General features: G+C 41.9%; 1 protein-coding gene, 3 long non-coding RNA genes and 2 pseudogenes across 5 annotated transcripts; 2 read left to right on the forward strand and 4 right to left on the reverse strand.

The window, feature by feature from the left end:
• Positions 1–12,861: 12,861 nt before the first annotated feature.
• Positions 12,862–14,930, reverse strand: LOC144288594 (uncharacterized). The gene is made up of 2 exons (XR_013356560.1): positions 14,736–14,930; positions 12,862–12,930 (listed from the first exon to the last, which is right to left on the reverse strand). It is a non-coding gene; the product is annotated as an uncharacterized LOC144288594 (long non-coding RNA).
• Positions 14,931–16,075: 1,145 nt separating this feature from the next.
• On the forward strand, positions 16,076–50,174 carry HERPUD2 (HERPUD family member 2). The gene is made up of 8 exons (XM_077856214.1): positions 16,076–16,660; positions 26,230–26,307; positions 29,632–29,745; positions 32,340–32,494; positions 44,756–44,878; positions 47,456–47,779; positions 48,491–48,608; positions 49,310–50,174. The coding sequence occupies exons 1-8, from the start codon at positions 16,514–16,516 to the stop codon at positions 49,469–49,471; spliced, it is 1,221 nt and encodes a 406-aa protein (XP_077712340.1). The 5' UTR covers positions 16,076–16,513; the 3' UTR covers positions 49,472–50,174.
• LOC144288590 (large ribosomal subunit protein uL30 pseudogene) lies at positions 40,335–41,072 on the reverse strand (annotated as a pseudogene).
• On the reverse strand, positions 48,491–55,101 carry LOC144288591 (uncharacterized). The gene is made up of 3 exons (XR_013356557.1): positions 54,964–55,101; positions 54,153–54,323; positions 48,491–49,490 (listed from the first exon to the last, which is right to left on the reverse strand). It is a non-coding gene; the product is annotated as an uncharacterized LOC144288591 (long non-coding RNA).
• Positions 55,102–60,445: 5,344 nt separating this feature from the next.
• Positions 60,446–61,648, reverse strand: LOC144288265 (dnaJ homolog subfamily A member 1 pseudogene; annotated as a pseudogene).
• Positions 61,649–62,124: 476 nt separating this feature from the next.
• Positions 62,125–109,639, forward strand: LOC144288592 (uncharacterized). Of its 2 annotated transcripts, XR_013356559.1 has the most exons (5): positions 62,125–62,299; positions 64,215–64,374; positions 67,021–67,168; positions 69,672–69,740; positions 109,461–109,639. It is a non-coding gene; the product is annotated as an uncharacterized LOC144288592 (long non-coding RNA). The 2 variants fall into 2 exon arrangements; XR_013356558.1 differs by lacking the exon at positions 69,672–69,740.
• The last annotated feature ends 34,540 nt before the right edge of the window (positions 109,640–144,179 follow it).

The following is a 144,179-nucleotide window of genomic DNA, read 5'->3' on the forward strand; positions in this document are numbered from 1 at the left end:
CTTACATCCTTTTCACCAAAGATAGACTAGTAATGTAAAGGGGGAAAAATGAATTCCTAGTAGAAGGAGAGTATTTGAAGGTGTTCCGATGTCCCCACTGTCCTGAAAATTCTGCCTTTCTTACTCCTTTCTGATTGTCCTCAATTGAAAACAAACCAACTTTAAGGAAGATGGGAATTTGAATCCCAGGTCTTAATTTGATTTTTGTTTTCAACTCCTGGTAACTGAAAGTAGGTTTTGATAGGAAACAGGTTAGAAAGGACATTAGGTCACTGGACAGTGGTGGGTAGGTCTGACAGAAAGGAGAAAGAAGGATGCAGTAAAGGGGAGATATGAGAGAAAGTAAAACTTACTTCACAATCAAGTCTACATTTACATTTATAGATTGAAAGAAGTGTAAAGACAATATAGGTCATGCATATAATGGATGTATTGTTTTTGTCTACCAACAGCCCCTCTAAGAAAATCACCTCTCCAAATCCACAGGTACTAGGAGGGCTGTCATTTACAGTGTTTTGAGGTGTGCCGCCCATGAACATGTGATTATGTTGGGCCAATAAGAGTGCTACATCTTCATAATGATTGATGTAGGGTAGGTATCAGAGCCAAGCAAGGATAATCAGAATCTTTCAATGAGATTTGATATATGGAAGTTATTAAGTCTTAAAGATGTAGGCTTCAGATCTCCTGTGAGAGAAAGCCCAAGAAGGAATGATACCAATACATTATTGGGTAAGCAAAAAATGGAAGAGAGAATTGAATCCAGACATGCCTTTTTGATAGTTAGTTAGTATCACTTGCAACAAAATAGACAAAGTGGCATATTTTCAGAAAATTTCAAAATGTTGATGACTACACATTTTATATATATAGCTGAACTAAAGCAAGTTAAAAATAAAATAATGAATTCTTATTTTCATTTCAAATTTTATTTGAATTGATTTTAAAATATAATGGCCAGTGAATATCAAGAGTGACAAAATGTTCAGTTCCTTTGACTTAGCAATCGTTCTCTTAGGAATATGTTTCAAGAATAAGAGCAAAGCATACCAAGATATTTATAGGAGCATTATTTTTAATAATGAACTATTATGAAATCACCTATCACTTGAAAGAAGCAACTGAGTAAAATTATGGCATGTTAAAATATTATATTTTGAAACTCCAGCACTAATAAATACGATTTTGTAAAATAAAAAAGTAATCAAATAGAGCTAAAAAGAATCTACAAAAACACTTTTAAGTGAAAAAAGGCATTTCTAAAATGGTGTATGTATACTGTTATTTCAGCCTTCTAAAACTATACATATGCACAAATTCATTATAAATATGTATATATACATAGTGAAAATTGGAAGACATAAAAAATGATAGTTGCTAACATAGTGAGATTATAAAAAATCAGGCTAAAATTTCTTATAAATTAAAAAAACATAAGTTTTAAATACAAGAAAATCATAGCTGAAGTTTTTTTTCTGTATTTCTATGAAATAGCAATTTAAAAATGATTTCTGTTAAGTCAAAATGGAACCATGTATACAAATGGAAGTTTCTAAAGGAATTTTGAAAAAACTAGAGAACCAATACATGACTGGTGGGGAGCAAAGATCATGTCTCACATCAATCTGAGAAAAAGTACCAAATTATGCAGAATGGTCTTTTCCTTCTTTAAGCTGATTTATTTTCATTGGTTCCTTGGCTTCCTCATAAATGCGGGTGATTTATAGAAAGTGCTTCAAACTTTTCCCTTCCTGAAGTGTTACTCTATAAGCCGTACTTTGGAGTAAGAGTGAATTGAAGATGGTTGCATTAACCAAAGAATGACTTTCGTAGACACAAAAGAAAAAGCCTACGAGTATATAATAATTATAGGAGATTCCAGTTACATGTAAAATGACAAATAATAGATTAAAATATTGAGTTTGGCAGGGGAGTTAGCGGAAAAATGCTTGTGGTTTGGCCAATCATTAAATCACAGAAGGAAATGTGTAAGAGAGAAGAATTAGGTATAATGCTGAAATTTCTGTAGTTGTTTTCTCTGGGTAGACAGCAAGTTTATAGTTAATCAGGGATGCTGCTTTTAGTACTTCAGATTCTCAGCAGATGTATGAAGAGTCATGTCTGCCCATCACTTCGGAGCTTTGTGACAATTCTGTAGTCTTTTTGCTAATCTCATGGTAGATCTCTTTACTGGCCCAGATATCTATCCTTCTACCAGACACTCCACTGTCTATTATTTTTTTAAAAGATTTTATTTATTTATTCATGAAAGAGAGCGTGCGAGAGAGGCCGAGACACAGGCAGAGGGAGAAGCAGGCTCCATGCAGGGAGCCCTACGTGGGACTCGATCCCTGGTCTCCAGGATCACACCCTGGCTGAAGGCGGCTCCAAACCGCTGGGCCACCCGGGCTGCCCTCCACTGTCTATTGTTGCACATATGAAAGAGCACATGGATAGTTACACAAAAATCCTACAGAATCAGAATCTAGAAGTGGTATTAAATAGGAACAAACCCTGTCGCTCAGCGGTTTAGTGCTGCCTTCAGCCCAGGGCCTGATCCTGGAGTCCAAGGACCAAGTCCCACGTCGGGCTCCCAGCATGGGGCCTGCTTCTCCCTCTGCCTGTGTCTCTGCCTCTCTCTTTGTGTGTCTCTAATAAATAAATAAAATCTTAAAAAAAAAAAGGAACAAATAGTAAATGCCATAAAATTAATGGACTTTTGTAGCAACGGCTCTATCAATTACTAACTGGGTGACTTTGGGCAAATTACTCAGCTTCTCTACAGTGCTTCTCCCTTCTCTGTAAAATGAGTGTTATCATTTTAGTTGATAATATTTATTGTTATTACACAATAGGGACTGTGCTGAGCAACAGTGATAAAAAATGGTTATAGCATAGTATCTATCTAGCTTCAGGGAGCTCATAGTCTAGGGAAAGAGACACACTTATCAAGAGATAACCATCACATGGTAAATGTGATAGTAGATGTCACATGAAGCACAGAGAAAGCATCTGAGAATGGGGCAAGTCTGAAAATGGGGGCTCAGGGTTTATCCTGAGGTGATTCAAAGAGATCACTAAACAGAAGCCCCTACCACACTCCACATTCATAATAGGCACTCTGCTAATGTTAAGTTGCTTTATTGTCATAAATGATTTTAGTTACAAACTCTTGCACCACAACTGAGCATTTTGCACTGGGCAACATCAAAGTTGTGAAACATAAATTCCTTCAGGGAGATAAAAATCCTGCACTCTGGATAGAGGGAACATTCCTCAACATCTTAAAAGCCATCTACGAAAAGCTCACAGCAAATATCATTCTCAATGGGGAAGCACTGGGAGCCTTTCCCCTAAGATCAGGAACAAGACAGGGATGTCCACTCTCACCACTGCTGTTCAACATAGTACTGGAAGTCCTAGCCTCAGCAATCAGACAACAAAAAGAAATAAAAGGCATTCAAATTGGCAAAGAAGTCAAACTCTCCCTCTTCGCCGATGACATGATACTCTACATAGAAAACCCAAAAGTCTCCACCCCAAGATTGCTAGAACTCGTACAGCAATTTGGCAGTGTGGCAGGATACAAAATCAATGCCCAGAAGTCAGTGGCATTTCTATACACTAACAATGAGACTGAAGAAAGAGAAATTAAGGAGTCAATCCCATTTACAATTGCACCCAAAAGCATAAGATACCTAGGAATAAACCTAACCAAAGAGGTAAAGGATCTATACCCTAAAAACTATAGAACACTTCTGAAAGAAATTGAGGAAGACACAAAGAGATGGAAAAATATTCCATGCTCATGGATTGGAGGCATTAATATTGTGAAAATGTCAATGTTACCCAGGGCAATTTACACATTTAATGCAATCCCTATCAAAATACCATGGACTTTCTTCAGAGAGTTGGAACAAATTATTTTAAGATTTGTATGGAATCAGAAAAGACCCCAAATAGCCAGGGGAATTTTAAAAAAGAAAACCATAGCTGGGGGCATCACAATGCCAGATTTCAGGTTGTACTACAAAGCTGTGGTCATCAAGACAGTGTGGTACTGGCACAAAAACAGACACATAGATCAATGGAACAGATAGAGAACCCAGAAGTGGACCCTCAACTTTATGGTCAACTAATATTTGACAAAGGAGGAAAGACTATCCACTGGAAAAAAGTCTCTTCAATAAATGGTGCTGGGAAAATTGGACATCCGCATGCAGAAGAATGAAACTAGACCACTCTCTTTCACCATACACAAAGATAAACTCAAAATGGATAAAAGATCTTAATGTGAGACAAGATTCCATCAAAATCCTAGAGGAGAACACAGGCAACACCCTTTTTGAACTTGGCCACAGTAACTTCTTGCAAGATTCATCCACGAAGGCAAGAGAAACAAAAGCAAAAATGAACTATTGGGACTTCATCAAGATAAGAAGCTTTTGCACAGGAAAAGATACCGTCAACAAAACTCAAAGACAACCTACAGAATGGGAGAAGACATTTGCAAATGACGTATCAGATAAAGGGCTAGTTTCCAAGATCTATAAAAAACTTATTAAACTCAACAGCAAACAAACAATCCAATCATGAAATGGGCAAAAGACATGAACAGAAATCTCACAGAGGAAGACATAGACATGGCCAACAAGCACATGAGGAAATGCTCCGCATCACTTGCCATCAGGGAAATACAAATCAAAACCACAATGAGATACCACCTCACACCAGTGAGAACGGGGAAAATTAGCCAAGCAGGAAACCACAAATGTTGGAGAGGATGTGGAGAAAGGGGAACCCTCCTGCACTGTTGGTGGGAATGTGAACTGGTGCAGCCACTCTGGAAAACTGTGTGGAGGTTCCTCAAACAGTTAAAAATACATCTGTCCTACGACCCAGCTATTGCACTGCTGGGGATTTACCCCAAAGATACAGATGCAATCAAACGCCGGGACACCTGCACCCCGATGTTTCTAGCAGCAATGGCCACGATAGCCAAACTGTGGAAGGAGCCTCGGTGTCCATCGAAAGATGAATGGATAAAGAAGATGTGGTTTATGTATACAGTGGAATATTACTTCAGCCATTAGAAATGACAAATACCCACCATATGCTTCGACGTGGATGGAACTGGAGGGTATTACGCTGAGTGAAATGAGTCAATCGGAGAAGGACAAACATTCCTTCTCCGATCCAAACATATATGGTCTCATTCATTTGGGGAATATAAAAAATAGTGAAAGGTAATAAAGGGGAAAGGAGAAAAAATGAGTGGGAAATATCAGAACGGGAGACAGAACATGAAAGACTCCTAACTCTGAGAAACGAACTAGGGGTGGTGGAAGGGGAGGTGGGTGGGGGGTGGGGATGACTGGGTGACGGGCACTGAGGGGGGCACTTGATGGGATGAGCACTGGGTGTTATTCTATATGCTGGCAAATTGAACACCAATAAAAAATAAATTTATAGGGCAGCCCCGGTGGCTCAGCGGTTTAGCGCCGCCTGCAGCCCGGGGTGTGATCCTGGAGACCCAGGATCGAGTCCCACATCGGGCTTCCTGCATGGAGCCTGCTTCTCCCTCTGCCTGTGTCTCTGCCTCTCTCTCGCTCTCTCTGAATGAATAAATAAATAAATCTTAAAAAAATAAATTTATAAAAAAAAATCCTGCACTCTGTAAGAATGAGTGTTACAAAGACTATACTCAAGAAATTGTCCTATTACTCTCTAAAGCCTGGAATTTATTAAATTTTCTAGGTTAAAGCTGGCTTGCTCTTTCAAAGACTCCACCTAGTTGATGAACCGTAGGGAGTAATGAAGAGAAATACACAAAGAAACTAAAAAGGATAAAAAATATGAACTCAGCCAAGATTTTTCTTAAAAACTATGGCCTTTCCCCGGCCACTGTGTTTTTTAGGATTTATTTATTTGTTTATTTATTTATATTCATGAGACACACACACACACACACACACACACACACACACACACACAGAGGCAGAGACACAGGCAGAGGGAGAAGCAGGCTCCATGCAGGGAGCCTGACATGGGACTCGATCCCGGGTCTTCAGGATCACCCCCTGGGCTGAAGGCAGTGCTAAACTGCTGAGCCACCTGGGCTGCCCTATTTATTTATTTTAGAGAGAGAGAGAGACACTGTATGTGTATGTGAGCAGGGGAGAGAGAGGGATGAAGAGGGGTAAGGGGCAGAGGGAGAGGGAGATAAGTAGACTCCCTGCTGAGCCTAAGAGCAGAACCAGAACCAAAAATCACGAGTCAGATGCTTACTGACTGAGTCATCCAGGCACCCCTCCCCTGACCACTTTCATAACTATTTAAAAACTATTATACATGTTTTTGGAACTTCTTTTCTTTTCTTTTCTTTTCTCTTCTTTTCTTTTCTTTTCTTTTCTTTTCTTTTCTTTTTCTTTTCTTTTCTTTTCTTTCTTTCTTTCTTTCTTTCTTTCTTTTCTTTCTTTCTTTCTTTCTTTCTTTCTTTCTTTCTTTCTTTCTTTTTTTGGAACTACTTTTCAAGATAAGATTAAAAGTACAAAATCTTTGGAATGTGAAAACACATAGAATGAATGAATGAGTGAATGAGTGAGTAAATCAAATGGGTTTCTAGTGTACAGTGTTTGAAATACTTGACTTAATTGCCATTCTCTCTTTTCTTTATTCTTGTCAGTCAAACCAATCAATTATTCTGCTGATACCACATCTGGCCTCAGAATCTTAATACAATTAACTAGGAAGCCACTACCAACAGAATGAAATTGCCGTATTTCCTGAAAGTAAAATGCGAGGGATGGTAGAGAGTGTGAAGAGAGGGGCTGAGGTTGTCCTTAGAATGGCACAGTGAAAACTAGGCACTAATAAGGGGTGTAGGCATGCACACCTGCTAGGGTGGGGTCCCTCTTCTTGGTTCCCTGGTGGCTAAACTGAGAGACTCTCAGTTGGGCCTGGGGAAAGGCAGTCGATGGGGTTTGGTGAGGGGGAAAATCTGGGGGAAATGTGAGGAAAAGTTGGAAAAGGTAGAGGAAAGGAAAGATCCTGTCAAATTGCTGTTTGCCTTTTGCAAGTTGCCCCCAGCCCCACTTTGATATAACAGATTACATGCGTTCCCTCCCTTTCCTCTTCTTTTTGGCTGAGGCATGAACTGGGGTGCAGAAGGGCCTGAGGCTCTCCCCCTACCTATTGTGTCTTATAGTCACTTGTGTGCTTCTTATTTTTTCCTACTAAACTGCAGACTCCTTGAAGGCAAATACACCTTGCTCTTCTTTGTGTCCTAACAGTGACTAGCACAATCATAATTACATAATTGGTAGACATTAAATATTTTTGCGGTTGAGCTAAGAATCCACATGCCTCTCTGCAGATAATGGCCTCTGATTCAAAACATACTGTGTCCTAGAAAACACGCCCATCCTCTCAGGGTGCTGTGTCCCATCTGGCACTGTAACTAGGGAATTCATCTCAGTGCATCCCTTTCAGCCATACTTGGTCTACAAATGAGAGCAACCACAGAGCTTTATAAGCATGTGGGTGCTCCCCTCACTAACGTGTTTCTCAATGTCTTAGTGTTTTCTGGGTCTGTTCATGGAATGTTAGAGGGGGTGAGTGGGTGTGTAGATAACACATGATACAGTTTAACATTCCTATCTCCCTAGGACTTTGGATTCCTTTATCTACATCATGCCAGGAAAGCTCTGGTATCTCAGTTTTATTAAATGTAGGTCATGGTTGAGTCTAAGTTTAAATCAATCAATCAATCGTGAGAGCCACCTTCAGTTTTATGAACTCACACATTTACTCTGGAATCTCTAGTAAGTACACTCATACTGAATAATTTGTCCTGATTTAGTGCTATATTTCACCCTCCTCAGTCTGACACTCTTAGGATATACTGCCATGCATATTCCCAATTTCTGCTGACACAGGTTACCAAAGGCTTGCCATTATTTTGGCGTGTAAGCTATTTATTCCTGAGTCATAGTGTGTACCTGTCCCCATGAATCATGCTGAGATTTAACCCTAGTTGTAGGTCTAGCAGCAATAGGGGATGGTGATGGTGGGTCTCGAGGAGAATAAACATCCCCTTTTAAGGAATCTGACATTGATGAGATAATCACAGAGTTTTTAAGCAATAAGGCAAGTCTCCAGAGGATAGGTTACTTTCACTAACGGAGGAGACTTAGAGTGACTTGTAGTTTCAAGATTGTCAGTTTCATCTGGGTCTAAGCAGATGTCCCCCTTTCAATTTCAGGATCCAAATTTTTCCCATTCAATATCCTAACTTATACACGAAAATTTTGATGAGATTGTGAATTCAATTATTGCTATAATTTAATGACTCTTAAAATGTTGCATTTGATTTTCATCATCATCATCCTTGTGTCTGCAAGAACTAAAAGATTCTTCTATAGCTATCATGGAAACATTCTGGTCTTATACTGTGACTAGAACTGAGAGTTCAAAGACATGAATTTGTCATTTTCTTTCTATAAGTGCTAAGGTACACTCAGAAGAATCTGTTCCACACCATTGTCCTGATGGAGATCTTAACTGTCCTAATGGTCAAGTGCAGCAACACTTGAGCAATCCCTTGCTATAGTTGGCATGTCATCATAATCCACCACAAATGATAGTTTAATTGTAATGCCCTTATTTCATTTCCCACTGAAGGGAGCTCAGCCAAAGGGCATGACCAAAGCGATTCTTAAATTCTTTGTATGTTTATCTCCTGGGACCACTATTGATGTCAATCCTGTATATCAGGGTCCAATCAAAAGAGAAATCAAACAATATTTTGAACATTGAAGGTTAAATATAAAAAAATATTCCTTATAAAAGGGAACTGGAATGATAAAAAGACGGTTAGTAGGAGCAAAGTGAATTCTAAAGAATATAGGAAAATCAGATAAGGGATCATCTAATGCTCTTAGGCCTGAGATTGACCCTTGTTAAAGAAATCCAGTGACTATGGATCATTTGAATTCAGAGGGGCTTGCTGAAGGTGCAAGGCTGCCTAAGGGGTGTGAGGGGCAGCTGTTTCTGGAGGGTGTTGTATTGGTGGTGCTCCACTGTGAAGCCACTTGTGAAGCTGTTTATGAGGGATGGCTGCAAGGTTGCCTGAGAGGGCTCCTGGAGAAGTTGCTCACAGAGGTTGCTACATAGCACAAGCCTCCAGGCACTGTGGAATCCCATAGCTGCAGAAGCCATGTATGCTGCAGGAGCCTACCTAAAGAAGCATATGACACTACACAGGTAGAGATACCTCTTCTTTTTTTTTTTTTTTTTTGAGATACCTCTTCTTTATCCAGTGTCCCTCTAGTGCCCTCTACTGACAAAACTTAGTTTAATGACAGCTAGAGGAGAAATCTATATACAGGGTTTATCTGTATTATCACAAAGCAGGCAATGAAGAGTATTTTTGGACTTGAGGTAAAAACTTGATAGTTGGCTCAATAACCCACTTTCTTTAACTGGAAAAACCTTACAGGGAGGATTGGATTTTATTGTAAGTGCATTACAATTAAACTATCAATAAAACTATTGGATTTTATTGGATTTCAGATGGCATTTGTAATGCCATCTGAAAGGCATTACAAATGGCCCCTTTGAGGAGCTGTTAAAACCATGGGCTCTCCCTCTGGGTAAATGCACATGTGTACATTAAAAGAGCACAGTTTTGTAGATGATTCAAGGTATATCTCTGAACCCAGATTAAGAGATTAGGCCACAGGTAAGGCCTAATGACTATTCTCCAGGTTCAATTTAATGATTATTCTTGACTTTACTTGAATGTAGAATAGCAAATATAATATCCCCAAATTCGACTAGATTTGCTTTTTAGTAACAAATATAAACATTTACAAACATTTGAGAAATAGAGCCAATAATGTTAAGGATAGTTCTAATTTTAGGGGGAGAGAATTAGTGAAAGGTCTCTGGGGAAATAAAGAATATTAGAGGAAAGGCGAGCAGTTGTGAAACAACTGCAAGACTATTATTGGGATTTGGGCTTGGATGGTTGTATATAGAAGAAATGGGGGTATCTATTATGACCTGCTATGCTTTGGTGAGGTACATTATGGTAGCTGGCTTCTAATATGAGACTGATGGTCCTTACCTCCTGGTATTCATGCTTGTATGTGCACTCCTCCCACATGGGCTCAGGTCAGGGATAGTTTCTGTGACCAACAGAACACCATGGAAGTAACAGCGTGTAATTTCCAAGATAAAGGGTATTGCTGCTTCTGCCTTTGTCTCTTGGACCCCTCGTTATGGGGGAATCCTGCTGCCATGTTGTGAGGACACTCAAGCAGTCCTGTGGAGAGACCTATATGGGGGGGAAGTGAGACTTCACACAGATAACCAGTCCAGCTTGTCAGCCTTACGAGTGAGCCACTTTGGAAGAAGGACTTTTAGTCAGTCCCAATATGGCCTTCAGGTAACTGAATGCCAGCTGAAATCTTGGCTACAATTTCATGAGAGACTCAAACCAAACCCGCCAACTAACCTGCTCCCAAAATTCTGTCCCACAGTTTTGGGTGTATATTGTTTTACAGCAATAGACCAATCTATACACTTAGGTAAAAATTCTCTAAATGGTAAAAAGTATAAGGTATTTGTCCCCCACTTCTCTCCCCTGCCTCGCTTCTCTGGTCACCTAAAGAAATCATTGAGATGTCATTTGGCTACAATTTTCTCCAAGGATTGTCATAAGTAGGTTGCTAGATTGAATTATCAGAGAGAGACTTCAGTCTTAGGCAAATGGTCACTCTAAGTACTGACTGGATATACAGGTTATGAAAAGCAGAAATCTAACTGTAAACCAGTTTATGAAGATTTCTACTAATACACAAACTAACAGAAATACAGGTGTGTCCTTATGAAGACTACTCTAGGGAAATCATGTGTCTAAGTGCTTATTGCAGTCACCATAATTGATGAGGGTTATACAAACTACTGTGTCCAAAGGTGAGTTAGTGTTCAGGGTGATCTGGTAACTGTTCTTTTTAATTTTTATTTTTTTTATTTTTTATTTATTTATGATAGGCACACAGTGAGAGAGAGAGAGAGAGGCAGAGACACAGGCAGAGGGAGAAGCAGGCTCCATGCACCGGGAGCCTGACGTGGGATTCAATCCCGGGTCTCCAGGATCGCGCCCTGGGCCAAAGGCAGGCGCTAAACCATTGCGCCACCCAGGGATCCCTAATCTGGTAACTGTTCTTAAGGATTGTTAAGGATCTGGGCCTATTTCATCTGGAGAAATCACAGAGAGCATTTAATAGTTATCCATTTGAAGAGCTGGGAATGTGGTGTAAGAATAAATACATTTTAGATTCATCAAGAAGAGAAGAGTTGCCTCATGACAAATTATAGGAAGGCAGATTCTAATTCACTTATAATAACTATGGCTACTTAACAACAGGTTTTGCTGTAGTGAAAACAACAGTGTTCCTTCTCCTTGGAAGGGTTCAAGCCAAAGTTGGCTGACTGCCCTTCAGAGATGTGGTAATATTGGCAGTACTTGGAAAACTGATCTAGGTAACCTCTAAGATGTTGCTTTTGAAAGCCTTCTCCTCCTGAATGTGTCTTGGTATGTATCTTTACCATGTAAGTATGAGAATATCTTTAAATAAGAAAGTTCAGTGGGAAAAGTCTGCATTATAGAGGAGACAGAACTAGCTGAGTGACTTTGGGCAAGACACTTAGCATTTCTGAGCTTCACTGTTCTCACTACCTCTCAGGGCTGTTCTGAGAACTCATTAGATGACACATCCCTCAAATCACCCACTTGGCACTTAGTGCATGTGTGCTTTTCTTCCTTCCATTTTCTACAATATGGTTTATAATCAAACATCTGGGACCAATTAAGATTTTGAAAGTGTAGTGTTGAAACGAGCTAATTTTCCTAGGCTTCAAATGTAGGATTTCATTGTTTTTAAACAATGAACCTGATTAAGATTTGATTGGATACTTTGTGGCACAGTGTCTTAAAAAAAAAAGGCAAGTTTGGTATAAGTGGAAATAGAAGGAATCAGAAACCAGATGGCCAAAATCATCTTTGAAATTTGCAACTGCAAGATCATCACTTGACTAAAGTCTTTCCTCTCAAGATTTTAAAAAAACCCCACAACAACAAAATACCCAAATATCACAAACTATATTATTCAACATCATAAAGAATTTTACCATCCTGGAAGATATTCCAAATTTCAGTTACGAAAAGTTCAGTAACAAGCACTTTATTTTCTTTAGGTTTTTAGAAGAAACTGGAATTTCACAGAATGAGTCAATATACCCTTTTCTAGCTATCCTCTTTCTCATCTCAAAGATGAAAAGAATTGGAAGTAAATAAATGTCCCACAAATACTGGAAATCAATTCATACTATTTACAAAGAATTTTCTTTAGATTTGTTTTATTTTGCTAACAAAACTACCTCGTCACTCTGAACTACTGAATTAACCACTAGAATTATGTATACTGAATAGTTAATATTGTTCAAGTAGATTTAGTCTTAAGAACTACAAATCCTAAAAAAAAGAACTACAAATCCTTTATTATCTATTAGCATCACACTTGTAAGTATTCTCATTGGAGGTTATCTTTAATCAGTAAGTGGTACAGATGTGCAGTTGTTCTTTTGCATTTCCATTTATCTGAAACATGTACGATAATCTAAAGGGGCAGCTCAATGCTCATAGCAGCCTTTAAGTAACTGCAACCTTGCATCACCTCAATGCTAACAATTTTTTCTACCCCACATTCCAAGGTAAACACTATCAATATTTTGAGGACCACTCCTTCACATGCTGTTCTACATACACATATACTTAACAAAAATGGGATCACATTCCAGTATCATTTATTATGGCCAAATTCAGCAATAGCAAAAGCATTTCTAGGCACTTAAATCAGGTGGCTGTGAAATAAAAAAAATCATTTTTGTTTATATCATCTTTATACCCATATATTTCAATCTGTTCAATGTTCATTACCTTTTTAAATGCTTTTGTCCATACTAGTGAACTTCAGCTTTAAATAGTGAGATACCGGACGCCTGGGTGGCTCAGCGGTTGAGCACCTGCCTTCGGCTCAGGTCGTGATCCCGGGATCCGGGATCGAGTCCTGCATCGGGCTCCCTGCGAGGAGTCTGTTTCTCCCTCTGTCTGTGTCTCTGCCTCTCTCTCTGTCTGTGGCTCTCATGAATAAATAAATGAACCTTTAAAAAAATAGGGCAGGGGTCCCGGGGTGGCGCAGCAGTTTAGCGCCTGCCTTTGGCCCAGGGCGCGATCCTGGAGACCTGGGATCGAGTCCCACGTTGTGCTCCTGGTGCATGGAGCCTGCTTCTTCCTTGCCGGTGTCTCTGCCTCTCTCTCTCTCTCTCTCTCTCTCTGCATCTCTATGAATAAATAAAATCTTAAAAAAATAGTGAGATGCACATTCTTCCTTAATAATTATTAATTATCTCACTAAAAATGCATATTTCATAGTGCCAAGTGAGATGACCACATTACTCAGTCTGAGTCACAGGCATAAGTGACAAGAATTGCCTGGTTAGGTGGTGGTGGCTAACAGGAGGTTGTGAAACCTGCTGGCTCAAACAGGTAGTGGACAAAAAAGAAGTCTTAGGACGGACAGCTTGGGACTTACATGATCCCACAATGATGCCATAAAGGATCTAGCCTCTTTCAATTGTTCTGCTCTGCCATCCCTGGAATGCAAGCCTCTATTCTGCTTGTTGCTTCACGACTGAACTACGGCTGCTGCACCTCTGGCATCATATTCCTCAAGCAAGGACAGGCTGAGCTCCGGCCTGCAGACCATGCCCCTCTAAAAGCTTTCGTGAGAGAGCCAGTGGCAACTTCATCTTTTGTCTCCTTGGCTAGACCTGCGTCAAACGGCTACCCCTAGATATAAAGGGGTCTGAAAAAGTATTTTTAGCTAGAATTAAGTTAAAGTTCCACTAGGATGACCAAGTACGAGGTAGAAAGAGACCAGGGTCTGCTACAGAAAACCTGAGTCATAGCACGCTGTCCTCAATAGGCGACAAAAAATGATGCTCTTCTTGCCGAAGAGCGTTCAGAGGGTGTGGCTAGGATGTGATCGGTACTCCAAAGGAGGAAGTGAACGAAGTCAGGGTCAAAGGGGTCCTCTCCTGCTGCACTAGCTATAGAGAGGAAGAATTTCCCCTAGGTCACTAACTCAATGGTAGCTAACCTTCAGACTTCTGAAGTGCAGAGGGAAAAAGACCAGCTCTTTGTATTTTCCGCTTGCCTTCTCCTGTAGGTGCAAGCCCGTGAAAATGCACGCCCGACTTTAACTGGCTCTACTGACCCCGGGACCCATGCAGCGTCGGGCCGTGGCCATAACCTTTGCGTTCTACGCCGAAAAGCCAGAGCCAACCCTCTTCATCTCGGGAAGTACGAAACACACAGTAGGGGGCTCGGTAAACACGTGCCAACTTCTGGGAGGACCGAGAGGCAAGAGACGGCAAGCGACATCCGAGGGGCTGTCACCTGCCTCCACTGTACCCCACGGCTTGCATTCGGAGCTCATCGACTCCTCAACACGCAGTTAGGCAGCCTTTGCCGCTCGGAGAACTAAACTGAGGCTCGGAAAGGGCAGCCAGGGTCACGCGGAAGGTAGAGGCCGACCTGAGGTTTCTCGGAGAGCCTCGGCCCCTGCGCAGTGCACCCCGCGGCCTCTCCGCCCGAGCCCCCGTACCGTGCCTCGCGGGCAGTCGACGCAAGACCCCCGGAGCGGACGTCTGATCCCGCATCTGGAAGGTCACTAACTCCTGCAGAGACGACTCCTAGGGTGGAGGAACGCTTCTCTCATCTTCGGGTGCGGGTGAGACAGGGTGTGCCAGCGCCAGCTCGGCCAGCGGGGAGGCCTGAGCGCGGCTGCGGGGCGGGACCGAGCGACGGGGTCAGGCCGTCAGGCCCGCGCTCCGGCACCGCAGAGCGGCTGCGAGGGGACTCGAACTCGGCCCGCGGTGCCCTAACCCTGGCGGGTGGGCGGGGCGGGCGGTGCCGTACCCTGGGCGGGCGGTGCCTTAACCCGGGCAGGTGGGCGGGGCCGGCGGGGCCCTACCCCGGGCAGGCGGTGCCCTAACCCTAGCGGGTGGTGCCCGCGGTGCCCTAACCCGGGCGGGAGGTGCACTAACCCGGGCAGGTGGGAGGGGACCGCGGTGCACTACTCCGGGCGGGTGGTGCCCTAACCCCGGCAGGTGCGAGGGGCCAGCGGTGCCCTAACCCTGGCGGGTGGTGCCCTAACCCGGGCAGGTGGGCGGGGCGGGCGGTGCCCTAACCCCGGCAGGTGCGAGGGGCCCGCGGTGCCCTAACCCGGGCAGGTGGGAGGGGCCAGCGGTGCACTACCCCGGGCGGACCCGGTGCCATACCCTGGGCGAGCGGGTGGTGCCCTAACCCCGGCAGGTGCGAGGGGCCCGCGGTGCCCTAACCCGGGCAGGTGGGCGGTGCCGGCGGTGCCCTACCCTGGGCAGGCGGTGCCCTAACCCGGGCGGGAGGTGCACTAACCCGGGCAGGTGGGCGGGGCGGGCGGTGCCCTACCCGGGCGGTGCCCTACCCCTGGCGGGCGGCTCCCGGGGACCGCGAGGACCCGGCGTCTGGGCGGGCCCCGCGTGACGCACTTCCGGCCCGCTCCTTCCGGCTTAAAGGGGACCCAGACCTTCCTCAAAACAACAACAGAGTCGGCGCGCTCGCGCGGGCGCCGGGCTCCGAGTCCCCGCCCTCCTGCCACCTGCGGCCGCCGCCGCCGCCCTCCGCGCCCGGCCCTGCGCCGCGCCGCCCTGTGCCGGCCGAGGGGTCGGGCGGAGAGCGGGCCGCGCCCTTCGGCCAACTTCTCCCGCGGCCGCCGCGCCGCCTCGCGAGACCCGGGGCCGCCGCCGCCGCCGCCGCCGCCGCGCAGCAGGAAGGGAGCGGCCGCCGCGGAGGACGCCCGGCGGGACTGTGCGGCCGGCGGCCCAGGCGGGGCGCGGAGGGCGGCGGCGGCGGCGGGCCCCGCGGCCTCGTCTCAGGTACCGCTGCCCCGGCGGTGGCCCCGAGCGGCGCGGCCCCCTCGCTGGCCGCCCGGCAGCGCCGTCGCGTAGGGGCCTTGTTGCGTTTCAGCCGGGGGTCGCGGCAGGGCGGGGCGGCGGCTCCCTCCCTCCGCATTGCTCGCTCTCTCGCTCTCTCTCTCTTCCTCCCTCCCGGCCTCTCTCCGCAGCCCGGAGCCCGGCGGAGCCCGGAGCCCGCGGAGCCCGGACCTGGCGGGGAAAGCTGCACCCACGGCCGGGCGCCCCGACCCCGACCCCGACCCCGCCGCCGCCGCCCATCCTCCTTGGTACCGGCGATGGCCTTTGTATCGCCCGATGCGCCTGTGACCGCCTCGAACACGGACTGTTAACACCCGCTTGCTGCCGTCCCCGACCGGTCGAGCCGCCAGTTACCACCTCGGCCCCTTTGGGCTCCTCCTCTGGACTCGGTTCCGCCCTGGGGGGCACCATGGACCAAAACGGGATGGAGATTCCCGTGACCCTCATCATTAAGGCGCCGAATCAGAAATACAGCGACCAGACTATTAGCTGCTTCTTGAACTGGACCGTGGGGAAACTCAAAACGCATCTGTCTAACGTGTACCCTAGCAAACCAGTAAGTGTCTAACAGCTGGGCTCAGCCGCTCGGGCCAGCGACTTCTTCGTGCCATGCGCTCCCGTCGCTCTGCCCCTCCCGCCCCTCCCCTCCCCTCCCCTCCCCTCTGGAGCCGCATAGGTCCCCAGCCAGACTGCGAAGTATTTTGAGTTCCGAGGTGTGTGTGTGTCTTGAGTGTCCTAACCATCGTTAACATCTTCCTCATGAGGTTCAGTTAATTAGTAAGAGTTCTTGTACAGAAATATCAAGGGACGTAAGAATTGACAGGCATGAAAAAGGGCCGTTTTCTTTGGATTTAAGGCATTGGCCTAATATGGGAGTGACAGATGGATCCTTAAAAAAAAAGAAAAAGATAAACACTGCAACCTATATTAAAGCTTTTATTTATATTAAAGCTTTTATTGCTTTAGTTAGGCGTTGAGACTTTTAGAAGAACTACAGAAATAGGGCAAAAACAGGTTTAGAAAAACAACTCTTACTTGCCCTTATTTGTTAGCACTTTTGATACAAGTGTTTTTATTTGAATTTTTAAAAAAGATTTTATTTACTTATTCGTGAGAAACACACACACACACACACACACACACACACACACACAGGTAGAGACACAGGCAGAGGGAGAAGCAGGCTCCATGCAGTCCTGATGTGGGACTCGATCCTGGGTCTCCAGGATCACGCCCTGGGCCAACGGCAGGTGCTCAACCGCTGAGCCACCCAGGCGTCCCTACAAGTTTTTTTAGTAGGGGAAATAAAAACCCTGAGGTATTTAAGTACTTAAAACAAAGTAGATGGAATCCTCATTTTTTTTCAGATCTTTTGTTCGAGAGTTAAGACTTACACAGGGGGTAACACATTTGTTTTAATATTTTCTGCTTTATGGAAGATTCCCTATTACATATTTGTTTTACACATTTTCAAAGGGGAAAATTGCTTTACAGAATAGTCAATCTTGAAAGTCATAGATTACCGTGGTACTGCTAATAACATAGCCAGATTACCATTCCTAAATATAGAAGTATATGCTTACATATATAAGTGTAAGTATGTGTATATATGCACACCAAGGTATATGCTCAAGTATGTGCTTATATGAGGTCTTTATATTGTATGATTAAACCAAAAGGGACTTGGTTTACACGATGATAGATCCAAGAGTTATCACTTTTCTAAAACTTTCTTTTTTTCAAAAAGTGACTAAGAGAAGAGTGTGAAACCCATTTGACTTCTCTGGACACAGGAGAAGCCAGCTTTTGGCAGGAGTTCTGTCCTTGTTCTAATCTCTAGTGCCCATGTGGATCATTTGCCTGCTGGAGGATAGATGAATTGCAAACTTTTCTGCATCCTGCCCCCCTAACCCACCTGCTGCTTGTACACACACTTTCATGTTTAACTGTAGCAAACCTGCTTTTTTCTTCTCTTCCAGCAAGTCCTCTCTAAGTGAATTGTAATACTGAAGTTTATTTCCAGGTTAATGAGAGTGGGTGGACCCTGGGGGTGAGGACTATGTGTTTGTTGTCTTAGAACTTCACTGAGGACTTCCAGTGGTTACTAGATTTGACAGGCTTGCATTCAAATTTATTTATGAGAACTGATTTGAAGTGTCTTGGTCATTGAACACACCAACTGTTGAATGATACCCCACAGGTAGTCCTCAGTCTAGAAATTGGAGTACTAAAAGTTCACTTTGTAAGATGGTTATTTAGAACAGAGAACATTTTTATGATACAGGCAATATTATAATAATATATTATGAGGGAAGTGTGGGTTCTTATGACCAGCCACAAAGACTGCTTAACACTGATTCTGTGTTTAGGTGTCTCAAGGGCTATTTGATGTTTAACAGAGAATATTTCTTATTCTTGATTCTTTGCACATCTGCCGGGTGGAAGTGAGTGATTTGGAAGCAGAGTACGGTTCCAGTGCCTTGTAGAAGCAGGTGTTTCCCAGTAAGGAGTAGAAAGTTGATGGTTTGGTCAGTACTGCTGCCATTAGGTCTTATGGGCCAAAGGTGGATAGAGGGCCTTGGTGCCTGTGGGCAGTGGCTTCTAGAAAAGTAAACAGGAACTGCTGGAGGGAGCAGAATGGAGGTTTGAAGTTGTCCTTTTAGGAACTCTAAAAGAGTAGGTCAAAAGTATACTGCCGTTAACAGAATTCTAGCTAAACTCTGCAAGAGTGTGTAAAATCTGGTCAGATACAGACTTAATCCCAGATAATCTCCACATGGATATTTATTTTATTTTATTTTATTTTTTAAATTTTTATTTATTTATGATAGTCACACACACACACACACACACACACACAGAGAGAGAGAGAGAGAGAGAGAGAGAGAGAGGCAGAGACACAGGCAGAGGGAGGAGCAAGCTCCATGCAGGAAGCCTGATGTGGGACTCGATCCCAGGTCTCCAGGATCATGCCCTGGGCTGAAGGTGGCGGTAAACCACTGAGCCACCCGAGCTGCCCCGGAATTTTAACTTTGAATGGTGTTGATAATTGCTGTAGGACTTCGTGTAAGAACTGGAAAGTGCATGTTGATAGTGTATATAGGTAATTGTGAATCATGTTCTAATATGACATTTGTCATCACTTTATGGCTTTAGAGTTTCAGATCCTGAAATTGGCCTGTAGTGTGAAATAATTATTCTCTAATTTGGGGCATGAAGATATCTGTCAAGAATGCCACTTTTACTTGAGTAGTTTCAGACTGATCTTGTTTAGGCTTATTTGCTAGAGATATAAATATCAAAATAGTTGAACTTCATGTTATTCAGTAGAATGGACTATCCTACAGAAAACTTAAAAAGTAAGGATCTCTTAAGTCTGAGTAGGCATCTTTCTCATTATCGCTTCTTTTTCACTCTTGTTCTCATACACAAACAATAACCAAGATGGACCCAACTCACCCTGAATTCAGTTTTGAGGGCAAACCTTTCTGGGGATTTTATGCCTTGGTTCTCCATTTTTCAGTCTTGAGGTCAAAATGCCTCAGTTCTGGGTAGGTTTCCTTTGTCTTGGTGCTTTAAGTTGTTAAACTAAAGCAGTCAATTTCATTACTTATATCTGCTCGCTCTCCTGGTCAGCTAGGGAGGTTGGTTCTGCTTTTTCAGATTGTTCCTCTGCACCGTGATCTGTTAGAATTAAAGAAATAGGAATAGAACCAGTTGTATTCTGAGGATATAACATCTCATAACCAAATTGCCCACAGTTCAAATGGAAGTTTTAATTTCATTAGCAGTGGAAATAGCTTGTAATAATAATATAATTTAAGATTTATATCTGCCTCACTTTTGTAATTCCCTATTACCTTACTCAGGCAGGTCATTTTTAAGACTTACTCGTTTAACTGTCTCAGAACTGTTGACCTAAAGGAGCTTATAATAATCCATACACATAAATAATTTTTGTTTTATAAGACTTGTCTTTAAAATTTTAGTGCCTGTGTTTAAGAGAGTTTCATGGTCCCTAGCAATATCATTCATATTTTTAAAACTCTTTGAATAAAGGATATTATTAAATTGAATGTGAAGATTGTTGAAAAGTTTTGAATGAGTGCTGACTAAATTTATTTTATTTAACTCCTTTGTAGACTCTTCCTAATATATTCTTTTGGAAAATAACAGTACTATATTTTGTTTAATCATGCATCCGTCTTTTTAAAATCAGATTTTTCTAGAACTTTAAGTTTCTCACGTCATATTTGGTGCTCAGATTTTAAACTTCCATTTACTAAGTGATTGCCATGTATATTCGGCATCCTACTAAGAACTTTATGTGTTTTATCACGTTTATTCCCTACAGACACCTTATGAAGTAAGTTTTATTTATTAGTTGTATTTTATGGATAAGGAAACTGAGGCTTGGTGATAGAACTCCTTAAGTAGTAGAATTGGAACTTGAACCCACGTTGGTCTGACTTTCAAGCCTCAGTGCTTAACCATTATAATTCATATTGTATATGATGGTTATATGTAATAAGATGAAAAAAAAAGGCATTTAGGGACCTGGCCATCTTAGCTAGATATTTGCAAACTGAAAAGAGGTGAACTATAAAAGGAGGGGTATGTGTTCAGATGGTTTATCATATGAAGGTTGTAGATGAATGGATAACTTAGCCTTAATAGTGTTTTAATGCATGTTATCTTAGTGTGTGCTATTTCTGTTTATTTTGATAAATTTTAGGAAGATACGGGAACTTAATATCTTAAGACCTCAAAGCCATTGCTTTGCTTTATCTTCACATCCTCACTTGTTTGTATAAACTATAGCAGTCATTTATTTTGGCATTCTCTGTTGTATGTATACCTGATTTGCAAATGGTCTATGAGTAGAAACTGCTACACAGGGAATGTCTCTTTGGAGTTATAGATAAAATTATATTTTTAAAGCTCCTGTATGCTGGTTTTGTTTACTATTGTTCCAAGGAGATAAGGGGTAGAGGCAGTTTGGGTAAACCATGCTTCTGTTTACAGTGCTTCTGAATTCTCTGGGGCTTTAAATTGAGTGAATTTAGGGGAGTGAGAAGAAGATATGTTACAGTACAAATTGAGAAAAAGATATGTTACAGTACAAATTCATAGAATTCATTTTCCACAGAAATATATTGTGCACCTTCTGGGAACCACCTCTTTAAAGCTATTAGACACTTGTGACTGAACTATATGTAGGTACTGAAATACCAGTAATTACCACTTTGAAAGGATTTGGGTTCTAGTTCTTTGAACCAACATATGAGTTGAAGATTTTTTACTAAGCTATTTGATTATGTTGATGGCATATACTAAGGACATGATTTTTTTAAAGCCATGCATAATGAAAGACTTGTTTAGTTCTTCATATACAAAATTTCACCTTTTAATACCAACGAGGTAACTTTCTAGAAATATGAAACTGTTGTTGGCTTTGTAAACTCATCTATCAGACACCTGTGAATGTTTTTTTTTTTTTTTTTTTAAATTTTTATTTATTTATTTATGATAGTCACAGAGAGAGAGAGAGAGAGAGGCAGAGACACAGGCAGAGGGAGAAGCAGGCTCCATGCACCGGGAGCCCGATGTGGGATTCGATCCCGGGTCTCCAGGATCGCGCCCTGGGCCAAAGGCAGGCGCCAAACCGCTGCGCCACCCAGGGATCCCTGTGAATGTTTTAAATGCATTAGGGATACATAGTGTTTTATCTGTTCTTGATATCTGATTAAACATTAAAAAGTCAGATACTGGGCAGCCCGGATGGCCCAGTGGTTTAGCACCGCCTTCAGCCCAGGGCCTGATCCTGGAGTCTCAGGATCAAGTTCCACGTCGGGCTCCCTGCATGGAGCCTGCCTCTCCCTCTGTCTGTGTCTCTGCCTCTCTGTGTCTCTCATGAATAAATAAAATCTTAAAAAAAAATGGTCAGATACTTTAGAAAGTATATGTAAATCTTTTAGAAAGAAAAAAATCTCCCGAGTTGATAATCTATTTTTGCATGTTATACTTGGTAGTGAGCTTTCCTCACCTTAGTTTTTAGCAATGTCTGTTACGTGGGTGGCAAAATTTTTTGGGCCAGCTAGTTAAGCAGGTATTTATTTGGAGTGGCATAGTTCTGTCTCTGGGCTCCTCAGTACCATTAGGATGTTTCTAACTTGGTCATTTAGCTGTCTCTGCTCTACCATATAATGCCAGGTACCAGCGGTGGAGGCAGTGAAAGTAGCTTTTATCTGGTAGGATTTGCTGACTCTTGGATGTAGGGTGTGAGCAACAGGAAGAATGGTGGTGGTGTTAACATAGATGGTCAAGTATATATGTATCTGTGTAGCCAGTATCTTAGCAGTAGACTTTTAATTGACAACTTAATCAGTACTTTGTTTTAGATTTACCAATCCCGAATTCTGGATTTTTATATTGAAAGAGAGAAAAATGAACTTTTATTGTGTTAAGCTACTGAGATTATGGAGTTTGTCATAGCAGGTAGCACTACTTTTCCTTAACTAATACAGAAATGGATTTTCAGTTAAGGTAAACGATGCTTTTATTAGCAGGCCTGGATAAGTAAAATTTTGTCACTTTTTGTAAGTGAAATTGAATTTGAATTGAGATCTCAAAATCTGTATTTTTCCTAATACTGTAGTTTATAATCCAAAAAGGCTAATTGAAAGTTCAGTCAGTTGATTACTGAATTGTTTATTATGCCTAACACTGGTTTTCCAGATATTTAAATTAATTCATTGATATATAAAGTGAAGAGGCAATTGCTTTAGTGACCGAAAAATTTTCAAATCTTCTCACCTAAGTTAGGCACTGTGTTTTTCAGTCACAGTAAAATTAAAGGATTCTTTTTTTCTTTCAAAATTTCTTGTTTATTTATTTATAAAGATTTTATTTATTTATTCATGAGAGACGCAGAGAGAGAGAGAGGCAGAGAGATAGGGTGAGGGAGCAGTAGGCTCTCCCTGGGGAGCATGATGTGGGACTCGATCCCAGGACCTGGGAATCACGCCCTGAGCCAAAAGCAGATGCTCAACCACTGACCCACCCAGGTGCCCCACTTCTTTCAAAATTTCTGATCACTTGAAGGCATTTGGATATTTCAAGAAACAATTTTTTAATTGAGATATAATTCACATTCTGTAAAACTTGCTCTTTAACATGTACAACTCAGTGGATTTTAGTAATCCACTGCACAAAGTTGTGCAGTTATTTTGAATGTCTAATTTCAGAACATTTTTGTTACCTCAAAAAAGAAAACCTATACTCACTAGTTGTCACTCTCCATTGTTGGTAACTACTGATCTACTTTTTGTCTATATAGTTGCCTATTCTGGAAATTTCATATAAATGAAATCATAGCATATGTGGTCTTTTTTTTGTGTGGCTCCTTTCACTTAGCATAATGTTTACAAGGTTCACTCATATTTAGCATGTATCAGTTCTTTACTTTTTATGTCCAACTAGTATTTATTACATGTCATAAATATAACATATTTAAAGAGTTTTGTTTATTCATTCATTAATTGATGGACATTTGGGTTGTTTCTGCTTTTTGGCTATTATGACTAATGTTGTTAGGGACATTCTTATGCAAGTTATTTTATGGATATAAGTTTTCAATTCTCTTTGGTATATACCTGGGAATGGAATTATATACCCTGAGTCATCAGGTAACTTTTTTTTTTAATTTTTAAAGATGTATTTTAAAGAGAGCGTGTGAGCCAGGGGGAAGGGCAGAGGGGGAAGGAGGGAGAATCTCAGGCAGATTCTGTGCTGAGTATGGATCCCCTCTAGGGGCTCTATCTCAGGACTCTGAGATCGTGACCTGAGCCAAAACCAAGAGTCTGCTGCTTAACTGACTGAGCCATCTAGGCGCCCTTCATTGGGTAATAATAACTCTGTTAACTGAGGAACTGTCAAAATTTTTCACAAGGGCTGTTCCATTTTACATTCCTATCAGCAGTGTGTGAGGGTTCCAGTTTCTCCACATCCCCATCCATACTTGTTTTTGCTTCCTGTACTTTGTGGGACGTGCCATGTAATTTTGTTATATTTTGTTACTGTATTCTGCTTTTTTGAAAATTGATGTTCTTGAGCTGCCCAGGTGGCTCAGTGGTTGAGCATCTCCCTTTGGCTCAGCGGGTGATCCTGGGTCCAGGGATTGAGTCCCACGTTGGGCTCCCTGTAGGGAGCCTGCTTCTCCCTCTGCCTGTGTCTCTGCCTCTCTTTCTCTGTCTCTCATAAATAAATAAAATCTTTAAAATAAAACAAGAAAATTGATGTTCTCTTGTTGTGGGAAGATACAAATTTATTTGAAGTTGACCCAATTGACTATTTTGTTGACTGTGGCAATGTTCAGTTATTTGAAAAAAATCCCCAAACCTGTTCCAGACACATACTGTTTTTACGGTGAAAAGAAATGACGTGTGATATTTGTTTTAAAAATCTCTTTCTCCTCAAAAAGGCAATGGGGGATAGATGAAACAAGAATAGTAAAATATTGATAATTGTTGGAGTTGAATATTTAGGAATTCTTGAAGATGGTACCTCGGAGTTCATTTTCTCTCTATCTTGTGTATGTTTGAGAATTTTCATAGTAAAGTAAAAAAAAAAAATCATAAGACTGATGTCCTTTATGTGGAATGTTGATATGACATAGAAGTATCTATTAAATGCTTGTACTGATGGAAAAATGATAGTTTATGATGTAGTATTTATCAAAATTTTTTTAGTTTCCAACTGAATTAATAATAAGTATGTTATGGAAGCTTATAAAGCATTATAGAATTCATTTTGTTGAAGGATTAAATCAATTATTATCTACTTGGCTTTTAACTTATGTTATATAATTAACTATTCATCACACACTCAATATTTACATGTATTGTTTGAAGTTTCAAGATTTGCGAGATATATTTTTAAAAAATCACCTCCTGTGTTGACTTGGTTATTATATATGGGAATTTGAACTTATGCATTTTAGGAATGCCACACTCAAAAATACTTCCAGGAGAATCTAGATTATGCCTAACAGCTAAGTATCTTGGAAAGACAGCTATACCTTTCCTTTCGTCTTTGGTTACTTAAGATTCTCTGAACCAGATCTTATTCAGTATGACAGGTTCTAGTATGATTATTTTTAATATAAGACCCTTTTTAGTAGCCACACTGAATACATATATTCTGTTTGAAAATTGTTACAGCTGTTGCTTGGATTTGGCATATTTAGCAGTTTGTTGATACAGCTAATATTTGTTTTTTTTTTAAATATTTAATTGTTTTAATAGAATTCATGGAACATCTGCCTGTTTTCCAGTTATGAAATAGGAGGTCTTATGGGGACCATACATAAATGCTTTGATTTTAAATACTTTACTGGTTAGCAGTATGAGCACTTAGCAGATTTATTATGTACAAAATAGGGCAGAAGTAACCAGAATGTATTTCCTATTCTTGATTGCATATAGACATGGCAGCTGAATCTCCGTGCACTTGAGTTGATTTTTCTTAATCTTGTGTTTTTGAAAAATGTATGGAGGTATTTGTGAGAGTGGCAGGAATAATAAAAACTAGAACAGTTATGTAAAACTGTAACTAAATCCAAATGGATCTTGAACCAAAACCATTAAGTTATTCTGCATGATGTTAGTAAAGAAGAAAATAAATCTTGTGTATTCTCTTAGATTAAAAATACTGGCAAAACAATTCAAAATAACTATGGTGACCTTGAAATTTTATCCCATTGTTGACTATTACTACTAGAAGGCCAGCCACTTTCTCATTTATATAGTCTTGAAGGTTTTTAATGATAGTCATACATGGATTGCAATATGGTTGAGAAGGCAAACTTCCAGTTTACCATTTTTCCTTTTTTTTTTAAATGGTAATTGTCTGTGTTTTATTATATCCTCAATAGATAGACTACCATATGCTGAGCTCTTAATGTTTTAAGTAGAATTTGGAAAAAAAAATTCTTAAATTCTGTCAGTTTTCTGCTCATCTGTGCCTAAAGGGAGTTTTACTTTACTCATTCTAGGCATGTTATTCCCAACTTCGAATTTGTGTAATTAGAAAAAGTTGAATTCTTTTCTTTGTCCCATTTCTTAGTTGACGAAGGATCAGAGATTGGTGTATTCGGGCAGACTGCTTCCCGATCATCTGCAGCTGAAAGACATTCTCAGAAAAGTAAGCTTTTCTACCACTATTTGATACCAGATACATTCAGAGTGTGAGAGGAGATATGTTCTGAAGTGTTATTGATATCCAGGTGGTTCAGTTTTTAGATACTTAAAATCAACCCTTTTGGGTAGCATAACAGGTAAACATGAACTAGAAAATAACATAATAATAGATTCTAATTAGTTTAGGTAATAGTTTTATATAGCTATGTGATGGCTAAATATGAAATAGGATTATGTGTCCTGGTATTTGACATCTTGTATCAGAAAGCAGTATTGATTGATCAGTAGAGCAGGAGTAGGGCATTCAAATAGAAGTGAAGGATTTACACTAATAATCTTCTCTCTCTTAAATCCCCTTTTGACCAAACTGCATGATGTTTTAATACAAATTGCTTGAGTTAGGAGTTTAATTTCAGGACAGGAAATGAATGGAAGTCCAATTGGTCAATCAGTTGGCAACCTTTGAATGTTGGTGCTTAGAGCTAAAATATGTTTCTTTTTTTTTTAAGTATATTTCAATGTAGTTTTTTGAGAATCAGCTGGAATGTTAGTTATTGTAAGGTCAGCTCTTACCTCATGTTCATTTGTGGAATTATACTCCTAGAGCTTCCCTGCATTTGAGATGTTACTTTTTGTTTGTGAATGTAGCAGAATCAAATACATAGCTTTTATGTTTCACCTTAACTCTTTGACTTAACTCTTAATGTTCTTTTGGATATCTCTAATCTGATTTAGAAGATCTATATTCTATATCCTCTCCTCTATGTTTATGATCACCTGTGGGAAACATAAAAAAAAATCTTATACTGGTATATTTCTTCTGTTTAGATAGTTGAAATTTTAGCTTTGCCAGTGTGACTTCTTGTTATTACTTTCATTTTAATCAGGTAGTTTTAGGTTGCCAAAGTGGTATAACAGCCTCTCTTCCCTAGCCCCCTCAAAAATAGTAGTATTGCAGCAGATTTCTCCCCCCCTCCTTTTAGACAGACTTGATTTTTTTTAAGGAAGCCCTTAAGCCCAATATGGGGCTTGAATTCATGACCCCAAGATCCAGAGTCATATGCTTTACCTACTGAGCCAGCCAGGTGCCCTGATAGACTGGAATTTTTGGAGCAGTTTTAGGTTCATAGCACAATTGAACAGAAGGTATAGAGATTTCCCATATATTTCCCATATACCTCCTGCCTCTACAGATGCCTAGGCTACCCCACTAACAAAATTCCACATCAGAGTGTATACTTGTTACAGTTGGCATCGTATGCAGAATACTACACTAATGCAGCATTATCATCAAAAGTCCACAGTTTACATTAGGGTTCACTCTTGGTGTGGTACAATTTATGGGTTTTTGCAAATGTGTAATGACATGTATCCAGCCTTATAATATCCTGAAGAATAGTTTCACTACCCTAGAAATCCTTTGGGTTCCACCTGTTCACCTTTCCCCGTGTTTATACTTAAAAACATTTCTGCTCTATGCTTTTTGAAATATACATTTATTTATTATTTTAATCCAAGGATGGCTAGACTATGCATGTGAATACTTTTTATTTTTATTTTATTATTATTTTTTATAATAAATTTATTTTTTATTGGTGTTCGATTTACCAACATACAGAATAACACCCAGTGCTCATCCCGTCAAGTGCCCCCCTCAGTGCCTGTCACCCATTCACCCCCACCCCCGCCCTCCTCCCCTTCCATCACCCCTAGATCGTTTCCCAGAGTTAGGAGTCTTTATGTTCTGTCTCCCTTTCTGATATTTCCCACACATTTCTTCTCCCTTCCCTTATATTCCTTTAAAAGATTTTTGCTTTCAGAAATGATTTCTGACGAGAACAGTTAAAATAAAAGTGCTTCAGTTAAAGGACTGTTGTGTCCCTTATTTAAAACATTTTGAACAATATGCTTATATTTTGAATAGACCTTTAAAGCATTTTTGTTAAAGTCAGTGTACCCTTTTACTTTTTTTCAGGTAGATGCTGCTATTAGCTTTAGCTGTTTAGTTAGTTATAAATTGTTTTGTAGAAACATTCCCAAAGGTGAATGAGAACTAGTTAATTATGATTAGTATGACCTTTGAAACTAGGCTTCTAAGGATAAACATCTTATCCTTGGATGCTTTTTAGTATTCTGTATTCTGAAGCTAAGAGGATATTAAATCAGATGTGCTTTCTACCTCCCTTGATAGACATAGTTCATGTCATGCTGTCTCTGGGAATGCCTTTCCCCTAGCATTCTGATGCGATTAACTCCTTTCTCCAAATTTCTCAAGCAATTGTAATTTTTGCTTCTCTGTTTTGTGCAAAAGACTTTATCTATTCTCTAATTGTGTTTTAATGTGCTATTCTGAACTTTTAATAATATGAGCCTCTTTAGGCGAGGGGCTGACTCTGATCCTTTTTTTGGATTTACCTCAGAGTTAAGCACAATTCTAGGTTTATGGGAGGCAGTTGATAAATTCTTAGTTTCTGGTAGCTTTATTTCTTTCTCACAACTGGGCATCTTTGTTTTCTTACTGTCCCCTTTTCTTTATCATTCTGTTTTCTTTCCTTTCTTTCTTTAAAAGTTGCTGAGGCATCCTTTATTCTTCTCTGCCCTCTTTTATTTTCTCTCCTTTCTCCATCTTCCATACTAGCTTTATGCCTGACTATAAATAAACTCATGAAATCACTAAGCTTAAATGCCAATCTTAATCCTTATTGGAATATTTTCCTTCAGTCTTAGTTGTAGGTTTATGGAAACACATGGAATATGTACTGAATGTAGTCAAACGTACACTTTAATTGTACGTGTATAATTGTTACAGGTAAAACTAGTTTTTGAATTAAAAAAAAAAAAACACTATCCATCACCTTGTTAAAATAAAGGCAAATGAGAGTAGTTGCAGTTGAGTTTATTATGGCTGTAGTCTCAAGTAATGGAAATATTTTCACTACTTGAAGTTTGTAGGCCTAAACTTCAATGTGACTATTAGTTTTGATATTAAGATGCTAGATGTCTTTATGTTGAAGTAATAGATTGCATTGATATGACTACACAGCCCTGCTTGCTTCAAGACTCTTTGATATACAAAGTAATTATTTTTTCATATAGTAGGTACTGAGTATTTAGACGATTTTCTAAGCATGGGGAATATGTTGAATTCAGAAGGGCCCCAAATACTAAAAAGGTAAATGTACCTTCACATGGCAAGAATTTATTGTATAAAATGGCTATGCTAGAAAGGAACTTAAAATTTGAGCTAAATATTTCACCTTAGCTACCAACTTTTTGAACTATACATTTTCCAGTACTACCCTTTAAATGTAATCTTCTTTAATTTTAGCAAGATGAGTATCATATGGTTCATCTAGTATGTACTTCTCGGACTCCTCCCAGTTCTCCAAAATCCAGCACCACTAGAGAAAGTCTTGAAGCACTGGCGTCCAGCAGCAATTCTGTGAGTTGTTTTGGGAGGAGTAAATGTTAAAGTTTTCTGATTATCCTATTAAGTGAAAAACAGAACAATTGGAGCTTGTGGGTTGTGAGATTGTGTTTTGAACAACTTGAGTTAGGCTGTTTAAACTTTGTTTTTAGAGAACCAGTGCATAGTGTTGTCCCTGGAAGCTTGTTCCCCATGAGTTTTTTGCTATAAGGATGGAAGATCCAATATTCAGTAGTTTAATTACTAAAATACCCAGGAAACAGATTGATGATAGGGTTGCATAATTTAAAATCCAGGGACAGTAAAGTTTCAAAAATATTAAAAGTACTCTATATACTGTGTTTTATTCAAGGTGAATTAAATTATTTATATTTGGAGTATGCTAGATCTTCCTGAAGTAGATTACTTGGTCAAGAAGTTTGTTTTTTTCAAATGACCAGATTTGGGCATACATTTCAACTTCAGGAGGAAAAATTACTTAACCTACTCAGTTCTTTCAAACTTGAGTATTCATTTTTTCCTTCTTATTTTTCCATCTGCCTAAAATTGTTTTGGGAATATTTTAAATAGTTGAACTTTTCAAATTAGATATACTCTGTAAGTTTTAAAGACAAATTCTTTATGTTAAATTGTTTTTGATTTCTCATTAAGGTTTTATATGACACCTTTGGTGGTGAGAGAAAAGGATTGGATGAGTGGAAGGTTGCTTTAAACCTCTTGGGCAAGGAACTTACTTAAATACTGCCAGATATACTTTCCTTTTTGTGAAGAATCTAGCGAAAACTTTAGGGAGGAGATGGATGGCAGAGGTGATAACTAATTGAAGGATCTTTCAGTAATTACTATTTAACTGCTTCTTTAAGAATTAGATCCTTTATTTACTACGTTTAATTAGTATGGCCTTAGTGGTATGTTCTAGCACTAGCTATGGGAATTTAGCTTTTGTTAAACTGAAGTATAGTTTGTCAGTAAACCCAAGGGTCTTTCTATGTTTCCTACCTTTCATAAGAAGGGAGAAAATATCGGCATTGGCACAGAGTTCAGGAGATAGTCTTTGGACACAGTTGTGTTGCTTCAGTTTTTGTTAAGAAAGACCTCTCCTGACTTGTCTCATGGTTTCTCAGTCATGATTTCATGTCGTTAGTATATATATATTCAGCTTTTTCAAGCTGTGTTAATGAAAATATGAAAAATATCAAGGGAAAATTAAGTTGAATTCCCCTTCAATGGGATTTGAGACTGTCTTAAAAATCTAGTCATGCAAGAGTTATCTAATATTAAGAGAAATTTCAATGGGATTTGAGACTGTCTTAAAAATCTAGTCATGCAAGAGTTATCTAATATTAAGGTCAAAAGAAATTAGTTCTAGCAAAATTAGGCTGTGCTGCCAAATGGCTATGCCTTTCTTCTGTTAATTTTCTTTTTAAATGAATACCAGGAATCCCTGGGTGGCGCAGCGGTTTGGCGCCTGCCTTTGGCCCAGGGCGCGATCCTGGAGACCCGGGATCGAATCCCACGTCGGGCTCCCGGTGCATGGAGTCTGCTTCTCTCTCTGCCTGTATCTCTGCCTCTCTCTCTCTCTCTCTCTCTCTGTGACTATCATAAATAAATAAAAATTAAAAAAAATTTATATAAAAAAAAATAAATGAATACTATTTTATGCTGGTCAACTTAATGAGATCTTGACAAAAAAGAGGCCTTTACCAGTTTGTGTCCCTAAGGATTAGACTTCTCAGTCTGATTAGGTAGACACCTACTTGGTGTCTACTTTATGCAGACTAATCTTTATTTTTATTTTTAAAAATTTTTATTTATTTATGATAGTCACACAGAGAGAGAGAGAGAGAGAGAGAGAGAGAGGCAGAGACACAGGCAGAGGGAGAAGCAGGCTCCATGCACCTGGAGCCCGACGTGGGACTCGATCCCGGGTCTCCAGGATCGCGCCCTGGGCCAAAGGCAGGCGCTAAACCGCTGTGCCACCCAGGGATCCCCAGACTAATCTTTAAAGAAAGCTTTGTTAGTTTTGCAAAAAGACCAGTGTCCTTGGGACCTTTTATATGGCAGGATTTAGGAAGATAGACATACAAAAAGACATCCAGTCAATAGGAAGGCAGTACAGGTAAAATCTGAATCTAAAGAAGTTGGAAGGATATTAAAATTATATTGTGTCCAGCTATTTAAAGTGGGATAACTGTAATTTATATCAAATGTAATTATGATTTAAATTTACATAAAACATGTGACGAACTATTTTCATACAGCAACGAATTGGGGTGATCTTCAAGGGGTTATATTATTTAAAGTTATTGAATCTGTGAGTTAATGACATCATCAGAACATGAGAATTTTTTTTTTTTTGGAACATGAGAATTTTAAGATCTTGATTGGTATCTTGTTCATACCTGCATTTGTTGGTTTTCTGAGCTCTTAATCTCATCAGAATTAAAATATCAGCCTATTACACTGGGCACAAGATTCAGATCAGTATATTTCTAAGATTCACTTTTCGCAGAGGGATCTCATAAATGCATTTTTAACAATGTGTCTCTAATCTCATGATTGCGATGAATTAAGTCTCCTAGAAGAAATAATTACATTTTTGTTTGTAGAGTTCAGATCAGTCAGGATCAACAACTCCATCATCCAGTCAAGAAACCTTGTCTTTAGCTGCCAGTTCTTCCTCAGAGGGATTGAGGCAACGTACCCTTCCACAAGCACAAACCGACCCAGCACAGAGTCATCAGTTCCCATATGTAATGCAAGGGTGAGTGAAACCATAGTTTTGGGCGTCTTAAAAATCTGTTACTCTTGACTTTCATGGGGGCCCCTCCACAGTAATCAAAGTACATTAGAAATTTATTCATATTCTTCCTTATACATTTTAAGGGTTAGGGGATTAATCTTTTGAAAGCTGGCCATACATCAGAATCGTCTAGGGCAGTGCTTTTTGGTGTTTAATGCTTGTGCTAATCACCTGGGGATCTTGTTAAGCTGCAAGTCTGTTCAGCAGGTCTGATGGGCCTGAAGTTCTGCATTTCCAACAAGCTCCCAGTTGATGCTGATGCTTCTGATGCTTTGACTGTGCATTGAATAGCAAGGATCTAGGTGACTAAAAAAATTCTTTTTTACTCAGTTTCACTATCAATCTACTCAAATTAGCCTTTGGGAAGCAGAAGAGTGAGTGAATGTGTTCTTGGAAGACTGTAAGACCGAGTGATCTGTTTTTAAAAAGTTCCACAGGTGTTTCTGATCAGCCAGGCTTGGTGATCAGTCCGCTTGGTGATAGCGGACGTAGGGTAAAACTGTGATATATTATAAAGATATGGTAACCATTGCATGTTATCTAGAGTCTTTGTTAGGGGACTTTACTCAAGAAACTTGCTATGGCTACGTTATATTTAGCAATTATAGCAGGCCTCTTGGATTAGGCAGTTCTAGGGGGAAATGCAGCCAACAGCCACAGCATTCTTCAGACACCTCAAAGAGTAGGATCCTGGAGAATATGGTTTGGACCTGCCTTATGTAAACCAGGGTATTTAACTGGGGTCCTATTATTTGTTACTTTTGAAGTAAAGGAAACATGAGTAACAGGTAGTGAGATCGTTTTGTATTGCATATCATGTTATGGTCTTGCAGGGTGTGTGGCAGTGCTCCAGGTCTATGTTGTGCTGGAAATAAGGAAATGGCTAGGACCTCAGAATGGTAGTGTAAGTGACATAATCAAGGAGTAGCTGTTGACTGCCATGTTACACAGGGTAGAATAAACATTCAGGTTCTTTTTACTTAGAACTTCAGACATAATTCAATTCTTTTTCTTTTATATTGAATTATATTGATATATTTGATATAAAATATTTGATATAAAAATATCAGAAATATTTGATATAAAACGTTATGTAAACTTAAGGTGTACACTAAAACTCAATTCTTAATGCTGAAAAACAAAACTGAGTATATAGCAAAATAGAAGAAAACTCGTCTCCTATTTCTTGAATGTGAAGCTTTTTCTCTAAAAGTAAATTTTTAGGTAAGATTGCTGGTAGGTTTTTATGAAGCACCTATGAAACTGTTTTGGTTTTTAGAAAACGATTACTCTAAGCCAAAACATAGGTATTTGTAAAAAGTAACGTTCACAGGATTTATGTTATGGAATGGTAGCTTAAGATATTTTTTATCTTATGACAGTAATTCATTTCCTCTCGTTTTTTGCAGAGTAAGACATTTTCAGTTCCTCTCAATTTATATAGTGATTTTACTTATTTGGTAGTAGTGCTGGAAAAATGGGAGTATTATGCCTATAATAAACCTGGAAGAATATATAATGATAAGTTAATAATGACAAGATTTTTAACTCCTCATACTTATAGTGAATATATTTTATAATAAAATAAAGCTTATAAGTTGCAGGTCTTCAGAATAAGACCATAGATATCTTGGGAAAAGGTTAATAATTTTTCTAATAATTTCCATTGAGGAAGTCAACAGAAGATGAAAGCATTCAGCTCTTAGGAATGTATTAAACAAACAGATCAGAAAAATTTGAAATAGTGTTTATTTTGTCAAATGCTAAATATTAAAATGATGAAAATAAAATCTTTAAAGAAATGATAGCTTTACTTAGGGAATCTATTACTAGATGAATAATGTTTTTAAATCAGGGAGGCAGTATATCTTGGGGGTGTACAGATTCTGGAGCCAGCTTACCTTGGTTTGGGTCTATCTACTGACTAGCTTGGGCAAGTCTTTTCCCCACTTTGCTTCAGTTTGCTCATTATCTGGAGAGAATAGTACTTATCATACAGGATTCTAGTGTAGATTAAAAGAGTACATGTATGTAAGGTGTTTATGTTAGCAGTTACTTGCAAATTCATTCATACTTAATAAGTGAATGTTGGACATTCATTCAGCAGACAGATTTGAATGTATGAATGCCAGTACTAGGTGCTGGAAAATAAGTATATTTGGGAAGAGCACTTTGTGATATACAAAGCAATTTCTGAGAGTTAATAGATTATTCAGTTCAATAAGGAATATAATTTAACTTAATCTTATAGTTATAATTTTTTTACTAATGAAGACTTTAAATTCATCTTTAAGTAGATTTTGTTTAACATAGGCTTTAGCCTTAAATGTGCAAGAGCAATAATTTAGTAAGCTTGATGAACTCACCAACAGAATATAAGCTCTGCATTCCTTTTTCAAAATTCAGTACAGCTTACATTTAACTAGTCACATATTTTTTACCACGTAGGTGAGTCTGTCTTCTCAGTCTTTAGTGAGCTTATTAAAATTGCCAAATCCTGGTCCCTTCTCCCTGGAATTTTGAATCCCTAAGTTTGGGGTTGTACTCAGGAATTTGCCAACTTAATACTCCGGGAATGTCACTTTGAGAAATCCTAATGCAAGTGATTATTGCTATATCTAAGTCTTGAGGAAATATGAGAAGACCAATAAGCAGAACATGTACATCACCACGTTGGCTGTGCATTTATAACGTCATTTATAAATCCTGACTGACTGTTTTGGACTCAAGTCTATTGTGCTGTCACTTTTATTTAGTTTAACTCCAAAAATTGTTGGTTTATAGAATAGAATACCCACTGTCTTGTGTACCAGCTTTTCCCCCTGAAATATTAACAGCTTTGTTTTATAATTAACAAAACCGAAAACTTACTCATTGTACCTTTCCATATTGTTTGAGTTTTTTTAAAAGTAAAAATGGCTGGGGCATCTCTGTGGCTCAGTTGGTTAAGCATCTGACTCTTGATTTTGGCTCAGGTCATGATCTCAGGGTTGTGAGATCAAGCCCTGCATTGGGCTCTGTGCTGGGCCTGGAGCCTGCTTAAGATTCTTTCTCTCCCTCTGCCCGCCCCCTCCCAAAAAAGTAAAAATTGCTTATAGCTCACTATCTAGAGATAACTATTGCTAATGTTTTTGTAATATCCTTTCACTTTTCTAAGTAAACTTTTTAAATAAAAAATCATACTATTATATTTCATAAGCCTTTCTTAAAAACATAGTTTAGCCAGGACATATTTCCAATTCAAATATAAATCTACCACATTTAAAGTCTTGAGACAGGGCAGCCCAGGTGGTTCAGCGGTTTAGTGCTGCCTTCGGCCCAGGGTGTGACCCTGGAGACCCAGGATCAAGTCCCACGTCGGGCTCCCTGCATGGAGCCTACTTCTCCCTCTGCCTGTGTCTCTGCCTCTCTCTGTGTGTGTCTCTCATGAATAAATAAATAGAATCTTAAAAAAAAAGTTTTGAGACATGTAGCACTCTGGGTGAATTCTTATATTCACACCAATATTTTTTAGACTTCTGTTCAACATTTACTTAAGGTGATTTAGCTCTGGAGTAGAGTTGGGGGTGGGGATAAAGAATGGGGAGAGAGATCATTAGAGGCAGTTCCCAAACAGCCAAATAAAAGCCCTTCAGCTAGCCAGGAAACTCAGAGATTGAGTAGTAGTATTTGAACATGAACATGCTTACAAGGTCCTTAATCCCTCTCCTACCACCTCAAACAGCTGATGGAAATACTCCTTCCACAGGAGGAGAAGAGATACAAAGAGTACAAGTTTCTCCAGTTGTTCATGTTCCAGGAATGCCTTAGTTGAACATCCTACTTGGCTACCCCTTAGTCATCTTCTGTACCCACTTCTTGTTTGAAACAGCCTTTGCTCAGCACTTTGCTAATCATATTCTTATTATGCACCGCCCAGTTCAAAGCCTGTTCTTTCCAGGGAGACTACTTTGCACCCAGAACATCTTATCTTCCCAGGTTTATCTCTGTCTGTCTCAGCATCTGGTGTCCATTTCTTTAAAAAAGTGTATGATATTTTATTATGTGGATGTCAGTTTGCTCTACTGATGAAGAATGTCTTTTGCTGGTTTTACTGCATAATGACCTCAAAATCCCAGTGGCTTACCACAATATACTTCTTTTTTCTTGTTCATGAGTCTTGGTAGTCACTCGGGACAGCTCTGCTCTAGGCTGTAGGTTGAGTATTGGTCTGTTTCATGTTTCTCATTCTCTGGACTAGACACCTTCTCCTTATGACAAATGACAGGAATACAAGAGGGGAAGCTAACCCCTGAGCACATTTAAAACCTCTGCATGTATCACATTCACTAACATTCCATTAGCTAAAACAAATCCCTTGGCCATGGTCAATAGCACTGAGGTATTGCCAAGTTACCAGTGGTGTGCTGGTAAATGCTTTACCAACTGGCTTTTCCAGGGGGGCAGGAATAAAGCTGATTTGTAGCATTTGCTGATTTCAAGATACCTAGGGTTGGCTCACAAAATTCCTGAACGTGAGCAGCTAGCTTTGTGAGTCAGTATCAGCTGGAATAAGTGAATTTTGCCACTGTATGCCAGACAGTATGCATGTATAATCCTGATATAGAACAGTGAAGAGTTGGGGCAATATTCTATCATAAATGTTTGAGTTGTTTAGTTTCTTCCCACTAAACCTCACTGCAATCAATATTCCTAAATACTTAACATATTAGCAGTTATTCTTTTAGGATAAGTTGTAAGAGGAGAATTCTTGGGTCAAAGTGTGTCTTAACACTTTTCACACTCTTAAGACTATTGCAAAATTGCAGTAAAGTTGTACTAGTTTGTTCTTCCAATAACAGTTGTTAGAGTCTGATACCCCATGTGCTTGCCAGTGCGATAAATTAGAATGTTCCTATTTTAATTTGAGTCCTGATAAAGAGACATTCTTTTTGTTTTATGAAATCCTTGTTTTTTGGTGTGTTGCTATTTTCCAAAATTCTTATGTGACAGCTCTTTAAAAGAATATTAATAATACTTATAAAGCACTAAGCAAAAGTTAGGCATTGTGTTAAGCACTTATATATGCTATGTAATTCAGTGCTATACATTGACTTTTATATCCACTCTAGTCCAGGTACTATTTTCTCCCATTTTATAGATGAGAAGGAGGCGTAAAGGCCATGTAGCTTGCCTAAGTTCTCAGAAGTGGTCAGCAGCAGAACTAGAATTAAAATCCATATCTGACTTAAAAGTCTGTGTTCTTAATGGTCTTGGGGAAGTGACTCCCTATTTTGTCTATCATTTGTTTTAGTAGGTTGCTGTTTGTATTTTGACTTCATTTGTAATGGTTTTTGTCTCCCTTCCAGCCTCCCATTTAAAACTGTTTTCTAGGGATCCCTGGGTGGCGCAGCGGTTTGGCGCCTGCCTTTGGCCCAGGGGCGATCCTGGAGACCCAGGATTGAATCCCACGTTGGGCTCCCGGTGCATGGAGCCTGCTTCTCCCTCTGCCTGTGTCTCTGCCTCTCTCTCTCTCTCTCTCTCTGTGACTATCATAAATAATAAATAAAAATTAAAAAAAAAAATAAAACTGTTTTCTAAAAACAAAACAACAACAACAAAAAAAAACCTGTTTTCTAGTCAGATCTACGGGTTAGATTTTAAGTATTGGCAAACTGAGTAAGCAGATCTGTTTCTATGAGGACCTTGTGACTTTCTTCAGTAAAAATTTACCTTACAGTTTGCTATATGCTGGGCATTGAAGACAGGAAAATGAATTATGCACTTGCCCTCAATGGAAGTAGGTCAGATAGCACATCAGCAGATGGTAATCTGTTTGTCTATCAGAGTCTTGAAAAAAGTTCTGCAGGAACCTGGAGAGGGAAGTGACTGTCTCTGCTTGGAGGGATGGGGAGGGCTTCGTACATGGTAATGTTTGAGCTGATTTTAAGGGAAGTTCAGCAGGTAGAACAAAGCCGCCTTGAGAGTGGAGAGGCTTGAGAAGGCATATTCTGGGAGCGAGGTGGGGATTCCATGCAGTTGCTGCATCTTATGGAGTGGTAAAGGAAATGGGGCTGACTTCACAGGGTTTATTTTAAAGAATCTGTACCTGATTTTTGAAGTTTCCAGTTCCTTTTATCTTCTCTCCTTTGTACTTCTTAACTTTAGAAAGCGTACTAATGAGTATCTTTTGGTATAGCTTTCAAGTATATGTTTGTGAATGGTAGTCTTTCAGGTTCTTGGTTTTTGTCATGGTCTCTGTTGTTCTCAACCATTTCCGTGTCCTATGAATCTCCTTCACCCCCTTTTTCCATTGTTTAGCGTTTATTGAATAGTATTAACTGGTATAGTCTGTGTCAGGGGAAAAAAAAAGCTGTCAGAATCTGTGCCATCATATGATTTCCTGCCACGGGTATGTAACAGCCGACTTTCCCAAGGCCAGAGGGAGAGACCAGGTTATCCTCTTACTTTGCTTTCCTTGCATAAAGAGTATGACATTTTATTTGGAGACAAACATATTTCACATTCTAAATAGTTACATTTTCCCCATGTTTCTGCTACTTTATTTGGCTCTTTGCAAAAAAAGGACTACTTAATTATTTTGAATTATAAAAGTAATATATGTATATTAAGAGTTTTTGGGGAAAAAGAACAGTAAAGGAAGGGGGAAAAGTATTCCCCTGTCTAATCATCTGAAGACAACTATTTGCTAACATTTAGTGTTTCCTTTTTTTTTGCAAATGGTTTTCTTTAATATAGTTGTAATTTTTACTGTGTTAACATTACACTTCATTTAATGTTGAAAATTAAATGAAACTTACAAGTTTCTAGATAAAATAGTTGCTTATAATCAGCTCTTTATTTCAGAGTTTTCTTGCTATGCATATGTAGTTGTTCAACAGATATTTATTGTGCTAAGCCCTGGAGATACAATAACAGGGTTTAGCACAATGAAACCTATTTCCTTTTCTTAGGAGCACAGAATCTGATCAGAGAGATAGGAAAGTGAACAGATCATTTCTTTTTTTAGTTATTTTCTAAGAGGTGATACATGCAAATGGAACCATTTTAAAAGTGACCAAAGTATGCAGCAGTTTTATTCTTGTGTGTCCTAGTTATCCATGACAAATACTGTGTGTGTGTGTGTGTGTGTGTGCATTCGCATATGTGGGTACATGGACGTGTGTATTTAACACAAATAGTAGTGTACATCCTATACACACTGACCTACATTTTGTTATTTCACTAAATGTAGTAACATCGTCCCCTGTTAATACACAAGACCCTGTCTTGTTCCTTATTAAGTGCATAATATTCCATTATATAGATTAAAAAATTATAGTAATTTTTTTTAAGATTTATTTATTTATTTATTCATGAAAGACACACAGAGAGAGAGGCAGAGTCAGGCAGAGGGAGAAGCAGGCTCCATGCAGGGAGCCCTGGGTCTCCAGGATCACGCCCTGGGCTAAAAGGCAGGTGCTAAACTGCTGAGCCACCCAGGGATCCCAGATTACTGTAGTTTAATGAATCATTCCCTGTTGACATGTGTATGTGTGTAGGGTAAACAATATTTTTATCGTTATATTATAACAATTATAGTATATTATTATGTTAAAAATATTGTAAGTCAATATTTTTATTCACTGCTTTTTTAATTTTTAAAAATTTGATTATACTTTTTGAACGTTCACCAAATACAGAAAATATTATAAAGAACTCCCTTTTACCTAACACCCACTTCCTCAATTGTTAAACATTCTTCATCTATTCCCTCTTTTTCCTCTTTTTTTTCTTGGGCTGGAATATTTTTTTTTTTCCATTTGAAAGTAGTCATTTATTAACTGACCAGATTACAAAAATAATCATGGTAGATACCTTAGTTCATCCTTCTAATAAGCCTATTGATCTGGTCTTCCCTGTTGCATCTCCACCTTCTACAAAATGGGTGGTCTTTTTCTTCATTCCGCCACGTGGAGAAGATAATTTGAAGGGCCATAAAAAGTTGTTGGCTTCTTTGAAACGTTTTCCAACGGTATAGATCTCGTGAATCAGATCCTCCATGCAGATGATGCCATATTTACCAGGACACCGAGCAATCAATGTGTTATCTGTCAGGGCAATTCGCTTCTTGTTGATCTTGCCATAACCACGCTTGTAGATCAGTTCATTCACTGACTTCAGGTTTGGGTACCCCCATGGTTCCACAATCCTTAGCATGTTAACTGAAGCCTTGTTGAGCTTAACAAAGGTGCCACTGAAGATCTGGCGAAGGCGAAGAAGCTGCAACACCTTTTGAACCTTTGGGCTCACACCATTGGTACCTCTGATCCTGATGACAAATGCCAACTTGGGTTCTGCAGGCACGTAGAAGTTGCTGGCTTTTCTCGCCATCCTCGCCATGCGAATCTCAGTTCTGTACATCTGCCTGTATTCCTTGTGGTAATGCTTAGCCTTTTCATAGATAAGCTTCCTCCTTGCCTTTCGAAGCATCTTTTGGGCAGATTTTTTCTCAGACGCTTGATCTTCAACTCCGCGAAGTTCCTTTGCTTTTTCTTAAGGGTTTCCAGCACAGCAGGAACCTTCTTCTTCTCTTCTGCACCCTCCATGGTTCCAGCCGGAAAAAGAGGGGCTGGAATATTTTAAAGCAAAACCCCTAGATACTCTGTAATTCCATCTGTAAGTACTGGCTGTGTGTAACAGATATGACAGATACGGACTATAAGAGAATCAAAATACTAGTAGAATACTCAAAAATTCTTTAATAACATCAAACACTCAATTCATGTTTAGTTTTTCCTGATTATCTCAAATGTCTTTTTATAGTTGTTTTGATTGAGTCCATATTCAGAGAGGTTGACAGATTATGTTTCATAAAGCTCTTCTAATCTCTTACTCCCTTCACCCTTCTTTTTTTTTTTTAACAGATTTTTAAAATTTTTTTAATTTTGTAGCTAGTAACAGCTATGTTTTTAACAATGTTACTAATATAAAATATTATTTGGGACGGAGATATGAATTTTTTTTTCCATATTTTGTATTTCTTCTCAGAAGTAGAATTATTTGGGCAGTTGGGTAAAAGTGAACATTTTTAAAGGAATTTAATTTGTAAAATTGTTTTTTAAAGCTGTATTCCATTTCATCCTGTTAGTAGTGAAAGAATTGGGTTTCACTTGTATCCCCTGAGGGCCAGTACTGGATATTGGCAGACAAAAAAGAAAATATATTTTAGTTTGCATTTATTTGGTGTCCTAATGATTATTTCCCTTTCTTTGAATTCTTTATGTAGAAAATATATGAACTATTATTTATTGAAAACATTTTTTCCGAAGCTCTGTCTCATAATTTTATGTCATCAAATATATGGATTCCTTTTTTTAACACTTTCTTCTATTGCTTATAAGTTAGGAAAATCTCCTTCCCTCCAAAGGTTTGATAAATAATCAGTTGCAGTTTCTTCTAAGTTTTTTGTGGTTTAACTTTTAATACTTTCATTTTAGTCCATTTAATACTTACTTAAATATTTGGAATGAGATGAAGCTTTATTTATTTTTTAAAGATTTTATTTATTCATGAGAGACACAGAGAGAGAGGCAGAGACAAAGGCAGAGGGAGAAGCAGGCTCCATGTAGGAAGCCCCATGTGGGACTTGATCCCGGGACTCCAGGATCATGCCCTGGGCCGAAGGCACTAAACCACTCAGCCACCCAGAGATCCCCATGAGATGAAGCTTTAAACTCCCTTCCCTTTACCACTAGTTTAGTAATCACTTTTCCCAGTACCACATAATTCTCTGTTGTGTTGTTTAATGATGCATTCTCTGAAATACATGAAATTCTTATTAATATGTAATATTGTAATGTAATACATAATATGTAATATGTTTTATATATATTAATAATAACTTAGTAGTTTAGTAACAAATAAATCCTTTATTTCTTGTTTTCTGTAGAGTACCAAGTACATCTTTTCAGCACAACTGAAAGTTGTAGTATACCAGCTTGGGCCTGGAGTGTATCTTAGCAATTGTATAGTCCAGTAGTTTTTAACTTATTGGAGACTAAGGGAGGAAGCATGTTGGAATCATCTAGGGGAATCATTTTGGAATCATCTAGTTTATTAGGTTTTTTTTTTTGTAACATTTTTGATAATCAAAAATGTTCTGTGGTTATGGTCTTAACCACAGGGTGAGGTACAAACCTATAGTAATTTTTTCTAAATGACTGTTGGTGGCTCTTTCTTCCCTTAATCTTTAAAAACAGTGACAAAGCCTAGCTTTCCCATTTCATAATTAAGTCATGGACTTGTATGGGGGTATATTTCTTCCTAGTGGTAGAGATTGGTAGAGCTCTACTTTCAGGGGGTTGGTTTTTTTTTTTTCTTAGTTGGGAATATTAAGAATATTTAAAGTATATATCTAAATACAGACTTGCATTGTTGCTTATACTTGATTTAGGTGGGTTTCAGATTTGCTTAGATGGATCAGCTCACTGTTGGAGATGCCAAGATCTTTATACAAGTATTTTATAATAATACTTCTTTGCTCCAGGGGTATGACTTTTTTAAATTTTTTTCCAGATTTGATCACTAATTGATACCTTTTAAAAGGAATAGCTGAGTTAAGCTTCTTTTCCTTTTCTTATATGAGACTTGTTTATCAAGAGCTGGGATGAACTCTCATGGAGGCTTTTCTGCTTTTCTCTTATTTCAGTTTGTTGTAAAGCTTGGGAAGTAGGGGAGGAGGGCTGTATTCAGGAGGTACAAGGACTTTCTGAGGATGTGAGTGCAGTATGGCTCCCAGTAGTCTTCTAAAGATGAGGAAGTTAAGGTAATATTAAGGGGAGTTGGCACCTAACCTAGCACCAAGTGTCTAAAGAATAGTCTGTTGGGGATCCCTGGGTGGCGCAGCGGTTTGGCGCCTGCCTTTGGCCCAGGGCGCGATCCTGGAGACCCGAGATCGAATCCCACATCCGGCTCCCGGTGCATGGAGCCTGCTTCTCCCTCTGCCTATGTCTCTGCCTCTCTCTCTCTCTCTCTGTGTGACTATCATAAATAAATAAAAAAAAAATTAAAAAAAAAGAATAGTCTGTTGATAAGTTTTAGCCTCTCAAGCTCTTCCAAGAAATTAGGTTTCTTTTTTTTTAAAATATTTTATTTATTTATTCACGAGAGACATAGAGAGGCAGAGACATAGGTAGAGGGAGAGGGAGAAGCAGGCTCTCCCAGGGGGAGCCTGATGCAGGACTTGATCCCAGGACCCTGGGATCACAACCTGAGCCAAAGGCAGACTCTCAACCACTGAGCCACCTAGGTGCCCGAAATTAGGTTTCTATAATCAGTTATTGCCAATTGTACACTAACAGTCTTTTGCATATCATATTAAAAGTTCATGAATTTGTTAACGATTCTTGTCTCATCTGGTTAACAGCTTATACCAGCTAAAGATAAAATTCAAGTAATACGAAGAAAAGGAAAGTTAGCACACAGATTCTGCAAATACACACTTTCAAGTTGTATTCAGATTTAGGGATAGGGGACAGTAAAAATAAAAATAGCCAACATTTATTGAGTACAAACTAACAATCCTATGAGGGAGATTCTATTATTAGCTCCATTTTAGAGGTAAGGAAACTGAGGCATAGAGCCCTTAAATATGACCTTACACAAATTTTATTGAGTTAGTAGGCATTTAGCCTGCTTTAAAAATGCACGTATAAATATGTTCTGCCAATCTTGTTTTTTTAACTAAAGAAATATTTTACAGATTTTTATAATGTTTTCTATTTTATAGCTAATATCTGCTATGTTGTTAATATAAATATTACTAACATAAAATATCATTTTGGTAGGTTCCCCATTTCTGAAAACATTTTGTTGTAAAGTTTGTTTTAGGGCTTTTGGTTCTTAAGGAGAATGTACTTAAAATAGAATTAAGAGTATTTTTGGCCTTTCCTGCTGAAATGAGAAGATAGCAAATATTCAGGCTTGCCACACATTTTGTTGGTGTTTGTTTTCTTACTAAGATTGGGCTGAAATGTTAGTTGTTTGATACACCTGGGGTCTGAGTCATCTTATATAAGCCATAATATCTTATTTGAAGAATGTTGAAAATAAGTATTTTTCTTTCCAGTATGGTTTAATATATTTTGTCTATGGATGGCTTATACTTAAGAAATGAAAATTCTGAGAAATGCTTTCAACTTCTAGAGCATGGAAAGACATTTCTTTATCTCTTTATTGCAGAAATGTGGACAACCAGCTTCCTGGGCAAGCTATTCCAGCTGGATTCCCAGTGTATCCCGCTTTCAGCCCCCTCCAGATGCTGTGGTGGCAACAGATGTATGCTCATCAGTATTACATGCAATAGTAAGTTATTTGAGTTCATTATTTTTGCTTAGTGTGCTACTTGCTTTCTTTTTCATCCTAGGTAAGTTGACTTGGGACTTCATGTACTGATTCATTTTACTGGTTTTTAAAAATTATGAGGATGAGTTTGCCAGCATTTCAGCAGATACTTTCTTTTAAATTATTTGGCTAAAGAGGAGAGGTTCACATCCAGTTCACATCAGCTAAACTTCTCTGCTTCTCCCTCTTTCCCCTAATTACATTTATCAGTAGTGAGATGCTTTCTTTAATACAACATTTTATCTATGTAAGAAGAGAAAACTTAGGGGAGTTTCACTGGAAGGCCGCAAATCTACATGAAGAGAGAGGATGCAGAATGAAAAAGGGAGTCCTATGCCAGGGAGGTTCATGTTGGCACAGGACTAATATGCTTTCTGGACTGTCAGTATTTTAGTAAGTCTTTCTTCTAGTCAGCATGGATCTTAGCACTGAGCACAATTTTTCAGCCTTCATTCTTCTATGCATTCATTTAACATTTCCAGCTTCATTTTAATGTTCTCTTATTTCTGTGATTTTGTTATCCTCTTCATTTTGTTTTTCTCTTACTTATTTTGTGTCCTTGATGGCCCATTTTCCCCTTCTTCTAAATGGTAACATTGCATGTTCAGTTAGATGGATATTTTTGTGTACTTGCCATGTACCTTATGACAGTCTGGTAAGGAAGAGAGGATCCAGTCTTGGGCCAGTTCTCTTGGATTTCTTTTTTCTGCAGCCTTAGTTGTTAGTTCTCTGTGGGTGACCCCTATTCTTTATCTCCTGTGTTTCATCCGGATTGCTGGAAGATTTCCGTAGGGACATTTGCCTTACCTCTAAATTCAGGACATCTCAGAGTTGACATCACCATCCTCTTAAGTGTGCTCTCCTTCTTGACTTCGTCAGTGACACAGTCTCTTTTTATTTATCCTCTAGGCCCTTAACCTAAATCAGCTTTGACTCTGCCTTCAGTTGTCCCTGAACCCAACAATTTACCAAGATGAGTTAATATGTTGTTTCACTTTTGTTCTTCCCCCGTATCTTACTTTATCTATTTTGCCCAGATCTTTTCTCATTTTGGACCTATTTTACTGCAATTGTTCTTTCTCCTTTTAGACTCTTGACTATACTTCATTCTAACTGCTGCCAGGTTAGTGTGCCTAACACTGAATTGAGCCAGTATCTGATGTATTCCTCCTAAGTATCTGATGATTCCCTTATCTATGGTGTGAAGTTTGTATCCTTATCCTTACTCCAGACCTTACCCCATAAAGCTGATGTGCTTTATGAACCTCATATCCTAATGTTCTTTCGCATTATCCCTTGGCTGCAGACAGGCTATTTGTACCTTACCTGTTGCTGTGGTAATAGTTATTATTCCAGTGACTGCTTTGTGCTTAGTACTGTACTGTAGATGCTTTATACCCCTTATCTCATTTATATAACCTCCTGAGAATTTGTGTGAGATGAGTGGAGCTTATTGTAGCTTGCTACTAAATCATGCAGTTTTATGTACATTATTTAATTCCTGAGCCTCAAGTTCCTTACTTTAATGAAATAACTCACCAAGAATCAGAATATCTGTTAGGTAGGAAGTATTTTTGGTAACTAAAAAACCCTCTACAGATACAAGGTATTAGCATACTGACTTAAATAGGTTTTTGTAAAATTTCTGGTTTTATATTTTGCTATCTTGATTTTTAAATATTTTATTGTAGAAAAATTTTAGCATGTGAAGAGATAGAATAGTGAAATGAATCCTTGTGTACTCACCACCCAGCTTCAACATTTATCAAATCATGGCATTCTTATTCTAGAACTTTCCCTTCCTTTGCTGGATAATTTAAAGCAAATCCCAGATATATTACCATCTTACTGGGAGCCTCTGGAAAATTTATTCTTTCAAGCAATCAAATTATAGGCAATCTTCAGGATCACAATTCCTCGTAGGTTTACAAGTACCTATTCAAGTAGTTCTTAGATGGAGTTCCCAAAAGTCGGGATTGGGGTTGAGGGGTTGTTATCTGGGATCTAGTTAATATCTTAAAATACAAATACAAATCATTTATCACTGACACTGGATACATAAGGTAATGATTAATGTACATTTTTAGACATATTTTTCAAAACATGGCTCTAAGGGAGAGGTGGTGGGTGTGGTAGTAGTCATCCCATGCAGAAAAACAAAAGGGGCCACTAGTGAAAAGATTTGGTAAAGGATTCGGTTATTACTTTATAAGGTGAAATGAAAATGAAAATGAAAAAAATGAAAATGAAAGAGAGAAAAGATAGTAATTACCATGGCTTTCTTATCTCTTCCACCTCTCCCCTACCGTCTTAGACTGTGAAGCTGAGGTATTAGCATCCTTTCTTGAGCTACTCACTCCTATCATCAAATCTTGGCTCCACTTTTCACTGTGATTTGTACTTACCTAAGAAATGTGGTATAGGAGTTGTGATATTCCATATTAGGTTTATGAAAATACATACGGCTCCCCAAAGAAGTTTTGCAAAATATAGTATGATAAAGTTTTTTTTTAATATTAATTTTGGTGAATATTTCAGTCAAGCTGCAGTTTCAGCTCAGGCCACATCAAATGCCAACCCAGCGCAGCCTGCTGCTTCACAGCCTCTAAATCTGGCACATGTTCCTGGAGAAGAACCCCCACCAGCTCCAAACCTAGTGGCCCAAGAAAATCGACCCATGAATGAGAATGTTCAAATGAATGCACAGGGAGGTCCAGTGCTAAATGAAGAAGACTTCAATCGAGACTGGCTAGACTGGATGTACACGTTCTCACGAGCTGCAATTCTCCTTAGCATTGTATACTTCTATTCTTCTTTTAGTCGGTTTATCATGGTAATGGGAGCCATGCTACTGGTTTATTTGTGAGTGATGCTCATTAACTTTTTGTGATTTCTTTTAATTACTTTCTAAAACTGTTGAGCACGGAATTTGGCATATGGTAATCTGTCATGACTGTTGAGTGAAGGGATAGGAGTTTTGGACTCCAGATATCTAGCACCCAAAGTAAAGTAGGTTATATTGAGTAGGAATGTTTATTAGAACTGTCTACAGATTTTTCTTTTACCATCTTTCATAAAAATTAGACCTGGCATATCAATTATTTAGAACTTGAAGTGTCTGATGTACTTTGCATAAGGATGTTCTTTTTAGTAATAGTTATCAATATCAATAGTAAGACCTATGGGAATACGTTAGGCTTTTTTTCCTAAGTATGCTTTTTCTTGCCCCCCCTTTTCCCTAAGAGGCAAAGAAATACGTAGTTGAATTTCATTTTGAAAAATACTGGAAAAGATGTTATGACTCTCAATGTGTTATGATATTAAGATAGCTAAATTAGATATTAAGATATCTAGCATAGAGCCATTAAAGTCCATGATAAATTTTTAGAGTTAAGCTGAGTCCTATTTTGCTGTCATTGCTTTGAGGGGGGGGGTAGTTCTTGGCTTGAAGTAGGAGATTTGGTCTTTTTATTTATTATAGTTGAAATAATTTTTCTATTGTAGGACACTAATGTTTTAGTGTTACAAATAAAAACAATTGCAACTTCTTTTTTTCTTTATTTTACTGAACAGACACCAAGCTGGATGGTTTCCTTTTAGGCAAGAAGGAGGTCAGCAACAGGCTCCCAACAATAATGCCGAAGTTAACAACGATGGGCAAAATGCAAACAACCTAGAACTTGAAGAAATGGTATGCTAATGAGGGTTTTGTATTTTGTATACTTCAAATATATATGTTCCTCAGCACTTGTAAGAAACCAACATGATAAAAGAATCTTGAGGTGTTCCACAAGTTTTTGTGGAATGGCACACGAAGAAATATTAACACATAAATTGTGTGATTTTATCTGGGAGAACTTAGATTATAATACTGAGTCAGTCATATATTAGAATTAAGCAGGGGTGCCTCAGTGGCTCAGTTGGTTAAGTGTCCGACTGTGGATTTTGGCTCAGGGCATGATCTCAGTGTCATGAAATCCATTCTTGTCTTGGGCTCTGCACTCAGCAGGGAGCTTGCTTACTATTCTCTCTCTCTCCCTCACCATCCGCTTTTTCCCTCTTCTTTCTCTCTCAAAAAAAAAACTCAAACAAAAAAAAATACCCAAAAAGACTTAAGAATTAACATTATTCTACCTGAAAACAGCCTAGAAAGTAAATTATGCACACTTTGAGAATTTATTGTATTAAATTGGCAGTTATCCACTTGAACATGAACACTGAGGAATTTATCAATTTTGGGTTTAATAAAGCTTTACAATGACCAGATATGTACCATTTCCTTATTACATGCTCATATTCCTTTTCTGTAGGGAAGAATTTAATTCTTTCTTTCATGAGTTAATGCTAGCTGTTCAAATCCCCGAGGATTATGTTTCTTGTTTTGTTTGAAAGGAGCGTCTTATGGATGATGGGCTTGAAGAGGAGAGTGGAGAAGATGCAGGTGAAGATGCCAGTGCAGTTCAAAGGCCTGGATTAATGGCGTCAGCTTGGTCTTTTATCACCACCTTCTTTACTTCACTGATACCAGAAGGGCCTCCCCAGGTTGCCAATTAGACCTGAAAAACTGTGCCAGCTACAAAGGAGGGTCTGACTTTAGGAAAGTGTTTTAAATAACAGTGCAATTTCAAAAAAATTTATTACTTTCTTTTCATCATCATGTACAGAGGTGTTTTTTCTTTAAGCTTCTCATGCATATGAATATTTTAAGCACAAATGGACTACTAAATGTGTGATTTCTTTTTTAAGATCCTAACAGAACATAGTATAACAATATTGGTCTTCCAGGTTTTGTTAATTTCAGTTATGTATATTATATCAAGGCAGACCTATTTTGTGTGTCTTATCTCTTTAAAGAGCTGCTTCACATATAAATGTCTATAGCCAATAGCCCAGCCCTTCAGTGTATAATTTGAATAAATATATCTATTTTCTGTGAATTATCCTGAAAGTTTTAAACAGAAGGACCTCATAGTTTTTAATAAAGAATATTATTTACATAAAATGTGCTAGCAGCATCTTGCCCAGCCATAAAGCAATAAACTTCTCAATAATGTTAATTTTGACATTTGGATAAATAATGGAAACTTTCTATTTTAAGGGCATGTATCCCATCAATTGGAATTAGTACCTTAAAAAAAAGGCAGCTCTTCAATGGAATTAATAGTGATATAAATGTTTGATACAGGCAGTACTTTTATAAAATATGCTGGAAATTGCTCCCTGTAATTTTTTTAAATAAAAAATCAATTATGGTAAACTGTCTTATGGGGTATTTGTTCAGACCTTCAGTAATGTACTCATTACATGTAAGAATCTATGTAAATTTCAGTAGTTGTTGGGAAAGGTTGCAAGTCTTCGAGGTCATTTTCACCTCTTTGTGCTCCAGATAGATATCTTTGTTCTCAGTTTGAAACCTTGATAATCTACTTAAAAATTCCTGTGTGAAAGCCAAGTCAGTATTTTATAAGAAAGGAGTAGTTAACAGTTGAAACTGAACAAATGGGGTTGTTCATGCAAGAACTGTATCTCACGTGAAATGTGTTATAAAGTTATAGTGGTACTGGTCTGGTAATACATGATTAGATAATAGAACAAAATAGAAGATTAAGAAAACATTCATACGTGATTTTCTAAGTTATCTACTTATAATGGTAAATTATTATAAGTGACACTTCAAGGGATAGCTAGTTAACTTTTTGAAAAGTAAAATTAGTTTTCTAGAGATATGAATCAAGATATTCAGTATGAGCAGCTGAACATAACAGACACAAACAGAAAATACAGATGAATACTCACATACTGTCGGGGTGACAAAATATCTTTGGGGCAGAATCCCTAAAAGAAAATGTTGCTATGTCTGTCATATTTCGATATACATAATTAAAGGCAAATAATTAGGGGAAAAATTAAAAAGACAGTAATAAGTCTTAAATTTAGTTAAGACAATATCCCAGTAGGAAATGGGCAAGGATACTCTTGGGTCATCTTGGGCTGGGTGGCTTACACAACGAACATTTATTTGTCACAGCCTCACAAGTCCTGCGAGGCTGAGATGTCTAAGACCAAGGTGCAGGTGGACTGTGGGTCTGCCGAAGGCCCTCTTCCTGCTTGCAGATGGCCAGCTTGCTGCATTCTCACACAGCAGAGAACAGCAGAAGCAAGCTCTCTCTCCTGTCTTTTCTTACAGGGGCACCGATCCTGTTCAGGAGAGCTCTGCCCTCATGCTTAATTACTTCCCAAAGGCATACCTCCTAATACTATCACATTGGGGGGTGCAACTTCAACATGAATTGTAGGAGGCACAAACATTATGTCTCTAATAGATAAAAACATGGGCAATAAATATGAGAACAGATGTAATGAGTCCCAAGTTCAAACTATCAAATTGTTAAGATCATAATAGTGTGGGTTAAAAAAAAAAAAAAAAGGTAGGTGAAGCTATAGGGGAATATAAAATGGTACATAGCCTTTCCAGCAAGTATGAGATTTTCAAAATGCACAGAATCATTCAGTGTCATCCTGTTGTTCCTGGAATGAAGATAAGATTCTTAACATGTTTATAAAGTTCTGAAAGGTTGGGTCCTTGCACCCTCTCAATCTGTGCTCACCATTAATGCCTGTTTTAGCTAGGCTGGTCTTCCAATACCAGTATTCTCTCTTTCCAGCCCCAAGAATTTTAAATTTGTTTTTTTGTTTTTTTTTTTTTTTTGCTTGGAACACAGTCTCTTCCTGTTTATTTCTTTTTGTTTGTTTTTGCCTTGTTCACACTTACTTAATCATTCATGAGATCTTTGCTATAGGCCAGTTCTGTGGAGAAGCTTTTCCCTGGTAGCACTGTTCTTTCAAGTGACACCATTGCAGTTCACATTTATTTGTCTGTCCCACAAGATAGGAGGGCTATGACTCTGGGAATATATTTATGCTCATTATTGTATCTCCAGTCCTAGAAGATTGCCCAGAAGTTAGTTCGATACTGAATGAGTGACTGAAAATTTGCATACCCTTTGAATCAGCAAAAGTTTGAGAGTATGGTGCATATGTGAGATCTAGCTTTTTAAGATATTCTTTGCATTGTTTTAACAGGAAAGAATTAGAACTGATAGATGTTCAACAGGGTGAGCTATGGTACATTTGTATACTGTTTGGATCACGTTCAGGGATGGCTTTTTTCGGGGCTTATGGAGTCAGTGCATCCAGAGGGAAGGTCTGGATTTTAACCCAGGAGCTAAATAAATAAATAAAGCTGCAAGAAATGCTTCATTGGTCACATCAAACCAGAATGGGTAGGTAAGGTATGAATGCAGAGATAATTATGAGACAGATTAGTCTTTTTATCTTCTGTTGGGAGCCATAGAATTCATAGAGGGGAACAGCGTTATAGGTGACACCCCCATGTGGAGGAAATGAGCAGGTCTTTGTGTCTAGCCGCACAATGGGGCCTGAAGAGAAAAATGCCAGTCATAGACTTGCCCTCAGAAGGCGCATGGCTAAGAATTCTAAGAACACTGGAATGTGTTGTTAGAACTTAATTATTTTCCCTCCATTATTAATTCCCTCATGTTAGGCTCACTTTTGGTAAGTCTTTGTGAAAAACTACAGCCCACTGTCAGCTGTGTTTTAGACAATTAAGGGAGGAATTGTGTCTATACTGGGCCAGATGGTGCCTAGGGGGCAATGGTAGCTTGGAGATGGTTTCCAGGTGGCAAGACAGCAGCATAGAAGCCCAGACACTAGTCTCTAGGTCAAATGCTGACTAGCAACATCCAGGATGGATTTGTGGGATATAAGCACTTCCTAGAACTTCTGTTCCTTACACATCACAATAAAGACTAGACTTTGTACAGCCAAGCAATATGGGTGAGGTGGGTCGGATTACGTTAGGTGGGTAAAAGGAAAGGGTGATCCTCAGGGCTGGAAAGCTGGAGACATTCTTGCCATAGTTTGGTGGCATTGTTCAGTGCCACCATCCACCATTATTCTAACTGGTTTCTCTGGCTCCAACATCACTATTGAAATTTGGCTTTTCAAATGAGGGGAGGAAAGGCTGTGTTTGGATCTTCATTTGTATAGTCTCAGCAACTGTTTTTGCTTCACTGTGGAAAGACTAAGGTGTGCCCATTTATAGATCAGCTTTCTGTAAGTCTGGTGTAAATCAGACCGTCAGGCCTGTCGTATCTGGAGTGGTGTTGCTGGGTCTGCAAAACTGCACTGGGTTCCGGAATGTGGTGCTCCCCACAACAGAGTCTTTACTGGGAGTCCTGGTGTGGCTGAACTCACTCCCGACCTGGATCGAGTGCTCTAACTGTAACCTGGGAAAGTGAAATAAACTGACCGCATGGTGAGTACAAAGCATGCTTCTGGTATTTTATATCTGACATAAATAGTTTGGATGTTTCAATACATCAATGATTAAAAGTACTTCAAACATTTTTTTGAACTTTTTTCTATGGTAGGAACATTGAACCTGAGATCCACTCTCTTGACAGGTTTTTTTTTTTTTTTTCCTTAACAGGTTTTTAAGTGTATAATACAGTAGCATTTAAAAAATTTCAGACATTTAAAAGACAAATGATGCTTCTTGAATTTAAGTGTTGTGAAGCAATGTAAGCCTTTTATTAAAATACTATGGAATCTTTGAAATAAAGGTTTTTCTTATAAAGAGAACCCAGGATAACTAGTTAAGGTTCTTGTTCCTTAGCACCTGGAGCTTCTCTGTGTCCAGGAGTCATAGTAGGTAGAAAGCTTTTCCCAGAACAATGAGGGCTCAGCCCTTTATACAGTGAGGACAGCAAAAGATCTGTCTCCCTTTTCCAGAGCAAACCATGGTGATTACTGTCTCATTACACTTGGTTACACCCTCGGGGCCACAGTCTAGGGGGGCTAATTTCATGAATCTTCTAGCCAAAGCCTGCTTCCTTGATCCTGCTGCTAAATTCTCACACCAGCGGATCTACTTTCCAAAATGAACATACCACTGCCTGCCTAAACTATTTCGAGCGGTGCAGTGAGCCGGCCTATCCAAGGGTTCCAAAGCCACAGTTTGAAAAGTTGGAAAAACTAAGATCTGTGTCAGGGTCTTTTCCAGTTACCACTTCTCACAGAGGGTGCGCAAGAGAGAGGCTGCTGTTCTGTATTAATTTATATAATTAGTAATAACAATTATTATAGCATCTGAAAACTATTATTACCAAGATTTGAATAACATCTGAATATCTGCTACATTCCTGGCTCTGACCTGCATCTGAAAAAGATCCTTGAAACGACTCCTCGTAGGTGCCACGGTTACTTCTGTTGTGCCAGATGCGGCCACCAGGACTCCAGGAAGCTACAGAGTTCACGTGACGTCACACGGCTGCTAAGCGGCAGCGTCCAGATCTGTAGTCTGTTGTACCTCAGAACGTGAGCCCTGCAGAATGAATTATTCACGTCAGGCACGCGGAGCGTTCAGCCTCCAGCAATGGGCGATTAGCCTGTTTAGCACCAGCCCTTCTGCTGAGAAAACTAGAAAAGTCAGAACATTGTCTAGTAAGAGATCCGAGAGCGGTCAGGAAGGCCACGGCCAGCGTTCCAGACAGAGGCGACCTACATTTGGTGCCACCTCTTGCCACCTCAAAGCGACCGGGATCGCAGGGGCCACGCACCCCTGGAGTACACGACTGCGGTGGCCGTGGCTCCCAGGGGCTGCAGCCCAACCTCAAGTCACCTCAGCCCCCGAGGGAGGCCATTTGCAGGACACCTAGTAACAGCCAGAAGCAATGAACTCCCATGGAAGGAAGATAACATGCATTTTTCTCAAATTTCCCTCCAGTTTTTTTTTTTTTTTTTTTTTTTTGTGGAAGTCTGTTCATTGAACGGTAACTCGGAATACAGAAACACAGGATCTGACTGAGCTGACAAAGCGAAGAGATCGAGACCCTCAGAAAGTTCGGATATTTAGCATGACCCGGCGGGCCTTCCAGGGGCTGCTGGACGGAAATGCTCCGGGGCTCTAGGGCTCGGGGCCCGGAACGCAGGAGGCACCGCGCCCGCCCCGCGCCCACTCACACCTGCCGACGGGCCGCGTCCTCCTGAGGAAGAGCTGGGAGCTCGACGGGAGCTCGAAGAAGCCGGGCGGCGCAGGACGGCGCAGAGACCCACCGCGGTAAGCGGCGCCGACCCGGAGCAGGCCCCTCTGCCGAACGGGAACGGCCGGCGACTGAGCATGCGCAAGCCAGGCGGGGCGGGGCGGGGCTGCTGGCTCCCCGTGACAGAGCATGCGCAAGCCAGGCGGGGCGGGGCGGGGCTGCGGGGCTCCGGCTCTCGGGTGGGCGCGGCTGCGCGGCTGCGCGGCTCCGTGTTCCCTGCCCTGGAGACACCGACCAGGGCGCGGCCAGGGCGCCCCACGCCGCCAGCCTCCTCAGTGAGCCGGGGCCCAGCCGTCCCCCCGGGGGCCCCAGGGCGCTGCACGCTGCGGCACCCCTGACTCGCGCTCACTCCGGCCTCGGCCTTCCTGCCAAGGTGACGGAGGCCCCAGGCGCCCCGCCGCCCTCCAGCCCCGCAGCCCTTTGGCTTCGGATGACTTGCTAGAGCCACGCCTGCGCAGAGCGCTCAGGAACCTCCGGCTGACGTCGCCTTCACATCTCGCTGCCCTGCCGGGGTGCCCCCTGCACTCCGTGCTTGGGAACCCCCAGCCCTTGTAGGACCCCGACATCAGTTCTAGCCACCGTGCCGGGTGCCCCGTGTGCGGAGCGTCCCGGAACACTCCCCGCCCCCGCACTGGCTTCGGCTCCAGGGGTCAGGCCAGGCACGCCCTGAGCTGAGCACCCTGGGACTCCCTGGCTTGCACCCACTTCAGCTTTAGCTGTTTTCCCTGTTGCCACTGCACAGAAAGCCCCAGGACCTCGTGACCTGTACCTTGCATCAGTTCCAGCCAGCCCGCCACGGCACCCTCCACATAGAGAGCCCAGGACACTCAGAGAACACCCACTCAGCTTCGGCTATCGTGCCAAGGTGCTCTCTGTAGGTGGAGCCTCAGAACACTCCCCTCGCACTCACTCCAGCCTCAGCTGCCCTATCAGGGCACCCGCTACGTGGAGAGCCCGGGGGCCACTAGCCCATGCCAGTCATAGCTCCATCCAGCCAGTAAACGTCACCAAGCACACACAGTCTACATAGGGGATGACCACACATAAGACCATTCCTTCAGGTATAGGAGAAATACTCTTCTGCATAATCCATAGGAAAAAGAACAGAAAGTCCAGCAAAATGGGGGAGACGTAGAATATGTTCTAAAAGGAAGAACAAGACACAACCTCAGAAAAAGAACTAAATGAAATGGAGATAAGCAATATACCTGATAAAAAATTGGAAGTAATGATTGTAAAGATGCTCACTGGGCTGGAGAGAAGAGGGGAAGAACTCCGTGAGATTTTCAGGAAAGGGGGGAAAATATAAAAAAAGAACCAGAATTAAAGACTAACAAAACTGAAATAAAAAACACTAGAGGGAATCAACAACAGATTAGCAGATATAGAAGAATGTACCAGCCATTTGGAAGACAGGGTAATGAAAAGCACCCAAGCTAAACAACAAAAAGAGAAAAGAATAAAAAAACCATGAGATTAGGTTAAGGGATTTTTAGACACCGTCAAGTGAACAAACGTTCACATTATAGGGATCCCATAAAGAGAAGAAAGAGAGAAAAGGGCAGAAGACTTATCTGAGTAATAATGGCTGAAAATTTCCCTAACCTAGGTACAGAAACCATCAATAAAACAAAAGACTTGGGCAGCCCTGGGGGCTCAGCGGTTTACCGCCCTTTTCAGCCCAGGGCGTGATCCTGGAGACCCGGGATCGAGTCCCACATCAGGCTCCCTGCATGGAGCCTGCTTCTCCCTCTGCCTGTTGTCTCTTCCTCTCTCTTCTCTCTGTGTGTCTCTCATTAATAAATAAATAAAATCTGTAAAAAAAAAAAAAGACAATGTATTAAATGGGAGAAGATATTTACAAATGATATATCTGATAAGGGGCTAATATCCTAATTATATAAAGAGCTTATACAACTCAACACTAAAATACAATCCAGTTAAGACATGGATGGAGGCGTTAAATACACATATTTCCAAAGAAGACATCCAGATGGCCAACAGACACATGAAAAGTTGCTCATCACTCATCATCAGGGAAATGCAAATCAAAATCACATTAAGCTGTCATCTCCTACCTGTCAGGATGGCTAAAACAAGAAACACAAGAAACAACAATTGTTGGTGAGGATGTGGAGAAAAAGGAACCCTGGTACACTTGGTGGGGAATGTAAATTGGTGCAGCAACTGTGGAAGACAGTATAGAGCCTCCTCAAAAAACTAAAAATAGAAATACTAAATATTCCTGTAATTCCACTATTATTTCTCCAAAGAGAATGGAAACACTAATTCTAAAAGATGCGTGCACTACTGTGTTTATTGCAACATTATTTATAATAGCCAAGATATGGAAGCAACCTGAGTGTCCATGATAGACAAAGGATATGGAAGATACATACACACAGAGGAATATTATGCAGCTATAAAAAGGATGAGATCTTACCATTTGTGATAATATGGGTGTACCTAGAAGGTATTATGCTAAGTGAAATAAGTCAGACTAAGAAGTATGACTTCACTTTTTAAAAAAATATTTTATTTATTCATGAGAGACACAGAGACAGAGAGGTAGAGACATAGGCAGAGAGAAAGCAGGCTCCATGCAGGGAACTTGGTGTGGGACTCAATCCCGGGACTCCAGGAGATCACGCCCTGAGCTGAAGGCAGGCACTCAACCGCTGAGCCACCCAGGCGTCCCTATGACTTCACTTTTATGTGGAATCTAAAAAGAACATGAATAAGCAAACAAAAAACAGAATCAGAACTATAAATATAGAGAACAAACCTATGGTTACTAGAGTGGAGTTGGGTAGAGGCATGGGCAAAATGAGTGAGGAGGAGATACAGGCTTCCAGTGATAGAATGAATAAAAATTATAGAATGAATATTCAGCATAGGGAATACAGTAAATGATATTGTAATAATGTATGGTGACAATGGTAGCTATACTGTGGTGAGCAGAGCATGATGTATAGCAGAGACATGGAATCACTGTGTTGTATACCTGACACTAATGTAACATTGTGTATCAACTATACTCAAATAAAAACATTTAAAAATAAGTAAAATAAAAAAAAAGTTCAAGGAATTAAATGAGAAGAAGGAGAAATTTCAGCAGAGACCTGGAAATCATATAAAAAGGAAATTCTAGAATTGAAAAATAACATAGCTAAAATTTAAAAAATCAGTAGATGGTTTTGATGGTCACAGTTTAAGAGAGAATTGGTGAACTGAAAGGTCAACAAATATCCAGACTGATGGAGAGAGAATAGGGGGGAGAATAAAGCAGACACAATATTTGAAGAGACAATGGCTAAGAATTTTCCAAAGCTGATTAAAGACATTGAACCATAAAAAAATAAAAAAATAAAAATATAAAGACATTGAACCACAGATGTAAGAAATGCTATTGATCTTAAAGAAAGTCACATCAATTGCTTCCTAGTAAAACTGTTGGAAAAAGACAAGTTATAAAAGTAACCAAAGGAGAACTTTCAATGAAGTAACAGTAAGTAAGCATAATAGTGATATTTTCAAAGAGCTTAAAGAAAACAGCCAACCTGGGAGACTATAGGCAACAAAAATATCCTTCAAAAGACATTTTCAAGCAAATGAAAATAGATTTTGTCACCATTTGAAAGTACCAAAAGGAAAATACTAATGGCTGTTGGAACATAAGGAGAATGATCACAGATCACTTGGAGGTGCAGAAAGGAATTGAAAAGGCACGGAAAGGTAAATATGTGTATAAATCTAAAAAGTAAAATCCATAAAGTAGAAATCTGATTTTTATGGTGTCTTCCATGTATAATGAACTAAAAATTATGACAAAGTTAGCCTAGATGTCTGATGAGAGGTAAATAGAATGGAATATCCTGAGGTCCTTAGATTGTCTTGGCAATGGAAATGTTGAAGGCACTAATTTATATTAGGAATGAATAAAGCAGGGTGTATGTTTCAATTTCTCTGGTATTTACTAAAAAAATTAAAATGTAAGGCAAACAGATAATATAAGGGGAATATGAAATTTTAAAAATTCAAAAGGCAAGAAAGGAGAGAAAGGAGCATAGTATAGATGGGAACCAATGGAGCAAACAGCAAGAAGGTAGATTTAAGCCTGAATGCATCAATACTTACATCATGCAGAAGTGGACTAAATCTTACAATCTAAAGACAATATTGCTGGCCTGGATAAATAACAAAATCTGATTTTTTTATTTATTTTTTTTTATTTTTTTCACTGTTTCTTTTTTTTTAATTTTTATTTATTTGTGATAGTCACACACAGAGAGAGAGAGAGAGAGAGAGAGAGAGAGAGGTAGAGACACAGGCAGAGGGAGAAGCAGGCTCCATGCACCGGGAGCCCGACGTGGGATTCGATCCCGGGTCTCCAGGATCACGCCCTGGGCCAAAGGCAGGCGCCAAACCGCTGCGCCACCCAGGGATCCCCAAAATCTGATTTTTAAGAGCCTTAAAAACAACAAAGGTTGGGGCACCTGGATGGCTCAGGTGGTTGGGTATCTGCCTTCAGCTCAGGTCATGGTCTCGGGGTCCTGGGATTGAGCCCCACTTCTCCCTCTCCTTCTGCCTGCTGCTCCCCCTGCTTGTGTTCTCTCTCTGTCAAATGAATGAATGAACGAATGTTTGAATAAACAAGCAAACAAACAAACAAATAAAATCAATCTTTAAAAACAAAACCAAACCTTCAGTATAAGGGTATGGGAGGGCTGAAAGTAGAAGAGTGGAAAAAACCTTCCCATGTGATTATGAACTGACAGGAAGCTGATGTTTTTAGTTTCCAAAGCGGACTTTAAGGTAAGAAGCAACTGGAGTAGGAGGGAGATTTCACAGTAATAGAAGATTCTCTTTACAAGGCATATGCAGCTCTCTGAGGGGCCCGGCTGTCTATGAAGCCCGGCTAGGCTGCCCAGGCCATGCTGCTTCGTGGTCTGGCCCAGGAAGCTAACAGTTAAGAGGCATCAGACTCACAGTTACTATTTGAAAACAGATTATGTGTGTGTGTGTGTGTGTGTGTGTGTGTGTGTGTGTATTTAGGGGAAAACACAAGGGATGGGATAGAAGCATTCAAAAAGACAAGAAATGTAATATGTAACATTTTCTTTTTATAAATCAAATAAATGCTGGCTGGGAGCCTTTCCACTCCCAGCCCTGCATTTTTGGGTCGGCAACATTCAGAAATATTATTAATAATTGATCACACTCATCAAATGTTGACTCTACTAAGTGCTTTGCAGATACTCATTTATGTAACTTTCTTTTTTTATATTTGAGTTTATTCTTCATTTAACTTTTAAAACACTACTATAGTTGAATATTAAAAACAATAGCAAGTAGTGAGCTATGATTATAGTCCTTCACTCATTCACTACTGCATTTAAGATGCCAGCAGCAGTGTTATTCACTAGCCCCATTACGAGGTCTGACACTGAACACCATCCCTAGGATGATGTTCATCATCCTCATATGCTTCCCCATTGTAATGGCATCGTCTTTCCTAATTGGGATCAAAGTCCACCAGGTCCACTTGGTCCATTTCATCAGTCTCTTCTCCTTCCTTCCTCTCAGTTAGGAGTTTTTCCAGCAAAGAAATTTTATCAGGAGAGAGAAAGCCATTCTCGGGGAAGTTTACCTTAAATTTGATGATTAGGTGACCCTTCTCATATGGTCTACGATAAATTGGCATGCTTCCGTTTAGCACACACTTGATATCCCCGTGCTTGACAGTCTGACCTGGATGAGAGGTGATGGTTGGGTTGTTAAGAGTAGATATTGGCTTTTGAAAGCCACACAAGGCTTCAACCAGCTGTATATCCATTCGCATGAAAAGATCTCCTCATTGGGTAAAACAGCATGATCCTTCTGATCTAAAACAATGATAATATCTCCTGCTTCCAGTCCTGGTTCTTGGTCTCCCTCGCCATGGAATGTTATCTTCTGGCCATCTTTCATGCCTTTGTCAATATGCACTTCTAGAATCTTCTCTCCAACTATCTTCCTTCTGTTGCAGCTTTTACATCTATCTTTAGGACTGATCCGTTCCCCATGGCCCTGGCACTCCCTGCACACAGACTGAATTTGCTGAACCATTCCAGGTCCTATCTGATGAATTATTATTTGCATTCCAGTACCTCGGCAATTGGGACAACATTCAACTGCTCCTTTCTTACCACCTCGGCCTTCATATTTATCGCAAATCACATTCTTTTGCAGAGCTAGTTTTCTTGTTGCACCATTATATAAACCTTCCAAGGTTACTGAGAGCTGATGTACAACATTTTTACCTCTCCTTTCTGCATCCTTCCTCCTCGTCTAAAAAACAAATCAAAGATCTCCGCAGGGGAGCCAAAACCACCACCAGCTCCACCTCCTTTAATTGCCTGTTGTCCTCCTTTGTCATATAATTCCCTTTTCTTTGCATCAGAGAGCACTTCATAAGCTTGAGAAATCTGTTTAAACTTCTCTCCTTCATTTGGATTCTTATCAGGGTGGTACTTCAAGGCCAGTTTCCTGTAAGCCTTTTTCAATTCCCCCTGGGTGGCATTGGGTTTGACCCCAAAACATCATAGTAAGTGGTTTCTTTCACCATTTTCTACAGCCAGTGAAAAGGCCCAGGCTGGTGACGGGAGCGGGAAGGAGCGTGTTGCTGGGTGCAGCAAGGGCAGCCGCCACTCCTCTGCGTCTCATCGAGCATTCTGGAAAGTTCCCTCATTTATCGAATTTTCACAACAATCCTAGGATGTAGATATGTTTATTACCATTTTTATTTTGCAGATGGAAAAACCAGCAACTGGCAGAGCTGGTATTGAAAACAAGGTGGTCGCCTGTCACAGTGTCTGCTCAGAGCACTATGCAGTATGGCTTCTGGATTTTTTTTTTTAATTTTTTTTTTTTTTTTTATGATAGTCACAGAGAGAGAGAGAGAGGCGCAGAGACACAGGCAGAGGGAGAAGCAGGCTCCATGCACCGGGAGCCCGACGTGGGATTCGATCCCGGGTCTCCAGGATCGCGCCCTGGGCCAAAGGCAGGCGCCAAACCGCTGCGCCACCCAGGGATCCCTGGCTTCTGGATTTTACAGCATGTCTGACTCTTTGGATAAATGTCATCACACCTCTCATGGACTATCTCGTCCATTTCTATGGCTCAAGGTTGTTATGGTAATTGTGCACAAAGGGATGGAGAGACATGTGAGACGGAATACATTTATTGAGGGGCTACTATGAATCCAGTGCTCATCGAGGTATGTTATAACAACTATTTAAAAAAAGATTTTATTTATTTATTCATAAGAGCCAGAGAGAGAGCCAGAGACATGGCAGAGGGGAAGCAGGCTCCTTGTGGGGAGCCTGATGTGGGACTCGATCCCAGGACCCTGGGATCACAACCTGAGCCAAAGGCAGACACTCAACCCTGAGCCACCCAGGTGCTTCTATAACAACCCTAAATGTAACTATTATTAGCTTCATTGTAAATATGAGGAAAATAAAGGCCAGAGACATTCAGAGACTGAACAAGCCACACTGAATACAGAGAAGGGATCCTCTCTCAGTCCATCCGACCCCAAAGTCTTTCTACCCAATAAACCCAATAACTCTTTTCAGAGTATGATATTAGTAAACTGAGTAAATCTTGGCATGTTGCTTCTTCTAGATTGTCAACCTCTGCTCAGTAACTAGTTTAGGTCCCCAAGACCAGGGAAGCATTGTTGCACTTTCTTATTTCAGCCCTAGATGGCGGTGTAGCACCACTTATCTCTACTGCTGTGATTCCCTAGGGGAGGGTTACCCTAGCTCCGGGCCCTGCGGGGCAGGATGCTATTTCACAGTAGCCTGAGAAAGCATGCAGTAGAGGAAACCCCTCTCTTGGCCCTGACAGTCTGGTCTTTTATGCTAAACTCTGGGAAGGCTGAAGACCGAGGCCCCCAGTCAGCTCCAGGGCGCACAGTACTGACAGCTTGGTTCTCTCTCAGTTTTGGGTTGAACTCCCCCACCAAGCCCTGGTGAATGGACTTGGGCAGATATTTACTCATAGTGCCCCCCCACCTCAGAAATTCCAGCAAAGGAGGTGAGGTTTCTGGGTATCTAGGAGCGTGGCACTGAGGTAGAGGCTCAGGAGACCTTAGTTTAAAACTTGGTTTGTCTGTAATTTTGATGCAGGACAGTCCTGCCCCTGCTCTGACACTTCCTTATCCTCTTCTTGCTCCTTCTGGGGGTTTGCTTGAGGTGATAGAGACATCTCAGATAAGAACCCATATCACGGCTCTTCCCTGATGTGCTGGCAACGATCTGAAGAGCTCTCTTCAATAAGACTGTTTTGGGGAGATTGCCATAAACTCCATGAATTTAACTGCTTTACTCTGATGGTTCAAAAGTGTTAAGGATGTGAAAGAAAAGGCAGAGGAACTGCCCCAGGCTGGAGACATGGCAACTAAATGCAATGTGTGATCCTGGACCAGAAAAAGGATATTAGTGGGACACTTGGTGGCATTTGAAGATAGTTAGTAGATTAATTAATAGTATTTCTTCAAAGTTAATTTCTTGGTTTTAATCATTGTACTATAGCTATGTGAAATGTTATCATATGGGGAAGTTGGGTGAAGGGTGAGCTATTTTTGCAAGTTGTCTGCAAGTATTTCAAAATTGAAGTTTCAATAGGAAAAAAATCTAGAAAAACATGAGTTTAATATTATTATGGATTATTTCAAACATACAGAAACAGAATAATAACCACTTGTGCAGGTGACTGAAGGGTGCTGTGGAGGGCGCCAGAGAGGCAAGTGCTTCTGGAAGGAGCTAAGCATGGCAGTCTCACTATCTTCCTGTCCAGAGCTGGCTGCTGGACCATTATTTTTCAGGCGAGGGTCATTTAAATTTTTGACAGCATCCATTTTGGACAAATGCACAGAAAACTCGCCCACAAGATCACAGCTTTTGATAATGAGATGACCCCTCCGCCTCATGCCTTACATCATAGTTCCCTCAGGAGACACCTTTCTTCAGGCCTCATCTCTTATTACCCAAGTTTAATTATTACTGTCTAAAACTCAAGCATACAGATAAAATTGGCCACAGTTGCTTGATGTTTCTTTTGATCTTTTCCTTTAGCTTCTTCTTTTTTTTTAAAGATTTATTTATTTATTTATTTATTTGAGACAGAGAGAGAGAGAGAGGCAGAGACACAGGCAGAGGGAGAAGCAGCCTCCATGCAGGGAGCCTGATGTGGGGCTCCATCCCAGGACCCCGGGATCACACCTTGGGCTAAAGGCAGATGCTCAACTGCTGAGCCACCCAGGGATCCTGAGCCTTGCTGGCGCAAGTATGTACATTTATTGCAATTAATACACCAATAATGATATGTTGTTATTCACTGAAATACATGCTTTATTCAGATTTCCTTAATATTTACCTAATGTCCCTTTTCTATTCCAGAATCCCCTCTAGGATATAACATGAAATCCTACTTAATGTCTTAATGTAGGCTCTGGCAGTTTCTCAGACTTCGCTTTTTTTTGATGACCTTGACAATCAGAGGAGTACTGGCATTTTGTAGGATGTTCCTCATTTGGGATTTGCCTGATGTTTTCTCATTAGACTAGGCTTATGTGTGCTGTTGGGGATGAGCACAGAGGTAAATTGACGTTTTCCTTGCATCATATCAAGAGTACATCCCATCAACATGACTTGTCACTCTTCATGTTAACCATAATCACCTGGCTGAGGTGGTGTTCGCCAGATTTCTCCATTGTAGAGTTACTCCCTTTCCATACTCTGCTCTTTGTAAGTTAGTCACCGTGTACAGCCCATACTTAAATAGTAGGGAGTTGTGCTCTACCACCTTGTAGATGGAATATCTACATAAATTCTTCTGCATGGAAGGTTTATCTCTCCCATTTGTTTTTCCAATCATTTATTTATATCAGTTGGACTTGGATCTTTACCTATATGATATGCTGGGTTTTAATCCAATACTACTTGATTTTTGTTGCTCAAACTGTCCCAGCTTTGGCCATTGTGAGTGCTTTTAGTTGGCCCCTGTATGCCTATGACACACTCCCATTACTGGGATTTTTTTTGAACATTCCTTTACTTCCTGCTATAACAAGGTGCTTCAGGCTCATCTTATATATGCCCTGCCCCAGGCCTAGAATCAGCTATTTCTCCCAGGAGCTCTTGGGAGATATTTGCTTTCTTGATTACAGTTAGAATTTTCTCATGAGGGAAGTTTGCTGATGCACTATTGGAGCCAAGTACTATGTGACAGCATGAAAATTAATTGCATCTTTCCTTCTAGATTTTGCATATAGAAGGTAGTAATTTAAAAAAATGATGAAAGAAGGAATGCATCTGAGAATTCAATCAACAATAGATTGTTTATTTAGAATGAATATGATTTTGTGTACTTCTCTCACACAATTAGGTTTATGCTTCCTAGATAATTTTTTTTGACTAAAGAAAAGCAAGGGAGTGATTAACACAAAAGGAAGGGACTGCTTTTTTGGGGAAGGGTGTTGTTGCGGAGGCTAGATGCAATGGGCAGCTCCATTTGTGTATATAGGGAAGCTGCATCTGCCAACCTCCTTTACAGTAAAGATGAGGCCATGGGGCAGTTCTCACAAAGAAAGAAAAGATATGTCACTTTTTGAGAAAGGCAGTTCAAAGCAGAGTTCTCCATGCTGTTGCTCTTGTCATACTTGACTAGAGGCAGAAAAAAAAAAAAGGGTACAAGATGGTAAAATCGTAAGATAGAAACACCCCAGAATTACATCCTTAGGCAGCATGGGCTGTGATGTGAATGGAATATAAATATATGTGTCTTTCTATATATATGTTAAGCTAATGATATTATGAAATCTGCATGTGAATGCCACAGTATACAAAGGGGGCTTCTACTTCTAGAGCATTCTATATCTTAAATTGGGGGATGGGTACAAGAGTGTTAATTTTATTATTATTCATTCATTAGATTGCATATATGTTATGTATTTTTCTGTATGTAAGATACCTTTCACAATAAACATTTAAAGTCACCCTCTTCTGTATATTGTTGACCACCCTTGAATTGAAAATTAATTGATCCTGTTAATTTGAATAGTATATGTAGCAGTATAAGTTGGAGTAGTGTTTTGGGAAAGTTTTTCACGATGTATCTCAACAACCTGAATATTATCCTTTAATTCAGTAGTTACACTTCTAAGAATCGAACCTATAGAAATAATACTAAATGTTGGAAAAGTTTTATGAAGAAAGATGTTGCTCATTCCAGTATTATTAAGGATAATGAAAAATGGGAAGAAAAGAGCATGGTTTGTTAGAGTGCGTCCACCCAATGGAATGTTAATCAGCTTTTCTAAAGGTGGTTGTAAGCCTTTGTGTAACCTCAAAAATGCTTATGTTATGCTAGATGAAAAAGGACGGGATACAAAATCTTGTCTGTTGGATGAATATAGTTATATTAAAAAACTATGAAACAAAAGCTCTAGTGCCTAATATCTACCAAGTCCGTTTTATGCCTAAGCGTTTAGACCATTACTGTGAACAACAATGATAATTTAGGCATCTTCCAGTATGTATAACTTATGATTGGGAGGAAGATAGAAATGTGTTTCTGTCTTTTAGATGTGTTTGAAGTTGGAGATGAGATCCTTTTCTTCTTCTAGAGTAGTTAGAGAAATTCAAATGCAGATTTAATAAATCTGATTCAATTCAGCAACAGGGCTGGAATAATTGAACACAGTTGTGTGTGAGGCTTGAGAAGGGAAGAGCGGAAAGGCAGGACTGTGAATGGAATGGGACAGGGTTCATTATAGTCCAGTGGCTAGAACTGTAACAGATGGCAGCATTTCAGCTCTTTGTCAAATGAGTAGAAGATGACCTCTGAAGTTTCTCCTATTGTGTCTATGACCTTGCATTCCATCATCTGAAAAGAAATTACAAGATTTTATTATGTTTCTTTTTTCCCAAGGTTTTTTGGTCATCAGGATTTTCTCATGAAGGCAGAAGACTCATTGATGAAAAAGTCAGTTTCTAAGAATATGGCTAAACATACCTACCTTACTCTCCCCGCCCCCCTTTTTTCCCACTGAAAGAGCAAACTACCCTTCCTTACCACGGTAAGTTCAGTCCTTCACTATCTGTTGTTTACTCTCTCATTTAAGCCACTATGTTTAAAACAGTAAGACATTTGACCACTTCTTAAAGGTCTGTAAATGCCTTCCCACTCTTCCTCTTTGGAAGGCTGTCAGAGTGGTGAATTCTCAGATCACAGACACAGATAAGATGGACAAAGAAAGAAAGATACAAGAAGGAAGTAAAAATGTCCATAATGAACTCACGCATCTTGAGGAAACCTCTAATCTAATGAGAATGGATTTTGTTGAGAAGGTTGTACACGAACAATTAATTATTCATGGCAGAGACGTCATTAGGATTTCATTTTGTTTAAAGGCCTCTAAGTGACTTATGCAATTGGGTTAAGCTGGAGAAGAATTTCAAGAACGAGACAAGGGAAAGCTTTTCATTATATTGACTTTTCATAATATTTTCAAGGTAGTTATTATGACTTGGCACATAAATTACACTCCAACTAGAAATGTCCGATGGTTTGCCTGGGCAAGAGTCTCCACATGAGTGGATCGTGGACCAGTATGATGAGATGGAAGCAGACTGGCAGAGATCTCTGAAAGGATTAGAAGATTTATTCCAGAAGTCCATATTAATTCCATTTGGCTTTCTGGTTACTTTGGGAGTGTGAGGAGTCTCCTTGAAGTGACAGTGAGATTTGTACAATCTGTGATATTTACACTCAATGATTCTTTCCCTAAGGCCCTATGGGAGGTGAGTACCTGTTCATTTATAGTAAGTGTGAAGTAAGATACTTTAACAAAAACCCTAGAGATCTGGAATATAACAGCCTTCTTGTCTGCTTATCTTAAAGGCAAATGTCAGAAATTAGTGTCCAGTTGAGATTTTAATGTGGGATTGATCATAAGCACAGATTTAGACATATAGGGTAAATTTATAGAGAGGCATTGCATACAGGATCAACATCAATGGGTATTTAAGAAATATTAGTTGAATTAATTCAAGAGTTTTTGCCTATTTTATCTGTTTGTATCCCAAGCACCCAGGACAGTAACTTGCACATAGTAAGTGCTCATAATTAGTTGTTGAAAAATTTTGAAGTTGAAGTAGTAAATCAGGGCATGTCTGTGTGAGGAACATCATGCCAACCTGGGATCTTGGTTGCACTGAAGGGTTGATAAAAGGGATAGCCTTCTCCGTGTCTGGGGACTAAGTAGCCCTGTAATGCCTTTAGGATAATGAAGTGTTAGGGTTAGCACCCTAGGCTTGCAGGGTGGAGTGGTAAAAAGAAAGACATTCAGGTGTGGTGTAGGAAGCCCCGGGCTTGAGGTTTTAGCTGGGTCCTGACCAAAAACCACAGCAGTGGCAGCAGCCACCATAGGCAAAGATCTGTGTGTTACAATAGAGGGAAAGAATGAATAAACAGTAAGTGCAACAAATAAGCGAATTATATATTAGAAGGTAGTAAGTGCTACAGAAAAAAATTTTGAACAGTGGTATGCCTAGATGACCTCACTTACAAAAATCTACTTTCCACATTTTCAGAAACCCGTCAAATGGAAAAACAAGGTATTCCGTTATCTTTATACATTTCTGGCAACAAATTAATAACTCCTGCTTAACTGATGATGACATTAAGCCAGAATGTCTATGGCTTTTATATAATGGTAGCTCTAATTTTTCAGCAGCAGAAAAGTTGTCCGAGTGGCTCCCTTATTTTAATATCACAATGAACAATGTTATGTATGTGTTTATCTATCTCAGGCTCTCTGTACCTCTGTGTAACACAGAGTGGCAAGATGGCATGTTGCCTTCTTAGCTTGACACATACCACAGCCAGAATTCCATGGCACGGTTTACACATTTTGCAGTTAAATGTTTAGGCCTTGAGAACAGGCCTTCCTCTCTTGAAATCAAATACTTTGCTTTCAACACTGCTTCCTTCATGCAGGGTAAAGAGAAGTCTCACCCCTGAGGTTGATCCCAGGGCTCTGGCCCTGAGTGAATCATAAGTACTGGACAAAGCAGGGGCTGAGGTCGAAGGAAATGTTTCTTCTGTGAGCTTAGTTTGTAGCCAAATGGGGAGAATTTGTTTTCCTACCAACCAGTCACATCAGAGGGTATGAGAAAGGAGACTAGTGTTTGTGATGGGGTCTCAAGACTGTTCTACACTGACCTGGTTTCCTTCAACTTATTAGTAATGGCTCAGAAGTCCTAAGAATTTTAGGATTCTGGCACTCAGTAGTTTATGGTAAAGATTTGACCTTTTGTTTTCTTGATGATTTCTTGGGAAAAATAGAATTAGTTGAGCTGCCTTTCTTTCTTTATCTCTATCCCATACAATCCTTCCCACCTTCCATGTTTTAGAGTGAAGTTAGCTGTAGTCTTTTTTTTCCTCCTTTAACTCATTCAAATCAAGGAAGCATTTTAGTCAGAAGCCTGAACACTAAAGCTCTTTTCTCTGAACCACAGCAGAATGAACTAGAGGTTTTGTGCATCGTTTCCTTTACCAATGGTATTCCATTATTGCAGGAAAGAAAACGTATGATGATAAACCTGGATGGACGGGGGATTGGTACAATATGGATTCTTTGGAAAAGTGTGAGTGGTGTGCATTAGATGCTAGTTTCCATCTCATGTCCCTTCTCCCTTCTGCTTGTATGCACTACAAGTGAGTCACCTGCAGAGATGCTGTGGGGGGAGACCCGAGCCAGTGGCTCCAAATGCTACTTCCACATTCAGATTACTATTAGGCATAGGGCCAAGGTTTCATCTTCTAACTATTGAGATTCTTCAATCTGTGGAAGAAAAGGGAAAATAAATCAAAACAATGGTATGGTTTTAGTTTCTCTTCTGAGAAAAATTATGTCAGTCAAACTTATGCCTTTAAACCAGGCTAACAGGTCCAAACACCATGAGAGCAGCTGGCAAATAGCTGCATGGTGGATGTGTTAGCTGAATGGGCTCACTTTTTGGATGCTTAATTCCAGGTTCATCCCGGTTATACTTGGCTTCTGCTACTGGCTTTGTCTCACAGTGTCAACCCTACTTTTGCTGCATGGATTTTTGTTTTTGAACTTTGTTTCCTCAATTTTGACTCTTAGATGGCCTAAGAACTCAAGTTCTGGCCTTCTTCCCCTCCTGATTGCTTTAAGTAGACTGAACCTAGGGCCTGAGGATCAAATACCCACTAGGGCTAGTCAGTGGGTCAGACCACCTTATTTACCTTAATATTTGGATTTCCAAGCAATAAAGAGCAATACTGATTCCCAACCACCATGACTATGGTCGTCATGAAGGTATTCGGAGTGTGCTGAGAAGTCTTGTTCATTATCTGCAGTCTGAGGCCACAGACTCCAGCCTTCTTTTGAAGTTTCAAAACCTACCTATAGGTTGGAAGGGTCATAATTTTCTTAGAAAAATTTTCTTACCCTCTGTGGTAGGCAGAATAGTGGCTCTCCAAAAATGTCCACAGCTGAATTTCCAGAACCTCTGGCTTTGTGCACATTATGTTACATAGCAAGGGAGAATTAAGGTTACAGGAAGAATTAAGTTGCCAATCAGCTGACCTCAAAATTGGGACATTATTCTGGGTTATGGAAGTGAGCTTGATGCAATTATAAGAGTCCTTTAAATTGGAAGAGGGAGGCAGAAGAGGAGGTCAAAATCACAGGAGATTTGAAAATGATGATGTACAGGCTTTGAAGATGGGAGAAGAGGCCACGAGTCAAGAAACGTAGAAATGTAGGCATCCTACATGTAGGAGGCCTATAAAAGCTAGAAAAGGCAAGGAAATGGATTTCCTCTTAGGGTCTCCAGGCAGAACACAGTCCTGCTGATATCTTGACTTTAGTTCAGTGAGATCCAATTCTGACTTCCATCCTCCATTTATTTAAAGTAATAAATTTTACTGTTTTAAACCAAGTTTGTGGTAAACAGTTATGGCAGCAACAGAGACTGAATACACTGCTCAACAACAGAAATGTGTCTTTTTATTTCATGATGAATTTTTATAACCTAAAAAAAAATCCATTCTTGAACATATAAGATTAAACAGCCAGTTAAAATGCCTGTGGACTATTATCGGGGTGCCTGGGTGGTGCAGTTGGTTAAGCGACCGACTCTGGATTTGGTCATGATCTCATGGGCTATGAGATAGAGCCCTGCATAGGGGTCCACGCTCAGTGTGGAATCTGCTTAAGATTCTTTTCCTCTGCCCCTCCCTCTTCTTGCATGCTCTCTCTCTCTCCCTTTCTCTCAAATAAACAAATATATCTTAAAAAAAAAAAGAGAAAGTTCCTGGATTATTGAATATACATACAGGCTTTGTGCACATTCTAATTATATCCTTAGAGCAAAAGTTTAAATATGAAAATGCTTTCTCAAAGTGTATGGACATTTCAGGCTTTTGAGACAAATGTTCTCATAATATGCACAATCTCTCCAGAAGTGCATGGAGTGCTGTTTCTTTGAGTCCTTGCCAATACTATGAATTTCTATTTTTAAATCTTTGCCAATTGTTAGATGAAAAATTATTCTTTGTGTATACAATAAATACTCACTGAGTAGTCACTTTGTGCCAAGCACTACGCTTAGCAACATGTTCCTTTAATTCAAAAACATTGAGTTGCTTGTTGACATTGAGCACTTTTTTGTAAACTCAATGTTACACATACATATATATTTCCTATTTGTTAAGTGCCCTCTGGCTATGGTGAGACAAATGGGCCATGGATGGGAGCTGGGGGCCACAACCGAGGTCCAGAGACTGTGGCAGTGGAGCTGATGGGGGCTGAGTATGACTGGGCTGGGTGAGTGCAGTGGAGGTGATGAGGAGTGGGCAGGTTTGGGACCTGCTGTGAGGTGGAGCTAAGGAGGCCTCCTGATAGATTGCTCTGAGGCTGTGAGGGAAGGAAAAAAAAATCACGGGGTTGGTGTGTGAGATAAAGGCAACCATGTAAAAATGCCAATTTCTATTTCCAATTTCTTCTGTTTTCCCTGTCATTGGGTTATTTTTTGGGTCAAATGACTGAGAATAGCTCTTGGTGTTAACACTGTCCGGAGCCAGAGTTCCCTCAGAACATACCTGTAGTGGGACAGTTTTGTCTGTGTTACTTGCTACAACAAAGCAGACCACACCAGGAAGCAAGTCAGGATTGGAGCCCGTGTTAGGTGATTTTGTGGAGTGTTCAAAGAAACAGAGCACTCTTCGGGATTGGATACTGTAAGGAAGGGAAATTAAATCTATGCCTGGATAACTTAATACTTTTTATCTAGGAGGTGGGAGAAATGGAGTGGAGTGAAAGATGAAATTGACCAAGAGGCAGTGGCCACTCCTGTTAGCTGAAAGGGGAGACATTTGATTATTTTCTTATTTTTTTTAAGATTTTATTTATTTATTCATGAGAGACACACAGAGAGAGAAGCAGGCCCCGTGCAGGGAGTCTGATGCGGGACTCAATCCGGGGACTCCAGGATCATGCCCTGAACCAAAGGCAGACGCTTAGCCACCGAGCCACCCGGGCGTCCCTTGATTATTTTCATGGTTTTCCCCAGTATCCTTGTTCTTGTCTGCTGTCTGAAATCATTGCAAAGAAACCTCACTTTTATCTCACTGACATGATCCCATAGTGATCGCATCTGATGTTGCTGTTCAGTGAAGTTCTTTCTCTTCAGGAGAACCTCATGGTCTCACTTGTTAGTGCCGGCTGTTGGCTTCCAGAGATCATTTTTTTCTCATTCACATTCTGGTTAAGGGCAGATAAAATTAGACCACGGGACATTAATTCACAATACTGAGATTTTCACCATTACTGAGGTTCTGTGTATCAGGAGGTCGTCCAGAAAAACAGTATTTGTACTTGGGTAAAGTAGTGCTTCTTGCTCCTTTTATTGCAGGATGCATTGTTGAATGATCTGATCTGACAGTGTTTGTGCATTTTTGACCGTACAGAATGCACCAGTCAAGTGGGATACAGGCAATTATGAAAGACGACATTAGTTTTTGTAATAAGCTGTAAAGTCAGGGCCAGATGACTAATCCCAGACCAAGAAAACATGCCCTAAAGTCCAGGTGGGTCGGCTCCAGAGATCCAGGTCTTGCTTTTTTTAAAGGTCTAATCATAGACTGTTCCATTTCTTTAACTGTATTGATGCTGGCAAGGTAAGAGGTATTTACCTTAGCATAAATTCCCCCTTAGCTAGTAAACTTAACTAGTTTTCTTGGGGTTTCAGAGTAGAGATAATGTGTACATAAAAGTAATATTGTAAGGGGCACAGACTTTATTGAATAACAAAACCCTACTTCTAGTTTTACCCATTTTGTAAGTTATTCATGTAATAATTTGCAGTGAAGGATTTATTAATAACCTTTTGTGACTGTATTTAGATATATAGAGATACATAAATATAAAAATCAGTGATAAATATAAATATTTAACTATAACTTTAAAATATAATTAACCTATTGTGTATTTTCAAACAATGTATATATTATATTGGGTTTATCTTAAACACTTTTCCTATCATACATATGTATTTAAACGATTATTTCATCAGTGAATGAAATAGCATGAAACTTGGTCCTTAAATGATAATACATCTGCTTCTGACACTTAATCAAATTAGAAAACTTATTTCTTGCATGGTTGAGAGTAAGCCAGAAGTCATTATAATTTTGGATTTATCACTTGAATACACTCATTTTAATAAGCAGACTATTAAATCATATCCACTGAGGAGGCATCACAGGCTCCAAGTAAGGCAGGAAAGGATCCTAAATTAGGGTCCAGGAAGTAGTGGCATGACATAGAGAGGTGATGAAGCTTAACGTGAGCATGGAAGGGGGCAGCACCATGCATCCCACCCTTAGAGGGGCTCTGGTTGGAAATGTAAACAGAAGAGGGAATAAACAAAGGAAACGGTTTGGTTTGGTAAAAGTATGTAAATCCAAGTGTAATTACAGAGGGAGCTTCTGGGCCAATGAGTCCTGTCTCCTGCTGATGCTACTCACCTCATTGTAGGTGGGAAGTCATGTAGCTCTCATTCTGTCTTTCTGGCATCACTGCAAGGAGGAGACCGTGAATCAGAAACAGGCTTACTCTCTAGTGCCCTGGGTGAGCTGACCTTGGACAGTTGCTACACTGAGGTCATTAATTCTCACAACTGTGAAGTCCTAGATACTGTTGTGATCTAGATATTTCATAGGAGAAACCTGAAGTTACTATCTTGCCCACATTCACAAACTTCATGAGTTAGCTACCCGGCAGTGAACCCAGGTCACCATACTCATAACCCCCATGCTATTCCCTCCCATTCTGGGTCTTTCCCCTAAATCTTTTTTTTTTCTTTTCTTTTTTTTTTTTTTTGCAAAGGGTCCCCTCTTAGAGGAGAATCAAGGATGATTCCAAGGTTTTCATGCTCAACAACTGAGGGGATGGTGGTGTCTTTTCCTAGGGTGAAGAAGACAAGGGTGGAGCAGGTCTGCAGTAGGAGATGATGAATCAAGATTTCTGTTACATTTAAGGTGCTTATGAAATGGCCAGTGGAGAACTGAGTCAGTAGTTAGATTTACAAAACTGGAAAGATTAAGGACAGAGTTTTGCAAAATTTATTGTTTCCGCAATACACACATGCACACACTCACATAGATTGAGAGAGCGAGAGAGAAGAGAATGGCAAAATGGCAAAACGGTAACGTTATTGAATATAAGAAATAGGTACATGGGTGTTCACTGTATTCTTTTGCTTTGGTGATATTTGAAATTTTTTCTAACAAACATTGCATGTGAACTCTTTTTTTTTTTTTATGTGAACTCTTTCTTGACCTAAACTTTACGTCTCTTCACACATCGGCATGCTTTTGCAAATTATGACATTCTCTTCTCTAACTGTATGCCACTGTGGTGCCTTGTTATGCCCATTTTGCAGAAGCACAGAGAGAAGGGATGTTGTCCAAGTTACATGGGAAGTGGTGGGTCTGGAGTTTGTATTAGATCTCTCTGGCTCAAAAATCTATGCTCTTTCTACTCTACTCATACTTGCCAAACTGTAGAATGTGTATGTCTGATGGTATTTAAGTGGACTTGATGTGTCATGTGGATACAATACTAAATTTCATTTTCACAGAAGGCTATTCCCTTTTCAATTATTTTTATTAATATATCACTGAAGAGGTCTCAGGTTAGTTCCATATTTAACACCATTCACCTTTTTTTTTTACCATGCACTTTTTAATTTTAATTAATTATTTTATGTTTTAAGTTTTTATTTAAATTCTAGTTACTTAACATATAGTCTCTATGATGTTCTTATTTCACTTCTTAAGAAAGAAAGATCAGGCCTCAGGCTCAGAGCCTTCAGATAACAGTATCTCCAGTATATACATATGTATTACCCAAGGCTGGGGAGCTTTGAAGGATGTATGTATGTGTGTGTGTGTGTGTTTGTGTATGTATATATATGTGTGTGTGTGTGTGTGCACAAACATGTATTTTATTTAAATGTGCGAAGTTCCTTAAAAAAAATAAATGTGTGCAGTTCCTTTTAAAACAAATTTACTTAAGTAGAAAAGGGAAAGAATAATTTTCCCGAAGTAAAACAACCAGTACGCTAGTTGTATGGTCATACAGGCAAAGATTTTAGCCCTAATTGTGAATTTAGTATGTGATTTACTAAAGTTTCAGAATGCTTTTCTCAGCCATGGTGCTTTTCACTAGACAAATCACTCCCCTTAAGAAAACATGTTTTATCCATAGCTTCAGTGAATGAGGTTCACTAAAATAGTAATTATCTGAGCATTCTTAAGCATAACTGAATCAGCTTCAATTTGCTTAGATAGATAGACATTTTAGTGGTTCACAGCAAAATGTAATAAACTGAATAACTGTAGGCTTTAATGTAATCTCACACAATCCTATTACATCCCAATTACTTTTTTGACCTTTTTAGGGTAGTCCTTGCCTTAAAAACACACACAATCTGTAGTTTTGAATATCTCCCCCTATGCTATGCCAAGCAAATCAATAGATCAGAAAGAGTGAATATCTTGCCATTTCTTCTAATGCTGTCCCAGGAAAGCCATAACGCATGCCTCCCAGGCATTAGAAATGTAACATTATAAATATTTACTTATTGTTTGTTAAAAGCTCCTCATTTTTCATTCCCATAAGCGTCAGGACCTTAATAACATCTTTTATTTTCCTTAAACAAACAAATTTAGGATCAATCTTATTGCTGCATCAGAAGAGGTAGGAGACTGGATGGGTTAGACATAGATTTGATGCTGGAAAGAAACTCCTCTTTGAAAGTAAGCTTGCAATGCATGCAGAAGTGAATGACAGTGCAATTATACAATCTAGATAGACTATCCAGTCTCTACATGAAACAATCCACAGGAAGTCCATTGGTCTCCAATCACTTCCAGTCCATAAAGAATGAGTTTGCCAAATGAGAATGATATTAATAAATTAATACACTCATTCAAAATTAAATAACTAAACTGCTATTTGTTTATTTATTTATTTTTAAAAGATTTTATTTATTTATTCATGAGAGACACACAGAGAGAGGAAGAGACACAGGCAGAGGGAGAAGCAGGCTCCATGCAGAGAGCCCGACGTGGGACTGGATCCCAGGTCTCCAGGATCATGCCCTGGGCCAAAGGCAGCGCTAAACTGCTGAGCCACCCGGGCTGCCCCATAAACTGCCATTTATTGATGCTATTATTAATTTATTGGCATCTATGTATATTGGATTCAAAGCTATATGTCAAGTAAACAAAGCAGTGTAAGATATGCTGGCTGTTCTCTGGAGACTTGTGGTTTGGTAAGGAGAAAAGCTGGACCAAGTAAATCCTAATACAATAAGATGGGGCAAAGACAGAGAAGAGTGCCAGGCGATGGCATGGAGGAGGCTGTGATCAGCTCTACTTGGGAGAGTCTGAGAGCACTTCTACAGGTGAAGGGGGATGAACAGGGTCTTGAATGCTGAGGAGGAGTCATAGAAGCTCTAAACAAGGTGAAGGAAGACATCTCAAAGTGGAAATTGATTCCAAGGAGGAGGATTAATTCTAACATGTACTGAAGCATGTTCTAAAATCGTTTCTATTTGGGAAAGAGAATTTTTAAGGTTTATTATGGCTGCATTCATTTGCAGTGCATAGAAAGCCCACTTAGTAGTGCTTTAATTGGTCAAGCGTTTATTTGTTTCAAGCAACAAGAGTGTGATGTAGACAAGTTAAGTCTGGGATGATAGTCTGGGGATGCATTTGCAAATTGAGTTCTTTTCATATTATGTAGCATTATCTTGTGGCCTTATGGACAAAAGGATGAAGGGATATTATAGGTGAGACTGTTCTTTTTAAAAAGCTATTCTGGAATTTCCTCTTGGAGACTTCAGTTGACATCACTGGCCAGAACATGCTTACATGGCCTTCCCATCTAAGTGCAAGGGAGTTTGGGAATCAAGAATGTTAGCTTCCAGCCTATGATTGAGGAAGGCAAGAGAAAAGGGGGTGTGATTAGATAGCATGTGAATAGCCAATGCACAAAGTTTAGCATAAAGGGCTTGCAGATGATTCTAAGCCCAAACTGCATAGTTTTAGCACTAAAGGAGGTTTAAACATCTAAAGGAGGAGAAAACATCTCTTCTAAGCTCTTTATTTTGTAGATGAGACAACTCAGGTCCAGAGAGGCCAAGGACTTGCTCTCCATCACAAAGTAGCATGACAGAGCTAAACTGGAACTCAGATCCCTTGGTTTCCAGCCTTTTCTCATGGACAACTGAACCGACGTGCTGAATGTGGAGTATAGTTTACACTGATGTCGAATCAAACTGTAATTACAAAATATCGCAAATTTATATAATTATTATAATCAGGACAGAGAAACAACAGCTACAAGCAAGAAAAAGTCTAGAAGAAACTGAAAGCTTAGGATACATGGGCAAATATTGATAAAACAGCCCAATGAGTACTTAGTATCTTAGTATCTTACCTTTCTCTGGAAGGGAGATAAAGGCTGGAAGACCATGATTATACTGGGCAAGAATAAAACCTCCCATCTTTTTGAGAACGGAGTTCTAAAGCAAAGTTGACTCTTCCAGGCAGAACTCAGCTAGCTTAGATAGTGATGATCGAATGTTCCTCCAACCCTTCATCAGATCTCTCAACACACTGTGATGATATTCCTCCATAAGCTATTTTTCGGTGTTGCAGAGCCCATTTCTGATTACACCACTCCTGCTTATCACACTATGTCTAAGGATTTGGCAAATGTTAGTTTTCAGAGAGGAGAATAATGGAGGAGAAACACATTCTGCAAAGACAGTGTTGTCCAATTATTGCCTCTTACCTAAAGGAAGGCCACTGAGCATCAACACTGCAATTTAAACCATGGAGGACACAGGTTATTTTCTTGTAAGTCATGTGAATGTTGATTTGGGAAGGAAAAGGGATGCCCGGGTGGCTCAGCGGTTGAGCACTTGCCTTTGGCCCAGGGCGTGATCCTGGACTCCCAGGATCGAGTCCTACATCGGGCTCCCTGTTTGGAGCCTGCTTCTCCCTCTGCCTGTGTCTCTGTCTCTCTCTCATGAATAAATAAATAAAATCTTAAAAAAAAAGAAAAGAAAAGGAAAGTGTATGAAAATGTTGTCATGACTTGATAAGGAAGCAAGTATGCCAAATATTACCTTCCACTTCTAAATATTTTGAGAATGAAACATAATTGACACATACACACATTATACATGTCTATAAATTCTATCCCTCAATACATATTCATGCAAGTGTCACCCAGAAAACCTCATCTGAAGTCTGTTGTTTAGATGTGAGTCAGGTATGTTGGTGGCTTATGCAATTTTGTCTTTAATGGTTTCTCTCTCTTTTTTTAAAGATTTTATTTATTTATTCATGAAAGACACAGAGAGGCACTAAACCACTGAGCCACCCAGGGATCTCCCTTTAATGGTTTCTCACATTTTGTGACATTCTGTGTTTTCAGTATTTTGTTTTGTTTTATTTTATTTTATTTTATTTTATTTTATTTATGAAATGAAATTATTTTAACTTGAAAAAAATTCCTAGGAATCAAACATAAGTTTTAAAAAAATGACATTTTTCTAAAATTGTATATTCTGAAATAATTGACTAATACTTTGTTACAGAAAGTAATTCAAACTATTTTGGTATTTCAATATATCCCTAAAGAAATGGTTAAAAAATGTTTTCATACACCAAAATTGGAAGTGTTTATAATTCTGTTTATGGCTATGAAATGATAATCAAATTCTACTTAAACCACCAATGATGGAATATACTTCAAAGAAATAAACATTTGGTCTTACAATCTTTAATATTGGTTAAAAAAACAGACTGATGTTTGCTGCTAATGGAAGTTATTTTAATCCAATGTGCAAAAAAAAGTACAGCTGTCTACTTTTACTTGAAATACATAAGACCAACACTTCTACACTATTTACACACTTAAAAAAGATTTTCCATTTATTAGTTTAAGTAACAATACTACATCTCCTTTATGGATAAATCACGTGCTGCAGAGAGCCCAAAAGCTTGATGACATTCTCTTAAGTGACACAAGTGTATCTGAAGAAGCATACCTATTCTTGTCCTAATTTTGATCCTAAATAAAAATCCAATTTCAAAATCAATTAAGAATTATTTTGATCTAGAAAATCTTGGAATTGTTGCAAACGTTTTCAGTATTTTAAAATTTGTTCAAATTACCTTAATGTTTGCTCTGAATCTCACCATTTTGTACCCACATAACAATTAGTGGCCTCCTTGGACTTACCACTAATTCAGGTAGGACTTTATTATAATTCCATAGTATAAACAATCATATTTAATTTCTTGTGCTTAGCATATGTTAGGCACACAAATACGGATTAGTTGAATCATTTTACATGTGTCTTTTCAGCATTCAAATTGTGTGTGCATTGTAGTGAAATATGATGCTTCATTTTACTGAACCACTATATAGAATTTCCCAGTTATTGAGTGTAGCCATATTCCCCTGATTTCAGTTAGTTCGAAGCATAAATGGATTGTGTATACTATATGGGTGACAGCAAGAATGAATGACCTCATTCATCACAATCAGCATCATAGGGATGCAGGTGTTGTGGACAATTATAGGCTAATAGTGAGTTATAAAATGCCTGAATATGACAGAGATGTGAGTTTTAGTCCTGCAAATAACTAATATGCATCTTAAATTAATTTAGGATATTAATCATTGTCATATATTTTTCTGTTTGATTTTTCAAGGCTCTACCACTCTACACACACACACGTATTGAAATAAGTTTCACTTAATTGAACTTACCCTTAAAATGTGGGAAGCATGTTGCTTTCTGCTATTCTTTTCTAGTCTCTTCTGTTTTATACTGTGTCATTAACAAAAAGGTGGTCAGACCACTAAGCTGATTTTATTACTGATTGTAAACTGCAAATTGAATAACAGCTATAGGGAACACAAAACGTTGATGGACTAATATATCTCTAGACACATAGCACATGATTAATAAGTATTAGTTGATAATATATGATCTCTTCTCTTTCAATCCATGTAAGGCACACATTGAAAATAAAAATCCTGAACAAGAATTAGTGTTATAAATCGGTTAAATAAATGTAGTTGCAAGGTACTAGTATATGATTAAGAAATAAAAGAGTTGTATGGATGATAAGTTTTGTGAGTTCAACTAATACACGGTTATTTCTTATAAGAGAAATATAAGGAATTTATTTTTATGATTAAAAACCTGATTCTTGATGTCAATTTTAATTTGGTCTTTGGTTGTGAGACATTTATTACACAACTAGACAAGTCAGTAAGCTATAGCAAAGGGAGAAAAAAGAAAGCACTGATAAACTACATTTTTGCTTAGCTTCCAAATACAAAGGGTAATACTCTATTGAAATAATATGTTTTGCTTTAATTTTGAATCTTGGTAAGTGAAAAAACATGTATTTCTCAAGTTCAAGACTGTATGACAGTCTAGTTCAGTTATGAACTGGTATATGCAAATATTTTCCATCCGAGTAGGTGTTTTTCCCTTGAAATAGTTTGACAATGTGGAAAATTTATTATGTTCCATACATATTTAGCACTAAAATTTTAAGGCAATAGTTTTCAAATTTTGTTGCATATAGGAGCCACCCAGAAAATTTTTATGAATTTTACAAATTTTACAAATGCCTGATTTCCACTCCCAGTGATTCTGATTTAAATATCTGGGGTGCAACTGGTCATGAGGACTTTTAAAAAATCATTTTAATGAGAAATAAAGCCTAGGAACTGTGATAAGGGAACTGTAGCCTTCCCTCTGTCGTGAGAAACCTTCAGTATCTTGTGGTGATGGTCTATCCTTGCTTTGATTAAGGTGTAAAGGCAAAAATGTCTCAGTTAACAATATGTCCCTCTTAGGATAGATGTGATAATTGAAATAAATGTTTCAGATTCTTTAGATTATCTAATCTCCCTCTTTGTTTTTTAGATTATGTAAATAATCCCTCATTATTAATTTAGGAGAGTAAGAGACACAGAGAGAGGCTGAGACACAGGCAGAGGGAGAAGCAGGCTCCATGCAGGGAGCCCAATGTGGGACTCAATCCCGGGTCTCCAGGATCAGGTCTTAGACTGAAGGCGGCGCTAAACCGCTGGGCCACCCGGGCTGCCCAAGAGGAAGGCAATCTAAAGTCAAAATGAGGCTGACATTTTGAAAAAAAGTAGCAAATTTTGAATATTGCTTGGGGATTAATCACTCTCTAAATTCTATTACTATGATCATTTAACCAGTGATAAGGTGGCATGCTTTAATGCATGCATAGCTGGATTACTTATTTGACCATGAAAACGGAGTGCTATGTCAATTGTTCTGATGTAGCTGAACGTTAGAATCATGTGAGGAGCTCTGAAAAGGCCCCAGGCTTTAGGCTGCATCCCAGATCAAAGATATCAGAATCCCTGGGGTGTGAGTCTATCCCTAGTACTGGTGACTCCAGTGTACACCCAAGAGTGAGGGCCCCTGTACCAAGTAAAGAAAATCGTGGGTGTTACAGCCCCACCGTTCTGTTATTAGAGGATAAATGACATCCCTGGAGTGTGGAGTGCACAGTTATAGTGGAGTTCTAAAATTGGAGGGTCTTCTAAAAGATAGGACAAATGAGGCTTTCTAAACCCTTTTCCTTCCTAGAGAAGAAAGGAAAAGGCTTTGTGAGAGGGGTTTGTTACAGAGAGTTTAAGAGGTGATCCATAGATTAGGGAATTAAGATAGCCCAAACCTACCATACCTGTGAGGCTTTTCTACACGGGGCTGGCATAGGCAGTGATGGAATACATTTCTACTTGTGTCCCAATTCCAGATGACTTGTGGTGATCTCCTCAAGCACAGTGAGAGAGATCATGGGGCCAAGTCTAGCTTCAGTAGAATGAGTACTAGGTTGCTTATGATGTCCACTACAGGTGTGGCGGTGAACTGTGGAAATATTTATGCCACGTTTTTCCTACCTTGAGTATCAGAGACAGAGCCGGAGATGTAAAGTTAGAAAGAGTTAAATGAGAATTCCAGTTCTGCTTCTGGGGTTATTTTAAAATACGTTGCAAATTGTTTGACATGCTTGTCCTAAAAAAGTAGAGTCTATTTCCCCCTCCACTCAATGTGGGCTGGTCTGAGTGATTTGCTCCTAATGAATAGAATGTGGTCGAAGTGATGCTATGGAGAGCCAAATGGGTAACTTCCACTTGGCTGTCTGTATCTTGGATCACTCACTCTGATGAAAACTGTCCACCATGTCATAAAGTCACTCGAGCAGCCTGTTGAGGGGTCAGCCTGGGGAAGAACTGAGGACTCCCAACCACAATCAGCACCAGCCCCCCAGCCATGTCCCAGTCAAGCATTTCAGACTGTGGTCCCCGTGACAGTGTGACCGAAATCCGAAGGCAGAAGCACTCACCCCAACTATCTCCAGCTCCTGACCCACAGAGGCTGTGTGAGATAGTAGATGTTTTATTGTTTTAAGCTAAGTTCTGGGGTAATTTATATTATGCAGCAACAAATAGAACTTTTTTATTATTATTTATTTATTTATGATAGTCACACAGAGAGAGAGAGGCAGAGACACAGGCAGAGGGAGAAGCAGGCTCCATGCACTGGGAGCCTGACGTGGGATTCGATCCCGGGTCTCTCCAGGATCACGCCCTGGGCCAAAGGCAGGCGCCAAACCACTGCGCCACCCAGGGATCCCAGCAAATAGAACTTTTTAGTAGCTTTATTCTCCCAGCTTTGGTTTCTTCTCCTATACAGTGGAGATAACAAATATTTCATAATGCTATTTTGAAGTGACTTAATAGTAAAACCCACCATTAGTTGAATGCATTTGATACTATTACATAATTTTGCACTCTACTAGCCTGTGAATTATTTCCAGGTGCTGACCCATGCAAGCAACCCCTAAGCATCTTGAAAGGGAGGCATTTTCAGTGACATATGTGCTCTTATTTCATTGTATGAAGTCTCCTTCTCTTTCTACTAGTTTTTCTTATTATCTGAAGTGGAAAGAAGTCAGACCTGGGCATTAGATTTGAGAGTTATTTTCCACATATACAGAGTCCTTGCACTGTGAGAGTTCAGAGTGGGTAATCAAGCATTTGGGGAAGGCTGATCACTCATTACTATGAAAATAAGGAGACACTACATGATGACTGTGTTTCTGGGGGACAAGGGGAGGTCACAGGGTTTCAAGCTTCCTCTCTGAGAGATGATCCCAAATTTCTTGTGCTGATGCAGAGAAACTTCTTCCTAGGGAGGGGAAGGCTATGTTGTTCATAGCCTGGGGTTCTTGATGGTTAACAAGGAGGTAGAGGTATCATTGTGAGTTGCCAACTGGCCAGTCAGGTGGGTCTCTTCTCAGATGGGGTCAGAGTTTGTAAATCTGGAAACTTCACTCTCTGGGTACATTAAAAAATTTATTATTGATTCATATACTTCAACAAATATTTATTGAGAGCTTATGGCAGGCATAGCACTGAAAGCTGGATAGAAACCAGAATGGCTAATTAGTGAAACATGATGGAAAATATGATCTTCAATAGGCTAGAGTGTGTCAGGGATGGGCTCCTTTATATAATTCTGGTTTATTCATCCACTGTGCACTTGGAATGGGTAAAATATATGTCAGAAGGAGCAGACTTATTTTCAGCTTGTTAATCTGAGATTAACTCCAGCCAGCTCTTCATTTTCCTATTTCTTTGCTTCTTTTCCTTCTTTTGACTCTAGACTGGGGTTCTGGGGCTTTTTGACCCCAAGCATGGACTTGGTTTTGACCTTAGACCCTTCCCTAGGAAGCATTTTGGTGTTCATCCTCCAAAGCATGCAACCCTGGGCAAGGTCTACTTGGCCTTGAGGGTTGGTTGCAGCTTCTATTGACAATATATGATTCAAGGTTGTTATGCTTCAATAAAAACTGCAAAAAAACATTAAAAAGTATAAGGAACTAGACTTGGCAATACAGCTTTAGATATAACTATCCCATGTGGCATGGGACTGGAATCAGAACAGGACTGTCTATAGAATAGGAAAATAAGTTTAGGATGAAGGCACATATCTCAGTAATCTAATAAAACTCATTTATTTTTTTTGCCATAGTGACATAAATATTCTATTTTTTAAAAGATTTTATTTTATTTATTTATTCATGAGAGACACACAGAGAGAGGCAGAGACATAGGCAGAAGGAGAAGCAGGCTCCCTGCAGGGAGCCTGAGGCGGGACTTGATCCTATGACCCTGGGGATCACGACCTGAGCCAAAGGCAGATGCTCAATCACTGAGCCACTCAAGTGCCCCATGACATGATTATTTTAGAAGCAAAGGAATTTTATTCCTCTCTTTATCCTGGAAGAATTATTGGTGCACTCATCAGCTCTGACTCAATTTAGTGCAATGGTCACCGTGTGACCATATATGTGAGCTGTAGTTTCCTCATCTGTTAGATGGCACTATTCATACCTACTTCGCTGTTGACAGAGTGGGTGTGAGGAAAGATGCTGGGATGCCTGTAACATGCCAGGCATAGTGCTAGAACATGCACGCCCATAATAGTTTCTTTTTCTTCCCCTCCTTCCCCTGCCCTATTCCTCCTCCTTTCCCTCCTCTTCCTCCTTGTTTCCATTCCTGTTTTCTCCCTAAACGCATCAGTGGATATGTAGTATATGGGTGTGCTGGAAGGAGCACCCCATTCTGGATAATGTGGATAGAGTGCCAGACCAGTGCCTACTGTATAGTTGCTGTCCAATGGTAAAACAAAGATGATCTCTCCTTGAATTTTCTGCAACAAAAACAATGCACCTCAGCACAGAGTTGACCGTGTTTCCACAGTAGCCCCCCTCTCTAAGCAAAGTGACCATTCTCCTTCCCTCCCTCTTCCCATCCTCCCTCCTCTTTTCTTTCTCTCTCTCTTTCTCTCTCCCTTTCCCCATCTCTTTCTTTCTCTCTTTGACTTTTGAACTCTTTAACAATGCTTAATGCTTTCTTCCAGAACATTTTCAGATCTCCCATTCCATTCCATTTCTTTCTTTTTTTTTTTTTAATTTTTATTTTTTTTTATTATTTATTTATGATAGTCACAGAGAGAGAGAGAGAGAGGCAGAGACATAGGCAGAGGGAGAAGCAGGCTCCATGCACCGGGAGCCCGATGTGGGATTCGATCCCGGGTCTCCAGGATCGCGCCCTGGGCCAAAGGCAGGCGCCAAACCGCTGCGCCACCCAGGGATCCCTCCCATTCCATTTCAAGTCTAAACTGTACCCAGAACTTTTAGAGCTGGGTTACAATACAAGTCACAGCAAGGAAGATTGGGAGGGGGTGTCAGTAAACAGGAGTGGTGTGACCATGAGCAGGAGGGAACTCTGTTGCTTCTGGGGTTACAGGAACAGGGCTTGTTGGTGGAGGAGCCTGGCTTCCTCCCAGGAGCTGTGGCCTTCACTGGGGCTGGACCCTGTCTCAGGTGCACCACCTCTGTTACCTGGCTGACTTGCTCTGATATCTCCACCCTCCACCTTTTGGCAGCAGTACATGTGCAGATCAAATCTAGCAACAGAGTGCTAAATGAAATCACAGCAAGCAGGCCATGTCTGTCAACCTCTAAAGGTATTGCCCAGTATTATTCTAGGGTAAGATAAAAAAAAGTCAACAGCACCAGTTTATTTGTCTTAAAGAGCAACTTTTCTAATCTGCCAAGGGAAAAAGAGTTATGGTTTTGAACAGATGAAGAGGTGCTGGTGCATCTGTTCTTCGGTCATCGGGCAATGAAGGGGGATCAGAAATAAGGCAGCCAAGCAGAGTGTGCTGGAAACAGCATGGGTGTTGTAGCCGGCAAGGTGGGTTGAGACCCCAGTTTGATTACTTGCCACCTGTGTCCGTGGTAGAGCACTTAGCCTGTCCTCCTTCATCTGTGATAAAATAAGGGTGACACTCCTTCTTTCCTGGGCTGCTATGAAGAGTAAGGAGAGGACTGTGTCCATGCCCAGCGCTGTGTCTGATATATAGTTGGAACCCAAATGTGAGTTCCTGTTCCCTAGACCTAATCTGAATCTATATTTCTTCTATCCAGACTGTATATCAGCATGTATTTAGAAAACAAAATCACTTTCTTGATCCTCCAAGAAATATTTACTCTTTCTAAACTCCGTCAGACTGACCAAGGGAGAGTGTTTAGCTAAGTGGGAATTAAGTGCGCAATCCTCATTCCTGTTCTGAGGGGCTCTGGAACTGCTCTTTTCTGTGGATAACTTCTGGGTAAAATCAAAACATAGCGGTTCCCCACTAAGAAGGCCTTGCTATTTCTGGAATGAAAGAAATGGAACGCAGGAACAATTCTGCTTCTGCAGGGCCAAATCTCCCTTCCCCTCATTGTGTGGTCATGCTCTGGAAGTCTTGTCAGCCAAGGCCTGTCCACTCACCACGGCTGGGCCCTTGGGTGTCTTGCTAGGCCTCTCCAGGCTGCGATGGGGGACAGTGGTAAGACTATTAGGTCATTTACTCATTTGTATTTTGTGTATTTTAGGACCGTAATGATGGCGGTAATGTGAATTATAATCCCTTACATTTTATGCTGCTTCCCAATTTCCAGAATATCTCAGCCTGCACCATCTCACATCATCATCATCTTACTACATCCTCACAATTTTAAAAAATCAGAAAGTATTCACCCCATTTTACAAGTAAGGAAACAGAAGTTAAAAGATATGCCTTAAATAAGGTTTAATAGCTGGTGATTTCCCCAGTGCTCTTGGCACATCCTCATCTGAGTTCAGTGGGTAAAAGCAGAGCTGGAAGTCTGACCGAACCCTTTAGAACCACGTTCCACCCCAGTCCCACTCTTGTTGGTTGTGTGACCTTGCTGGATTAACGTTGCTGAGCCCAAGCTCTGGGGAAGGAGCACTGGGGTGAAGTAATGATGGTGCCTGTTATTTTTGGATGCCTCTGAGGAAGACAAGACATTATCTTTATTCCCCTGGGACCTCTCTGAGTAAGGAGGCATCTCGAAGCTTTATAATCCTGGAATGTCTTTGAGGAGGGAGATATCCTCTATCTTTATCATATATGCTCACTCTTTCCAGCTTCCAAGGAGTGTTTGCTGTTCAATAATTTCTGAGCAGAGCTCATCAATGCCTTTGCTCAGAGAAACCAGACTGTGTAGAAATGACAGGAAATGGGGGGAAAATTGTTCCAAACATCAGCAAAACCTGACCTGCGCTGATAAAAGATTATTTGGAATCAGTATTTATGCTGTTTGAGAATCAGTCACAAATGTTGCTGTAGAAATGCTCATGTGTCTGATTGGTGTCGCCCTAGCTCCAGTGAGGGTGTATGATGTAATACCCAGTGTGTGCACATTTGCCTCTGTGGTACCCAAAAGAAAATGCAAAACACATCTGGTCCCAAAGATTTTGACTAAGAGATCATGGCCCTATATGAGAAGAAATTTCAGTATTTTCTTTCTGTGCCTTAATGTGTCTTCCCTCACGTGACCCATTTTGGAGACCGTTGCCCTAGAGAGGTAAGACTCAGAGGATGGCACACCAGCTCCTGGCCCGAGATAGAGTCACTTTGGACCAACATGTAAATCAAGTCTGTCCCTATATCAGCTCACTGGTTTCCAACCAGACTTAATAAAAGAATCAGCGGATTGCTTTTCATTCCGGTGAGCGCTCCTTATCTCACCAAAGGCTGCACTTTGAGAAGCACTGCTGTAGCGCAGGAGCCCCTCAAGGATTGGAGCCTTATCCTAACCATCTTTGGGTCAGAGTTCTTTCACGGGGCCTGGGACATGGTGAATGCTGGACACTCTTCTTTACCTTTGCCTTGTGGCGCTCTCTCTAGCTTTTACCTGCCTCTGAGCCCCACCCCCTGTCTCCCACCCCATCTCCACTGCTCTCTCTTCACTTACAGTGTAAACACCCCCCTCTGCCAAGAGCCATCCCAGTGTCTCCTACATAGCAGAAATTACTCCATCCTCTGGACCTCTCTAGCAACACGTCCAGAGGTCACTTCTTACAGTCATATCACTTCCTTTTCAGTTACTGCAGTTCATGACTCCTGTCCTCTGTCAGCTGTAATTCCTGCAGGCAGAGACCTTGTTCTACCCAATGTGTGTGCTTGGCACCCAGCCCGCTCCCTTTCTCACCCTGGGAGCTTCAGAAATAGTTTTCCATGAACAGATATAATGTAATACAATCATTGCTGAGTTCTCCGTGATCATCTACTGCCAGGACACACGTCTCTGAGGTGAGATTTTCAGAAATGACAACTGCCTACATTTACATCAACATGAAAGAAACTTCCATGTCCATAGAAACCTGTTCTTCAAAATGCTGCTTGAGTCGGCACGACTTTGATGTGCACTAAGCTTTACAATTTGGAGCAAGTTAAGCACTGAATCCAATGCTTGCCACAGAGGAAGGGCTCAATAAATATCATTTTTGTTGTTCTCATTTTTGTTGATGTTAATATTACCAGACGTATACTTTTGGGTGTATTCTCTGGGATTGAGAAATGTCATTCTTTGTTGAGTGAGTCTGTAATGGTTTTAGGCCCTAGAATAGCTAGTCCCCTGGCAGGGATTTGCTCATCTATCAGCCTGGCTGTTTTCTAAAATATCTTTAGGCTAGGGGCGCCTGGATGGCTCGATTGGTTGTGTCCAACTCTTGATTTTGGCTCAGGTCATGATCTCAGGGTTGTGAGATTGAGCCCCAAGTTGGGCTCTGTGCTGAGAATCTCTGCTTCTCTCTCCCTGTGCCCCTCCCCTTGCTTGCACTCAAATACATACATACATACATACATACATACATACATACATACGTATATACATACATACATAGTCTTAGGCTGAATCATATTGCATAGTGCTAGTCCTTTCCAGGACTTTTAGCTGGTGGCTAGCTGCTGATGGGCAGTCCTGACATGGCTGGTGTGCCTACAGGCATGACTGTATATTATGTTGTTGGCCTCACATGTTGTCATGAGGAAATCTTTCTGTAACTCTATGGAGCAAGTGCAGAAAAGCCTGAATCAAACTCCAGGCATGAGCACTGAGGTATTTGGTCTTTGGCAAATCATTATAATTTCATGGGGTTTTCACTCCAGGAGCTGCTGGGTTTTGGGGTCTTTGGCAAAAGTCATAATCTTATGTGGAAGTAGGAGGAGTTTGTCTTTTCCTCCCATTTGTCCTTTCTTTGGACCTGCCTCTCTTTCTCTGCAGCGAACCTCCCACCAGCCACTCAGTAAGCCTTCAAACATGCCATCTGGAAAGTATGCACCATCAGGAATTTATACTTCTGTGAAATGTTGATTATGAGCGGGTCCTTCCTAAAATGCAGTGGATTCTTGCATTACTTGCAGCAGTTATGTCCTGTAAAGTTGCCACAAATACTGAATTAGCAAATATGGAACCATTATCCTAGAGGAAATAAATACAGGGTGGGGCTGGCATTTGCCTCTGGTCACAGATCAATCCAGAACCTTATTTTATGTGTGTTTCTGTTTAAAGACACTTTATTTAATATATATTTTTATGCATAATTAATTAGATGGGTTTTCTAATAAAACTATATTTTATTTTTTAAAAGATTTTATTTATTTATTCAGAGAGACACACACACACACAGAGGCAGAGATACAGGCAGAGGGAGAAGCAGGCTCCATGCAGGGGGCCTGATGTGGGACTCGATCCCGGGTCTCCAGGATCATGCCTTGGGTTGAAGGCAGGCGCTAAACTGCTGAGCCACTCAGGGATCCCTGAAGTTTCTTAATCAAGTTAAAAGAAACCTTTTAGAGGAGAGATCTGAACTGGCAGACAAGTTATATGTCAGGGCTGACCATCTTGGGCCTTATCTGGGCACTGAATGACAAGGCATTTGCACAGTTAGTGCCTTCGCATGGACTAGTCATATTTACTTGACTCATCATTTACAAAATGGTACCCAGTCAGGGATTAGCTGTTGGTGTCTTCAAGAAGACGTCTTGTGTTGAGTGGTTCTTGGGTCTATTTCTTCCAACAATACAACTATCTTGATTCTCATCAGGAACATTGTGATTTTCTAAAATTTAAATGGGTAGAGGAGGATAGCAATTTAAGGCCTCCCTTGAAACTCTCAATTAACTTATGCTGCATGTTTGGAAAACCCAGTTATAGCTAATAAATGTATCAGGCTACTGCTTTAGGGTTACATATTTCCTGTCTATTTCTTTTTTTTTTTTGACGTATTCAGATAAAAGGCTGCATGGCGGAGAGATTTATGGGTTTGCACTGACTTCCTTATCTTTCGTTACTGAATTGGAACTAACAGTTGGCTGGCCAACCACCGCAGCTCCCACTGTGGAAAGAGCTTGACCTTTTCAGCATTCTGATACTGTGGGTTTTTTTTTCCCACATTAGGCTTAAACTGAGCTGCATATTTTCTAGCAACCAAACCAGTGTCTTTGAGGGGCTTTATCCTGTGATGGCAGGAACTCATTTCCTTCCAGCTGTTTAATTACCATTATGTTACCTCAATTTCTTTAAGATGGTTGTTCCTGGGGAGGCCAAAGACCTAGCAGTTTGGAGAAACCTCAGATTGAAGTAAGTGCCCAATGGGCAGGTAAAGCATAAGCATGAAAGCCAGCACGCAGTATCAAGTTTATGGCAGGCGCTCAACAGTTTCTAGTGTTCTTACTCTCCCTCCCTGCCCTTTAACACTCTTCTCACACTGAGCTGCTTCTGATATGTCCTTCAGAGCTTTGATCTGAACTCACAGGAACCATCATGCTTTTGGTCACGTATCATGTAATCCGTACAACTTGGAAACAGTAGTCACCCAAAGCATCTTACTGATGGGTAGTTTTCCTCAGGATTCTAGGTTCCTGGTCAGCCTCTACAGTCCCTGTTGCCAGAACTCCATGATAGGGACAATATTGTCCCATCAGGAGGGAGCAGGCTGAACTATATTAAACAATATCTACCAGCTGGCAGAAAAGTTCTCCTCTACCTCAGACAAGATATTTTTCTGGAAAACTATATAAAATCCAATCTTAAATTATTCTAGAGACACCTGGATGGCTCAGTCAGTTGAGCATCCAACTCTTGGTTTTGGCTCAAGCCAGGACCTCAGGGTGGTGAGATCAAGCCCCATGTCAGGCTCTCCACTCTGTGCGGAGTCTGCTTATCAGTCTCCTTACCCCTCTCCTTTTTGCCTCTCCCCACTCATGCATACACGCTTTCTCTAAAATAAATACGTTAGTTAAACAAATCTTAAGAAAATTTAAATTATTTAAAAAATGTGCTTTAATTGTGCCTGTGCATATATTATTTCTTATTGCAAGCCTTCTATCATCTGAGAAAAATAACCCTTCTTTTTCTTTTTTAAATAACCCTTCTTTCTCTTACCTCTAACAAGTGTTATTCTATTCCTAAGAATTGTTTTACACACACACACACACACACACACACTTAATTGGGAAAGGGCAAGAACTGTAAATGATTGTTTTCAATGACTTGAAAAGCAATTTGTGTACTTATCTCTTTTTCTTCCTTCTTTGTTGTATCCACCACCTGGAATTGTTTCTCCTTATTGTAGTTGGCTTCCCATATTGCTCAAGAGAATCTTCTATCCCTGATAACTTGAGAGACTCCATGCTATTGCTCATCACAATGTCAGGGTGGCCTAAGGGGAAGAGCAAATTCAACTGCAAATCTGGATCCTCAGAACACCTGCTCTTGGGACTTTTGATCTAAGCCTCACATTTGAGCTTTGTTTGTTTTCTACACCAAGGCACCCAACCCCCAAAGACCCCTTGCTAAATGTCAGTTCAAGTTGACTGTTCCTTTTGTTGTTGTTGAGTAAGAATGGTGAGTGTGGGCATCCTTGTCTTGTTCCTAATTTTAGAGGAAAAGCTCTTCAGCTTTTCACCACTGTGTATGATGCTAGCTGTGAGTTTGTCATATGTGACCTCTATTATGTTGAGGTATGTTCATTTTATATCCATTTTATTGAAAGCTTTTATCATGAAACGATATCACATTTTATCAAATGCTTTCTTTGCATCAACTGAGAGGATCGTATGACTTTTATCCTTTATGCTATTGATGTGGTGTATCATATTTATTGATTTTCATATGTTTGAAACATCTTTGCATCCTGAGGATGAGTCCCACTTGATCAGAGTATATGATTCTTTTAATGTGTTGTTCATTTTGGTTTGCTAGAACTTTGTTGAGAAGTTTTATATACATATTCATCAGGGATATTGTCAGGATGAAGCATATGGTCTGACACTCCTCTGGGCCTCTGTTTCTTACTCTGTTAAGTGGGGTAATAGTCTTTAGCTTAATAAGGAGGTTGCTGAAAATATTAAAAGAGCTAATGTATGTAAAGTGTTTGGTAAATAGTGTGTATTCAAAAGATACTATTGTTATTATAAAAACCTTATTATATATTTATGAATATCTTCAGCAAATTACTTAATCTTTGAAATATTCAGTTTTCTCACTCATAAAATGGTCATTATAGGGGCAGCCTGGGTGGCTCAGTGGTTTAGCACCGCCTTCAGCCCAGGGTGTGATCCTGGGGACCCGGGATTGAGTCCCGCGTCGGGCTCCCTGCATGGAGCCTGCTTCTCCCTCTGCCTATGTCTCTGCCTCTCTCTGTGTTTCTCATGAATAAATAAATAAAATCTTTATATAAAAAAATAAAATGGTCATGATAATAAATCGTTAACAGTTAATTATACATATCAGTTATTTTCACTATGTTAAGTTTAAAGATGGTAAAAATACTTTCTCTCTGTTATTTATTTTGATGCGCTCTGTCCATTGAAAATCGTGTCTGACAAATAGCATACATAATAATAAAGATATGTTTTTATGGTTAATTTTATTTCCATTATCCCTCTTGTGATATTCTCTTCCTCATTCATTAATATTGAGTAGCTACTATATGTCAGAAACTGTTAGAAGCCCAGTGTGCACAATTTGTCATGTTCTCTGCAGCTCCTAATGTGTGCATATCTTACCCCCCTTTTAGAGATCAAATATTTTTGGCTTAGCTAAAAACAGAGCACCTTACAATGTATTCATAAATAAAGGATACCATCCTAATCCTCACAGAGCTCACTGTCTTGTTGAAAATAACCCGAGACGTTCTTATTTGAACCCAAAGTGGTGGCATTTGGGGCACCAAATGGCACTGTTGCCTCGATACAGACACTCTGAGGCTCAACCCTCACGCAGCGTGAGCCACGCCTGCTCTCAGTGGTTAAGAGCTTCTTGTGCTACCCCAAGGCTGTCCTTTAGGGCAAGATAAGCCCTGCAATGAAAGTAATGGAGTTAGCTAATTTACGGCAGTCTTCTTGGCTAAAATAAGCTATTTAATTTCCTGCTCTTGGAACTAGATCTACTTAGGGGAGATAATGACTCTGCACAGCCTATCAGGGTATACTCAGAGTTATCTGAATGCCCCAAATGAGGCTGTAGCAAATTTTCAATCAGACACTGGCTAGCTAGCAAGGCCTTGAGAAATTCAGTCTTGGTAGAACTTGGCATTCTTCCTGCCTGAGATATTCTTCTTTTTATTCTTTTTCTTTTCTTTTTTATTTTTAAGACATTCTTATTTTTAATAATTTGGCTTGTAGGATAAAACCCTTACCCAATACATGAGTATGTAAGATATGTCTAGCTCAAAAATATCTATAATCTACCCTTTCCAAATATAATCACAAATGGAAAGAGAAACTAAAATTTTCTTAGAGGAAAATTTCATTCCAGAAGGCCCCATTTTTCTAGAAGTGGTGGTTGATACCCCTAAATTATCATCTGGCAGGTGCAACTTCTCTAAGGACCTGATACTTTTTTTTTTTTTTTTTTTTTTTTTTTAAGCGAATACCGCATGCTGTGGAGCTTGGGCTGCTCAGTGAACCGGCAGCCCAGGCCCATCACAGGTGCGACAGGGTCCAACATTCATCCTGTGTGTTCACTGTCTTCCCAGCACCCTCTTCTCTTAAGGCAAATGCTGGTTTGCTTGTTCAGTTCATTGGCTGCTTTAGGGCCAGAAGAGGCAAAACTGAAAGAGAGTTACTGGTGACTTGGGTCTGATAAGGCCCAGGTATACTTACCAAAGAGAAGAAGGAATAGGTATTGAAGGAAAGGTAGGGTGGAAGTCCAGAGAAGGGCCATGAGGGCCCACATTTGGTGTTGAGTTTTCAGCAGGCGATTGAGAGTGAGGTGTGAGGAGAGAAGCTGTGAAGCAGCCACTGGCTGGGAGACATAACTGGTGTGATGAAATGGCAAAGAGGATTTGTGGTGTGGCAGTGGCTGTAAAGTTGTATTTGCTTTCACTTTCTTCACAAAATGCCAGTAAAGCTTGGGATTGATTTTTTTTGAATAAAGAACTGATTGTTATTTTTATCACTTTTTAAAAGTAATCTTTGCACTCAACATGAGGCTCAAACTCATGACCTAGAGCTCACGAGTAGGATGCCCTACCAACTGAACCAGCCAGGTACCTCAAACTTGGGATTGATTTTAATTATTCAGAGCTTCTGGACTATGTTTACTCAAATGAAAAATTGTGCGAGTGTAGATTCCCTGGTGTTTTAGCTATCTATTGCTGTGTGACAAATTACTCTAAAACTTAGCTTAAAATAACACACATTTACCATGTCATCATTTCTGTAAGTCAGGAATCTAGGCATGGCTTACCTGGGTCTTTCAGCTCAGAGTCTCCAATGGGGTTGCAATCAAGGTGTCTCCACCGTGGCTGACAGCCACTCTCAATTTCTCCCACAGGGGCCTCCCCATAGGGCAGAACAACATGGCGGCTGGTTTTACCTAAATAGGGGGTGGAGAGTGGAGCACAGTTGAGCAGACCAGCAAGAAATGACATTGTATTACTTTAGCTGTATTCTATTTGTTATAAGTGAGTATTAAGTTTAGTCTACACTTGAGGGGAGAGAATTACACAAGGGTATGAACACTGGGAGACAGGGATCATTGGGGATCATCCGAGAAGGTGGTTTACTACGCTTGGCACTTCCATTCAGGTTTGGGTTCTATAGATTTTTTCCTGAGTCATTGATGAGGAACTGATTCTCACCAGGATGTGAGCCTCCATGAAAAAAGCCTGGCTTTAGTTCTTCTGAGCAGATTTGAATGGTTAGTGTCATCTTTTAACTACTGGTTTTGAGATACAGTCCCTGTCATCGTGATTGGTTCCTATAATTATCTCACATGGAGAAAGGGAACTAACATCTATGAAGGCAGACTATAATAGATAGCATATAGGTGTACTCTAGTTTGTAGGTGTACTGTAGCTTATAGGTGCACTGCAGTGTGCAGGTGTACTGCAACGCACAGGTGTACTACAACGCGCAGGTGCACTGCAGCGAGCAGGTGTACGATAGCACACAGGTATACTTTTAGCACTTATGACAGTTCTCTGATGCAACTACCATCAGCCTCATTTTCCAGATGAGGAGACTGAGACTCACAGGTTAAAGGATCTCACTTACTGTCACTCAATTAAGAAGTGGCAGAGCTAGGATTCGAACTTGGGCCTATCTTCCTCAAAGCCTATGCTCCTGCCACCTCCCTTGCAGCAACAGCTAAGTCCCTTACCAGATCCTAGGAATTTTCTGAAGCCCAAGTACAAACTCACACACTTCCGCTCTGCTATGCCTAGACGATGGGCTTTCTGCTCTGGCATAGGGCTGAAACTATAAGGAAAGAGGAGATGAGGAAAACACATTGCTTGCCCCTTGGCTGTGCACAAGTGGACAGACCAGAAGCTTTGGAATTAGGCCTGAGGCCTCCAAATGCTGGCTTTGCCTCTTTTCACATGTGATCTCAGGCAAGTTGCCCTGTCTCTCTCATGCTGTTTCCTAACTGTCCAAGGAAAGTATCATGCAGATGTGATGGTTACAACATACATAAAATGCAGGGCTCAGCACACAGGAAGGCCTGAATACATATTTTCTTTCTCTCTTTCAGTGTCCCTATTCTCATTCCATTACTGTGTGTGTGTTTGCTGTTTTAGTCAGTCTCTTCTGGGCAAAACCGGTGTCCTAGCCACATCAGTGTATTTGCCAGGAGAAGCTAGTTCTTGGTGCATGTCACGACTTACATTATGTTGCAGATTTATTTTGAGTGAAGTGGAGCCCTTCCAGCTGTTCCACTGACATTGCCACCCAGTACAATCTGTTTCTCTACATGTTTCTTCAGGGAACCCACAAAAGCAGCAATACCTTTCGTTGGTGGGGATTTCTACAGGCTCTTGGGGGTACAGGTGCAGCTTCAGACAAATGTCTGCTTCCAATTATACAGTCTTATGGTTCACTTCTATTCTGCAACGGGGATGGAGTGGCCAAGAGAGTCAGCTGTGTCTCTCATGTGGAAACAAGAAGCTAGAGGGCAGGAGGTTACCCTCCCAGCCCAATACCAGGGGGTTTGCTATCCTTGAACTTCCTCATTCTTAAGCCCCTCTATTCTCTCACCATGCTCTTCAGCAGCACCATGCTCTTCAGCAGAATGATGGCTCCGAGAGGAAGGGTGAGGTGCTTTCAGATCTTGATTATGTGTCAAGAACCCAGGGTCAAACATCTAGTTAAAATGTCCCCATTGATAGACTGGGATGAGTAAGATTCTTCCCCCATCCTGCTTGTGTCGTCTTCTGGTCCACCACAAGAAGACAGTGTGTGATTCTTTGTCTTAGAATATTCCTGTTTTACCCTCTCCCCAGCCGACATGTAGGATCTATGTGATTTTAACCTCCTCTGTTCTTTTGCTGCTGGACACAGAGAAAGGACCCAAGCATCAGGATACTCAGCATTTAGCAGATGCTCAGGGCTGACGGAGGGAAGGCAGACATGGCAAGACAGGTGAAGGTCACTATGGCTGGCAGATAATCTTCCATTTCTCCCTATAGGGTCTTCCTTACCCCCCTCCATAGGGTGTGGGTTGTTCAGTGTTGGGGAGGAGCTGAGAATTGGGAGTGGGTCATGATATATTGTCATGGGAGAAGAGTATTTTCTTTTGAAAAAATTAAAAAAAATTAAGCCTTGTTCAACAAGTCTGGGAGCTGGGGCTTTACAAAACACTTTTCCTCAGCTTCCCTGGGATCCACCCAGGAATCATGATACGGTGAATGTTCTGTGATTTGGTGAGTCTTGTCAAATGCTAAGTTACTCGAGGAAGCCCAAAGGACCACGTCTACTCAATAATGCTAATGACTGCTTCATCTTTGGTTGCTGGCATCTTGTGATCTGTATGGCCTTTGGACATGGGCTCCATTACCCTTTATGAAATTTGACACCTCTCCCATTGCTCCTGCCTCAGATTTCACAGGAGCCCTCCACTCCCACCCCCATGATTCTCCAGTTCATCCCCAGAAACTGCTCTTTGTGTTTGTAATTTGCTCACTGTCCTGGAGTTTTACTATGTCTCTGTTCTTTCTCTGTCACCTTCATTAGTTCTTCTTGTTCTGCCTAAGGATTTAACATTTTTGTTTCTAAGGAAACAGTGACAATCTCTTTGTCTTTTCATTCACTTTCTGCCTGGGCCAAAACACTCATTTACTATCACAGTTTTCACCCTTGTCATGTGATGAAGTCATGTTACAAGTCTGTGTCTCTGAGTAGAATTTTCTCTGGAGCTCCAGAATCTCATGTCCATCAAAATCTTTCCTCGAATGTACAAAGACTTTTCAAACTCAACCTGCCTAAAGATAAATTAATTCCCTACCCCACCCTAACCAAGCATTTCTTTTATTTTTCCCATGTACTTGGAGACATCACCATTCCCTAGCTTCCAAAGCCGTATCTTCCCACATTCATTCTTGATTCTTCTCCCATTCATCCCTACATCCACTCCGTTGATATATTTGAAGGCTTTACCTCCTAAGGATCTCTTTCATTTGTTGCATCCCATCTCACCTTTCAGTTACAGCCCTAGCATAGACCCTTACCTCTTTTTTACCTGGGCCATTCAAAGTTTGTTGATGTCAACTTAATGTTTGTGCCTTCTTATGTTTTCCTATGGGACCTTTCCCATAGAAAATAATACATTTTGAAATTTTTCCTCTTATTAAATCTTTATAAAGTATTCCTCTTATGAAAAGAACAAAGAATATTTATAACAGTGACTCATTGCATTATTTGAAATAAAAACATTTGAGTAGATCTTTGGAGAGGCGAGTTTCCAAGAAAATTCCCCAAAGGGCAAGAATGGTAAAATTTGCTGTCATGTATCAGGTTGCATGGACTCTAGTTATCAGTGATGTATCTGTTCCAAGACTTCAGATTGAGGTTTGGATCAAGCCCTGGAGGGAAGCCCGGAGCCTCGAGTCCTGCCTGGCACATTTTGGACTCTTGGCAAACTTGCTGAATGAATGAACTTCTATGGGTCTTAGCTTCCTTCAGAGGGAAGGAAAGGATGAGACCAGATTGTATCTGAGCCTTCTTTCTGCTCCCATGGCTTATGATTCTGATTTAATTATAGACACAGAGAAACTCAGAAGGAATGGTATAATTGCTTGTCACTGGAGAGATGGTTCTATCCATGAATGGCCATTCTCTAATGGGGTCTCTCTCTTAAAAAAAAATCTTTAATGTTATTATTTTTGTTTACAAAACTAATGCACGCTCATTAGATACCCTTAATTTGGTGTATAATCTTTCAGATGATTTCCTATGCATATACTTATACAATTAATATCTGGTATTTTCTTGCTATAGCTGATTCCTTTTTAAAAAAATTTATCAATATATCATGGACATCTTGCAGAGGCAATTTTCTTTATGGAAAAAGGCGGTGAAATTCTTTGGTGGTTGATGTCAGTGGCTTCCACTAAAAACAGAAATAATACTCCTCTCTTTCTATCACACTCCTGACCAGAAAAGTGTTCTAGTCTTCTGAAGGAGGAGGAATCTCTAACACGGACTTTTGTTGAAAATACAGGTGCCCATCTCATATACTCCATATGATTCCTGGTCATCCCTTAGGGGTTCTGTTCACTTTTAGGACCTGGAATGCCTTCACTGGCATGTTTTGATGGCTGCCATTGAACAAACTGGGCTTTTGGCACCCATTAGCAATGCCCTGAGTGGAAGCCAAGGAGCCCGTGTCCCTAAGACTCGCAAGTATTCCCTCCCCTCCCCCCACCTAAGGGGCTGGAGCTCTTCCAGCTAAGTGGCCTGAATCCCTCCTCCTCTCTGCACCCCAAGTCTCACTTTGGGGGCTGCTTGATATGCAGCCAGCATCTACTCAACATAATGTGCCTTTACCTGCCAATGTGCTTTGAGGGATATTGTTAGCATTAAATTTGCCATTTACATTTTCATGTCTGACATAATTGAGGAATGAATGCTCTTATGAAAATTAAACTTGTGGTTCTCCTGGGCTGCTGTAACCCTGTTAAAATGTAATGTGATTTTTGATGCTTCTTCTTGAGGTTTTTATTAAATAGAATATCAGGATGACTAATTCCCTGGGCCTAAATGCAGGCTGGGAAGCAGCATTATTGATAGGGCTGTGTCCAAATGGTCCTCCGTGCTCAGCCTCTAATGGCCTAATAATGCATTATACTTGAATCAGAAATACTTTGAGTTGTAGTGCTTATTGCCATTATTGAAAACACCTGGATGCTCCATTCATCAAGGTTACATCCAAAGGGGCCCATTTGTTTATTAGGCTGTCAGTAAACATCTTTATTTGGTCTGAGTTCAGCCACATTTGGCCACACTGGAAAGAGCTCAAATCCAGCTGGGGCTTTCTTGTGGTTTTTCCTGATTAGTTTTCTCGTTAAGAAAAAAAGCAAGCTAATGAAAAGTTGGGAGTGGCTTTATAAAAACACATTTTGCTTCACATAATCTGCTGCGATGGTAGCAGAGATCAGGGAGGCGGGCTCCTGGGGAGGCCCCAGCGGCTCCTTCTTTCAGCAGCTGCCAGCATGGCCCGCTCTGCCTCTCCCAGTGCCAACACTCACCAGCTTGGACTCCCCGAGGGGTGCCCTCAGGCCCCTCCTCCAGGCTGTCTGCAGCTCTGCATCCCTCTGGGCTGGAGGCACAGGTTCCTGCGCCCTAGAAGGGGTAAATCTCCCATCTGCCACCTCCCACAGAATGAAATCAAATTCCTCTCTCTTTCAGTGCTTAGAGAGTGACATTTCCCTTTCACAGACGTTTCCTGACTCATGCACGGCATCACTTTCAGGAGGCCTTGGCAGCAATATTGTGATTAAACTGGAAATGCTCAGGATGCCTTTTCTTTAAAGCCATGTTTCAAAAAAAAAAAATATGAAATACGACAAACATTCCACTGCACAAAACATAAATATACAGCTGAGTGAACTTCTGTGAAGTAAAAGGACACCGGTGTAACCCCACTCAGGGCACCATCTAAAACTCTGGCCGGACCCAGGAATCCCCACCGCGTGCCCCACCCAGATCCCTTCTGCTGCGGTGGTATTGGTAGTAGCCTCCTCTCCACCATGAGATTTGAGCCTGGAGTCCTCCAAGACTAGCCACCAGATCCACTCACTTTCCCCTCCCACAGATGTTCAAGAGCGGGCTCTCTAGTCCTGATTGGAATGTGCTAAGGAGTGAATGAGGGAGGGGGTCTGATGATGCCAATAGCACAGTGGTCTCAGAAGAATCTATCCCTTACCAAAAGCCTGAGACTGAAACCCAACGCTTCTGCCTATGATTACCCTGCCCTCCTGGGGGGACTGGTCTCCTGGCATCCATTTGAGCACTGGGTTGGTTTGTGATTCTGATCATAATGCACACGCTTCCACACCCCTAAAATTGTATTACACATCTCCTAGAAAGAAGCAGGGAAGGATGAATTTGCCTCAGTTGAAAATTATATCCTCAAGCGTATTCCATAACTGCCACCCCAAAAGTGGAACAAAATCTATCAAAGATGGGTTGTGTGTTGGTCTCCCAAAAGCACGTGCCTCTTAGGTTTCACTCCCCGTCCCAGGGTGGCTTTGTGATCTTTCTGGGCTTCCCTGGCAGTGGGAGGCCAAGGTGGACTGGGCTGGGAACCCCAGAGGCTGGGGAGGTGAGAAAGGTGGGGTTCGGGTTGCCCAGTCAGTAGGCCTGCTGGAGAGAAAGGGCATTCTGCCCAGAAGGAGAGTCAGGTGGCTTATGTTGCGCACTGAGCAGGTGATCTCTGCTAGCAGTATTTGTTGTTCAAGTCTCTGGGGCCAGGAGGGGAGTTGGATAGGATAGATCCTCTTCAGCAGGCAGGGATTACTTGAGCATTGTTCTCCCTTCCAAAGCCTTCCAAAAGTCTTCTGTTTCACAGTCGCACTCCTTGGAAGTGCATGGGTCAGAGTGACGCAAAGACCAACGTGCCTGCACCTGCTGCTTTGAACCCTCTTCTTGCTTTGCAGGCTACGAGTGCACCTTCAGCCCTGCCCTCCAGGAGTCCCCAGGCTTCACCATTCTTGTGTGCTACAAAGACCCGATCTCACTCAAAATAATATCTGGCCCTTTTCCATCCTTTTTCTATTCCTTTGTTTAAAGAATCCAGCTTGGTTTCTGGGGCATCTGCTTTTAGGTTTTTGTAGGCAGACGTGAGTGGGTAGGATGAAGGTAGGAAGTGGTCTAAGGAAGTTCCTCATACCCCGGGACCTCTGATCCTGGCCTTTCCTGGTTTTATGACATACAGCAACTTGCACAGACTCCCTGGGCCTCAGTTTCCTCATCTGTACAATGGAGTGGGGTGGTAAAATAGTACCTGTCCTTCAGGCTTATGAGGAATAAACGAGACAATGTGTGTAGTGTGCTTCACAAGGAATCTGGTATACAGTAGGTGCTCTACCCATGCCAGCTCCCTCTCTGGTTTAGACTATTCTTTTTTTTTTTTAATTTTTTTATTTTATTTATTTATGATAGGCACACAGTGAGAGAGAGAGGCAGAGACATAGGCAGAGGGAGAAGCAGGCTCCATGCATTGGGAGCCCGACGTGGGATTCGATCCCGGGTCTCCAGGATCACGCCCTGGGCCAAAGGCAGGCACTAAACCGCTGCGCCACCCAGGGATCCCTGGTTTAGACTATTCTAAATATTTTTTTTTCTTTATTTATTTATGATAGTCACACAGAGAGAGAGAGAGAGAGAGAGGCAGAGACATAGGCAGAGGGGGAAGCAGGCTCCATGCACCGGGAGCCCGACGTGGGATTCGATCCCGGGTCTCCAGGATCGCGCCCTGGGCCAAAGGCAGGCGCCAAACCGCTGCGCCACCCAGGGATCCCTTTTTTTTTTTTTTTAAATATTTTTTTCTTTATTTATTTATGATAGTCACACAGAGAGAGAGAGAGAGAGAGAGGCAGAGACATAGGCAGAGGGGGAAGCAGGCTCCATGCACCGGGAGCCCGACGTGGGATTCGATCCCGGGTCTCCAGGATCGCGCCCTGGGCCAAAGGCAGGCGCCAAACCGCTGCGCCACCCAGGGATCCCTGGTTTAGACTATTCTAAATGAGATATTTACTTAAAAAATGTTTTCTGAAAAAAAAAAAAGAAAATAAAAAATATTTTCCGGAACCACATTGCCTTAGTAGAGACAGTGTTTCTAAAAGGAGGAATTTAGGGGTGTCTCCCCAAATCAGAGAGAATCTGGGGGTCATTCAAGGCTGTCCAGCTGGTGGCCTCTTTAGCAGGGCAAATGCCCTTGGGTCTTTCTCCTGTTCTCAAAAGGCTTCAGATTCTCAGTAGAAAGAGCTCCTAGCCTGCAGTTCTGGATTCCTTTGCCCTGCTTCCCTGGTGAGGAAAGGAGGGGAGCCCCCCTGGGTGGGGGGGGAGACATTGCCCAATCCTAGGCTTCCGATCCCCAGTGCCTGATAGGCTGGGACCTGATGCAGATCGCCCAGTGAGTTTGTGGAAAGGAAGGCAGGGAGTAGGGGCATCAACCACAACTGTGTGGACCACAGTCGGCCCTCCCGACGCTCAGCTGCATGAGCTCAGCCCTGCCATTTCCTTCCCTCTGGCAGCTAGAGCTTGGGAGCCCCTGGTTTCTCTTTCCTTGATTGCTGGTTCTGTGCTCTTGTTTCATTCTCTTTTCGCTCCTGTGGCCCAAGTGATCAGGCCCTGCATAGTGACCCCAGCTCAGAGCCTGCTCAGAGCAATGGTTACCAAAGAGAAGTATGACAACACTGTAGGGCTATTGGAAAACCACACAGGCAGCAGAAGAAACACATTAAAGGTGATGTGTACAGCATCATGATTGAGAGCTCAGGCTCTCAGAAGAATCTGGATTCAATTATGGTGCTGCCACTCCCAGCTGTTCACCCCTGGGCAAGTTATTTAACTTCTCTGAGTCTCGGTTACCTAACTCATAGGTCTGTGTGAGGATTAAATGAGCTTGTTTTGCACAGTGCCTGGGCCATGAAAAGTGCTCAACAAGTGCAGGCTCTTATCACCATTGACCAAGGAATTTTGTCTTGTTCTCTACGCTGATTCCCTAGGCTCTGCAGAGCATCTGGTACTCAGGAAGCATGAATTGAATGGATGGAAGCGTCTTTTCAGGGGAAAAGGGTTGCTTGCTGTGTAGCAGAGAGCAGGAAGAGGTTTGTTGTGATATCTTTTCCCTGAACGAATTCAACTGCTGTTGACCACCCCACCTACCCTCCATTCAGCCAAGATTGATTGTTTTAATGAACCGGAGGATCTGCAGTTGGGCATCTTCCTGTTGGCAGGCCTGCCCTAGGAGCTAGGATACTCTGGAGCTGGAGGCTGGGAGAGGTTCAGGGGGTGCCTTGGCTTTGGCTGCAGATGGGTGTGGTTTGAGACCCAGCTCTGATCCTCATCAGCTGAGACCTTGGCAGTGGCTTGACTACTTAGGCCTCCATTTTCCATCTTAAAATGAAGTCAAGCCTTATCAGAGTGTTGTAAATTCTCAAAGTCCAGCCCAAGTGGGTGCTCAATAGACGCCCTTGCCTTCCCCTGCACGTATGATTAAACTGAAGCCTGAAAATCTAAGGGAGGTGCTTAAAAACACAGACCATTTCCTGCAAAGTGTGGGCTTTTAGGGTTTTAAGCAAAATAATTGAAAGCAGTCGTATTGTGCATCTGAATGACCTGAAGTCTTGTTAAAATATAGATTGCTGCTCCACCCTCGAGAGTTTCTGATTCAGTAGATTGGGGTGAAGCCCAAGAATTTGCATTTTTAACCTGCTCCCTGCTGTTGTTGCTGCTGCGGCTGGTGGTCCTGGGACACACTTTGAAAACATTAATATAAAGGCAGAAGATGCCCAGGAAATGGGCACCCCAAAAGCCAGAAGGAAAACAACAAAATAAAACAGACATTCTTTAAGCCTGTAGGATGCAGATATCTCAAGCCACTTCCAAAAAACAGAATTTAGCAAATACTCCGTAAAAGAAAATATACATTTATGATATGGAGAGCTGACAGGATTGAACGGCAATACATCCATCCTTCCAAAAATGTGCTTTTTAAAAAAGATTTTATTTATTTATTCATGAGAGACAGAGAGAGAGAGAAAGAGGCAGAGACACAGGCAGAGGGATAAGCAGGCTCCCAGCAAGGAGCCCCATGTGGGATTCAATCTTGGATCCCAGGATCATGCCCTGAGCTGAAGGCAGACACTCAACAGCTAAGCCACCCAGGTGTCCCCAAAAATGCGCTTCTTTAGGAAATAAATGAAAGGGAGATCCTATGAAATGGTTTGATTGTAGGAACTATAATCACTCATCCTGTTTCTGGCTTTCCACGGTGAGTGTGGGGATTCCGGGGAGAAGAATGGCCTTATTGGCCTTGGCTCCTGTGAAGATGGGGAAGATGCCGTTGCCTCCCTCCTTCCTCATCCTGGCCTTGTCAGGACCTTAGCTTCTTGAGGTCAGAGCTGCCAAGGACAGCTTTTCTTCAAGAAACCTGCAGCCTGTGGGTGTGTCTTCCAGTAAGTGTCACAACTAGTGTTTTCTTTGACATTGCTAAGCTAGTGAGGCCTCTCTGGCCCGACTGTTTACGCTTTTGATGCAGCATTTTCCACTCTGTGGTCCCAGAAACACAGGTGTCCCCTGAGGTGTTAAGAGAAGTTCTCTGAATGAGAGAGATGAAGAAAGGGAGGGGGTAAGAGCATGAGGGGAAAGAGAGATGGAGAGAGAGCTCTGAGGTCAACTATTTTTGGAGAACATCAGGAAAAAGAAATTCAAAAGTCCCTTTCCTGCAGGATTCTTTATCAGAGTCTTTATCACACAAATACAAATCCCCACTTTATTTTTCAGGGAACACCATTAACATCTCGGGGAATAGATTTATGTCATGGCTTTGGAATCATTGGCATCTGCCTTCCTGGCCTAGTTTTGCCAATGCCCAGGTGCCTGGGGAAAGTCCCATTCTGTTCCTTCAAGTGTAAAGAGGGGGCAATGATAATCCCACTTTATGGCATTGTTGGGAGGATTACTTAAGCTGGTGCATGCTAAGTGTTTAGCGTAGTGATTCTGGAAATAAGAGGTGCTCCGTGTAAATGATCACCTAGCAGAAGTGTCAGCGATGTCTGTAAAGAATTAGAGCAGAAAGGGGATGAAGTTTAGAAATGGCAGAGGAATCGACCAGGCTTGCTTCTGGGCACAAGTGAGAACTGGGGTGGAAACAAGACCACAGGCACAAGTTTTGCAGTTAGATTTATCATTTACCCAAGATCTACATGGAGAAGAAATGAGGAGACCACAAACCAAAGGATGGGGACAATCACCCCTTAGGTTTTTTTTAATCAAAATAATCATGTAATATAAAATCAACCATTTTTAAGTATACACTTCCATGGCATTCAGTATATTTCCAGGGTTGTGCAACCATCACCACTAGATAGTTCCGAAACTTCATCACTGCAGAGAGAAACCCCATACCTATGAAGCAATCACTCCCCATTCACCCATGTACCTCATCTCTTGTTGCCACCAATTTATCTTTCTGGATTTCCCTATTCTATTTCTTACACATGGAATCATCAAAGATATGTCATTTTGTGCCTCCTTGCACTTAGTGTTTTCAAAGTTCATCTGTGTTGTAGCATGTGTGAACACCTCATGCCTTTCCATGGCTGAATAATATTCCACTGCACGGCCATGCCACATTTTGTTTATCCACTCATCTGTTGATATAAGTCTGGGTTATTTCTACCTTTTGGTGATTGTGAATAGCGCTGAATGAACTTCTAAGTGCAAATTTTTGTTTGAATATCTGCAGTTCTTTTGGATAAATACCTAGGAGTAGAGTTGCACATACGGTGATTTTATGTTTAGCTTTTTGTGGACCTGCCAAACTGTTTTCCACAGTGGCTGCATCATTTCCCATCCCTACCTGTAATGTTCAAGGTTCCCAATTTCTCCACATCCTCACCAACACCTGTTACAGTCCATATATTTGCTTATGACCATCCTAGTGGGTGTGAAGTGGTATCTCATTGTGGTTTTTATTTGTATTTCCCTAATGACCAGTGATGTTGAGCACACTCATCAGTCCTTAACATGTCAACCCCCGGGGGATTTTCTTCCTTCCAGGAACTGCTTTGGAATCCACAGGAAAGTGGGGGCCTTGTAAAGGCCATTCTGTTTGAAAGGGAATTTAAATATAGCTTTTAAAGAACACTGTCAGCTACATTAGAAACGGCAAAATAGATATGGTAAAAGAGACTCAGGTATACATTTAAAAAGAAAGAAAGTCACAAAATTCACTTAGAAGGACAAAGAGGATGATGATATGGAGAGTCTCTTTTGAGTTTTGATTTGTAACTTTTAGGACACCTGACACAAGCTCCATTGGTTCTGGACTTGTTGACCTCTTCAGAATTTCCTGAAGACCCTTGGAAATCCTTTGCAGGCGAGGGGCTGCTCTGAAGAGGTTGGGTCCTGCTTTGGCAAGGGATGACAAGACTTTCAAGCTCCTTACATGCTGGACCTGAAACCAGAAATTGCCTGGGGATTTTGTAAGACTTGTAGTCTCAGCATATTTTCTTTTTAAGCCACTTCTTAGGATAGTATTAAAAATGTTGTCCAAGTGGATGGTTGAGGCTTGCCTATTCGGGCAATCAGACTGGGATGGGCTCCGTTGTCCAGGGGTAGTATTTCTAATCCAATGACCTGTGTGCCATGTAGAAGAGAGTGGCACAATTTCTGCCAAATACCCAGAGGCAAGTTTGTCACCGATGATTGGGAGTAAGGGATGGAATAGGTTTGGGGGGAACAGATTGGTAGCTCCCTGGATTGAAGGCAAGTGGCATCCATTCAAACCTTCTTTCCCTTCTCCCTCTCTTTCCTTCTATTGCCACATTCAGAAAAGTTCTGAGGAATGGATTTTTGGGGGTAAATATGCAACTGTTAGGAATGAGGCAAATCTAATCTGCTCTCACAGCTTTTACACAGGATATCATAAACTAGGAGGGCAGACTCTAAGAGTAGAAGGCTTTTTGTAGAATATGATTCAGAGATGTTTGGAAAGGACCTAAAAAAGCAGGTAATTATAATATTACTTTTACTTTTTTGAGGAGGTAATACATTCATATGGTGCAAATTTCAAAAGCTGTAAGTAAAAACTGAGATGTCTCCCTCTTTCCCTGCTGGTCGCCTCTTCTGAGCAAGTTACCACTGCTGTTTGTGTCTGGTTTATTCTTCCAGTGTTGTTTTTCCATACATGTACAAGCTGGTACAGATCGTATTTCCCTCCCTTCTTGCCATGGTTGATAATTATTATTCTCTGTTCTGCACTTCACTTTTTCACACAATAATATAATTTCTTCAAGAAGCTGGGACTTGGTTTCTGTCTGTTTTATCCTTGTTGTTAAAACATCACCTCCACCTCAAGATGCTCTGTCTCTTTCTGGCTGACTTCTTGTCAGATCGGATTAGATCGTCATTACTTTTATCTAATAATGTGACTGAGGACTTGCTCTCACGGGGAGCAGAAGTGTCACGGCGAGCTTTCTCTTGCCATTTGCTGTGCTTGCAATATTATCATTATCGTCTGCAATTGGCCATTTCTTGGCAGGACTCTTTTAAAGCTACTTGTCTATTTCCTGAGGGCTGGTTTAGTTAAATCTGAATACCAGAGTCATAAATCAGATGTCACTGGGCACGTGTCAACTGCGGCCCAACATGAGGCACCGAAGGCAAGTGAGGAAGTTAGATGAGGCCTCTGCCGTGGGACCCCGCCTCCTTGGGCACCCTCAGGTCACATGTGACTCATGCCTGGCTCACCTGTGGACCCAATAAAGGCCAGTGTCAGCTAGGCCATTAAATGTTACTAACACTTAACCTCTTTCTTATTTTTTGGTGAAAAATAAAATATAAATGGAAAGTCTCAGATTTTCTTCCCACATTTCAACGGATCATCTTCTGTGCACCCTGGCATGCACATAAGCTACTTTGGAGACCAGAGTCTCCATATGTGTGTGTGTATAAAACCTGTATATATGCAACCTAAGACATTGCAGTATTAGTACATATTCGTTAAACAAAAAGATGGAGTATATAAAATCGGTCCTTTTTCTGTAATCTAATGGTAACTACAGTTTAGTTTTTGGTTTCTATTCTCCTAGACTTAGTCTTAAAGACATGTATGTATGTATACTTTATAGACATATATTTCTTTCTTTCTTTTCTTTTTTTTAACAAAAAATGGAGTCATATAGGTACGTTATTCGTAGCTTATCTTATGGTACATCCCCATTTATTTCCTCAAGATAGACTCTTTTTACTTAGTTTGTTTGTTTGTTTATTTATTTATTTATTTATTTATTTATTTATTTATTTCAGGATAGACTCCTTGAAGTGAAGTTGCTAAACAAAGGGCATGCACTCAGTAAGGATGTTTGGTGCACATTTCCAGCTGCTGTACAGAAGAGTTGCACCGTCGTTCACCAGCAGAAAATGGGAGTGCCTTTTCCCATGGATCCTCAGGAATACTGCCACCTTTAAAAAACAAAATAAAACAAATCCACATGTTGCAAATGTAATGGCCCAGTGTATTTCATTGTTATTGGTAGCTCAGAGATTCCTCTTTTTATGTTTACGGCCATTCGTGTTTATTTTTTTTGTGGATTGCTTTTTCATGTTCCCTGTTTATTTTTCTGTTGCAGTGTTCTCCTTTAAAGAATTTGGATTGACCCATTTGATTATCAATTAATTTGAGTCCATTAATTGTTTGATCTGTTTCCTGGTTAGCTCAGGCTGGGCAGATGGAGGTGATGTCCTTTCCTCCCATTATGGCTGCAAGAACCTACCTGTGTGTGCGGAGAGCAGAGCTACCCTGTGGTCCTTTGGCCAGTCTGCTTGTACTTGGCTTGTTCTCAAGGTCCCTGAGATAAACCATAATGTACCATAATGAGATAAACCAGAATGAAAGCTGCCTAGGATGGTAGGAATCAGGAATGGGGAAATGCAAAGCATGTGTTAAGAAATCTTTGGTAAAAAACCAGATTTCTCAAACCAAGGCTTCTTTCCTTAAATCCTTTAATGCCCATTCTAAAAAAGAGACCTGCTTACTAAATGCTATTATTTCCTTATAATGGATGCTGCAATTATAACTGTCCACTTTCTGCCATATGTCAGCACTGCCTTGGAGTTGCACAGCCTTTTGTTGGTGTGGCTCTGGGCTGGGTCAGGGCTGCAGTTCCAGTTCTGCCAGTTACCAAATGTAGGACCTGAAATAAGTTACCCCATCTCTGCAAGCCTGATTCTTTCTCTGGAAGACCGAGACAACTGTCACAGGACTCACAGAAGTATTGCAGGGCTTGAGTGAGAAAATGAGTACTAAGTGCTTAGTAAAGTGCCAGGCACATAATAAACACTCAATTAGTATTTCTATTATCCATTATGATTATGATTATTATTATTATTATCAGCAGCAACCACCTGAGATTTCCTCCAGAAAGTACATCTTGAGCTAGCTCCAAACAATTGATTCACAAACCCTCTTTGGAAATACAGTCTATTTCTTGGCCAGATGTTCTCTTTATTCCCCAAGTTGTACTGAATTCTTTCAAAGCTCTCAAAAGCCAGGTATGGGGAACAATCAACTCACCAGCACCTGGCACGTAGAGTTCTTAAAATTATCTATTGAAAGAGAGAAAGGTAGGATGTGACCGTTAGCAATGTAAAAATAGTCATCCCCTAGCAAAATGTATGTTGAATGAATGGATGGTGCTGTCAGAGTTCTGGTCTTCAGTTCTTCCCTCAGAAGTTTAAGGTCATTTAACCAGTAGATGGGCTTCTTTCCACCATGGTCATTGGGCAGATCTGTTCACTATTTCCTAAAAGTGAGGTATTATCTTAGTATTTCCTCCCCCATGCCTCATCTAAGCAGACTCCTTTGTTCTCATTACTTTCCACTGAGGTGTCCTGGAAAAGGATACCTGGAAAAGGAAGCCCATGGGGACTTTTGCACTTAATGGGGATCATATATAAACCAAGAAAGTTGAGAGCCACTGCCAAGAAGGGAAGCAACAGAAGCCGTTGCCTTGTGAGTTTCTGGCTGAAGTATACCAGACTTTAAAGCTGGCAAGAACTGGTAGATAGAGTCCGGGTAGCTAAGCATCATGGAATACTCAAGTATTTATTAGATTTGCCACTGCCAAGTACAAGGGGCCAGTGCAGCACCGAAGATGTCAGAGCCATCTTGACTTTACTGACAAAGAGCAGAGTTGTACCATGGGTGAGGTGACACTCGGAGCATTTCCATGGAACTCTAGCTGGTGTGGCGCTCCCTGAAGAGAAAGTTCTGGCACCAGAGTTGTTTAAGGAAAAGGTGCCTACCCCAATCCCTTGTGGGGATTGTCAGTACACATTAGCTTGTAAAAGACTAAGAAATTTTACCTTACCACCAGGGATCCCATGGAAGTCTGTTCAATGCATGCCTTGCCAACTTTGATGACAGAACCCAAGTTTTGTGCTTATGACGTCCTAAGGGAGTGCTGTTTGCCGAAATGCCTCTGGCAAATAATGTTTTCGGTCATTCAGTCCCCTCGTCTAATGCCTGCTTATGAGGAGGATGCCTGGGATAGGGGATCTGACTGATGCTGACTGAATGTGTCCCTTAAATGATTTTCGATGGCAATCCTATGCTTGACTGTGCCTATGTAGAAGGAATGTCGGTATCAGATTACTAGGCCTGGCTTCAACAAGCGGGCAGGTACCGAATCCCTGCTCTGGGGCAGCCGTGAGTTACACAGAGTGGGTGGGGATGGAACAAAGTGGGTGAAGAGATGGCGAAATATGATGTATGGGAGGGGAGCTGTGAGATAGTCGGGTGGCTAGAGTAGTGGTTGGGTATGGGTTTTACAACTAGAAGTCCATGGATTCCAATCCCCGCTCCTCTACTTAACAACTGTGAGGCACCTTGCTTACCCTCCCCAAGCCTCACTATCTTCACCTGTGTAGAGGGCAGTAGGGTTCATGGAGTTGCTCCAAGATGAAGAGGTGAAACGTTTCCACAGTGCCCGGCTCGAGTAGGCGCCTAATAAATGTCAGTTGTCGTCATCATCATTATTATGGAATGCCATAGCACCTGTGGGGTATAAGATGAACAAAACCCAACACAGAGCTTGCCCTCTTGCCAGCAAGAGAGACATTAATCGAATTAGAACATGTTCCACAAAGGTACCCCCCAAAAAACCTCTGACAGGGAGACCTGGCCGGTCAAGGAGGTCAGAGAGGGCTTCGTCAAGGAGAAAGGAAGAGCCTGCCAGGCAGAGGGTATGGAACGTGCAGTGACCCTGGAGAGGCAAGAACCAGGGCCTGAGAAGGCAGAGGGTGGGTGAAGCTGGAGAGCGGAGAGCAAGGGGTGGAGGGTGGGGGGTTGGTAGGCCGGAGAGCTGGCAGGTGGGCAGGGCCCAGACCAGGCAGGGCCTTATTAATGACTTCGCTTTCTATCCCAAGAGCAACGGAAAGCCACACAATGGTTTAAATGGCAAGTTCTGACTGAATGTTATTACGTGATGCTGTGGGCGAACAGGAGCCCTGGTGAGACGTGAGCCAGGAAGCGGGTGGGCACCCCAGGAGGCCGACCCCGGCGAGGGAGCGCCCCGGTCTCTCCAGCCCCAGCAGTGGATCGTGGTGGCAAAGCCTGTGTCTTTGCCTGGGTTCAAGCTGTCTCTCCCCACAGAAGGAGGGATGTGCCCACCGAGTGGGAACCACGTTTCACCTTCCTGAGAAAGGAAATGTCCGACCACTGCTTCTAACACTCGTCCCCAGAGCCTGGTTTTTGAAACTGCTTGTTAGAGGACGGAGCCGCGGCCTCCACCGCTAGGCCTCACACTCAGCCATGAGCTGGGCCACTGCGATCGTCCTTGGTGCTGGGAGACCAAAGCTTATGGAGGACTTACTTGCTTCAGAGATGGGCACACGTGAATAATAACCGCACCTTACACACTGGTTTCCCCTCATCTCTCCAGAGTGAGAGAGAAAGGGGGTGGGATCAGGACCTCCAGGAACTGTGCACGATTTGCAGGCCTTTGGGTTTTCCGAGTCCACAGGCGCCATCTTATCGCTGAAGCCTGAAGTCCTGCCAATTGCCCTTGGGGTTTGTCAGCGGGGAGGCTGCAGGGAGTTTTATTTTCTTTTACATTCCATTTTCCTTTGAACGTTTCAAATCCTTCTCTTCGGGGTCTTCAAGTACCCGGTGGATGCATATTTGGCGGGGGCCAAGGAGAGGGGGAGCTGGTGGCCGAGGGAGGGAGCAGGGCGGGGGGCCTGGCTCACTGGCCAGGGAGGGTGGGGGGCAGCCAGCGGCTCTGGGGGGCCGGGCCCCACTCCTGGCCTGCCCTTGCACAAATCTCCCGTGGCCCCGGGCTTCCAGGGCGCCTCTGCCCAAGCTGGTGACTAGGGTGGCCAAGCTTTGGGAAAGTGACCACTAAGACGCTTCTGACACTAGATGGCGTGGGTGTCTAGCTGATGCGCCAGACACCCCTGGGGAGGGGTGGGGGGACGCTGAGGACGATTCCCCACCGCCCGCACTCACTCTCCCACTCCCCACATGCCCCCAGGCCCCAAATAGACGCCCCCAGGCCCCCACACACACCCCCAGACCCCCCTAGATGCCCCTAGGCCCTCCCATACGCCCCCAGGCCTCCCTAGATGCCCCCAGGACCCTTCACATGCCCCCAGGCCCCCCTAGACGCCCCTAGGTGCCCCCCATGCCCCCAGGCCCCCCTACACCCCCAGGCCCCCCTCGATGCCCCCAGGTCCCCCCATACCCCCAGGCCCCCCTAGATGCCCCCAGGCCCCCCTAGATGCCCTCAGGCCCCCCTAGGCACCCCCAGGCTGTGCTCAAGGTTCCCCCAACCCCCTCCCCACCTTTGCATGCTTCTGATGTGACCCCTCCCCCCCGCCCCGCCCCCAATACCGGGTAGGGCAGTCGCAGCTCCCCTCCCAAAGAGCATCCGTCCTTGGGCAGGGGGTCCCCACGTCCTGCGGGTCCGTTGCCTGTCCTTGGCCCAGAGAGGGTCCCGCGACCCTGGCCACAGCCCCGCCCTCCCAGACCTCCTGCACCGAGGCGCTCGCTCGGGTGCCTGTGGGTTTGGCCAGCTTCCTGGCAGCTTGGCCCTCGGGCCCAGCAGGTGCTCTGGCCAGACGACTCCAGAGGGTCTTCTTCTTCTTCTTCTTTTTAAATTTATGTTTTTAAAATTTAAATTCGGGGCCTGCTCTGCTCGGAGGACAAAGATTATATGGTCTCATTCATTTGGAGGAATATAAAAAACAGTGAAAGGGATCATAGGGGAAAGGAGAGAACATGAATGGGAAATATCAGAGAGGGAGGGAGACAGACCATGAGAGGCTCCTAACTCTGGGAAACGAACAAGGGGTGGTGGAAGGGGAGGTGGGGGGGGTTGGGGTGACTGGGTGACAGGCACTGAGGGGGGCACCTGATGGGATGAGCACTGGGTGTTATGCTATATATTGGCAAATTGAACTCCAATAAAAAAATTAAAAATAAAAAAAAATAAAATTTAAATCCAGTTTGCCAACATATAGTATAATACCCAGTGCTTATCCCATCAAGTGACCCCCCTCAGTGTCCCTTTGATCCCCTGCCCTTAGCACATCTTGCAGTTCTCATGCACCCTTCAGCCCTGTGACTTTGACCTCGGACAGGCTGTTCAGCCTCCCTGCGCTCTATCTGGGGTCTTAGTACGTCTACTTTGCCTGGGGCTTTACTGGGGTACCCTATATGAGTGCTGGGGCTAGAGCAGTGATCAATGAACACCACTTGTCTCTCACCCACCCACCCACCCATTCAGTTCCCCCTCTTCCTCGGGGTGTGGAGGGGAGGCTTCATCCCACTAGACTTGCTGTTACTGCCCTGGGAAGTGCTGATACCTCACTGGAGACAGGTTTCTATCTCCGTGGTTTGCGTTTCATGTAAGATGCTGCCGTGGCCTTGGTTGATAAAAGTCGCATTGGGCTTGGCAGTAAGCGGGGCTTTCCTGCCCCGGACATTGCTTTTCATCTGACTTCAGTTGTGGGTTTGGGCCATGTATCTGTTGAGGGGCAGTGGCCTATGGGCTAGAAGTTTGCCCTGTTTGCCAAACCCCATTACACACAGGTGGTAATATGGCAGGTCAAAAGGGCCGGCAAGAGCCCCCATATTGTTGAGACCTAACTCTGAGTTTGTTCAATGAGAGGTGGCTGATTTTCAGCCTGGTTGGTTTCAGAGCTGCAAATAAGCACTGACAATTCATCTTGACCTTCTAATGGACTCTGCTGTCTGCAACAGAGCATGGATTTGGACCAGAAGAGGCCTCGTTTGGCCAAATGAAATCAAGCTGCTGTACAACTAGGAGGCAGAAGTTGGAGGAGAGCCCCTGACTCCGTGGGTTCTCAGTCTTGGGTAGGTTGCAGGGTATGGAAGGGCGGATCCCCCTAGTGAGAGATGGAAACCCTGGCTCCTTACCTGGGCTCTTTACCCTTACACTAGAGAGTCCCCTTGAGGTCTTAGCCAGGTAAGGTCTGGGGGCACGTCCTATCATTCAAGACCTTGGGTGGGAGGGTCAGATGAGATAGGCTTATGCGCTCCGAGCCAGGGAGCCAGGGACGTGACCTAGAAGAGCTAATCAAGCAGACTCACCGTCTTGTCTTCCCTTCTCCCTGCACTCCAATGAGCCAGGGCATGGCCGGACAGTTTCTCACCCTGGAGAGCACCCCGAAAGATCTGCATGTGAGGGTCAAAGGGATTCCCCTCCCCTTCTGCCAGACTTGAGGTAGAGAGAGCGCTGGGTCAGGAGTCACAGGGCCTTCAAGCCATTCCTGCTGTGTTTTTTTCCCTGGCGATGTGATGATAGGGAGGTCACAGAGCCACTCCGAGTCTTGGTGTGGGCTGCTGCTACCTACTGCTTCACGGTTCCCGAGTTTTTTGCCAGCCCTACAGAGCTAATGGTGGAAGCCCCACATTGCATGATGTGACTGGTGGTGGCTTGGCGCAGCCCAGCCTCCTTGCTAAGAAAATAAAAAAAGTCACGCTCCTACCGTGCTGTAGTCTTCACAGACAGAACGGAGGGGATGCCCACTATGAGCGCTCCCTACTTCTCAGCTCGCCAGGTCTAAATGCATGAGTGACACCACCAGTGGAGAGCACTGATCGCCACATTAGGTGATGCACACTGCAGTTCTCTGTGAAGTGTTTTTATTTTATTTTATTTTATTTTATTTTATTTTATTTTATTTTATATTTATTTATTTATTTTTTCTGCGAAGTGTTTTTAAGATATCAATGCATAGATATTGCAGATCTGTTAAATTATAATCTCTGAGGGTGGGGCCCAGGTATCCTAGTTTTAAACATATCCCAGTGATTCTAATGAGCAGCCGGCATTGAGATCCTGGGTGGAATCACTTTCCTTCTTGCAAATAGCATGTATTTTTTTAAGTTTTTATTAAAATTCCAGTTAGTTAACCTACAGTGTAATATTAATTTCAGGTGTACAATATAGTGATTCAACAATTCCATACGACACCCGGGGCTCACTGTGACAAATGCCCTCCTTCATTCTCATCACCTATTTCCCCTATTCCTGCCACCCCCCGACCCCGTTACATAGCCATCAGTTTGTTCTCTGCAGTTAAGAGTCTGTTTCTTGGGGCACCTGGGTGGCTCAGCAGTTGAGTGTCTGCCTGTGGCTCAGGCTGTGAAACCGGGGTCCTGGGATCGAGTCCCGCATCGGGCTCCCTGCAAGGAGCCTGCTTCTCCCTCTGCCTGTGTCTCTGCCTCTCTCTGTGTCTCTCATGAATAAATAAATAAAATCTTTTTTTTTAAAGAGTCTGTTTCTTGGTTTGCCTCGCTTTCTCTTCCCCCCTCTGCAAATAGAGTGTATTTAATGTCCAGATCCCTCTGCTCTCCATGTCCCCTGGAAAGGGCACTTCGCCCTTGCTTACCACTTCAGGCACCTCTTCCTTGTGCGTTTATTACTGTGTCGATTTGACCTGTTGGAACATGCCCACACTTTTGTGATGTTGTTTTAGTCTTTTTAACGCTTTGTTGCTCAAAGGGTAGTTCCTGGATCAGCAGCATCAGTATCACCTGGAAGCTGGTTTGAAATGATGTCATGCCCTCACCTCCTGAATCAGAACCAGTGTTGTTGTTGTTGTTGTTTTAAGATTTGATTTATTTATTTGAGAGAGAGCTAGATAGTGAGAGGGAGCAGGAACAGTGGGGAGAGGGAGAAGCAGGCTCGACTAGGGCTCCATCCCAGGCTCCTGGGTTCATGACCTGAAGCAAAGGCAGACACTTTACTGACTGAGCCACCCAGGCGCCCCAGAATCAGTGTTTTGTTTATGAATATTAGCCAATTATGTTTATTAAACCATAGACATAAGCCAAGAGGCACTGGTTTAAAAGAATATTCTACACATTTATTTATTTATTTATTTATCCATCCATGAGAGACACAGAGAGGCAGAGACACAGGCAGAGGGATAAGCAGGCTCCCTGTGGGGAAGCTATGTGGGACTCTTTCCCAGGACCCCGGGATCACCACCTGAGCCAAGGGCAAACGCTCAACCACTCAGCCACCCAGGTGCCCCTCACAATTTTTTTTTTTAAACGAAACAGTTCAAACATGGAGTAGAACTGAAAGTATTTTACAGTGGATACTCCAAAACAATTATTGTAGTCACAGTCCAACTCCTGTAGAGGACAGAGTTCTGAGGAGCCGCCCTGGAGTGGGGTGGTATGCAGTGCTTCTCCATGGTGCCTATTGTCTGTCCCATTTGGACTTCTGGGCTCTGGTGACTGTGTACTAGGGCAACTCCTGTACATTGGTGTATTTATTATTCATGCAACACACTTCCATCACTGAAGGTGGTCTGTGTAGGTCCCTTCCTTGCAACTTTGTTTCTCCGTTGACTGTAGTTTTCATCTTTGACTCTCCAGCTCTCTGACAATGCCTGGCACATAGTAAGTCCTCAAATCCTATTTCTTGAATGGACTCTCTCATTTCATCTCACATTCATCATGAACGATGTGATATGGGTGATTGATTCAGGGAGCAGAGAAGTTCATGGGTCACCCAATGACAGTTGATATAAATTTGGTAAGCTGGAGAGAAATGAAAATGGACTAAGTACAATTTTGTCTTCCTCATGGGCTGTCTATGCCTTCATTTTCTAAGGGAAATTGGCAGGTATCTCCCTTCCTGGCAGCTAAAGTCTCCATCAGAACATCTAAAACAAGTAGAAGTTGGGTGTGCAGATCCTTTTCCAGAGCTGGTCTCATATTTGTATTTTAGTAGGGAAGAGTGGAGAATTAAGAATCCTGGAAGGACACTCCTCCACAATCTACCTCTTTCCATTCCTTCTTCAGTCCAGCATGAGGGAGATGAAGGGACAATATTCCAAGAGTGGTCCTTGGCATAATGGTTCCCCTCTTCCTCTAGCCATGAAGAAATACCCTTTGCTTGGTGAAATAATTTTCATCCTCCAAAGCCTATGGCAAGTGTCGCCTTCTCTGGAAATCATCCTGGAATCCCACCCTGCATCCCTCAAACTTAATCTATCACTCTTCCAACTCTGTGTCCAACCTTCCTGGTCTATTGGGATTAGCATTTGTTGTCTATGCTCCTTGTTCTAGTCAGAGCTTCCAGAGAGGAGATCTTTGCTCTTGGAGTTTGGAAAAGGGCAGATGTGGCCCTACCACCTGTCCATTTTCCTTAAGTGTCCTGTGTCTAGCCTATCTGAATCCGAGACACCTTGGATCCCTAGAGCGGTCACTTGCTGGAAGGCCTTCCCCACCCCAAGTCATCTGAGTGCTCATCTTCCCCTTAAGTCCATTCTCCAGACTTGGTATTTTCTTGAGCTTTTGCCCATTTCACACAAACTAGTCCATGAAAATGTCATAAGAACTCCAAGTTGGGGTCCATTGCAAAGAGTTTCTGACCCAAACAATAGCCTGTGGAATCCAGCTTATGGAAGGACAGTCCTCTCTCCCTAAACAGCACTAGACTGATCACTGATCCTCATCTCCATGGAACAGTCTAGATATGGCTGGAAAATGTGGACATATATTTCCTGACTTGGTTGTCAGCCATCTGTTAATTTTATATAGTGCATATCTTTCTGTGAATTATAGGCATGTATTTTCTCTGTGTAAGTACCCCAGGGTAGATAAAGAGAATTGTGAACTAGCCGGATGGAGCTGCACATCAGGAAGTGAGCTCTGGGAAGGAGAGGGACGTTTGGGTGGCTCAGGAGGCTAAGCATCGACTCTTGATTTTGGCTCAGGCCATGATCTCAGGATCTTGAGATGGAGCCCAGTGTGGGGCTCTGAGTTCAGTGGGAAATCTTGGGGATTCTCTCTCTCCTTCTCCCTCAGCCCCTCTCCCCCTGCTTGCTTGCCCTCTCTCTGTCTCTAAAATAAAGAAATAAATCTTCAAAACAAATGGGAAGGAATGACCAGCCTCTGCTTACTGTGGGCACAGCAGCATAATGTGCTAAAGCTGTACGAAGGGCTACAAGTTAGTGCACTGACCAGATGTCCTCAGAGAGCTGACTTGGCATTCTTTTATTTTTAATTATTTTTAAATTAAGGTATAATTGTCATAGAACATCATATTAATTTCAGGTGTATGACACACATGTTTTTCTTGTGATAAGTATTTTAAGATCTATTTTCTTAGAACTTTCCAATATACAACACTATGCTATTGATCATATCCCGGGACTTGATCTTATAACTGAATGTTTGTACATTTGACTGCCTTCACCCATTTAGTCCACCCCCACACCCTGCCTTGGCAACTACCAATCTGTTCTCTGTGAGTTTGGTGTTTTGTTTTTTCATTTATATTCTTTTTTTAGAGTCCATATGTAAGTGAAATCATGTGGTATTTGTCTTCCTTTGTTGGAGCTATTTCACTTAGCATATACCCTCAAGGTCCATCCATATTGTCCCAAATGACAGGGCTTTCTTCATTTTTGGTGGTTGAATGTATTCCTGCATATATTTATATATCTATATATATATCTATATATAGATATATATGGTGTATATATATATGGTATATATATATAGTGTGTGTGTGCTCTGAACGAGACATCTACCACCAAGCAACAGCTGATCAGTGCCAGAGATCATGTGGGTCCAGAGTTCCTACATCTTACAAGTTTTAAGAGAAGCTGGAAATGTAAGTTTTCACAAATGTGAAATATATATATAAATGCACACACCACATTTTCCTCATCCACTCATCCATCAATGGACACTTCTGTTACTTCCATGTCTTGGCTATTGTAAGTGATGCATGTGTAAATGAACACGGAGGGACACATATCTTTTTAAGTTAGTGTTTTCATTTTCTTCTGATAAATAACTGGAAGTGAAATTTCTAGATCATGTGGTATTTCGGAAAAACCTCCATACTGTTTTCCATAGTGGTTGCACCAGGTGGCATTCCCATGTCTTGGCATTCTTGATCCTCCGCCTCCTGGCAGATGGTGCCTCTGAATGATCCCTAATTATAATGTGATGCCAGGAAGGCTTAGTGAAGAAAATAGCGAGGCTAGATGGGCCTGAGGATGGACAGGGTAGTGGTGGGGAGCAGTGAAGAGGAAGGAAGCTACCTTCAGTCTGGGCTCTCAGAGGGAATAAAGTCCCTTCCTGCTGCTGGACTCTGGCTAGGGAGTGGCTGCTGAAGACGGTCCTGGTTGGTAGGATGGCATCTCACATGGGCATGCTGCTTGGTGGGAAGCAAAGCCAAACTTCCTGGCCTGAGTTTGGGTAAGTGGAGAGCCAGCAACATTCGGTTATGCTTTTCTTATCTCTCTGTCGTTTCTCATTTCCTTTCCTCCTAGTCCAACAATTAGCTGTCTCTGTGTTCATTGTCTCGAGGAGATTTGTGGTAGGGAGGGAAGCAGACATAACCAGCAGTTCTTTTTTCACCTTTGTGTTCTAAAATCCTCTGTTGAGGGAGCTTAGAGGCTTTGCAGAGGGGCTGAGAGGTAGTGATGAGGGGATCTGTGGAAGAAATAGAATGGTAGTCAGCTTTCCCAGGGTGGAAAAAGTCCCTATGACTTTGGTGGTGCAGGGCTAGGGGCAGACCACAAGAGGAGGGAGGAGCATGAGCAAAAGTTGCTGGCTCCTCAGGCAGCTATCCTGGGCTTCTAGCAGAAACCTCAGAGAGGAGCCTCAGAGATTCACATGTTCACAGGGACCTGGAAAGTTGTATAAATGAGTCAAGGTGACTGCAAACCCACCCCCCCAAAGACCTCCCGCACAACAGCAGATGGTACAGTTGATGCCATCACATGCCATCCAGATCCCTCATCAGACTGAGGGACCAATTCCCCAGCTGCAAGGAACTGCCCTCAGCTGAAGAGACCCACCTGAGCCAAGATCACTCTCCTCTCCAGGGGCAGCCACATCCAATGACTGGTGGGTGCCAAAGTATAAAGCCCGGTTCCTTTCACCACAGGAAAAGGGCCATCAGAGCTTCAGAGCCCCCTGTCAGGTTGGCTGAGGCCACCATTGAGACCCGCTGCCCAATTTAGTACCTTTCTCACTCCTTTCACAGGTGCTGACTCCAAGAACACTTCCTGCTTCTTCCATGTTAATCTATGTTCCTGTCAGCTTCAGGGGAACCCAGGCTACCACAAGTACAGAAAACCATTTCTGTCCCATGAGAAAAACAAAAGACAAGAAAAGCATAACCGAATGTTGCTGGCTCTCCACTTACCCAAACAATGATATGGGGGTGGTGGTTGGGGTGTCTTATGAACAGGACGGGCTAGAGGACTCAGTTCTCTCTGAAGGAGACATCTACCACTGAGCAACAGCTGATCAGTCCAGAGATCATGTGGGTCCAGAGTTCCTCCATCTTGCAGGTTTTAAGAGGAGCTGGAAATGTAAGTTTTCACAAATGTGAAAAGTCCTGATTAAAAAAATCAATGTGTATGCCAAAGGGAAAAAAAAAGCACCTCTGTACCCCTGTAGGCCATATTTGTGTCTGTGGGCTCTAAGTTTGGGGCTTCGGGTCCAGGCAGACAGGGAAGTTCCACACTCAGATGCCACGTGGACCAGGCTGACAGCAGGATGGCACAAGCCCTGTGCATGGTGGTGAGGAATACATGGTAACCTTGTCCCGCTGAGAGTCCTGTGGCATGTGCCCGGTGTGCAGAGCAAGGGGAGGGAATGAGAAATGCCCAGAAAGACTGAATGTGCCATCCCATTGGAATGGGACTGAGAGTCAGAAATCAAGGGAAGTGGTAGGAAATAAAGCAAGCAGCCTTCGGCTTACCTGAGTTTGTGGTTCAGAATTCCCACTGCATAGGATGATGAGGCCAGGAGATACCCAAAAGCTGAAAGCTGCTCCAACCATGGAAGCTCCACTTCCATGGGGCCAAGTCACTCTATATAAAATATCAGAGTTTATTAAATCTTTTTCAGTTAGATTTAATTCCATTAATACCAGTATTCAATTCTGCCAAAGGTATGTCTAAGATTCGTTTTTCCCTAATAACACAAAGAGCTCAGGTCTAGATGAGTTTTAAATCATAGCCCTGTAAGAGAATATGATTGAATGTGTCCCTGCATGGCACCAAGGTCTGGGTCATAAAAACTCAAAGTTCATGTTGATGACATTAAGGAAATGAAGAGAAATGGTTTCTTTCTTCCTCCCCCACCCCCCCGCCCCAATTCATCACGGCATCTAGGTATTTTGGAAATGATTAAAAACCAACTCTAGCCCAACCCTCTGGCTTCACCACGGAGAAAGGCTGCTCCCGAAAATCTGTAGCATGTTTATTTCTAATAATGTTAATAGTTGAAATGTACACACGGGGCCTCAAAACTCCAGTTTTCTCCACCAAGTAGAATCTAGCAGAAGGTGGTCCCGCCATGGATCCACTCAAGAGTGCTAATTACTGTCGTCCCAAAGTCACAGTTAGTTTTACTTCAGCTCTGTGCCTTAGTATCTAGCTCAGCGCTCAGCACAGGAAGGGGTCATCATGAGCAGTGTCCCTTCAGTCACTGAAACACCAGGACCCTGGCTTAGAGTCCTCCTGATTTCTTCTTTCTCCTTTGTCCCTCACATCTTTTCCCTTAGCCTTGAGTGATTCCACCTAGACAGATTTCTTGTCTCTTCTTCCTCAAGCCTGCTGTTCTGCTTGAGGGTCTCCTTGTAACCACTCGCCCTGCTATCGGTTATGCCCTCATGCCACAGCTACCAACAGAATCTTTCTAAAACATGAAATGGATATCATCATTTTTATGCTTAGGAATCCTGGAAGACACTCATTACATTCAGGCTGAAGTCCAAACTTTTCAGCAGAGTACTCTGTTTTCCCCACCCAGTTTCACTTCTATCAGTCATAACCCTGCTTCTCTCCACCCTCACCCTCCAGATCACCCTGGACTCCAGGCTGGAGGTTAGGACCCCAGGCTCCACAGTCAGGCAGGCCAGGGGGTAGGTAACTCTTGACACAGCAACTTGGGCAGCCTGGGCAAGTCATTACTTCCTGTAAACCTCCCTGTCTCCTTACCTGTAAAATGAGGTTGACATTCATGCCAATCTCCGTATTACCGCCTCTCTTTCTAATTCTACTTGCTGTACAGAAGATAAAATGAGCAAGGTGCCAAGCAAAGGGTCAATAATGTATTAAAATTGGCTGGGCAGAGACATCTGGAAACAGGTAAGCAAGACGCTAACAGTGACTGTTCTGGATGGTGGGACTCCCAGGGGGCTTTTTTTACTTCCTTCATCATATCTTATGTTAGAATATGTCAGGATTTCCTACAACCTGCAGGTCTTATCAAGAAACACTTGGGGGGCTTCTGGGGGGCTCAGTCAGTTAAGCATCCTACTCTTGATTTCCACTCAGGTCATCATCTCAGGATCCAGGGATGGAGCCCCGCATGGGGCTCCCTGGTCAGTGGAGAGTCTGTTGGAGATTCTCTCTCTCTCTCTCTCTCTCCCTCTGTCCTGCTTGTGACGTAGCCAGCATGGCAGGTGATGATTCATTTGCCTGCTTGCCCTCCACACGGACAGTACCCAGAATTCGTGTTCCTGTGGGTCTCTATTCGCCCAGGACTCTGCCCAGCATTGGCATAGAGTATGTGCTCTGCCAATGCTGCTTTGTTTGGCTTAGTGGAAGCCTGTCTTGATGAGAATCACTGGAACACTGCATCCCTGGGCTATGGTATTCTTCTATTTAATGTTTATAACATTTTAGGAAATACATATTTTCTTCCATAAATCCACAGCAAGTCAGACTGTTCATTGTTGTGATGAGATAGGGAGGGCAGGACAGCAACTCTTGGTGAGCCTGGGGAAGTGGCTTTCCTCTACCTCTCAGCTCACTGGCCCTCTGGGGGCCTCCCGTGGCCAAACCACTGAATAAGGACTGTGTTCCTCCGCACATTGCTTGGACCTAGGCCCTTCAGAACACCTGCTTCTGGTGGAGAGTCCTCAAAGCCCTGAGGATTTAGTGTCCAGTTTTATGAGCTCATCTAAGAGCAGAGTCCTTGTCTGTGTTTGAGGAAGCCAGGGAGAGTCAGAGCCTCTCATTTTGGGGCAAGACGTGCTGATTCTTTCTAAGCAGGACACATTTTGGTTTTAATCCTTATTCTAGGTGGACATTTTGAAAAAAAAAATCCATTTCCTTACTTTGACAAAAGAGCCATAGGTAGAGGATAGTGAATAGAATTGGACCCCTTTAAAATTTCACTTTGGGTTAAGAGTCAACAAGATATCTGAGATAAAAATCCTACCCACACATGCATTAATTGAATACACATGAAGGTATAACATGGTAAAGCATGTTTAACTCAAGGTGTAATAAATTTAATTACTATAAATTTAATTAAAGTATAACATAGTAATGTCAGGTAAACCAATGTTAAGTGTAAAGATTGATGATTTTAGTGTAAGTCATCGTTTGTGTAACTTTTACCCAGAGGGAGATAACCTGGAACTCCAGAACTTTTCCTTATGTGTCTTCCCAATCTCAGCCCCAAGGTAACAAGTCTGATTTCCATTTATGGATGATGGTATGAAATACTTAGACTTGAACATATTTTTATCCAGAAAGTCTCTTTCCTTCTGCAATTGTCTTGTTTTATAGCCAGGAACACATCTTGGGGGTTTTATGGCTTTTGTTTTATTAAGAACCATGTTGCCTTTTCACAACTGTAGGAATAAATGGTGTTTTGAAGCTTTGGGATTTGAGTGTTCTTTCCAGATTTTGTTTGATTATATCTAAGTTACTGTTTATCTGCTCTCCTGGGAATGCTGGCATTCAAGGTTTTTATGTAGATTATTCAGCTAGATAATCCTAGTTAAAAATTACATAAGTCCCTCTTTTCCATATTAGCTTTTAATATTATAGCTTATTTACTTTATCTATTCCTTAAAAGATTTAAGATAAATTATAAGGAAAAATGTATGATGTAGAAACAAAAAAAATACATGTGAAAGAAGAAAAAAGAAAAGCAGGGTGGAGAGTGGACCAAGTGCATTCAAAGTGATAAGCATCACTTTGGGGTTCTTAATATTTGGATTTTCATTAGCTTATTTAATCATAAACTATCAATCATCTAGATAATTGAAACTTGTCTTAAATGGACAGATTCCTCAGATAAAATGTTCTTATAGAAGTAGGCCATGTTTCTCCATAAAGATTCTGAGACAGAAAGTATTCATAAGGGTATTGATCCCACCTTCCAATGAATTGTTGGAAAAGACAAATTGATAACTATTTTGGGCACAATTATCCTGCCTAACAAAATGCCACTAGGCTCCTTTTCATTCTTTGTTGATAAAATCTACTTTAAATCTGGAAATATATCTTAAGTAGAATGTCTCATAGGATGATTTTTGAGATTCTTCCTACTTGGAAATGTTGCTTTCAATCCTGTTGGTTGGTGGGAACAAGTATCACAGAAGACTATGTCTGTCATCCTCACCAGGCTATCCACCCCATCTACAATAGGGTTTGTAACAGGCCTCAGGAAACACAGTTGGGTGTTGGATGAAGGAATGATCCTCATTCCTTGCACATAAGAGGATCTGGGAATGATCTGTCCCAGCACATGGCTCTCCTCCCTTGCCTGCCCTGAGAATTCTGATAAGAGCTTTCCCATCAGCCTCAACACATCTGTCCACATCTGTTACTAAGTCCATTAACATGCTTCCCATTTTGTTTTTATTACAAAATGTAGTATATCAGATAGATATACTTATGACATAAATGCTGTTGCCTTAATTTGGGGGAAGAAAGTCTATTTTTCAAAATACTAAAGACACATCCAGGAAACCACGGTGAGAGTTAGTCGCTATAATGAAGAGCCCTCAAACTTTTTGTGTGAATGTCCTGTCATCAGGGTAAAAACAATCTTACGGTTAAATCAAATTGTGGTTGATATGGAGACGTTGAGCATAAGTTCACTTTTGTAAATATTCAACCCTGCAGAGGAAACATTTACTTCAAATCCCTGCCTCTCCAACACACATATTTGGTCATAACATATATCATGGTCAATATCACGTCTCTCCATACATCCTCATCAAAAAAAGATAAAAAGTCCACCTGTGAAAACTCTACTCTCATTGTTAAATCTCCATTTTAAGTAAAGAGAGGGTAGTGCAATTCCTAGTAGGGCCCGTGCTGCATCCTCCAGTCCTCAGCTCTGCAAGCTCGTTGTGCAGTAACACAAGTCTCCTGTAGGTGGCTCTACCTTCCTATTGTCTCCTCCTCCCCCGAAGTGGCCACAATTCTCTAAGCTCCAGAGAGAATGCTATTGGAGCTTGAGCAAGGAAGGTGCTCTGAAAGGTAAATCCAGACCACATGGGCCTTATTATTAGTGGATGCTGCTTGTACAGAAAATAAAGCCATTAGTCATTTAAATGAGAGGCCATTGAAACAGTCCTCTGGTGGACAGGCACGTCTGGTTTCAGCCAGAGCTGGAGCCATCACTTCAGGCTGGTACTGGCAGTGGACCAGACCCAGGTCCTGAGTGTCAGACCAGTATTTCCCAACATGTATCTTTCAAGACATCAATTTAGCAAGAGTCTCAGGGAGAAAACAAGGCAATGTAGTTAAATTTGGGTAAGGCTGTATACTGTTCTCTTTGGAGTCTCATAAAGCATCTTTGTATTTTAAAAGCTCTGAAATGTCCTGCAGGGAAAAAAAATCCATTTAACTTTGCTTAACTTGAGATTTTATGGACTCGAGACCTACTACTATCAAGCAGAGCCGTGTTCTGTTGGAATGTACTTTTGGAAGTGGCATCCACAATGTTTCAAAGGGTGGGGGCAAGAAGCCCGGGCCTCTGTACTTTCCTGGGGTGGGAGGAGGGTGCTCTCATCTTTGGCAACTCTGCCAACCAGCCAGGTACCATGGAAATTGTGTGTGTGTGTGTGTGTGTGTGTGCCGATTGCCTAATGCATATTGTGGAAGCTGCCCAGTCCTCCCAGGAATCAGGAAAGGGAAAATCCCATTTATGGGTGCTTTCTCTAGATGTCTTTTATGCATAACTAATGTTTTCTTCATGGCATTTCCTGAGTAAGGGGAATAACCTCCATGTCACAGGTGAGAAGACGGATGAGCAGAGGGATGAGGTCACTTACTTGAGTTTGCATGGTTGCAAGTGGCAGAGTTGAGATTTAAACCCATTGACCTTGAATGTCTTTACTATGTATTTTGTTTTGTTTTCAGTACATGATACGAGAGTACTATTGAGAGCATTTTCGTAAGGAGGTCATTTGGATTTGTCTACCTTCAATAATCCGTTAAGATGCAGAGGAAAGAAAAGTGAATGTAAATCAGGAGACCCGGGGAAAACTTCAGCATTACCACTTCCTGGCTGTGTGGCCTTTGGCAAGTTATTTAATCTCTTGGAGCTCCACTTACCTCTCCCCTAATATAAGAATAAGTTATGGAGAAGTAAATTAGGAGTAAAGGTATGGACCAAGTACCTAACAGATGCTCCAGGATGTCTGCGTAGTCCCTTGAACCAGCTCTTACCATCCCCACCAGCCATAAGCAAGAAGTGGCTGCTCCCATTCTGCCTGGGGCTCTGGAGCATTTGGCCTGAAAGCCCAGTCTTGGGGCAACACAACTCAGGTCGTCTCTTCTGAACTTCCCTGGAGTGTTGGAGCCTTGGATGTTAGCCAGGACCAGGTCAGAGAATAGACCCGAAGCACGGTCCCGGTTATCAGGAGTCAGGGCTAAATTTAGGATGCAACTGTGAAAACGAGTACTCAGCAGGCTCCGTGAAGTAGGGAGGTGAGGAATTATCTGGCAAACTTGATTAATGTAGACAGGCCGTGCTGATAATTTGCCCAGCTCTCAACCAAATAGCCCCTCTCCGGTATTTTTCTTCCTGAAACCATCTTGGTCCGTCCTCACCCCTAGGATCTTTTCTGTGTGCTTTGCTTTCAGTTGCATGCGGTTTTCTTCCATGGGAATTATTAAATGTTTGCTTTGACTGAGCTCTTCTCTTAGACTAAAGATGGCAAACTGGTGACTTTGGAATGCCATTCAGCTCTCAGAATGTTCCATTTGGCTTGCACAATTTAAAAGTAAATTGACCTTTCATTGGAAGATGTGGAGATTTCATGCAAAAATTTGTATCTTAAAAAAATAGGAAGATAGAGCCACACAGTGTCGGGTTCTCCCAGAGCCACACAGGTAGCTCCTGTCTCTTCTCAGTGTCCCCAGTTTCCTCCTGTCCCACTATGGCTACCCAAAGTCCTGGCATCAGCTGGAACTGGTTAGACATGCAAATTCTCAGGCCCTACCCCAGACCTACTAATATAGAATCTCGGTGCAGGGTGGAGGGGGTGTTTAGAAATATGTGTTTCCACGAATCCTCCAACTGGTTCTGATCCAGGCCCAAGTTTGAGAACCACTTGCAGAGAGAGATCTCTGAATGGGACTCAACATTCCTGGGTCTTTGCTTCAGCTTTGGCATTAGTCCTTAGTTGAAACCTGGTCCCGTTCATTCATTCATTCATTCATTCAGCCAGACATTTAATGCACAGATTTACGGAGCATTTACATGTAGCAAGCACTTGGCTAGCGGATAATGATGCAGAGCTGACCCAGGCAAACAGAGTCTTGCTCTTACAGAGCACATGATCCAGTGAGGGACAGAGACGGAGACCTCAGTTTTAGCACCTGCTCCTATTACCAGAGCTGGTTTTCAAGCTGAGTTTTGCAGAATCCCAGGGCTCTGACGAAGGGTGTGGAGCTCCACAGGGGTGGGGGATACAAAAGGAGGTTAAGGGATGGGGCTCTGTCTCCGTCTTTGAATTAACCAGAGCATCTCTATTTTTATCTCTTTTTTATTTTAGGGTTCCAAATAAGACTGAATGGGAGGGGCAAGAAAGGGTCTGCTGTTAAACTATTTTGAATGCTACTAGGTGAGGCAATCTTTCATGTACCTTCAGGGCTACATAGCTAAGAAACACAATGGGGCATTATCAACCATTTTTTTCTTTTAGGTGATGAACGGTGATGAGAAACATCCTAAAAAACCCATCCTACATCACACACATTAGGATGGCTTATATTTAAAAAGCAACAAAAACTGTAAGTGTTGGTGAGGATGTGCAGAAAGTGGAACTCTTGTACATTGCTGCTGGGAATGTAAAATGGTATAGCTGCTGTGGAAAACAGTGTGATGGCTCCTCAAGAAATTAGGCATAGGATGACCATATGAGCCAGCAATTCCAATTCTGGGTATATGCTCAAAAGAATTAGAAGCAGGGACTCAAATAGGCATTTGTAGACCAATGTTCACAGCAGCATTAGTCACAACAAACAAAAGGTGGAAGCAACCCAAATGACCATTGATGGATGAATGGATAGACAAATATGGCATATACACACATTGAAATATTTATTACCTTGCCTTAAAAAGGTATAACTTTCTGACAGATGCTACAACATGGATGCACCTTGAAGACATTAGGAAATATGTGATGTGTGACATGTATATGAAATAAGCCAGCCACGGAAGGAAAAATATTGTATGATTCTGCTTACATAAGGTAAACAGAGTAGTCAGATTCATGGGACTGAGAGTAGAGTAGAGGTCAGCAGAGCTGGGGAGGGAGGAATGAGGAGTTAGTGTTGAATGGGCACAGAATTTTAGTTGGAGATGAGGAGAAAGCTCTAGAGATAGGTGGTGGTGATAGTTGCACCATCGTGAGAATGTACTCAATGCCACTGAGCTGTACGCTTAAAAATGGTTACTTTGGTAAAATTTATGTATATATTTTTCCACAATAAAAGGAAGCCCATCCTGCGATTTGCCTACAAAAGCTGGCCTTGCCAGCTCTCTTCACTTTCTCCCCTTTCACTTTGTCTACATTCAAGATTTTTGTTGTTGTTGTTGCTGCTGTTGTTACTGTTTTTGAATAATTCACCCCTGGGAAAGTTAGTGCAAATGAAATCATCTCACTCACGGGGCGGACACGACAAGATACTCTGAGCAGTGGCTGAAAATGGCAGCTGGTGGACAGGCCTGTGTCACTGCCCAAGCTAGTGTGCTGAGCTTGAGGAGAGGATACGCATAATCTGGAAGACAACGTACTGAGGAACGTAACTGTAAGCACTCCCAGAAGGTCCAGACGATTGTCATCTTCTGGGGCCTCAGGTATTTTCCCATAGGAAGCAGAGAGACCTGCTTCGCGGCTTGGTAATCTGGGCCACATGGTGCTTTGAACTCTTTAGCCTCACACTTGGATGTGAGGTGCATTAGGCTTATCTGAAGACTTGTTAAAACACAGATTGCTGGGTTATACTCCAGAGTTTCTGTTTTTTTTTTTTTTAGATTTTATTTGAGAGTGAATGAAAGAGAAAGAGAGATAACAAGCACAAATGAGGGGAGGGGCAGAGGGAGAGGGAGAAGCAGACTCCCCGCTGAGCTGGGACCCCCCCCCCCCCAACGCAGGGCTCTATCCCAGCACCCTGGCATTATGACCTGAGTGGAAAGCAGACACTTAACCCACTGAGCCGCCCAGGAGCCCCAGAGTTTCTGATTCTGATTCTCTAAGTTGGCATCCAAAAAGTTGTAGTTCCAGGTGATGCTGATGTCAGTTTGGGACCACACTTTAAGAATGACTGATTTTGGCAGTTTAGTTTGTAGCTGAGAAGGAATGAAACATATTTGCAAATGAAAAGTGGATAGATAGGGAGGGTGCTGGATATGCCCAGTGCAATGGGGGAAAGGGTGGGAGTAAGGATGGAATCTTCTCAGTCTGGATTCCAACATCATTTCCTTACCTTTGGTGGGGTTTGGGAGCAAGGAACTTAATTTCCTTACCTTTAAAATGCATAATTTTGGTGAAGATTTGAAACTGTGTAACTCCTGGCACCATGCTCACTTTAAGGTGGCTATCATTTTGTTTTGTTATCCTGATGGGGAGTTTTGGGGCTCCCCCATGAGCATACTGAGGGCCTATGGGCAGGGGTACCCAGAAGGAGAAAAGAGGCATCAGAAGGGGCCATGGTTTTGCCTGGGCCTGGCTTTGTTCCAAACTCAATAGGTTTTGAGGCCCTAGAAAAGCTGCCAATTAGACTCGTAAGGAGGTTCATCTAACCACAAACGGATCCCACTTGCTCTAAATCATCTTTAACACTTCAGCTGGCTCGGGCGTACCATGAGTCATTCACAAGGGTGCTGAAATCCGGAGACTTCCCTAAAGGCCCCGGAGGTATAGCCTCTCAGACCCAAGGCACTCTCAGCTGATTGAACATGATGGGAGCTCTGTTACAGTATGTCACCAGGTCCCCTATCATTCACCCAGCCACCATCTCCTCAATCACCACTGGTCAGTGTCACTGTCATGAAGAATTAGCACGTCTCCTTGGCTGGTATGGGACACATCAAGGGGCTAGTCCAAGGTCCCTTCCCTGGTTTGGTTTCCAAAGGAAAGCCAATCGCCAACCTCAGGCCTGTGTTGATACAGAATCCGGTGAGATGCATTTTCATTAGGGCGACGCAACAGGCTTCTGAGTGAGATGTGGGAGCCACTTGGCGGACAGGGCCTTATTCTGCTCCATTGCTGTCAAATCAATGCTGGTGAGTGACCTGGGAGTACACACATGGCCAGCAAGTTCCCAAAGAGAAGAAATGCTCACAGGTATCCCTGCGATCCCTGTCGTTGTATTAAGACTCCCTTATTGTTAGCATTTTCTCTAAGGAAAGAAAATGTGGATGGCAACAACAACAATAATACAACAGTATCCAGGATTTAGAGTGTGAAGTGATGGAGCCAAGGTCAACTTTCCTGGGGAAAGGAAAATAAACACTCTGCTGCTGGGGGCACCATCAGCCCCGGAGGCCTCCATCCTGTGTGTTGAACCTGCCCATGTGCACAGAAACTGGCCCTGGAGGAGGCGGCGCGGGGCTCACACAGGCGTCTGCTGGGGGACCCTCTGGTTTCATGATTTGTGGTGGGGCCTTTGTGGCGATGCATGCTTGCAGAAAGCAGAAAGCAAGCAGTCCGGGAAACACTTTTCTCCCGCCTGCCACTTCATAAACTGTTTTGCTGGAAAGCACCTCTGCGAGATGTTACTAGAAGCGCTGCACAAAGGTGATTTGAAAATTTCTGGAACATTTCATGTCGTACCTGCTCCACCTGCGGTCAGCAACCTTGTTGCACAAGGTCAAGACAGGAAAGGGGAAAATTTCCAGGCTCTATCTAAGAGAATGAAAAAGATGTTTTAAGTCAGGGAGCGAAAAATTGGCAGTTGGGCTTCTCTCGTTGTCCCCCACTCCCGGAGGGGAGAGAGGAGCATTTCACTCTTCTTTATTGGGCCAGTGACTTTCTTGCTCCTCTAGTTTATTTGTTCCATATGCCCAACATCTGTGGTCCCGCGGGACCCTCCCCAGAGACAACCTCTGTTCAGGACTCCACCCTGGGACAGCTACTCAGCCTTGGCTCCAGGTGACCCAGAGGAGGCCAGGAAGTCCTTTCGAGGACAAAGGACACAGCAAGGGAATCAATCTCATTTAGTTCAGTTTCTTGTTCCTGAAATTTCATCAGGAAAACAGGCCACAAAGCCTGGTGACCATCGGTCGCTTGTCTCTCGACTAGGCTGTACATTTCTTGAGACTTGCCTTGCACCTGGTACGTACTATGTATGTTTTATGGGTACTTGAAAGCAACGGATATTCTCTAATTGTTGAGCATAGTTAATATACATCCAATTTGTTCACTAGGATTTTTTTTTTTTTGTCTGCTTGTTCCATTTGTTTCTGAGACAACTGTCTTAAAATCTTTTACTATCGTAGTGGACTTAACTCTTGCTTTCTGTAATCGCAAATTTTTCCTTCGTATGATCGGAGGCTATGTGATTACAATCATACAGTTCAGCATTGTCACATCTTCCTGATAGAATTGTTCCTTTTATCATTATGTAGTGGCCTCTTTTATCTCTGGTGATACTTTTTGCCTTAAGATGCCATTGACTTCTTCATTGCATGACACACCCACTTTCCCAGATGCATCTTCTCCTTTGGGGTTGACAGCATCTGGGCCTACTGGTCTGTGCTTTACGAAATGCCAATCTCCCTTGACCACTGTTATTGCTTTCTTCTGGTTTTCTTTTTTTGGCTTTTCTATCTTAAGAAAAAAGATATGGAAGGTGATAAAAAAACAAAACAAAACAACCCTATCATTTAAAAGCAGACCACATTGTTTCTATTTCCTTTGAAAATCAGCTCCCTCTGAATAAAATACCATCCTGTTCACTGTTCTTCATCTGCTAACTCCTTCACCTGCTCATCTTTCACTTCTTAGTATATAGGCATCGCCTCCTCCAGGAGGCCATCCATGAATACCTCCCCTCCGTCACAGTGCACCCGCTGGTTCGGAGGCTTTCCTGTGTCCTTTCTGGCTTCACGTGCAGCTCAGTGTCTCAGTTCCCTCACATTCTGCATGCCGCCTAGTCGCCTGTCTTGTGGACCTACCTGCAGGCCAGGAACCAAGTCAACTTCTCCGTTCCATCACACTCCCGGTCTGGCATGCAGCTGACGCTCTGTGAATGTGGTCGAAGTCAACAGACAGAGCAATTCCGTTACCTTACTTTGGGTGTTTGTCAAAGTTCAGTCTAGCTTTCTGAGCGCCCCTCCCCCAAAGCCCTCACACCCCCTTGGCTTCAGCTCATGCCTGCAGACTGATGACTTTCCATGTCAGCACTTTGAATCCTGTCCTCTGAGCCGGGTAGCCCAGCTTAGGAGCTTGGACAGCCAATCCCACTTGCTAGTCAGCACCTTCTCCCCACCCCCACTGTCTCAGTCTGCACACCCCCATCCTGCACAAACCGTTTTGTTCCCAAGGCCCCTACCCTTTCTGGAATCATTTATTCCCATCTTTAGCAGCTCCCTTAGTTAAACCTGGACCCAGCCATGCACTAAGCTTGTTGATTTTGCCTTTTAAATCTCACCTTTTCTTCCCTACTTCTCAGGTCTTACTGTCCTGACCCTACTCCAGGAGTTCATCCCTTGTGCCCAGAAAATGCACCACTCTGATCTGAACTCCTGTCTCCAGGTTGCTTTCAGGGGCCCCTTCCCAGATGCATCCTCTCCTCACCCCCATCTCATCTTCTTTTTCGCTTCTCCCTGGTGCTGCCTTCCACCCAGTCAGACTGGGTTTTCCTGCCATCCAGAACCTTCATTCCCTCCTCCCTCTTCACAGCCCTCCATCCTGGCAAATTCAGCTATTTGAGGAGTGTAGGCACTGACCAATCAAGAGGCGCATAGACCAGTCAGAATAGACGTCAGCCATAAATGATGGGTGCTGCCTAGTATCAGCTCTGCGGCTTCCTGGACAGAATCTACTCGGCCTTCAAGGTCTGCTCCACTCTTATCAGTGGCATGGATCCATCTGGGCAGCTCCAGCCCTCGTTGTTCTCTTTCTCCTCTGGACTCCACCTGCAGCCATTGTCTGAGTCACACCTGCCAATTTAGGATTACTCCGAGGCCTTTGCAGATCACTAGAATGTCATGTGAGCTTTTCTGTATTTCCTCAACTAGACTAAGAACTCCTCGGGGGTGTTGGTGCATCTCAGAGTGTGGTACCTGCAACAGCAGGATCAGAATCACCTGGGAAATTAGAAATTCAAATTCTCAGGCCTCCCCCCAGATGTGTATTGAAATCCTAGCCCCAAGAGAATGGTATTTAGGAGGTAGGACCTTTGGGAGGTCATTAGGCCATGAGAATGGAGCCCTTATGAATGGGATTAGTGATCTTACAAAAAGAGGCCCGGAGAACTCTCTTGCCTGCTTTCTGCCATATGAAGGAAGATACTACAAGAAGTTGACAGTCTGTGACCAGGAAGAGGGTCTCCCCAGAACCTGACCTGATCTCAGGCTTACAGCCTCCAGAACTGTGAGAAACAAATTTCTGTTGTGAATAAGCCAGCCAGTGCACAGTATTCTGTTTTAGCAGCCTGAATTAAGACAGTAGACCTCATTACTCCCGTTTCACAGATGAGGAAGCTGAAACCCAGGAAGTTCATGTCTGGCTTGAGCTTGGTACAGGTACTAAAAGGCAGGGCTGGTATCTGAGGCAAGGTTTCCTAAACCCCAGTTCTGTGCTCTTTACGTCATGCATTCTTTCTGGGTTATTTGGAAATGGGCCTTGCTGTGGCCCCCGGTGATGACTTCCATATTCCAATGAATGCTGCTGATGACTAATCACAGTATTCATGGAAGGTGGAATTTGAGCTCTGTTCTAGAGGAAAAATGAAACAAAATACTTTATTTCATCGATTGACATTTTAATATTCCTGAAATTAAGATGCATTTTATAATCAATAGCATGTCACAGTTTAATGATGTGTCTTATAATCAATAGTGTCTTAGATGCAATGAAATTCAGTAGAAAATGTGTGGTCCTTTCCATTTGGATAAAATTGAGTGGGTGAGTGTGTGAGTGGGTGAGTGTGTGTGTGTGTGTGTGTCCACTACCATCTTATATTTATTTATAACAAACATAACAATTTAACCCTAAACTCTGGGTTCACGGGGTCAAGAAAACCTGCAAAATATTCTGTGCCTTTAAGATTCTCCTCGGACATGGAAAAGGAACTTTTAGAAGCAGAGAAAGGGTAATAATTGACATTCTCCATTTCCCAAAGGGATAACACAGAACCAACCTTCTCAACTCCATTGTGTACGCCTTGGGAATTTCAAAATATACAAGGAAAAATGTGAAGCCCGTTTCACCTTTCCAAACAGTGGCCTGAATCTCACCGTGCTTAGTCAATACTTAAGAAAAATAACAAGTTTATTCAGCTAGGATTTAAAATAGCAGCTCTGATGCTCCATTATACATTTGCCACTTTGCTTATTTCTCTTTAGAGGCAAGCGTATAATTCTGCACAGTGTGTTTGTAGAAGCAGAAAGGAGAAGGGGCCCATTGGAAGCTTGGCCACCCTCACAATAGGCCGCCACCGGGAAAGAGGGGAATGGTTTTTTGAGTGGCAGTCTTGGTTTTGGCAAACATGGTGTTGGCCACAGCATGTCCAAATCTAGTATTTTCTGAGCGGGGGTTAAAAAAGATGGTAAGTGGGGTTTATTCTGAAATGGGGATTTAGGTTGGAATGCCTGAGTCCGAACCCATCATTCTTCTTTGCAAAGACCATCAGTAATCCCCTTGCCTGCTGATGTGCGTACAAACACTACCATTCAGGACTATGCACAGCAAGTGCATAGCATATTTCATTTTTTTTTGATTTTTTAAAAAAAGATTTTATTTATTTATTTATTTATTTATTGAACACAAATGGGGGAAAGGGCAAAGAGAGAGGGAGAAGCAGACTCCCCACCGAGCGCGGAGCCCAAAGGGTGGGGGGTACTCGGTCCCAGGACCCTGGGATCATGACCTGAGCAGAAGGCAGCCGCTTAACTGACTAATCTGTACAGGCGCCCCTGCCCACCGCCCCCCCTTTTCATTTATTATGCCTCCCCTTCACTGATGTTTTTCAACCAAGCTGGACAAATTGGGTTCTCCCAGCTATGCCTTATCCCTTCCTGCCTCTGCTGTTTGGAAGAGGATTTTAGGTCTCCCGCTATTAAAACTCTCTCTCTCTTTCCGTGTCCTTATCTTAGGTATCGCCTCTCTCAGGAAGCCTTCCAGGTTTTCTCCAGTGGATCCAATCTGTCAATCCTTTTTGATTCTCTCTAACATTGGTTGGCCCAATAATTATATTTGATCACTTTCTTATTAAAGTTTCTTATTAAACTTCCCATAATAGTGTAGTGCTTCTTAAACTGTAGTCAGTGCCACTCATATTAGAATCTGCAGGATCCCACCCGAAACCTGTTGGTTCAGGATCTGTAGGGACTCAGGAATACTTATGTTTAATAAGCTTTCTCGTGTTCCATGCCACTGCCCAGCTTTGAGGATCACTGTGTGGTGGCAAGGGATCCCCTGCCTTTTGTGTTAGGGAAATTTTAATACATATTTGAAAGCAGAGTGGATAAAATAATGTATCTTCATGAACCTGCCACTCTGGTTTAACAGTGATCAAAACGGGGCTAATTATGCTTCATCTACACCTTCTCCCACTCCCCCCCCCCCCCACCTCTTGGATTGTTTTAAGAAAATCTGTTATAACATTTCATCTATAAATGTTTCTTAATGAAATCTAAAAGATAAGGCCTATTTTATTTTAAACCGTAATCACAACAGCATTGCCACTCCTGTAAAATCCCTAATTCCCTGTTGTGGTAGTCAGAATAATCCGCCCCCACAACCCTCAGGGTGTCTACAGCCTAATCCCCAGAAACTGTGAATATGTGGCATAAAGGACTTTACAGATGTAATTAAGCGTAGGGACCTAAAGATAGGGAGACGATTCTGGATTATTCGGGTGGGCCCAGTTGGTCACACTAGCCTTTAAAAGCAGGCGAGTGTCTGGCAGGAAGAAGAGGAAGACAGCAGAAGAAAGATGCAGAGGAAAGGGAGATTCAAGGGGCTCCATGTGTAGGAGAGCCCGGTGAGTTGCTGCTGGCTCTGAGATGGAGAGGTCATGAGCCAGGATGGGAGAAGGGCCTGGAAGAGCTGAAGATGGCCTCTGGCTGACAGCCAGCCAGGAAACGGGGATGTCAATCCTCCAGACATTGAAAACTGGATTCAGCCAACAACTTGAATAGCTTGTAACTCGCTTCTTCCTCTGAGCCTCCAGAAAGGAACACAACCCTGGTTACGCATTGCTTTTTGCCTTGTGAGGCTCTCTGGCTGATCCAGGCTGTACCCTGACTCCGGACCTACAGAGTTATGAGGTAACAAAAGGGCGCTGCTAAATTTGTAGTAATTTGGGAGGCACCTTATGCGTGGTTGTCTCCAGCATTAAGGTTGATCCACCCAATGGATAATTCCCCCCTCAGATGTTTTACCTGGTGATTTTCTCAGTCATTGGTGATTATCACAAAGCACTATTTCTTCATTAGTGGTTACAGAGTGGTGATATTCTAATTCTGTTATTCCTTGATTAGCCAGACTCTTCTAGAACACACCACTATTTTGTTAATCCAAGGCATGGTTCTTTTTTTTTTTTTTTTAAAGATTTTTATTTATTTATTCATGAGAGACACACACACACACACAGAGGCAGAGACACAGGCAGAGGGAGAAGCAGGCTCCATGCAGGGAGCCTGATGCCGGACTCAATCCCGGGACTCCAGGATCATCCCCTGGGCTGAAGGCAGGTGCTAAACCCCTGAGCCACCCAGGGATCCCCCAAAGGCATGGTTCTTAGAGGAAAGGCCGAGTAGCTGCTTGATTCTGGAAAGAGTTTGAAGACAGACCAATCTGGGCTCTAATCCTGCATCCACTGTGTGGTGGCTACTTTGCCTTGAGCAAATTATCATACCTTTTTGAACCTCAGGTTCCTTATTTTATTTTTTTGAATTAATTAATTAATTAATTATTCATTCATTCATTCATTCATTCATGAGAGACACACAGAGAGAGGCAGAGACACAGGCAGAGGGAGAAGCAGGCTCCTCGAGGGGAGCCCGATGCAGGACTTGATCCCAGGACCCTGGGGTCATGACCTGAGTCAAAGGCAGACGCTCAAGCACTGAGCCACCCAGGCGTCCCAGGCTCCTTATTTTACAACGGAGGCAGCCCTGTAGGGTTGTTCAGAGAACTCAATGAATGAATTGTGTAAAAGTTTGGTGCCTGCTACGGATCAAGCGCTCATCAAATGTCTAGGAGAATAAAATCCCAGGGCTGGGCGCCCAAGGGGATCTTAGAGGAGCACAGCTTGCTGGCAGGGGCTGCCTCTAGAATACCACACCTGCCTCTTGTGGGGGGCCTTGCTCCCGAAGTCTTAGCTACTAGGAGGGCTGTGCTTCGTCCCCGGGCTGCTCACGGCCCTCTCAGGTCCCTGGGAGCTGCAGCTGTGACCTGGGCAGGCTCAGCCCCAAGGCTTCTGGTGCGTGTCTCTCCGGGGCCCATGGTCTGTGCTTGGGTCTGTGTTTCACCACGAGTATTTCCAGCAGGGAGCAGGGGGCAGCAGTACAGGGGGCAGGGTCTTCCTGCCTTGGGCATCAGCTGGCTGTGTGGCAAACCAGCGTGGCCTCCGTGACCTGCAGGAAGCACCTGGGGTCCCTTCCAGACCTCACCTCCCTTCTCGTCCCAGGGCTGAGACTCAGCGAGCTCAGCGAGCGGGGCAGGGGGCATTGGCCTGTCTCTCTAACTTCCCAGAGCCAGGACTGAGAGAATGTTCCACGATCTCAGGACTCCTAAACAAGCGTTGTGGGCCCTGCAGCCTGGCTGGGCTGAGTGACCGCCTCTCTAACTGGCTGTGACCCTCTCAGGCTGGCTCGGCATAATCAGAATAAATTGGAGGCTAAAATATTTGTCTGGACAATTCTGATCAAAAACACCCCTTCCTTTGATCTTTCAGTCAAAACAAGGTATTCTCCCTGAATTCTGACGACATTAACCTTGAGCCACTGGTTCAGCTGGGCCGGCAGGATTCTCAGGGCTCATTAAGGCCCGTCCTGGGCTCTTCAGCTCCAGGGAGGCTCAGGGCTTTGTGCTTTGCTTCTGTAATGCAAATAGTTATTGGCAAGTGTGGAGCTGGCCTGGAAACCCGGACTCCGGTGGTGCCAGGCTGCTACCTGCCTTTAGTCTGCACCTTCCGTTCTGGAGTTGGGTCGAGAGCACCCTACAGAGGGACAGCTAGATAGTGGGGGAGCCAGGGGAGGTGCAGGCAGCCGAGCAATAGCACTTTTTTGGGTGAGATCATGGAGCTCAGGCAATCTTCCTTTCCATTTTCCTGCAAAGAGCATTGGCTTAGGAGCTTCGGCAATTAGCTCCCTTAAATAAGTCACTGGTCTCAGCTGATTGTGCTAACTGACCATGACATACCACCTTCCTCCCTGCCCTTTCCCTTGGACGAAGTGGGGAAACCTTCAAAACTCTGATTGTAAAACTGGGGGCATGGCTGTATGCTACATAACCTGTCCTGTTTCTGTCACAGGGCAGTGAAAGAGCTTTGAAGACCAATAGATTGATTTTGATTATGAGTGTTATTTTTTAGACCACTTCATGTCTCAGGGTTGTTGGAAAGGACATTCTTGTATTTTGTCTGCCAAGAATCCTTTCATTTGGACTGGTGGCATGGTCCTGCAATGCATGAGGTGACTGATTACTGTGGCTACCCCCAGCTCACCCTTATTCTAGCCATGAGAGTGGGCACATGACCCAGGCAGGTCACTTGTAGTATTTATTGAGTATCTCAGGTACTAGTTGTTGAGTTAACCTAAGGAAATGTTTTCATGTTAACATTTACTTTCCCAAAGTAGGTCATGGGTACTATTGGAAGCGCATAGTGGTAAGCTAAGGGTACCAGCAGCCGCAGAATAAATAAACATGCAACTCTTCTTAGCTCATCAATTAAATTAATTCAGTATATTTTTATATTAAAAGAAAATGGCTGTATTATGGAGTAGAAGAATATAAAAATCAAATGACTTGTTAAGATAGAAGACAGGAATTCAAAGGAACTGGCTGCATGTAGAATGGATGCTGTCCTTTTCCACTGGGTGTGTCCTAATGACAGGGCTGGTGAACACTGAGGAGGAACAGCGCGGGCCCCGGGCCCAGGAGGTGGCTGCCCAACCTGCCTCTGTGGAGTCCATGGAAGCCGTTTAGCCTCTCCTATTCTTTTTTCTCATCCAAACTGTGGGTTTGTCTCCAAAAGTTTCTCTAAGAGTCTAATATCCCATCTTCTCTGTGTGAATTAGTGAAGTGCTTGTTATAGAAGTGTTAAAAAGGGGGATTGAATGGATAATTACAGGGTTTAAGTACTTTAACTTTAGGTCCAATTCTGTGATTCTGCTCTGAATCTTAGCCATGTCTAGTGCAATAATTTATAATTGAGAGGGACATTTTCCAGAAGTTTGGCACTACCTAGATTTTTATAGTTGTATTTAAATAGTACTCATTTGGTGTTGATGTTAATACAAATCATATCCATCATAATACTATCATCATGTATATGTATCATAATACTGTAGCATTAATCCTGTGTCATAAAGTCAATCATCAAGTGATGATTTTAATATTTTAATATTTAATCATATGGGTATGTATGCCAATGTGCTTAAAGCGAAGAAAGTTGGCTGGGCATAAGCCCAAGCAGGGAAGCCCTCTGGGCGTTTGTAGGGAGAAGGTGAGGGTTCTCTTTTTCTTTTTCCTTTTTTTTTTTTTAAAGATTTTATTTATTTATTCATGAAAGACTCAGAAAGAGATAGAGACATAAACAGAGGGAGGAGCAGGCTTCCTGTGGGGAGTCCGATGCGGGACTTGATTCCAGGACCCTAGGATAACACTCTGAGCCAATGGTTGGCAGACACCCAACCATTGAGCCACCTAGGTGTCTGAGGGTTATCTTAAACATGCAGAGTTAATATAAACCTTTGCCTGGCAGACCTGGAAGAGGGCTATGACAGAGACATTTAATGCTTGCTAAATAGCGTGAATTCTCCATGCTTCCCAGCCTCCCTTGAGAGTAGGCAAGTTCTAACCAATTGACTGTGAGAGGAAGTGATGTGTGTCACTTCCAAGCAAAGGTAGAAAAGAAACTCTAGAGAGACCCTGTAGCTCTCTTGTCTCTGCTGCCACTGAGATTGTGGACATTATGTTTCGAGATGGTGGAGCTGTAAGATGGGAACCACCAGGATCGTTGAGATAGTGCTTAAAGGATGCTGACAGAGCCGTGGACCCGGCCGACCTTGAAATAAGCTCTCATGTTGATTTGGGGTTGGTCATTACTAAAGTATAGCTTAGTCTATCCTGTCTTATTCATGGACTGATGTTTATAGTTCTATAGATCTTCAAATGCAAACTTGATGACGCCACCTCTTGCGTGAAAGCCACTGATGGCTGCCTGAGTTCCTAGGACAGTATCACAACACTTTGCATGAAGTTGCCCACCTCCAGGCCTTCCCTTGCACACTCCTCTTGGTGATCTCTTCACCTGGCCAGCTCTACTTCATGCCGTTCCCCACGGGAAGCCTGGGGGAGGCCTCCCTCATCCCCATCTTCCCTGGGTTCCTCTGATCTGCTCCATAAGTACTCTCTACTTGTCACTCAGAGGCTTATTCCCATTGAGAGTTGAGTGATTACCTGTGCAAATATTTGCTTGATACCCGTCTCCTACTGTGGAGGACAGAAGCTAAAGCTGCCTTGCTCACTGCTATATCCTCAGAGGCAGGCCCAAGGCTTGACACACGCCAACATTTGAGCAAGTAGTTGCAGAGTCAAGAACTGTGAAAAGCTTTTCTGCACAAGTCTGAGGGACCACCTCTCTCCTGTGAGAGGCAGTTCTGAGATAGCAGGCCAAAGGCAAACCTCTTTGTGCTACATAATAACGACATTACCAACAACAATGATAATAGAAGTTGATAAGTTTTTGGACACTTGCTTCAATGCTCAGAGTGCTTATCCTCTCCATAACTCTATCAGGTAGGTACTGTCACTATCCCCATTTTACAGATGAAATCATTGGGGTTCACATGGCTAATAAGTGGTGGAGTGACACTAACACTCCTAAAATTGCTCCTCCTTGGATCTGAGCCCCTGCATGGTCCCCTCTCTATTCTCTTTGGCAGGAGGAGATACCCCTTGGGAGTGGAGGAGTACCAGGCTGTGGTGTGACAGGAGGATGGACGGGAGGTCCAGCCTTCTTGAGGCCCCAGAGTACCCAGGACCCAAGAATAGCTTGGTAGGGATGTGCGACTTCACCCCTGTTGTGTCATTTAAGAGTGCATGAAATGGACTTAGAAGGCATCCAAGATGAGTTTTTCATTACAGAGATTGTCTTTGGTGACGTGGAAAGGTTTAGTCTAGCACCGAACATGATTTTTCTTTTCTCCTAATTAATTTATTTTCTGCCAAAGAAATTGACCATGTCCCTTTAAGCAGCACCAATCCCAGAGCAAGGTGCCCCTGGAGGGAACCATGGGATCAATTTTTCAGCCAGGGACTATGCAGCTTGGCTATACAGGCTTAAGGCTTTTAATTTGCTTATACATAGAGTGGCTTGAGCTCTATACATCACCAAATCAATGCAAATCAGTTTACTTGAAGCTGGTTCAATTTTAAAAGAATTTCATTAACCAGCAATAAAAGGCCTGGTTTAATATGATTACTATAGGATCCCAAGCTCATCAGGAAGGATTCCTTTTCTATAATGATCTTAACATTTATATTATGGCATTTTCCAAGAAAATAAAAAACGGGAAATAAAAAAGCATACTAGCAGAAGACACTGAAAATAAAGCTTTTTTTCCTATGGAATTCAGGATTGGAACCACCATTAAACAAATTTCTTTTCCCAAATGGCAAGCACCTCAGGGAGGAAACATGTTTATTTAAACATTTGTGCGTGGATGTCTATAGACACACACCCTTAGACACATGTTCATTGCATTATCTAATCCACACAGAACTGTAACCACTCCAAGGCGGAAGAACCTTAGTGGCATTTAATACAATCACTTAATTTTACTGAAGA

Source organism: Canis aureus, chromosome 18 (genome assembly GCF_053574225.1).
Source record: "Canis aureus isolate CA01 chromosome 18, VMU_Caureus_v.1.0, whole genome shotgun sequence".
Classification (NCBI taxonomy): domain Eukaryota; kingdom Metazoa; phylum Chordata; class Mammalia; order Carnivora; family Canidae; genus Canis; species Canis aureus.

Coding starts and splice junctions, on each gene's coding strand:
- HERPUD2 (XM_077856214.1), top strand. CDS start 16,514: ATGGACCAAAACGGGATGGAGATTCCCGTGACCCTCATCATTAAGGCG. Junction 26,308..29,631: donor TGAAAGACATTCTCAGAAAA/GTAAGCTTTTCT, acceptor CTTTAATTTTAG/CAAGATGAGTATCATATGGT. Junction 32,495..44,755: donor TTCCCATATGTAATGCAAGG/GTGAGTGAAACC, acceptor TCTTTATTGCAG/AAATGTGGACAACCAGCTTC.